Genomic DNA, 131,433 nt, shown 5'->3' on the forward strand with positions numbered 1-131,433 from the left:
TGACAAATGTGCTGTCACTGCAGATGAATGCTCCTTCAAGTACTGCTGAGGTTAGTCAGAGGTCAAATGAGCAATCACAATCATAAGTGAATGAAAAGAAGCCAAGGATTAGCAGCTGAAAGGAACAAATGTTGCCATCACGTGCACTGTTGGCATTTAATTATCTGTATTCAAAATAGAAATAGATTAGAGTTGAAAGAAAAAAAACATTAATGAACATGAAGTCCTTCCACGGAGATGGTCAATTTCTCTTTGCACAAAGGCAGCTCTTTCATTCAGCTTCTCAGGTGTGGAGCAAATTATCTGGAGTGTTGCCTTCAGGTGCTTCTTCGTAAACTCCCTTTGTGAAGTTGCAGTGCAATCAATCAATCAATCAATAAAACCACAATCCATTTTTTTAAAGAAAATCACAAATAACTTCAGCTGGATGAACATGGATGGCAAGGAATTACAGTGGCAGAAGTGAAAAGAAGAATTAAGGTGATGTCTTTTTGATTGAATTTAATGATCACAGTATCTAAAAGTTGGCTATTCGCCCATTTTGGTGAAAGACAGTTTACAGCATCACCTATCTCCCCGAAAGTCAGATATGAAACTCCACCAATATTTACAAAACTACTTGCTGGGCCGTTTTTGCGCTTTGTTATAATAATTACGATATTAATGCCAGCTCGTGAAGGCAGCAGCGGCAGCCTCGACGACGCTCGACGTCGTCGTACTATTTCTGTCCTCCGGTCTCCGCCATTGCTGCCATGTTATGAACATCTTTCAGCAGCCGCTAAGCCGTTGATTGCATACTTGTAACTCATGTTCTTTTGTATGTAACGTGTAGCTTTTACCGCCGGGAAAGCGTCCCGACTACACGGACTCAACAGTTAGGTCACTTCGGTAGAAATTACACAACGTTATCGGAGACAATAAGTTACGTTTGTAAAGTAGCCGGTTGCCGCGACGCGTTCAGGGTCCCCTTTCCCTGCTGGTAATTAGTTTTCTCTCGGAGGTTAATAGTATATTTAAAAGATGTCGCTGCACGGTAAGCGTAAAGAAATCTACAAATACGAGGCACCATGGACAGTTTACGCCATGAACTGGACTGTCCGACCGGACAAACGCTTCCGCCTGGCGCTCGGTAGCTTTGTGGAGGAGTACAACAACAAGGTAACTTCAAGGCGCACGTCCTGTCCCATGCTGCTTTTAATGGCAGGCATGGGCAGTGATGGTGATACTATTGTCTGCTTGTGTTAAATTTAACTTGCTGGAGGAGTGTTACTGTAGTACTGTGTTAATGTTTAGTAGAAGATTAATTAGAAGTAACGTTAGGTTTTATTTTACCCCTCTGCTCCAGGTCCCCTATCAAATCCAGCTCATAGTAACGGCTCACGTTATATTACAGCTGAGCACTGTTAGGAAATGCCTGCAAATTCTGTATAGTGAAGATGATACATACTGATATAAACCACTGACATATATCAGTCTAAATGTAGGTCATATTCTGTTAGCATGTGACTATTTAGAGTTTATGACATTAATGTGAATTTATAAACCATTCTGTGATGATTGTAGGGAACAGCTTGCCCCCATATGAAATTACAAGAACATGAAAGGAAATGCATTTTTTCTTTGAAATGACAGAGTATGTTTTCTGGGGAAAGAACTTGAAAACAGTTCAGAATATATAAATGATTTAGATATAATGCAATTATAAAAAATCATTTGCATAATAATCACTACAGGTGTGATGAGTTTGTATTTCACTTGATTTGGAATTGATTTTAATTGATTTGTTTTGTTTGCATTTAGATGTAATGATTAAAAAAATTGTTGATCTTCATTAGATTCTCTGTGTGAAGCATTTTGTAAAATGGGCCATAGATAAGATATAGATAAGTTTACTTAGGTCACACTATTTAGCATTGACAAGCAGTCTGTAAATGTGTTAAATTTGCAATTTCTTTATAATTGAGTATTAACCTCTAACATTTTAGACTATGAAATTGTTGATCAGTTGTTAAAATGGTCATTGATCAGTTTTCTGTTGGCAGAACTCTGATTTGAACAGCTGTAAAAGCAACTATATCAATGATTGTGTTTGATGTAAAACCTCAAATGAATGTTTTGGTGATATTACAAAGAACTGAAAAATATTAAATGAGAATGAAACTGATCAGGTTGAATATTGGGGGAAGTTTCCTGCACAACATCCCTGAGTGGATTATCCCCAGCTGTGTATCCCTATAATCATCACCACCTGTCACACCACTGACTGATTGTACTGTTCCCGTTTCAGATAAGTAACACTACACTGGCTCACTCAAGGTGAGTTGTTATTGTGTCTCCTCAGGTTCAGATAGTTGGTCTGGAGGAGGAGAGCTCAGAGTTTGTGTGCCGAAACACTTTCGACCATCCCTACCCCACCACCAAAATCATGTGGATCCCCGACACTAAAGGAGTGTACCCTGACCTGCTGGCCACCAGCGGAGACTACCTGAGAATTTGGAGGGTAAGAGGACCAATCCAGTCAGATCTGAACCCACAGTCTCACACTTGCACTTGCAGTACAGTTATGTTAGGTCCTTCTTTTTTACCTTTTTATTACTGTTTCTTGAGTCATTGTTTAAAACACTGATGAACAAATCACGTGATATTTCTACTAGTCTTATTTTTTTCACAAAGTGCACAAATATTGACAATAATATGTCTTTCTATTGAAAGGTGAGTGATACAGAGACCCGTCTGGAGTGCCTGCTCAACAATAACAAGAACTCTGACTTCTGTGCGCCGCTCACATCCTTCGACTGGAACGAGGTGGATCCAAACCTGTTAGGTAAAAACCCAGTGCAGGTTTACCTCAGGGCAACTTGGAGTCTGTATTGACAAATCCCACATAGAAAACTAGAAAAAGGATCAGCTCCACATTACATTGTGTATGTTTTCTGTGCAGGTACTTCCAGTATTGACACCACCTGTACGATATGGGGGCTGGAGACTGGACAGGTGCTTGGAAGGGTCAACCTAGTGTCAGGTCATGTCAAGACACAGCTGATTGCCCATGACAAAGAGGTAAATGTTATGATATGATGCATCAAACCTTCAAACGGTCTGTAGTCCTAGCTGATGAGAACTCACTGCCCGCCTGTGTTGCAGGTGTACGACATCTCTTTCAGCCGAGCGGGCGGCGGCAGGGACATGTTTGCCTCGGTGGGAGCGGACGGCTCGGTTCGCATGTTTGATCTCCGTCACCTCGAACACAGCACTATCATCTACGAGGACCCGCAGCACAACCCACTGCTCCGACTCTGCTGGAACAAACAGGACCCCAACTACCTGGCCACCATGGCGATGGACAGCATGGAGGTTAGGGCTGCTCTCTGTGTGGATACATTTTATGTTTTATATTTTAAGTGTTAAGTGTTTTAAGTGTTTTTTTTTTTATGTTTGTGTTATTTATAAGCCTTTAAGCCGGAAACCTCTTCAAAATTAATATATGAAATATGGAAATGTAATGTGAGTTTAAGTCACAGGAAACATACTGTAATTCCTCATATTCTGTTCTATGCTTCTGTTTCTGTATATACATTACCATATTTCCTTGTGCTTGTTCTTTTACATTGACTTCTTAAATGTTTACATCAGAAATGAAAATTAAACGTATTTAATCTGAGATTAGATGTTTTGTTTGCTGCCAGTTAATGTCTGTTTGATGTGGTTTTGTTTTTTTTTTTTCATATCCTCAGGTGGTGATCTTGGATGTGCGTGTGCCCTGTACTCCAGTGGCCCGACTCAACAACCACAGGGCCTGTGTTAACGGCATAGCCTGGGCACCACACTCCTCCTGTCACATCTGTACGGCAGGTATGCAGGTTTTACTGGAAATAGAGTTTTCATTCTTCACACAGAGGTTTGTTTGCAGTCTGGAGGTTGAGGGCTTTGCCTAAAAATGTATTGGCAGTTGCTGCAGAATGAGAAGAGAACATTATATCAGTACAAGATTTTACATAATTGTAGTGGCTGACAATGAGCACAAGGGGGAGCCCTTCTTGTACTGCAGATGTGAACTCATCTCAACAATGGGCCAGTAAATGCATGTTGAACATTGTTAAAGTTAGAAAGTAAAATTAAGGGGGAACTGGGTGGGAGAAGCATCGCTGTCTGCAACAGTGTCTCCTGATGCAATTAGTAAGAAATCATCTCATCAGAAATGTTCAGATCCTTCATTTGGGGCTTTAAATTCTGAATTGAAAGGATTTCTTTGTTGATCATCAAGTCCAGGGTCAGAAATGAAGACCACCTCCGCTGCCAACAGAATAAATTACTACATGCAGAAGTTCTTTTTGACAAGTCCATATATTTAAAGAATCACATGTTAAGATCATCTGCTAGTCCCAGAATTGATCACGAGATGTGTCAGGATCTGATTTATGTGTGATGTTGAGATAATTAATCGGCGCAGTATGTACATTACTGAGTAAAAAAAATATCTCTACAACACAGTGACATTCGTAATTGCTGTGTAAAATTCTGTACAGTGCGTTCCTCTTATTGTGCAATACTCTGTTGTTCTGCTGATCCTCTGCGACTGTTTTGTCCCTTAATTGTTTTACTTGTCCCCTGATCTTGCTTTGATGTTTTTATATCCTCCTGAAAAAGAAAAACCTCTTGAAAAACAGTCAGTAGCCAGAATGAGGCCAGTAACGTGTGGTGTTTAGTAACATTATTTTCTTCCTGTCTAAATAAGATAAATCGATTCAAATCAAACCTCCTCCCCTCATCTCTGTGTAGCGGACGACCACCAGGCTCTAATCTGGGACATCCAGCAGATGCCGCGGGCCATCGAGGACCCTATACTGGCCTACACAGCCGAGGGAGAAATCAATAACGTACAGTGGGCCTCCACTCAGCCCGACTGGATTGCTATCTGCTACAACAACTGCCTGGAAATCCTCCGAGTCTGAGCTGCAGACACGAAGAAATGAGGCATAAAACAACTCAAACATTCTCAGTGGGATTTACAAGCTGACAGGAGTTTGTTGAAGGATTTTTTTGTTTAGTTTGTTTACTAAGGACAAACCAACATGCTTGTTTTGGCTTCGTGTTGATACACATGATGTGTGTGAAGCTTTTATCAGCTGAGTGAAAACTAGAATATGTCACTGCTCGACTTTTTTGATACTATGATACCGAGTCATCCGGTATCAGAAAACCCGAAACGAGCACTAAGACAAAAACCAGGTCTCAAGTAACCAAAAGACTGTTATATCTGTTGTAATGTACAGATTCAAAGCAAGGTTCAGTGCCCTTCGAGCTTTCAGCAAGTTGTCTAATCGATAAATAAGCTAGTCAGTTACATGTTTTTCTATTCTACAGTGCACATCTTGTTTTGCATTTTAAGCCATTACACCATCCTTCAATATTAATTTTTTGTTGCAGCAAAAATGCGGTTTAGCCATTTTCAAAAGTGATTTGAATGTGGTTAATGTGGATTTTATATATATGTATATATATATATATAATTCAACTGAATATCATTTGTGATTTGAAACACATCCTAGTTGTGATACAGTTTACTGGTATTAACTGAGCATAATGCTTATTTCTTTGTCATTTCTGCAACAGTTTATTCATAGCAACATAATTTTATTTAATACAGAAATAAACAGTCCCTCACTGTTTAAACCATTATACAGAATTTTAATATTTACACAGCAGTTTAAAGTATTTCACAGTGAATTGACTCATTAACGCACTGATAAGAATCTGTATTTACATCTTGAAATGATAGGTTGAAAAAGTGTCTTCTTCCAGGTACTGTAAAACAATGAAGTACATCCTACGAGATCTGCGTAATGGAAAGAACACAGCTGGTCAAACAGTAGAAAGTGACATCGGATCACGAATGCTGTCGGTCCTGTTGTGAAGTTGGAATCGGGATTGGATGGGAAACACGAGCCTTGGATGTGAACAGTGAGTCCCAGTTGCTGTAGCTGTTATAGATTAATTTTCACAAATTGAAAGCCAGATCAGTACAGGTGAGGCAGGTCCAGTGATGTGGCACATACTATAAGTTGGCCAGTCATTAACCAGGTAGAGTAGTACAGAAATGCCAGAAGAGATATGTTTGTGGTAAACAGAGAGAACTGACAAATTTGTTTTTGAACCCTTAAGTGTCCCACACTGTACGTATCTTTTTCACAATTATTTACTAACCAAATTCAATGGATCCTTGTCAAATGTTTAGGCTTATGTGATGTTGAAAATATCAGCCCACATACTGTTATGAGATTTTCTTAAAGGAATAGTTTGACATCATGGGTAACACCTTTATTTGCTTTTTTTTGCTGAGAATAAGGTGAAAGTGTGGTAAATATGAAGCTGCAGCCACAACTTATACATGACTGACCTGACAAACCACTTATAATGTGTTAATTAATGAGCATCAGAGGCTCAGGCTAGCTGTTTCCCCCCGTTTCCAGTCTTTGTGCTAAGCTAAGCTAATAGGCTGATAGCTATAGCCTCATATTTATCACAGTCATGAGAGCTGTGTTGATCTTCTCACCTAACTCTTGGCAAAATAAAAGCAAATTAGCTCTTTTCCTTTACTCTCAAATAACAATATCGCAGATGGCCTCACAAATTCAGTATCAGTCAGCTCTGGTCTGTGGGTAGAAGCTCTGTACTGATACAGCAAGGGAAATAATTACTGAGGATTTTAACAGGATCGGGATTACGACCGAACAGGCATGGAACAGAACTGGTGCTCACAAAACCAAACCAGCACAGAACAGAAGAAGATGTAAAACATGATTATGAGATGTAAAGAAAAACTCCTGTGCAATCTTCATAATGCACACACTGTAAATTAGAAATTGTCCTCTAGAAAGTATGATGATGAACTGTGTTGCAATTGTCACTGACTGAGCGTAATCCTGTGTGAGACAGAAATCCTTGCAGTCCACCACTATCTGATTGTGAGACACTACTCGCTGTCCAAATGTGTAATGATGGCTGATTCCTGGACTTGTCATATGGCTCCTTCCGCACGTCTGCAAGTAGCAGTGTATTACTACTTTCTTTCAAAGTCACACTGATTGCCACGAAAACTCTTTCACTGAAGGTCGTCAGATGACAGGTAGCACGGGGTCTGACAGGTGTTTCTGGTTCTCAGCTAGTCCTGAGCTGATGTCCAGGTTTCCCGGCAGCGAGGGGTAGCGGAGGCTGCCGCACAGCCTGGGGTTTTCCATGAGGGAGGATTTTGGCTGGGGCAGCTGCGGGGTTAAACCTATATGGGTCTCAGTTTCGGGGGTGGCAGTCATGAACATGGTGTCGTCTGACGCCACAGTCACATGGATACCGCTGGACAGTGACTCCTGGGACTTCTTGGTGAATTTAAGGTCGGCCTGGGTTGGGTTCTAGAGTAAAAAAAAAAAAGAATCACATACTCTTATTTCTTAAGTAAAAAGCTAGAAATTAAATCTCTGTTGTAGTGAACAGTGACTGAGAGTTTCACTGTGTTACTGGCATTAGTCCATACCTGTGTAGGTGCTCTGCTGTCCATCTGTATGGGAGAAATGGGGTACATGCTGTGTAGAACTGGTGTCCCAGTTCCATACAGGCCAGGTGATTCAGAAGGGAGGGTACCAGATGATACAGTGCTGTAAGCTGGAGGTACAGGAGCAATCTGCCTCTGGAGAAGCTGGAGAATAACGTTGATGTCGGCTGTCATGCGAGTCTCCAGTCTGGGGAATTGAGAAACAAAGAGTATTTTGTATTTGTATTCTGTGACAAGCCATAGTAGCCCAGCAATTACAGGTGCTCTTTTTTCATGTCAGTTTAGCCTCTTAAAACCTGCTGATCCACCATCAGCTCGGTCATTACAACCTATTGCTGTGTATTGGTGTGTGTAGTTTTAGCCCGCAGAACTTAATTTTCATTCCAGTGGACTCATACGGAATTGCATTTTGAGGACAGTGAAACTACTCAGGGAGAACAGTGGTGGAAACTAGATATTAAAGGGTTAAAAACAAAAGCTTTAAAATGTGAACAACAGAAAATGCACCTGTTGAGCTGTGAATGTAAAACCTCAAGTCGAGACTCCAGCTCACTGGGCCTTTCTTCTGTGAATGGTGGTGGGTGGTAGGAGTTACGGACTGAGGAAGATCGCCACGCGCGACCTGAAAACTGTTGTGACTGTCGGTCTGGCCAGTACTGATACATCCCTGGCACTTTCAAAGATGAAGCTGTGGAAAGTAAAAAGACAAGAAACTGGTGGAAATGTTTATCCATTTAATTTATTTAAGGCAATTGGAATGTCCAAAATATTACAGACAGAAATACATAATGTTAAAAGGACCTTGGGAAGTTTTCCACCACAAGTGGCAATGAAAACTCCATAAGGTATCTTAAACATTCAAGCCTCAGTCCACAATGCAACACCACCAGCAACAGTCCATCATAGCTTGTTTAAAACTTAAAAATACTAGGCTAACACACCCTGTATGTCTTTCCAGTATGACTTATATCCACGTACCTTGATGGCCTCTGTCCAACACAGCTTCCCTCCCCACTGATGTGCCACTTGGGGGTAGCAGCTGCACTGCAGAGGGGGAGTAGTCCCGCGTGGCATCCTCTGGAGGATAAAGCTCTACTTTGGCACCATGAGCAAGAGACTTAGCCAGGTCCTCACTCGACTGGGAGCATGTGGATCCACAGCTACAGCGGTCATCCCAGCGGGCCTGGGGAGGTGAGTGACGATGACGGAAGGACTGAAGGGGGTACGAGTCTTCATGATCAATACCATCTGTTTACAGGAAAGTATTTCAGTTACTCAGTTACAGTATTTTGTCTACGTATCTCTGAATACCACTCAGGATGCCAGGAACCTAGAGACTGTACCAGCATAGCTCCAATAGAAGTAAACCAGAAATACTTTGAATACATCAATAATGTCCTAAGCACTCATTTATCAGAAGACAGATACAAAAAACAATAAATCTATGTCACCACATATCTCACCTGGCCTAATTCGGCAGTCCAGGGAATGGATTCTGTGTTTTGGCTTGTGGTGATATCCACAGTCATCACCAGAATCATCAGTCGTTATTATTGGTGGCACTTGATCAGCCTGATGAACACAGGAAAATCATAGAATACTGTGCTGTGATTTCAAAATGTCAAGATGTTCTTTTTTTTTCGTAAAAATAAACTATCAACATACATCTCTAAGGTCAAACGTTATCTCCAGGTTCCTCCAGAAGTTGTCTGCAAAGCCGGGGTAGTTATCCAGGACCTCCAGCAGGTCGTCCCTCAGGATGCGGTGCAGGTCACAGTAGGTGATGGTGTGCACGTCGGAATTGGACTTCCCTGGCTCATCGTACAGGTGGATGGTCTCACCAAAGATGTCGTTCTTTTCTACAAGAGCACAAATACTTATCTGAGTTTTTGAAGTTTGGTTTTGGAGCATTTATTGAGACACTGCATTATAATTAGATCTGTTACCTAATATGGCTACCACCACATCATCCCTGATGACCTGAATCGAACCACGAGAGATGAAGAAAAGAGAGTCCAGGATGTCTCCATAGTGGATAAGAGTATCTCCTGGAGGAGCGTGGACTGTCTTGAACCTTATAGCCAAGGCGCGTAGACAGGCTTGACTGCCCCCACGGAAAGCCTTACAGTTCTGCAGCAGAGATCTGTTCAAGTGCAAACAGATGTCAGCCTGCAAAGACTCTGGAAACCCCTTCAACACCTGAATATGGGAGGACAAAACCATCAGAATATCAGTGATAGGATGTGAAATATGGATAGAACACAACCATGAGATGTCACAGAGGTGAGAATTGTCATTTTTTACTCACAGCATTCATGTCAATGCCATTTGTGTATGACCAGGCATGCTGAAAGTACTCCTCCAGCCTTGCACGCAGGCCACCTGGGATTTGGTGGAATCGGATGAACTCTTTGACTCGCAGCATCTGGGTGTGGTAGCGGGTTGTACCAGAGTACAGCCGCTGGATGATGGCAGACACATTTCCAAATATGCTGGCATACATGAGAGCTGAGACGGAATCAAAAGGTAATAAAAAGACCTGCATGATTTTGCTTTTTTAAAAAGTGAAACATCCCCAGCCCAGAAGTGTCTGTACAGTCTCTAACAGTGTTATTCAACTTACAGCCAATAACCATGACGCAGATGGAGAAGATCTTCTCTGAGTTGGTGTTTGGAGAAACATTACCGAACCCCACACTCGTCAAGCTACTCAAGGTGAAGTACAGAGCAGTGACATACTTGTCTTTGACCGATGGACCAGAGGTGGAGTCGCTGTCGTTGTATACCTTGCCCAGTTGTTCAGCCAGGTTGTCCAGCCAACCGGTCTCCGTATATGGCCTCTCCACAAAGCCAATAGCATACCAAATACAGGCTAACCAATGGGCGATGAGTACAAAGGTGCACATGAGTAAGAATAGGACAGCAGCCCCATATTCCGAATATCGGTCCAGTTTTCTTGCCACGCGGACCAATCGTAGTAACCGAGCTGTTTTCAGCAGGCTGGTTAAGGTTGCCATCTTTGGTGTCCATTAACAACAGGGAAGAAGAAGTTAGGCAGGGAAATGGCCATTCAATTTAATCAGGCGACTTAATTAGAAATTATTTCAGAAGTTTAGGACAGCACATTTACATCAAGGAATAACTGCCAAAATAATTTTAGAATGAATACAAACAGCATGAACTTGAGAGTTCTTACCTCATCAGAGCCGGATCTGAAAATGAGAAGGTCAAAAGGGATTGCTGCAAACAGATCAATAGGGAACCAGCCTTTGATATAGTGCTTGGCTATCCGGCTCGGCTGTGTGACCACCTCATCATTCTGGTCCACGTACGTTGTGCGTAGGTTGATGACTATGTCCACGATAAACAGCACGTCCACCATAAGGTCTGCCACATTCAGAGGGTTACATGTGTAGCCACAGCTCCTTTGACGTAAATCCCCATGTTCATCCAAGAGGAAGGCAGCTGAGTAAGGAGTGAAAACAGCTGTGTAGAGGACCAGGAGGAGAATTATCCAGTCCCAAAATGCCTTGAAGGGACTGTAGTGAAGCAAGATCCACCATGTTGTCTCAGGTACCTGGAGTTTGTATTCAGGCAGTACATCAGACTCCAAAGAAAGTACCTAAGCATAAAGAATGCAGCAGTATGCAGTGATTCTCACATATGAACACAGATTTCAATCTTTCAGAGGGAAATCTGAAATAAAACAGGAAAACAAGTACATTCTCTGAAACAAACAGCAGCAATTTAAAAACTATATTTCTTTCTGCATTAATTCTAACCAACAGACCTTTCTAGAAGACGTACTGTTTTGACCGAGATCTTGGTGGAGGCTGCATGCTCTGGTTTTGTGACCTTGCAAGTCCAACAAATCCTTGACCATCCTGTCATTGGTGACTCAGCGGAGGTGAGACTTGAGTAAACGTTACATCCAGATAGTACAATTATTTTCAGATACCAAAAAAATATTGGGCAAAGCTAAAGCACCAGTGTGCTGTAATCAACTGTGCAAGAGCTGACTGAGTGCAGGATGCTGTTGGGCTGGAGGACTGTAATGATGAACTGGGCGTCACTATCACATAACTGAGTTCATGTGCTGCCACAGTCCTCTTGTTCACTTTAGCCCAATTACAAAATAATATTTGCTGCCCTGACAAACCTCTCTGACCTTCCAGATAAATGGATCTATCAATCAGATACATACATAAATAGTTATACAGATGTACTGTAAAGACAGACAGGGATCAACAAGTGACCCCATGTAGCAAGGTCATGGCAGGTTGCAAACATTTCTCTTGCATTTGTTTCATACCCACCCACTCAGCACCCCACACAGGCAGTGATGCAGAATGCTGAGCCCCAGGGCTGCAGCAGTAACGACAGTAGTCCTTAATTGAACTGTGGCTCAATGTAACTTTGTTTTTTTTTTCACACACAGGAGGAAAGCGTTCATGCACCAAACCACCTACTGATTTTTCCACTAGCGGGTTAATTAACGACAGTCTTCCATCATGGCAACTTTCTGGAAGCCTCTTCATTTCTTAGAAATCAAAAGATGATTAACGTGAACTCCTGACTGACGGACAGAACCTGGCAAGCCTCAAATGCATCATGGGGCACAGACTTTCACTTGAAGCTTGGTACTGAATGAGTAAGCTCATTCACTCAGAGCTCTTAAACTGGACTTCCTGACTCTCAGTCAGTCCAGCTGCACGCCTTCAGTGTATAAACTGATGCACACAGCCAGAGACTGAGCCCATGTCTCGGCCCCGTACCTGCGTGACCTTCTCTGTGACGTTCTGAGAGCGGTCCTTCACCTTGGAGGGACTGAGCAGCTCCATCCTGGGAGTTGGAGGTGAGCGACATTCGGGGCCCCTGCTGGCTGGTCCCCCACTCTTCATAAGGTCTGAGTCAGACATGGAGCTCTGCTGGCCTACAGGTGATCGGTGAATATGTTTATTTCTATTTTTGTTCAAAGAGATCCATCTAAACAATCTTTGTTTTTACATTTTGTCTTATTTTGTACTTTTTTCTTTTCTGGAAAGACATTTGGCTTACTACTACTATTACAACAGTTTTAGTATTCATTAACATTGTAAGCTACATTACTGTACTCATAATGTAGTTCTCTTACTATACTTGACTTATACTGTGGATTCCTGAAATTTCATTTCCATAAAGTGGTTATACTAAATCTCAATATGAATGCAAAAATAGGGAACTACTCAGTTACATTTAATACTCTGCACCCCCCCTTAACAAATTCCTCTCCGGTCTGATTTCCCAGAATGCCCATTTAGCTGTGCCCCTCCCAAAAATACTCTGCCCTCAAATACTGGATAGTCTCAATACTTGACTCACAAAGTGTGACTGCACAGAGAAGGTAGCTGTTACATTGCAGAAAAATTTGCTCTCGCCAGTTTGTCAGTTCTTTAGTTTTAAGTGAAAACAACACAACTTACCAGATTTGAAACCAGAATATCAAATCCTCCTTGGCCTGGACCCCTAGGCAGCCATGACTCAAATATCCATTCTTCTGAACGCGTTTTTTGGACAAGTGTGTTCAAAAATGTTCAGTCTCCTCTGTCATGGTTCATATTTAGGCAAAACAAATAGACTTCTGGTTTTCAGTGTGTGGATGCAAACATCGATGTTGAACCCTCCAGTCTGGCACAGGGCAGAGGACTGGCCTGCAGCTCACATGTTGCTGCGCAACATTTGCCAACACTGGGAAAACAATCAATCCCATGCTATAGCTGAGAGGAACTGACAGGAAAATCAATGACCAGCATTGATAAACAGAGCAAATGGGCTCAGAGCCATTACACTGGACTTCCCCATTAACATCAAATTACCATGTTCCTGTACGCGGTTCAGTTTGGTTCTGTACATTTAAAATATAGTTCAGGCTGTGATAAATGTGACGCTGTGGTGCAAAAAAACTAAATCAGCTGACTAAAGGTATAGAATCCGCTCAATATGATGCATGTATACCATTAATCTGGGCTCTTATTGACTGCAATGTTGACACCATAGTAATATGCGGGGGTAATGACCTGTGATGACATTGGCTCAAAATGTCCTTCAGCTGTAACCTTCAACCATCTGTGTTCTTTTTTGTTTTGTTTTTTTATAAATATAATAAATACAAATTTTAGGAATGACTTTACAGTGAGTTAGAAAGAGCACATGTAATCCTATCCTACTTTTCAACTAGGTAACCAAACATTTTTGTAGAAACACCAAACCAGACACACGTTATTATTCCGGCAGATAATTTTTATATGTGAATCATCATCTCTGGAGGGGGATCTTTAAATTTTTAACTTGAACCTTGTTAAAACATTTACAGTTTCCTTCCTCGACTAGTACAAGTGAAATTTTCTTTTCTTTCCTTTTGATAGTTCAAGATTGGCGGCTAATGAACTTCTGTAGAAAAGTGCAGTCTGACCATAGAAAACATTTAAGGTGAAACATCACTTTACATCCTAACAAGGACAGTTTTTCCCGATGTAGACAGTATCAACATGGCAAAAACAACTCATACTGGTAATGTCTATTTTCTTATAATGACATATCAAGCAGTAGTATCAGTACCAACTGATGCACAAGGCTGTCATAAGCTTCCCCTCTGAAATTAAATGTTCCACATGCAAGCTATTCAGTGTCCACCAAGTGTCCAGAGATCGTCCTCAGCTGTCGGCTTGGATATTGTCCCACACTCGGACTACATCTGGACAGTCATTGAGAGCTTCTATTAGTGTTGAAGCAGCATCCAGCTGGTCCCGGTCCAGAGACGAGAGAGTGCTGGGGACAAACTCCAGCCCAGAAGACATGATCTGCATTCCCAGCTCCTCCAATGAGGCCCGCACCTTGCTCAGGTCCGTCGTGTTACAAATAAACTGTAGAAAGATCAGATCAAACTATCAGTTAAATCTGTAGTAGGGCGTTACACAAATGAAACTAGAGATGGTAGCACTGCAGTGAAACAAAAACTATATTCATGTAAATTATTAGTTACTGGACATATTCAATGTCATGCATTTGTAAGGATTCTTCAGATGTTTGTTTGTGTCTCCTCAGGATTATATAATTCATCTCTGAGTCTGAGCACTATCAGCCACAGATTTTTATTCAAAGGTGGCTCCTCACATCCCTCATGCCCATCATAGCCGCTGCTATTTGCATCTAGCCAAATGTCCCCTCATATGTTTATACTACTCTCCTGTCTCTTCATGTCTGACCTGCAGGAGGGGCTGGTCATCCTCATCCTCCGTCTCTTGGACATCTTCCGCTCCCACCTCAATGGCCAGCTCCAGAGCTCTCTCGGTTGAGATGGTCTTGCCCGCCATTGCCACCACCCCCCTCCTGGTGAAGCTGTGTCGGACTCCATCTGACAGCATCCCTCTGTGGACGAGCACAGAATTACACCATCAACACAGCCCTATTTTAACCAGTTTGAACAGGTCAGCTTCTTATATACTTCATTTTGTAGATAAATCGACACTGTTATTTTACTTTGCAAGCAAAGCTGCAGAGCTATAGTTGTGCATATTTAATTGTAACAACTAATGTTACTAATCTTTTTATAAACTGATTAAAATCGAGGTGTTAAGATCCTGCAAAAAGAAGCAGCAGTGAAGGTATTATGGCTTATGGCTTATATAGGGTGCAGACCAATAATTATGTATTGCACGATACTGATGCATGATTTTATTTAATGCTGTATCATCAGTTATTGTCTTCTTACAGTAAATAGTACACGGTGATATCCACAGTTATCTATAGGGACATCTATTGGCTACAATACCCACTGCATCAGCTTCCATTAACAGTGCATTTACCATGTATCGTTGTACATTACATCACCTAAATCTTTCAGTATTTCTGACTACTAAAACAAAAAAAAAAGTCAGTCCTGACCCATTCTTGTTAAGCAGACGTTTGATTTCATGGAGGGTGCGGCTGTTGCTGTCTGTGAGGACCTCGATGAGCAGCAGACATCCACCAGGTCCCCGAGCTTCAAACATATGCTGGGACGCGGGTTTGGCCTTTTCCTGTAGAGCCAGGAGAGAAGATAAGTATGAGTTTTCTGCAGCATATTATTAATATCTACTGGATGAAAGGTGTTTATCCATCCAGAGAGGTAGAGGATTTATGCAAAGGAGTGCTTAACTTACTAAGACACTGTATACTGTTTTTCCCCCCTTTAATTTCTCACCTATTCTACTGTGACAGTGTTGTCAACCTACCGCACCCTTGATTGCAGTTTCTATGGATGCTTTGGGCATGTTTTTGCTCCTGCACTGCTCCAGTATGTGTGCTAAGTTTAAATTCAGCTCTGGGTTAGATCCACCCTCTGCAGATGAAACCAAACTTGAAATTAGCTACAGTCCACAATGCAGTTGTAAAACTGACACCAGAGCACTGCAGCCTCACCTTTCACCGCGATCCTTATCAGCAAGCCAAACTTCATGAACATCCTTCCCCTCGCCTCATCTTTGGGTCCTTTAATGTTTTTCACCTTTGACCACTTGTTGTGTCCCGCACATAACGCGGGGCACAGCTGCAGCGTCCTGACGGAAGAAGCCGTCCAGGGGAGGGACAATACACATGGAGCCGGCGGCAGGACGGAGGACGCGACCGGGGCCGAGCACCTGCCGGAGGCCACGGCGAGTGTCCGGGGGATAAGGGCCGGGAGACCCCTCAGCACCGCCGCCCCCGACATGCCCTTCATACATACACAAACACACACATACACACACTCAGTATGAAAGTATCTCAGTCTCTGTTTGCAGTTGAGGTCTTTAATTTCCTAAACTATTAATATTAATATCGATAAATTAATGCTACCGCCTTAAGTTTTCTAACTTACACCTCTCATAAGTCTGGAAAACACGCCGTTTCTTCAGCTGTCCTTGTGAACCCGGCACTTCCGGGTTGCTGTGACGTCAGAAACCTTTCAAAATAAAAGTTGACATTAGCAGTTGAGCTTTATGTAATGACATTAACATTCTTTGTTTTTACATCTGTTATAGCAACAACAACAAAATATTATTATTATTATTGTTATTCTTTTTCTTATTGTTATTATTATTATTAGTAGTAGTTCATGCTGATGAAGACCATGAGATGTTGTCAAATACCTCCTGAAAAGCAGTGGCTTTTGAGCCAGGATTTTTCTTTCTTTTGGCAAAAACAAAACAAAGCAAAACAAAAACATTTCCAACTAGAGTGTTACTATTACTGTATTTTGTCTTGTTGTTCATTATTGTCTAAAATTATTATATTATGATAATCATGGGAACTGTCTCTCTTTCAGGACCCCTGGGTGTTTCTGGGTGAAATCAGAAACTACTGCAGAATATCAGCGCACAAGTTTAACAGCTGGTCTCAAAACTAACAGCAACACCAGCCAAGATATTGTACCTCCTTCCCATATCATTTATGGGGTTTTTTTTGTTGTTGTTGTTTGTTTGTTTGTTTGTTTGTTTGTTTGTTTGTTTGTTTGTTTGTTTGTTTGTTTGTTTGTTTGTTTGTTTTTTATCTGCTGGTGTCAGGGAGGTTTGCTCTAGAGATCATCAGGTCCTCTAATTGGTACATATGGTAGTTAGTGTAAGTCTGGTCTGTATCGGTCTCCTCTGAAATGTCCCACCGTGGGAACTGGTTGAGAAATGTTGGTCTCTTCCCGTGGGACCTAAGTTTGTTAAATCATACTGCTTCTATTTATGATGATGGGGTAAAATAATAGGAACCAGTCAGTCAAGGCACACTGATTCAAAAACTAGGAACATGCCGTACTGAACTCCTCATTAACTTATTTTAATGTGGGATCAACACATGCATAATCACCTAAGACTATTTTGTCTGGAAAAGAACTGGGTCAAAGGAGACAAGACAGAGACAGAAGACCACACTAGAGGAGCACAAAGAGTTAAGTGAGATGGAAGCCACAGCCAATCAAGGCCAACCCATCAACAGACAACAGTCCAAAGAAGTGCAAAAGGAGGAGGTTTCTGCCACAGTGCTCCTCTCTCTCTCTCTCTCTCTCTCTCTCTCTCTCTCTCTCTCTCTCTCTTCCCCACAGAAACCTTCTTACACCACACACTGACTGCAACATGGTCCCTCAAACCTGACTAGAGATGTCCACTGAGCTTCAAGGAGAAACCTGGAAAAAGGAAGATTTTTTAAAACATCCTCTCTGGAGGTCAAGAGACCCCAGAGCTCAAGAAGACCCTAAAAGGCAGTTCTTATTGACTGATGAAACAGAAAATATCTGTTGAAGGAGCACTGATGGGGCACCAGAGAAGAAGAACAGTCTTTAACTTTGGGATACAAGTTCCTTCAACACAACCTGAGGAGGATAAAATAATCTGAGAGTGTGTTGAAAGCTGTGTTTCGTTGTGTTTAAGTCGACAGTAGAAAAGACGTCATGTTGTGTGCACCGGGAATTAGTGCCTTGGCTCTTTTCCACTGTGTGATAACAGTGTCTGCACTGGTAAGTGTACTCTACTTATCCTAGTATTTGGGTGATTGAGTTATTGATTACTTCATTGATTGTATGGGTTAAATAACTATTATCTCCTATTCAAAGATTTTTTTTCAACTAAGGGTAGAACACTTTTGCTTTGCTTTTACTTTTAGTCTCTCAAACAGATTTAAGCATGAATATTAGCAACACTTCAGCAGTTTTTATGTTATTTGTGCAAAAATACAATCTAGTGGGTCAGAACAGATCTTATTTGACTGAAATAATAATAATCTTATATTTGTGCTGACAGGCTGGTGAGCATGATTTTCTGTGGGATATCATCAACTTGAATAAAACAAACAGCAGCGAGTAAATTCTCAGTTTCTTAGTCCAGTGTAATCAAAAGATGTTTTTTATGTTCTAAAACTAAACTTTTCGCAGAGTAGCATCATATCTTACACTCTATTATGACAGTGAGTCAGAAATAACACCCCCACACTGCTGCACTTTGGGCCAAATATAGAAAATTTCATGTATCTGTGACTCTCTTTGAGCGTTTGAAATTTGGACACAGATTTATCTCGTGCTTCAGGAAAAATGCCAGCTATTCACCAGCAAGACCGACCACAGATGAGCGGTGTAACTTTATGCTTTTTTGACAAATAAGACGATGTGGAATAACTTATTTCAGCAGTACTGCTGAAGAATATTGATTTTTCGTATCTTTCTAAATATTTATAAAACAGTTTATTTCCAAGTGTGTAACAAAGTCAGATCAGATGCCAATGAAGCCTCATCATACAGTGTCAAAGCAGTATAAAGAGTACTGTCCTGTAAAAATATTAGAATGATTTTTTTTATTCAGGGCAAATGAGTTTGTGGGAGAAAACAAACCTCGGACATCTCCCTGACTAAGACAAAAACCTGTAAAAACCAACCAACAAAACGTTCAAACAATCACACCAACACAACAGCAGTCATGAAACCAAAACATCAGTCCTCAGTCTGAACCATCAGAAATCACCTGTGGTCTGCTTCACCTCACAGGCCTCTGTCAGCTCAGATCCCTTTAACCTTTCACCCGCTGAAGCATGACCTTCCTGCAGCTCACTCTAACCACTGTTGCCTCTGAGCCTCTTCTCTTCATCTTCCCTGGGTCGATCCTGAGTGTTGACGTAAGGCAGACTTACAACCGCCTGCTCAGTCAACCTGAAAATCACTTTACACAAAGCAGAGGCCTGAGGGGGCAAATTCAATCATGGCACAAAAGTGAGGGGATGTTTAAGACTAATTGTTTTGCTAACAGTTCCTGTCCGTCAGCAGAAAATGCTTCCATTCAAAGAAAAGTGAATGACTTGAACGACTGAATTGATCTTCGTGTATTGAATCATGCTGCATGTCGACGTACTGTAGTTTTTGAGGATGTTTTGTTGAGGAACAGGTCAAGGACTTTGTTTTGTTTAAAACTTGAGTGTCATCAATAATTGATGTGTTTAAATGGGATTATGGACCCAGAAAAACACACACATATACACACTTTAAGCATTGTCATCCCAGCCACAGTCCACAGTGTATCCACAGTCCACTATACAACAACAAGTGGTTTGAGCTGCTCAACATGTCTGTATTGACTTTGGCTGAGAGTCCCCTCCCAAAACAAATCACTGTAGGAAATGATAGCTGTTCAGCATTTGGAGTGCTACAATACTGGAAACACTGTACACCCACTGGCAGTTTATTTTAATGGTCCGGGCCAAGAATGTTAGTTATCACATACCCATCAATATAAATTGTTCCAGTTGGGCTTTAGTCTGTTTAACAAGAGTGAAAAGTTTTGTTTAGCTTGCAAGAAAGACGACTGTGAGAGGCAGCCGTGGAAGACTCAAGCCAAGATCCTTTATTTAAGCAAAAGTACAAATTCCACAATTTAAAAAAAATACCATACAAAAAAAAAAAGAATTACTCAGCCTATTTTTGTACTGATAGTACTTGAGTTAAAGTACAGAAGTATTATCAGCAAAATATTCTTAAAATAATCAACAAATTGGACCCTATGATTGATTAGATATTTAATACTTATGCATATTTAATACTGAATCTTTTACAATACAGTGTATTCTATAAACTTATCATTTGCTTTTTTTATGTAAATTTCTATCTGTCAAATAAATATAAGAATATAGCAAATACTACAATATCTGTAAGTATAAAGTCGAAGTAGCAGAAAATGAATATACACTTAGAGTGTAAGTACCTCAAATTTTTACTTAACTACTGCTGAAAGGACAAAGTCACAGACAATCATGTCTTTGGATGTTCTGTTCTCAGCTGAACTTTTACGTTCGGCTGAACGTTTTTTTCTTTTTTCTGTCTTCATACCTTTTCTGTCTTATCATTGCCCTCTCACTGTTCTGTTGACTCGCTGCTAGTTTTGCTGTTCTGTTGTGAAATGTACCGAGGAACACAAAGTTTCTTGTGTAGGCCATCTCTCACCCGCATGGCCGAGGTCCTTAGGACAAGGCCCCCATGTGGCCAAAGGCAGAAAAAAGGGGTTGGCGGGGGATCATCACATACCGCACCCTCTCACAACTATTTCACAACACCTGGAGGCAGCACATCGGATCCTTGGGAGTGTTTGTGGTTGATAGATCACCCTGGTTGGAAAGAGACTTCAGAGAGATTTTTTTATCAGGGAGCTTCTAATGTCTGTGGATGGACCAAGAGATGAATGAATGTGCGGATGAAAGCTGCTCAGATGAGCTGAAGTTGCTCTTGAGGCTTGGACAAATGGCAAACACGTTTTAACTGCGTTAAAAGTGTTTTGTTTTTTTTATCCTTCATAGGTATTATAGGTATTTTAGAATTTTAGATTAATTTAATTTGGCTGGTTTGTTTGCATAGTAAGAAAATCCAGTGGCAGACTTTGTAGTGCAGTTTAAGGAAATGAAACTAACAGCTGTCTGGAAGGTAGAAATACACCTAAAATCTAAAACTGCACAACATGCATTGGACAGTATTCTAAAACTAACAGAAACACTTAATGCACTGCTAAGAGGTTAGAACCTGCTTATGTCAGATACATAATATTGTTGATCATAGTCACTGTTTTTCTATTGATACAATTCAGGTTATTTACCTGTTGTGCACCATCTAAATTATTATATAATGCATCCATAAACACTGCAGGCGGTTGGAAAGTATATCTCTGTTCCATGCCATTCACAGTAAAGAGCCTGCTTGTATTCCTCGAACAACAGTATGTGGCGTTTCTTTCATATTTTCATTAACAATTTTACAACCATCTCTCTGTCTCTTCTACAGATAGACGCTGATGATGTCATCACACGAGACGAGCAGATCTACGTTCTGATTGGTGCACATGCCAGGTGTGAAAGGAACATCCAGGCACAAATGGCCCTGGTTAAAGGTTTGTGTTCTGCTACTGATCATTTTATTCATCAGAAATATGAACAGGATGGAGCTCGGTTTCGCTTGGTTGGGCTAAAGTTTGATTTCAGCATGTGTCAATCAACAGCTCTGTTACTTATTGTGCAAAAACACAAAACACTGAACCTCCTGATTATTATTTTTTTTTAAATCAGTCTCTGCAAGGATGACAAAAAAGTTTTATCTGTGATTGTGAATCAGTTCAGCGAGTTTTTAGTTGTGACATATGATCTGTAGGTAGAGTCTGCATTTAAACCCTTACTCCAGGTAAAAAGTCAACATTGGGAGTATGTTGAATATGCTGACCGGGCTGAAAACTTTTTCCTCCTTTCAAAATATTCAAAAGCTGTCCCTGTTAGGGAAGTAAGGGTTTTTACTAAGCGTACCCAGTTTGGTCAGTGAGTGCACGTCCAAATATATAATCATGATTTATTTAGGATCAGATATAACACCCATCCAATATCCTGCTGACAAATATCACTGTGATTACAGAGTTGAATGCTGGTGCAGATAACAGCGGGACATTTTCAACTGAGGCTATGACGCAGGAGCTGATGACAGTGTTTCCAGATCTGTTGATTCAATTGTGTATTCGAAAAAGAAATTTTACAAGATGGAGCCCTAGTCAGAAGAAGAGAGGCACAATGATGGGTGAAGCTAAGCTGACTGGCTGCCGCCATCAGCTTCATATTTAGTGTCCACAGTGTTAAAGGATCAGGATTACTACTTTTGACTGTGCCATGTTTGGGCCTCTGGAGCGTGTTCCCAGTGGCCATGTTCAGTCTCCCTTCCATGGATGTAACCCCACTAGATATAAAATCGCTAACATCTGTTTCTCTGTTGTTTTTTTTTTTGTGAAGAGGGCGACTGCATCCCAGAATGGGACGGGATCATCTGCTGGCCACGGAGCAGAGCGGGTCAGCTGGTCTCAGTGCTGTGTCCAGAGTACATCTACGACTTCAACCACAGAGGTAGGAGAGCTCAACAGTGTGTCAGTACACATACAGTCCTCATTAGACACTAACATGAAGCACTAACATCTAAGCCTCATCCTAATGGCTTATGGAAACTTCCTTGCAGTAAAAACACGAGGCAAGAGGATGATTTCATCCAGTATTTGATCATCTACATCTGTTAATGTTTAATGTTCTACTGTCCGTGACTATGTCCTGCACCCCTGTGGCCCAGGGCGAGCCTACCGCCAGTGTGATGCATCGGGAAACTGGGAGCAGGTTTCCAGTATCAACCGCACTTGGGCTAACTACACTGAGTGCACCACATACTTGACCTCCAACCACAGGAGCCAAGAGGAGGTGTGTACGTGTGCTTTTTGACTAGATGTGTATGTAGACTGTGTGTGATCGGGCATATTTGTCCGGTGGTGGACAGACTGAACTGTACCGACAGTGTTATAGAGGGTTTGTCTGGAGCCTGTAAAAGTGTCACACGTGTAATATTGATTTTAACCTGAAATATGGTCAATCACTGCTCTTTAGCTTCACCACTCTGACTTAGTGTTTTTCTGCTGTGCATCTGCACACATGCACACTCTGAGTATGTTTTTGTTTTGTTTCAGAAGGTGTTTGAGAGACTCCATCTCATGTACACCGTTGGCTACTCCATTTCTCTAGCATCGCTGTTGGTGGCAGTCTCCATCCTCTGCTATTTCAAGTAAGAAACAGAAAACTAGAAAATGAGATCCATGGCTCCATCTTGAAATTATTATCATCCTTAGTCAGTTGCCTCCATCTTCATAGGAATATACAACGGAAAGTATTTGCTCATAAAAGTGAGAGGATGCTATTAATATTGATTTCATAACCCCCTGAAAGAGGCAGAAAAATTGTGCAATAATTTGGTTACCATCCCTATGAGACATTTTTCATTCTAACTTCTCTCTCTCACTCTCACTCTCTCACATACACACACACACACACACACACACACACGCATGCACGCACACTCACACTTCCAGGCGTCTGCACTGCACACGCAATTACATCCACATTCACCTCTTCACCTCCTTCATATGCCGAGCAGTCAGCATTTTCGTGAAGGACGCTGTGCTCTACTCCATATCTGATGACAGTGAGGTTGAGCCTGAGTTCACTGCACAGAAGCCCCATATGGTAAACCATATGCCTTTTTACACTCATTACCATTTATCTGTAGTTTTTCTGAAAATAGATATTTGTTTATGTATTTTTGCACAGATTTAATTCACTTTCCAGCTGTTTATGGCCTTTTGAAAGCTTTGTTTGCCTCCTGTTTTGTGTCTTCAGGCTGGTTGTAAAGTTGCTGTTACTCTCTTCCTGTACTTCCTGGCAACCAATCACTACTGGATCCTGGTGGAGGGGTTGTACCTACATAGCCTCATCTTCATGGCCTTCCTCTCTGACAAGAACTACCTGTGGGCCCTCACCATCATCGGCTGGGGTAAGAGGCATTGGAGCTACTCTGTTGTCACATACAGGGCTAGCAGTGAATTATCAACACTGACTCTTTCTCAGTGTTTTTTTCTCTCTGCTCATTTTAGGTGTTCCAGCTGTGTTTGTGTCCATTTGGGTCAGTGCACGAGCATCACTGGCAGACACGCAGTGAGTCATGTGATACATTTTATGTGTCCGGTATTTACATGACACCTCTATCACAAATCCTCACTTGACCTCTAATGTCTGTGTTTTCAGATGTTGGGACATCAGTGCTGGAAACCTGAAGTGGATCTATCAAGTTCCCATTCTGGCAGCCATTGTTGTAAGGAAGAGGAATTTACATGTAAATACTGTTGAAGGTTATTAGACACTTTGGTTTGTGTCTCTGCCCCTGCAGGTGAATTTCCTTCTCTTCGTCAACATAATCCGAGTACTGGCCTCTAAACTATGGGAAACCAACACTGGTAAACTGGATCCTCGACAGCAGTACCGGTAACTGTTCATTCAACCTTCCAAGAATGATAACCTGTGAAAACTGACGGTTTCGCTACTTAAAAATTCTCGTCATGAAATCTTTCAAGTGGTTATTTGGCCACCATCTGCTGACGCTGAACGAATGTTTCCGCTCTTTATCGACAGGAAGCTGCTCAAGTCCACATTAGTCCTCATGCCCTTGTTTGGAGTTCACTACATGGTGTTCATGGCTCTTCCTTACACTGAGGTCACCGGGCTGCTGTGGCAGGTGCAGATGCATTACGAGATGTTCTTCAACTCTTCACAGGTCAGAATACACATTTGCAAATACACATTTCACTCTACAAGTAATTATAGCTTTAATAATTCTTTTAGATAAAAGAATACAGCTACTTCTTTTTTTAACAAAATCTCAATTTCCTCTTTTCAGGGCTTTTTTGTGGCATTTATCTACTGTTTCTGCAATGGGGAGGTAATAAAGCCATTGTTTAGTTTTTACTAAGAAATTCATTTTTACTCAGGAAAAACATGCACTTTGTGCTGGTCTCCTTCCTCCTCCTCCTGTTCTCAGGTGCAGGCAGAGGTAAAGAAGGCCTGGCTGAGACGCAGCCTGGCTCTGGACCTCAAACAGAAAGCCAGGATGACCAGCAGCGGAGGCAGCTGTTACTATGGCGGCATGATGTCACACACCACCACACACAGTGTCAGCTTGTCCGCTGCCAATCCCAGAGCGCTTTCCTTCACTGGAGGTGTGGTGGGATCAGGTGGAGCTGCCGGTGGTGGGTCAGGGGTCAGACCGCCACGCCACACTTCCCTCCACCCGCAAACCAGCCTCCCGGGATATGTGCCTGGTGATACTGAGACCTCAGGAGTTTTTGCCAGGCATGTCAGAACCGGCAAAGGAAATCATGACTCCAGAAGTCATGGAGCACCTTCAACCCAGACCCCTGGAACAGAAGATCCAGACAGCTCCTTATCTCTGAAAGAGCTGGAAACCATCTTGTGATTGTCTTGAGATAGTAAATGAGTCCGATGAGCATAAAAGAAATATTGGACTCGTGCATGCCGATGGACTTCACCTGACTAGAGTGGTCATCTGTACAAAATCCTCCATGCTGATTTGCAATTGCAAACACAGAGCTGTTGCTCTACCAAAGCAGACATCTCAAGGAAATACCTGCTTTGAGATTGTTCTGTTGTGGGTCAGTAATGAACTTTCAATCTCATCTTGCAAGCCAGCTTCAAGGGGCAGTTCTTAAAGAGCTCAGAAAAATGGAAATTTAAGCATCTACAACTCTGTGACAGCCACTGAGGAAGATTGTGTGATGGGATCGAAAGCTGCAGAACAGCTGCTGAGCAGATGCTGTTTTGTCAACAACAATAGTGATTTTTGGATCTTTCAGTGGATTTCAGCAGGAATACAGACATGTTTTTAGTTTGCAAAGTCAAATCTAAGGCACCAAACAAGGATTATAGGCATTGTCATGCATAACATGTGGACCAGGACGTTTTATGTTGTACTATGACCTCAACTCTCTATGATGGATTTCATGTGAGTTCTATTTAATTCCATTCAGTGTACATGAAGTGTATATGATTTTTTTATGCTTTCAATTGATGTGAAAGAAAAGTGAGGAAAAATAAATAAAGCTAAATAATGTGTGAGGATGTGATGCTGCAGAGAATTCAGAAAAGTCAAAGGACAGACCTGGATGTTTAAACAGTGAGATCACTTTTGTGATTTTTCTCCCTCTTCACATCTTTCCCATCACATGTGTGTGTGTGTGTGTGTGTGTGTGTGTGTGTGTGTGTGTGTGTGTGTGTGTGTGTGTGTGTGTGTGTGTGTGTGTGTGTGTGTGTGTGTTTATGTGTGTGCAGCCACTGTCTCTGAATCTGATATAGTGATCCTCCATTTTCTGAATATTGACCTCTAGGGACCAGTCACACATTTATTACAGAGGAAACACTGTAAACAAGCCAGCTGTCCCAAATCGATTATTTTTAAGATTTTGTTGTGTCTAGACAAGTAGAAACCCCCTCTGAACCTTTGTTGTTGTCCACTGTTGTGAACTGAGCCCCATTTGTCAGTCTGACAGGACCCTGAGGGCTGACACGCAAACATTTTGCCTGTTGCAGGCCAAACCCCAACTCCTTTTGCCGCGTAACCTCTGCCCTGAATGCTTTCACAACACCACCCAGAATTTCACACACTCCCCACAGGTCTCGGGCTTGGAGCATGGGGCACCTGAACTGTTTGTAGACCTCGAGAGTGAGTGACAAACCTGCAGCACAAGCCACCAGTATTCACAAGATTAACAGAAAGGAAATTGTGCCTGTAAATATTTTAGGACTGTTTAGGTGTCCAGATTTCTGTTCGGTGGTTATATGATATGTACAGTGTGATATAATCATGATAATTTAATAAACCCTAAGCCTGAATTTAGTGAATTGAACTGAGCAAAGCAGAAAGAGCAACTGTCTAAAGTTTGAACAAAATAAACCTAAAGATGTCATCAGGTTTCTCTCACTGTGGACTTGAGACCTTCCTTACAAAATGTTTGGGCTATGAATGACTTGCATTTAGTCTTGTAGTTGTTTGTGTGTGTGTTTTTGTTTTGTTTTTAACTTAAATACATAAAGCACATTACTGTGGCACTGAAGGAGAGGAGGTTAAGTAGATTTTTAATGCTCAGTTTAAGGTTGCAGACTACAGTCACAGACCTGATCTTGTCAAAACAGGAATACAAAGCATCAAAACATATGGAACCCCCAGACACAGATATGCATGAGTGATTACTCCTCCACCAGGACAAAAAAAAAAAAAAACCCAACCCCCACAAAGCAATGTATGGTGGCAACCAGCTGTCAGTTCATTAGGGAGGAAAAGATTTGGGACCAAAGGGTCTCCATGAGCTTTGTGATGACACCTCACAGATTCAGTTCAGCTTGGTTCAGGCTCCATATACACAACAACAATCTCTGCTGGTGATGGGAGGAGTAAAAAGAAGAGAGGGAGGCGAAAGAAGAGGAGACTGATCGGAAATTACAGCAGGAGGAAATGACCCAGCACGATGACTGCAGCGGTGGTGCTGATATGATATCACCCTCATTGTACTGTAATCCCATTTTCAGAAGCTGTTATTGAACAAGAAATTAAACTACAGAAACTTCTGTCACGACACAGAAACACAGTGGTTACAAGTACAAAAAGGGATAACATGCAAACACGCAATGAACATTTGGGAAAAAATTTAAAATCAAATCAAATTTGTTTTCTGTATCATTTTATACACACAGCACGAGTTTGTAATGACTGACCCATCAGAGTTTTTACTATTTTTTAGTTAGTAGTTGGAGGTTTTAGTACTTTACACACTCCACAATGCACACAAATGATGTATAAAAAGCACCAGTTCATTGGCTATGTGTGTGTCAGTGTGTTATATTTATCTGTGGGGAATACATCTCATTTGCACAATAACTGAGGCAAACTAGAGACATGAAACATACATGTTCAGAGATGTAAAAGCGTACAGCTGAGATGATTCGTCATGTTCAGGCTGCATGATGAGAGATGATCCGGTGGCGTCACGATGGCGTCGAAAAAGAGGCGGAGACAGAGACAGAAATAGGGAGAGAGGGAGAGAGCACAGATGTAATTGAGTCCTCTGTGTATAAGAGTAATCATAAAAACAGAACAACACACCGCTTGTCCCGGCGTATCTGATGTATCAAGCCGTGTCCCCCGCCGCTGCCTGTCAGCGGCTCTGATGCGGGCGGGCAGCATCCTCTCTCAGCATCCAGAAGAAGTGTATGAGGAGGGCCGGTGGCCGACAGGGAGGGGTCCTTTGATATCAGGGCTGCCTCCTGCTGCTCCATGGAGCCCGGCTGCTTGCAGGCAGCGATGGCCATGGGAGATGTCTCGAAAAAAGCGTCGGCTAGGAACGTGGCGGTGGAGAGAAAAAACCTCATCACCGTCTGCAGGTCAGTTTATTGTCAAAGAGATGCTGTGTGTCTGTGTGTGTGTGCGCGTGTATGTGTTTTGTGGTCTGATGTGACTGGAGGTTTTACTGGGCTGGATGCTGCATTTATTCTAAGTGGTCATGTGGTGAGATTTTGTCTGTTTTATAGCATCACAATACAATGGTCCTGGTGTTTTGGGTTTTTTTTTTTTAATTCTCAACACAGATTCTCAAAAAAGATTTATTTTGACATCCACGTTTACGTCATCCTTATAATAAGTCGTTTTAATGAACTCTGTACCGACAGTGGGCCTTGTCGGACAGGAAGCCGCTCCGTGCACCAGCGACCTTTTATGACAGGTACTATTTTTATGTAAAAATCCGACAGCACTCAGACGGACTGGCCTCTCTATGTGAGTTTAGCGTTGTCATCTTTGTCAGTGCGATTTATTTTCTACCCGACTGATGGCGTGGTTGCTATGACGACAACCTTCCTGGGGCAAGGACTAGCTGGCACCCCAGGGACTCGGGGCAGGGAGGCAGTATAAAGCCTGTACATCAAGTCCTGATTGGACTTTGTGAGGCTGTTAGAGAGAGGTTGATACTTAAACGCCTTTGGCAGAGTGTAAACAAATATAAACATGCATAGACTGTACATGTATGGCTCTGAACCACACAGTGTACACATATGCAAACATATAGACCTACATATACATTCAATAAGGAGTATGTTTATGAGGGGATTCAGCAAACATGCATTCATTCATTCATGTATACAGCTTAGAGAGAAGACCTTAAGGAAAGACAGCAAACGAACCACATTTTGTTCTGTTTCAAAACGTAAACACCCACACTTACTGTTAGTAGCACCAAATTTAATTAACTCAGTTAACTCAACCAGCACCGAGAGTCTGCTTTAAGTCATATGGACTGCAGTCACTCACACAGTATATCCTTGTCATACTTAATGTAGATTTTAAGCGGGGGGGTAACACCTATTAAACACCCACAGACATCACACTCTCACATTCAGACATTTGTGCAGGTGAACAAGACTATGCCTCTGCTGAGCCACTGTCAGGTGTATCTGGGTCATGTCACGGCCCTGCTGTCTGTAATTCAGAGAATACACAGGGGATTGTGCTCATTTTGAGGATAGTCAGGCATTTATTGTCCAGTGTCTGGCCACGGTCAGAGCCGCTGAATGAGACACTGTTGCCCTTGGAACAATGGGGAGTGAAATCACTTGCCTCTGTGGCTTGTGTTAGGATAGGCATTGTCTTATACACACACACACACACACACACCTCACAAACCGACTGTGTATGTACTGTAAAGCACTCAGATGTCTTTAACTGAAAACTGTTTACATTTGGCCACTGAAACTTAAACATGGTGATTCCAAAGTCAGTAAAACATGACCAGTATCTATCTGAAATGATTTTTTGGTCCAGTTAATATTAAGTAAATTGTCTACATAGCTGACGTTGCACGCAGTTGTTTCTTGTGGTCACTTCAAGGCCGTGTCAACGATGAGATTTCTGGTCCATATGGCCCCTTTCACCTCACAGAATATTTCTTTGTCACTGGATAAATAGCATTTGGCAGGTGTTCTTGTAGCAAATAGACCCGCTGAATTATTTAGTCTTCAGGAAAATATTTAGGTGTGGTCATTTCAGGAGAAGGAAAAGGTTGCCTGAAATAAACTTTGAATTTTAATTATCGCAGAACAAGGAGGGGTTATGGTCTGTGGTGCATATATTATGGCAGGAGGTCAGCTGAAACTGAAACCTTAATTATGCCGGTACATTGTTACACTAGAGCATCCATATTGGTTCTTGTTTAACATTTAGCCATGCCACAGCGGTTTGTATCAGGTATTGTCAATCACTGTTGACATTACATTATTTTAAGAACAATCCCAATGTTTTTCTCCTCACTGTATGTCTTAAACTGTTTATGGTGGGCATTTGGCAGGAAGGTGTTTGCTAAACATATACATCCAAACGTGCGTGGTAGGCTACAGGGAAGTGCATCACAGGACTTAAAGCGACTATAAAAACTAGAGTCATAATTTCAAGTAAATTGAGTTGTTAGAGCTTCCTGTAAGCTCTCCCTGAACATCCTCCTCACAGTTAGATGGGTGACATCCAGCTCTACTGAAGAAACAATCACAAGGGATGGACATTAACACATACAATTTGGATTCTGATCCACTTGCTTTTGAATTGATTCATTTTCCAGTTTTTATTATCATTGACTTTCTTTTGCTAAATTCATTCCATTGGCAGAACATTATGTTCTGTCATAATTAGATTCTTACACAGACTTTTGTGAATTGTTTTTATCGAGTACAGATTCCAAAAAGTGTAATTATAGTTTGATCTGTGATGTGTTCCTCCAACAGTAAACTGAAACAAAGAAAGCCGTAATCCTTTAGCCTGTTCTCTGACTAATCTATTCCCATGGTGACTTTATTACAGCCAACTAAACTCTTTGTTTAAAACTTCTCTTTCTCTCTCACTATGCCACACATAGGTTTTCAGTAAAGACGTTGCTGGAGAAATACACAGCCGAGCCCATCGATGATTCATCAGAGGAGTTCATCAATTTCGCAGCCATCGTTGAACACATCCTCAGCCACCGTTTCAAAGGTAAGGAACATATAAGAAATATTTACAGGGACTGTCTGCATGTTAAAAAAATTCAATAAGAAGATCATTCTCCAAAGAAGCACCATAAAAAGTTAGACAAAGTTTTTGAATGGCAACTTGCATAAAAGCAAGAAACAATATTGAACAACACATATTTGGCCATTATTAAAACTGTAGAAACAGGAGATGAAAGACCAATTGTACAATGTACAAGAGTTGTTGTAGTGTCTCGGCATGAAAATTTGTTCTGAGTTTTTAAGTGTGAGGGCAAAAACTGTGGACTTCCTGCATCAGGAGGACTTCTTCTGTAAAATCACCCACACCGTAGCTGCAGCAGTTGGCCAAGGACTCCCACTGTTCACTTAAAGTAAAACACTTTATACATAATAGATTATATTCATGTTGCATTCATTCTCTTCTTAGGCTCAGGCAGCTGGTTTGATGGTCAGAGGAGTTACTGGGACTACATCCGCCTGGCCTGTGCTAAAGTCCCCAACAGCTGCATCAGCAGCATTGAGAGCATGGAAAACATCGGCACCTCACGAGCCAAGGCAAGTTCTACATAATAATGGTAATGATGATGACCACATTACGTTGGAAGTTGTGCATGTACAACAGATTTATATGATGAGAAATGTGAAAGCAAAGAGTGATGTGATGGCAGAAACATTAGTGTCTTACACTTTGGTGACCTCTACAGGGCCGAGCGTGGATGAGAGTAGCCCTGATGGAGAAGAGGCTGTCTGAATACATCGCTACTGCTCTGAGGGACAGTAGAACAACCAGGTAACATACACCTAACTATACAGCTGTGTCACTGCATCCCTACTAGAACCATGTTCCCACATGTTCGTATCTGTCTGTATTCTTTAGGAGGTTCTATGCAGAAGGAGCCATCATGTTAAGAGAAGAGGCCACCGTCCTTACAGGGATGCTCATAGGTCTTGGAGCCATAGACTTTAGGTTGACCTTTGGCTTTTAACTTGACTTTTATACAATTACATTTGGGTATTTATTATTTATTTTTTTGTTTTTGTTTTTTTGTCTGATATCTGTGTGGTTTCTCTTCCACAGTTTCTGTCTGAAAGGGGAGTCCTTGGATGGAAAATCCTCTGCAGTGATTGATTACACACCATACTTGAAATTCACTCAGAGGTATATTCATTGACACTGCAGAGAAAAGCTTTGTCAGAACCAATATAATCTTCTAGTTCTGTTGATAGTTTGAATAGCAACACATTTTGAATGTCTTGTGGGGTTAGTTATATCGGTGCATTGCTATTTGTATAACCAGTCAGATAAATAACTCGATTGATCACATACCCACCACTGATAGACTTTGTCCACTCTTTCAAGCATACTGTACACACAAAGTCAGTGAGACACCGGATGCCTGAAAACAATCAAACTGACTGTTTCTGTTGTAGCTATGATTACATGAGTGACGATGACGATCAACACAGTGTTGACAGCAGCACAAGTGATGACAGCGTCCCTGAACACCCCTACATCCCCCTGGTCACGGACGAGGAGAGCTGGAGCACAAAGTGTCGCAAGATGGAGCAGAGGTTCAAGATTGTCAATGCTCAGAAGGTGAGCAGCCTGAACATACTCAAGATGATATTACTCACAAGAACATTTCACCATGTTTCCACTGAGTGATAAGTCATATCTTGTTTCATATGTAAAATAAAATGAGTCAGCTGAGAGGGGATATTTCTTTTCACTCAGTGTGGATGTGTGTTGTCAGGGTTACCTGGAGGAGCTTGTGCGCCTGCGTGAGTCCCAGCTGAAGAACACAGAGACTGAGAACAAGAGGTTAAAGGCCCGGCTGGAGGAGCTCCAGAGCCAGAGCCAGCAGGAAAAGAAGGAACTGGAGGCCATAGTCCTGGAGCTTCAGGAGCAACTGTGAGTGCAACAGACAGGTGTTTTTGTCCAGGTTTCTCCTCCTCATTCCTCAGTACATTAGTGATACAACACAAAGATACAAGGTTTTGTGAAGAATCATTGATTGCTCTTGCCTCATATTGTGCCCTCATGTTTGTCAGGACAAGCTTGATTCCATGTGACTCCAATCACCTGGCCAAAAACCTTTCAGTCCCCCTGGTTAACCAGTGGCCGACGCTCCAGCCATACAACAGCCAAGAGGACGTCAAGCTGTTCCGCAGGTCTGACTGAGTGTCCGTCACATTCCCTACTTGGGCCATTCTTATTCATACATACTGTATATTACAGTCCACATATCACAAACGTAATTCACATACATGCCCATACACTGTATATTGATATGATACTTGCTTTTCCTGTAACTTCAGGTCTGCCGGGTAGAACTCTGCATTATTATTAACTCTAACTCTTAATTTGTACTGTTGACCTGTAGGAGGAGTTTCCCCAGCACAGAGCTGCTGTCGGTGGAGGTCAGCCTAGATTCTGACTCCCAGAGGACTGATGGGAAACAGAACGGAGGAGCTTGGTGCACAGGTAACCTTTTAAACAGCCACATATTTGCTGTACAACACTGTGTTTTTGTGAGTTAATAAATTAATAAACACACATGTGCACGTTAATTGACTCTTCCTTTTTATGTCTGTCCCCACTCCTCCAGAAAAGGACTACACCCCCTCCATGATGGGCCTGTGTGGGTCCTTGGCCTCCCTCCCAAGCTGTAAGTCTCTGGCTAGCCTCAAGTCCAGTGAGTGCCTGGTAAACATCAGCACAGAGAACAGTCCTGCCCTCTCTCCCAGCTAGGGGGCACCAAAGAAACACTGCCAACCACTTAACAGACTGAGACAATTCAACATGAAAACAAATGTGGACAAATGCGCTCTCTTTCGTGGCCCTTATGTGAGTCCCTTTACCTTTACGCTCTGAGCCCAGCACACTCTCAACTTACACCTTTTAAGCGTTTGTGAAAGAGTAGTCTCCCTGTCTGAGACTGTCCAGCAAAGATGCAGGAATAGCTGCTGTACTGCCCGACGGCCTCCTTCAGTTTCACTGTCTTTCATTGTCTTGACATGATTAAGCCTCCTGGAATGCAAACAACTGGTTCAAGTTTGACCTCTCTTACACCATGACGCTTGATTTTGTGCAATTACAGTCATGTATCTGTACCGGTCACATTCATCAAAACACACTGTAGGATTGTTCTGTATGTACCTGTCCATTTGTCGGTGTCTTATCAGTCTGTCAGTGTATCTTATTCTGCCTGTTGTATAATACCGGCAGGATGGATAAACTGTTATAATCTTTTAGGAAACAGAGAGGATGTTTTGCCATATTATATTACACTTTTATAAAAGAGGATGGAAAGAGATAAAAAAAAAAGAGAGGCTTTTAATGTGATGAGTAAAAAATGTGGCCAGAGGATTTTATGATGGAGATTATTTAAAAATTAACAGACACAGCTTTATGATATTAGGATGAATGACAGTTTAGGCCTTATTCAATAAAACAATAGGTTAGATACAGATTTTAGAATGTGACACACAAGACCTGTCAGGCTACCAGGGTTTGCAGAGGCACTGCAATGTGAACATAAAAAAAAAAAAACAGACATAATATCTATTGCATACAAATGCAAAGTGCATTGTGACTATGCAGAATGAATGTTTTCATTGTCTTTTTCTACAAACCTGGCTTGATAGAGTAGTTTGAGCAGCAGAGGAATAGTGAATGTGCAACGTTTGTGTCACTCATTTGTTTTTAGATTTTTTTGTCTTTTTTTGTCTTCCCCCCCCCCCCCCCGTGATCTTTTCTTTTTATATTATAATTCATTTCATGACATACTTATCATACGTATCATTTATCATTATGTAAATTGCAATCTCATGCAGTGTTGTTGAGAGTTGGGATATGTTGTGTTGTTTAAAATTGCAATAAAACTGCCTTTTTTTGAAACATTAAATGCTGGTATGCACTACCTGTCTGTTTTTTATCCACACTGAAAAACAGTGTTAGAGGAGTGTCATGCTAAACCAGTGGAGTACTCTTTGGCATTCGGCTGATGGTACTAACACTGTACTAATGTTAGACGGATTGCTACAAAAGTTTGTACAGATATTCATGGCACCCAGATGAGGAATTCTAATGACTTTGGCAATCCCTGACTTTTCCTATAAAGCCACCAGCTGCTGGGGAGCAGAATAAAATGTGTTCTAAATGAATAACTGACATCATAGCAATTTCATTTACTGTAGGACCAAGAAATCTCTTGGCACGCTCTTTCCCCCCACGCCTTGGTCACTTTTTGTCTTCACATCTCCCCTTTGTAGCTTAACTTTGTGAAGCATGACATCGTCTCTCTTCAAATGGGTTTGAAATAGCCTGCGCGAGGTCATAGGTTAGGATCATTCATTCATTAACACAGACAACCACACAGAGCTAAACAAACAGCAGCTGAAGGCCCTTTGGTAAACGGTAGAAACACATTATGTAGGAGGCACATTCCAGGTCGACATACTGTCCAATTAACTGCCTGGCAGTAAATGAGTGGAGGCCAAGGGGTTGTGAAAAGTTGGGTTTAGTTATCAGGTTTTGTCTTTGGCTGTTTTGTGAAAGTGACATCAATTGTTGAGTGCAGTTGCACTAGATAGATGAGCAGGCTGCTGGACACATGGTTCAGCACTTCACCCTTTTGTGATAAAGCACTTTCACTCCCATTCTGGTGTGCCAGACACGCAAGCATGTTATCTAACCATGGGCTGAGATCCCGCGTATGTGAATGCTCATTTTAGGCCAGTTATGTTTGGGTGAGGGGACACTGGGAGTCTTAGCACAGGTCTAGGATCTGTTTGTAAAAAGTGCATGTCATGTTATCTTTGTCCCCTGCTCCTGTCCCACCACTGGCACTCCCTTTTACACAGAGTCAGGGCATTTATCTCCCACAATGCACACTGTCTCACACATGCACATATACCACCCAAAACCACCTCACAGTCCACCCAGATGGTGTACACACGCCCAGCTGGGATGATTTAATGGGCCTCAAGATAGTGTGATGAAATAATTAGCCTAGAAATGAATGAATGAATTAAACAGAAGATCACACCAGTGGTTTTGTGTGTTGTAGCCCAGTAACTAAAGATCACCTAAACTTTCTGCAAGTCATGCTACAGTGTTGTAGACATCCAATCATGTTCCTTTTTGTTCAGTATTGAATGAGTTTCCATTCATTTTCTGTGTTATTATAGATTAAGCTCCTTGGCAGTACACAAAGTAATTAATAGCTAGCTGCACATTTACCAGCTGCAACGTTAGTGATGTTTGCACATTAATGCATAAATTATAACTATCCAAAAATATAATGTATAACATTGGATCATTCTGCAAAAGTGCTTTTAAAAAAACGTAAAGTTTTGAATGAGGGACCTCTACTTGTAACAGAGCATTTCTACACTGCTTCTTTTATTTAAGTAGTAGATCTGAGTTAGTCTTCCACAACTGATCATTTGTAATGACAAAGCTTGAACACACAGGTATGGCCCTTTAAATACATGGGCACCGGGGCAAGATATGGCATCTGAGTGTACTTAAAATGGTAAATTACAGTGACTTCACCCATTAATGTAGTTTTGAAAAGTAGATTATGGATTATCAGTGTCACGGTTAATAGTTTAAGTTATCGGACTTACAGACTTTAAAAAGCTCAAGCGTTGTATGTACAGCGAAAATAGGTTAGCAGGAGATATGAATTGGGGGCGGTGACAGCAAGATCTCGTTTCCGGGGATTGACGAATTGACAGTCCAATAGTATTGAAGTCGGCGATTCTACCAACCAATCAAAAGTGAGACTGGGCGTTGGGCCCACCCACTACATAATTAAATCCACACCAGCGTGGTGGTGGTAGTGGAAGTGTTTGGAGTTTACGTTGAAACGAGAACACGGAGGGCCAAAGTAACTGTGACCACCTCGCCACCAAATCACGGTCCAGACCGAAGAATTACAATGAAATATACTTTCAGGTTTGCTCAGAAGACGTAGGAGTTGACGTGAAAGAGACTTCTTGAAGCTACAGTTGCTTCTTTGTTCGACAACTGGGTGAAATATCTCAACATCCTCACAAAGAAACTTTGCTTGCTAGGCTGCTAACTCGCACACAAGCGAGGAAAAAAAAAAAAAAGAAAAAGTATGATCACCGCCGAAGACTTGATCACAAGCTGTTAGTAACGTTTCGTCGAGCTAAGCAGAGGAGGTAGTTTGCTTGGAAATGGTATTTATATAAGTCAAGCCTGACTTTTGCAACGGTTTAGTAATAGTCATCATCATCAGAGGAGGAAGAGTTGCAGCTGGTTACTTGGCCAGCCACTTTCCACAGAGCGCCCCCACATTTCTCCCAGGCAGGACATCCACTGCTACTTTTCAGCCAGTGAGGAGCTTAGTGGTCCCAGGTTTACTACTGGAGACATGTCTGGCCGAAGTGGAGTTGGACAGACCCGGGGGACTGCTTTGGGTCCACAGCCCCTCAAGGCCACCATCCCCTATCAGCTGGCCAGCAAACCTCGCTCAAACCGGAGGGATGGAAAGTCAGGTATGGGCCTAACACCTGTTACACTGCATGGATAACTTATTACAATAATGTCAATATCGAAGTCAGTGCAGCATCTCTATCTGTAACAAAACATTAAAAATAAACTTTCTAACTGACAACTACTAATCAGTTATTCCTTGTTAGAGCTGTGTTATGATGTTTACTGTCTACATTTTCCTGTACATATATTAAAGTGTTAATGTATTTGTCATTCTGAAAAATTTGAATAAGAATAAAAAAAATAATATAAATAAATAAAAGAAAGAATAATAAATAGAAATATGGTAGTGCAGATAATACAGTTTAGCAGTTATTACTCTATAGATATTAAAAGTTCCCAGAGCAAAGGGCGATGCTTCAGACTGCTAGCTCTAAACCCAAAGACATTCAGTTTAATTATATCAGATGAATAAAACAGGAAATCCTGATATTTGATGGCCTGGAACTAGCAAATGTTTTGGCATGCTTCCTTTTAAAAACCACCTATTTTCCAAATGATTAGCAATGAATTTTCTGTTTATCAGATAATTAATCAGCAAATCATTTTAGGTATAGATGTTGTGAGTGGTAATATGAAGTAGTTTAAAGCTTGCTTACTGTTACTAATTTACATCCTTTCAAACTAATTTGACATACTGATTGTTTACTTTAGTACTGTTTAACAGCAATGTTATGTGTGTGTTTTCTGAGATATAAATGTAAATAATGGCTTAATAACTATAAGAGCTCAAAGCTTTGTCAGAGTCAAACTTTAACAGTTGTTTCACTGATAAACTGAGACATTGCAGGTAATTTTAACCCTTCGCCTCTGATACTGACAACAGGAAAGACCAAATTGCACCAGCTGAGCTCTGGCATCAGACGGACAATGTCTCTCGATGCCATCATTGGGCCGTACCTGCAGGGACACTGGCCAAAAGAACCAGAGGGTCAGAGCAGCCTCTCTCGCAAGGACAAATCCACTCAGGTCAGCTCCAGATGATAATTCTAGTGTGAACGTGATAATGCTGGCAAGTGTGAATCAAAGCTGTTTTGTCACAAAACTACTTAACTACTGAGTTTTTTTTTTCAATAGTCAGAATCACTGAACATAGTTTTATATTTTTAAATCCTTAATGTGTCTATTTAGTGGTGTTTTTGGGGGGCAGGTAGGGTCGGCTCACACTGGAAGATTAGTCTGCATTTTCTGCAGAGAACAGAGTTGCTACCAGACAGACGGTGGGAGGGAATGTCCACTGCTTGCATAGCTATTACGAAGTGAGAACCACAACCATGAGAACAGTCCCTGAACTCAGCTGACGAGGCCTTTTTGGCTGCACCCATCCTCTCTGCTCTGTGTGCAGGCACTCGCCACTGCTCTTTGGTTGCCCACATCCTCCCCCCCGCTTTGTTTTTCAGTTTCTCCTGCTGCTTTGCTCTTCTACAAGTGTGAAGAGACAGTCTGTGGGTGTGGATGGTGTGATGTGGCAGCAGATCAGCCTTTGAGCATGAAAAGCTGATCTGTGCTTAGTGTGAAACTACTGGTAAAATATGTTTGAAGTCTTCTGATAATATGTGACTTCAATGTCACAGTTTCCAGCCTCAGATTTGGGTAATGGGGCTTCAGGGCAGAGCTTTAATATATACACTTATTTTGTGGTCTCATGTTATGTTATTTTGAGGATACTTATGGCAGCTGACAATATTGTGGTTTCTTCCTCCCCAGACACCGGACTCGTGGTCAGATAATTCACAGAGCAGGAGAGGAAGCAGCAGCAGCCACAAACGATCAGCGTCATGGGGCAGCGCTGAGCATCTGCGGGAGGTCAGTATCTGCCTTTACTGCTCAACTTTACTGTTTGCTAAACTGGGTTTTTTTTTTTTTTGTACTTTCGTATCGAAGAGCTGTTTAAAAAAGGCCTGACTCAATTACTTTGACAGCATTGAGCAACAAGAGAGAGAGCAAATGACCTCATCTCTAAAGAAACTTCCCTTTTTTTCAGCTTTCACTGGAGCTTGACTCCTCATCACGTCTTTTATCTGAACATCTCGTGATCAGATTATTATTACTAAAAAAAAAAAAAAGTCTTCAAGATGCCTGTTTGAAGGGATCTTGCAAAGTACGTTTAAAGGACTTGGTCTGTGCATTTGTGTGTGCAAGCTAATTGCCTGATAATGACCCTCTGTTCATTTCAGATTGCTAAACTAAAACAACAGCTGCAGCAGCGCAGCAAACCTGCAGTCTCAGGGGGACACGACAAAGACTGTCAGCGAGGCTATCCTCAGCGGAGCTGTAGCCTAGGAACTGCTCAGGTACCTTGACATCATCAACACACATAAACACACCGTGCCACTTACTTCATGCATGCATGCATGTGCACATTTTTTTTTTTTTTAAAACAGGAAAAGTTGACAAAAACAACTGTCTCCAGACAAGTAGACTCCAGACTGATTACATTCATCTCAGTGACTAAAAGAGTGTCTCACTGCAGGAAGTGAATGAAATAAAACACTGAAGCAACAGGAAGACCACTACATCCCACTGCTTCTGCTTTTCAGAGCGAAGTATGTACTTCTTCATTTTAGCACAGCTGGTCTGCACTGTCTTGTTGCGTGTAACCACTCGTAGTGGGCTGAGGTGGTTTCAGACCAAAGTGTGGTGACACGACAAAGATAACAAAACTGATGTGCAGCTGAAAGTGTTTATAGCATTTTAATAAGGACATTTACGCTTGCTAGTTTTAATTATCACTGTGGAATGTGGAAAATTTAAGTGATATCTCCAGCAGACGTTGCATTAATACCTAACTCATGAGGAATGTGTTTTGGGCACTGCAGGGGAAGGCTTCAGGATTTGATTTAGTAATAAAAATAACAAGCTTTATTTATACAGCTCTCCTCAAACAAATAATGTAGCTCACAGAGCTTCACAAAAAGAGGAAAGAAGAAAAACCGACAGGAGAAGTGGGGGGGCAACAAGCGTCTGATCTGTTGCTCCTCAGGAGGGATGCGGCTTAAATACCATTTAACTTGTTTGTGTGTCCTCAGACTCAGCCAATTCCCATCCCTCTCGCTCCCTTGTCTACACTGGTCCCTCGACTGCGCTGCAGCGTGGAGGGCCTCAACCAGGAGCTGGAAGGCATGTTCATCTGCCAGCCAACCCATCCTCAGCACAGGGTAACTGCCACTCACCCTCCACACAGCACACACACGGAAAAGCTCAGGAACTGTTTTAAAGAAGGGAAGAAATTCCTAAACATAACACTTTATGTTAATAGCGCAGGGTAAATACTGTTGTTTCTCCCTTGTCAGCTCCTTGAGGTTCCAGATGGTCACCGGGCTCCGGTCCCTCCACAGAGCTGCAGCAGTGGGTCTCAGAGTGACCCAGCCACCACACCTTTGTCCTCATACTCCACCTCCCCTTCACCCTGCTGCTCTCCCAACTACACCTCCACCTCCCTGCCCAGCTCTGAAGACGCTCCTCTGGACCTGCACCAAGGTTAGTTTGTCAGCACAACGTGTCATTCAGTCTTAGGGTCGTTACAAACAGAACAGTGCACTTTCTCTTACATAAACCATGGCTTTCACTTTTGATTTAGCACATAAAGTGGTGCCTTTATTGGCTTTTGGCCCTGACCACATTCATAATACAGATAGTTCATCAACTTCTTTTCAAATGGGGCATTTTACGTTCATCACATCAAATCAGAAACTGTATGAAGTTCACTATCCAGTCATTGGAAAGTCTTTTTCACAAATTCACAGATCTGGAGGATTGCGGAGATCATTTGCCTGCTATCATGAACCTGGAAATCCGTAACTTAAGCCCAATGTCAATATGTAACTTTAAAAAGTTATTATTATTAAAATGGAGATAACTCATATCACAAAAGGGAAAGTAAACTTATGTGTTCACACCTGTTGCTGCTACTCAAGAAGTAGCCTAAAATAAAAAACCACTCAGATGTGACCTAAAATCAGAAAACCGCTGTCTGTGCACACATTCACAATCACACAGGAAAGTCTCTTAGACACACACAAAACACAAAGCACTCTTTAATCAACGCAGGGGTTAAGCTGAACATCATAATATCATGAATACATGGGAGATAATCGTCAAAGGCTTTTTACAGCAGTGCTCCAACAAACTCCAGCTCCAGACTGATCACTTTAAAAATCCTCAGTCATATATCAGCAGATTAAATATTCAGGCACAGGTTCATTTGTCTTCAGTTCTGTAATGTCTTGTTCCCCTGTCTTGTGTTGAAACACATTTTGTTTTGCTTTAAGGCCAGTGCTGGAACTGTTCAGTCTCTACCTGTTCACATATCACGTCTCCCTCTTTCACAAGTTAAAAAAAAAAAAAAAAAAAGAAGAAATCAGACCTACAGGTTACATACTGTTGTGCTTTTGTGTCCCTATTTTTGTTGTGAAACCAAACATTTAACCACATACAACATGTAGTTCATGTTAGTGGTGGCCTAACTAGACAGACTGTCTGTAAGGACTACATTTTCATTAACTTGTGATCTTACAAACTAAAAATGTTCTTTAATACTGGAGACAACATTCAAGATCTTGCTGCTAATTTATTTCATGTGTTGATAACAGTTAAGAGTAGTTAACTGTCTTAATAAGGAATGCGTACACAGATCTTGTTTTAAACATACACTGACTTACATTTCACCTCTTGTTTTCAGGTTTAACAGACAGCTCAGAGATGTGCCTCCTGTCTCCGGTCTCCTCCCAGAATGAGGGTGACCTCTCCCTCCCTCTGCTCATCTCCTCTTCCCCAGGGCCCAACAAAAGCTGCTGCTTCCAGAGAGAACCTCCAGAAGGCTGCGAGAAGGTCCGAGTCTGGGAGGAGACCAGGTGCGTTTGTTTTGTTTTGCATCTGAAAGTATTCAAAAGACTTTTACTTCAATTCCAACTGTTTCTGTGCGCAGGTGCCCTCTAGTGGTGATTATTTACCAGTCTGTTTTTCATTTTGTCCTCATACAAGTTATTTATCCAAAATATAGCCACCAGAACATGCTTGTTTAAGGTTAGGCATTAAAAAATACTTTAAGTTTTGTTAACAAAGTTTTGATAAGTTTAACTTTAACTTACTTGTGGGTTTGTAGCTTGTAGTATGTTACAATTTTTTGGTACAATAAAGCTTGGCACACCAGTGACTGGTGGGTTACAGGGATAAAGACTTCTCTTCTCGTTCTGTAGCACTCCACACCAGTTGAAGCCGGTCCTCATCTCCTCCTGCCCGGACCCCAACAAGGTAAACTTCACCCCCCATGGGGGCTCAGCCTTCTGCCCCGTAAGCCTCCTGAAGCCCCTGCTCCCTTCCATGGACCTGTTGTTCCGCAGCCTTGCCGTCTCTCCAGCAGGCAGTTGCTCAAGCCAAGGAACAAGCTCCTGCCAGGCAACGTCCTCTGGCAACCGGGCTGCTGCTGTTGCCGCTGCTCCAGATCCTCCTGCCACTGTCTCCGCTGTCTTGGGAGAAAGCTCTGGGGAGGGCCTTGCTTTCTGATCACAGCTGCAGATTTTTTTCTGTGGAAATGACTTGTGCAAAATACAAATCTTTCAGTGTTGTGGGACAGGTTTGTTGCTGTTGCTTTATTTTAGGAAAGGCCCATTCCTTTTCTACACAGGTATAAAATAACCCTATGTCAGAAAAGATAATACTGAAAATCCTACTCACACACAACCCAAAGGATATGCTTTATAAATTACTTGTTTTGGGTTTCCTGGCATTGTAACATCTCTAAATTCATTTCATTATCCAAAGATTTATTTTTAGCCAAACCTAAGTGTGAGAGATGAGGCAGTCTGATGACAGTACCGCTCACTTTCCTACTCTTTAACTCTATCTGAGATGTGATGTACTGGGTGACTGACCCCCCCCTCACCTGTTGCACAGATTATTCTGTTTCCCCAAAGAAGCCATGACATAGACTTGAAACTTTTTTTTTTCTTTTTTTAACTGCAGTGTGTCATCTCTGTCAAAAATGTTAGGAGTCTGGGTCAAGGAAGACAAACCCCTCCTGGTTTCCTTGTGTTTTAACTGTTCAGATATTTATCTGCAATGCTCCTTTCTTCTTTTGCGAGCTAACTTGACTCTAACTTGACCCTGGTGTACAAAGCATGACAAATCAGTTGGGTACATTTTTTTTTTAATTTACCTGATTTAAAAAAAAAAAAAAAAAAAATAGAAGAAGTGACACAATGAAATCACATTTTGATTATTGTCGACTGAAGGGAATATTCCAGTTGTTGGACTTGGGTAGCATCGATACCTAAATGCTTCAGCTCACACATTCCGGCTTTAAAAGTTGTACAAATTTTTGTTGTCATCTTGTTTACGTGCAAAAAAATAAGTAACTTGCCCACATGTTAATGGCTAAAACCCTTTAATCCTCAATGTTCTAAATGTATGCTTGATGGTATGTTTATAGTTTTGAGGTTTCACAGCCTTAGTTGACTACCTAACCAGTTTTAGTGATGTAGATCTGTCATCCTAAATGTTTCTCTGAAGATGTTACTTTTCTTCTGCCAAGCTGACAAGTTGATGTTCAGATAGTTTTACTTATGGTAGACATGTTTGCACAAATTGAACTGCTACGTTTGAGTCGCAATTCTTATTTTTTTTATTCACTTTTTGTACTTCATTGTAAATTTAAGAGTAGTAATGTGTATTTGTATTTTCTACATCGTTTTCCAATTACCTGCAACATAAGCTAAAAAAAAAAAAAAACAGTTACTTTCTAGTTACGTTCTGTTGGTATAATTGAGGCAGGTGTTACATGAGATATTGTACCAGATGGATTTTTTTTATGCACTTCCAGGAGAGGGTTTTATGTGGAGGAACATACATTAGTCCTGGGTTTATTGTTTCTGACAGGTGTTTTGTTTATGTGTGTGCACGTGGATGGAATGGATCAACTAATCTGATTGTCTGACTAACTTCTTCTACTAGTTTTAGTATCCTGGTGAAATGCTGATACGTTTAAACATTATCTGTCTCAAAAAATGCCTCAAGGTCAGTGTTTAATGAGTGGGTGTGGATGCTAGAGACGTGCTGTTATCTCAGGTTCTGTGTTCTGTCCACATAAACTTATGATTGATAACATGTTGTCTTTGTGCTTATTAAATTAGTCATAACTCTTAATGCTGTGCTGTGAATTTCCAGTGTCTGCAGTGATTGGTGTCATTTGGGTCAAAGTGAAATCAGAACACTGGTAAAGAAAAGATGAAAACATATGCAGGGTGTGCAGCTGCAGCAACGTTGCCTCCCCACACTGTCACATCAACAGTGTGGGTGTGCAGATTTGTGTTATTCAACCATGACATTTAAGGCCATACAGTTAGTCAGGAAGAACTTTGATGTGCCGTTGTGACCATTCATGGCAAATCAGTCTCCTTAGTCTGAGGCTTTGCTGCTTTTCTTTCTTATTAAAGTTACTTTTAAAACAATCCTTTCATTTCATTTTTTTTTTTCTTAGTAGTTTAAGGACTTCTTAATCTTTGCAAAAAAAATGCAACCTTGAACATGAGAACTGGGAAAACAATAGGGTTTCAAATCAATGGGTAATTCCTCGTGTGTAAGATCCAGAGGATCTTTAACTAAGGGCTGCACCTGCTGCCACCCCGCACATGAAAAACGGTCCTGCAGGGTACAGATGTGCAGCTGTTGTGTCGTTTCATTGTGGGATTGGCTGACAGTAGAGGAGGTGGTGTAGAGCTCAGTGTACATTCAGGCCTGTAGGACACCGTAAGAAAACCCTCCGCAGCAGCGCGCATTTTTGCCCGCAGATATTCGCTTTTACAGACTCTATCAGAGGGAGGATTGTCCACCATGTCGTCTGTGTTCAGGCTCGTCGCCAAACAGGTCAAGAGCCACCCAGCTGTAAGTCCTGATCACTGTATTTTTTGGATCATTTGTGTACGACCCGCTGACATTGAAATGTGTCTTTCAGAAGCGCGGTGCGTTAGGCGCGCTCCCGTTTCCGCAGATCGCACCTTAATTATCTGATGTGTTACTACTGATCAATGCACTACAATAAATGACACTTATATACATATATATAAAAACATAGTATTTCACAATCCGTGCAACGATTGGGCTCATACACAAAATGCAAAATGTAACAGCATGCGGCATATTCATCCGTTAAAATTCCTCGACAGCTGTAGCCACCCATTTCGGATAAAATGCCTGATAAAGGACAAATTGCAACAATACGATCCACATAAATCCACTTCCAGATCCAAATCCGGTCGCTTATTTTCTCATCCCTCATATTATCCTTCCTGTAACGGCATACAGGTTAGTTGTGGGTTTTTTTTCCTCTCTGCCATCCTCTGGGCTTCATAGCAGCCTCCTTTGGCAGCTTTAAAAACGATGCCCCATGCAATGATGAGTCACGAAACACAAACATAACATACAGGAGACAATGTTGGAAATGACTTGTTATAATAACGATCTGACTGAAAGATCTGGGTTGAAAAACAGGCGTTCTTGCACATGGGAGGACAATGTTCACAGCCATGTATGTGGGTCGCTGCTGCACGTACTGTACTGTATGGTCTCCATGCTGGAATGACTTAGGCCAGGCCAATGCATGTAGAGAGTCTACTGTCTAACAGAGGACGACGGGGTGAAACGGTTATTAATAGACCGCTTGGTAGATATGTTTTTGTCCGCTACTACACAGTGTGAGGTTTCTTTTTGGTGGAATACCGCAGTGTCTTAACTATCACATTAGCCAGGGGGAAAACATGACAAAGATAAATAGAAAAAACATATGTATTTTACAGTATGTTGTCTTGTGACAGGCTATTATTTATTATTAGTGTCCTAATAATGAATCTAATATTAGCCTACACACACACACACACACATACACACATATATGCACATATACACGTATGTGTGTGCATGTGCATAAGTGCATACAAGGACAAGAGATCACAAACAGAAGGTCTTTTGTTTTAAGAAGTCTCAAGCCCAAAAGTTTCAGATCCACTGGGGTAAGCTGTATTATTCTGCACTAATGTGACCAACAGCAGATTTTCAGTGGTTGTGTTCCTTTGTCACCAGCTGATCCCCCTCTTCGTCTTCATCGGTGGTGGGGTAACCATGAGCTTCACGTACTTGTGTCGGCTGGCTCTGAAAAACCCTGATGTCTCGTAAGTACCAGTGAGATCTGAGACAGTAGAAATTGTTAGAAGAAAATGGACACTCTTGTTGTGGATGTAACTTTTGTTTGTTGAGCCTCTGTATATTTACGTGTACAGTATTATGTGTTGAAAAAATGTTCCTCTTGTCTTATTCCAGATGGGATCGCAAGAACAACCCTGAGCCCTGGAACAAACTGCAGCACAATCAGCAGTACAAAGTAACAGCTTTCTGTGCATTATACTTAAATTCTCTTCACGCCAATTTTAAAACATTTTGATTGTTTTATTGCATTTTCATGTTTCTTTATATGGCAGCTTGGTTAGATCTAAAGCACAAGTCTATTTCTGTAAAGGACAAGCCATATCTTTTCTGTTATCTTGCCTCAAAGTCCATATTGCCTTCCTCATACTGACTGTGTACATTTGTTTTTGTGTGTGTTTCCAGCTTTTCACGGTTAACATGGACTACTCCAAGCTGAAGAAGGACAGGCCTGATTTCTAAGTCACCGTGTCTTTGCAGTTCTGTCTCTGACGTTGTCGTCAGTGTGAAGAGCCTTTGCACTTTTTGCCAAATACAAAAATAAACCATGACATTGAACAAAGATTGAATCACACTTTTTTCCTGCACTCATTCAGTCAGGTCATTTCCAGTGTGAAGGGAAGAAGGGTTCATTCACTTAATCGATGACTGTATGAATAAAGCAGGCAACCACCTGCTTTACTAATTTATGAATTTATTTTTGACTCTGTTGTAAACCATTAAATCCATTTCACTTCATGTCTCACTTGCATGTGTATTTTTTGAGTTCACACTAGCTTTGATAAAAGATCAAAACATGAGAAATCACAGCCTCAGGGTTTCATAAACTGAAGTTTATAATAGTACTTTTTGGTGGTATGGTATCTTGAGACTAGTATTCAAGAGGTATAAACAGTGTTGCTTGGAGTTCCTGTCCTTTATCCTAATATTTAAATTCAGATAAATAAAGAGTCTTCAATCTTTGGTAAACTCATAAAAATTATTTTAAATTTTAACAAGTAGAAAACCCCAGGAACATATTTCAGATTTTCAGCAAGTCAGATAAAAGAACACCTCTCTGAGAAATAACAGTGAGCAGTGAAAGTTAGTGAATCAGTAACCCAAGGTGCAGGAGGACCTGGCTCTCTATACAATAAAACAGAAAATGAGGAGCGTATGTAAAACATAATGTTGCTGAGATATCATGTTATTATTAGCAACTTTCATTTGCTCAGTTCTATTAATTTTCCTATAAATTATTTGTCTCTGGTAAGTTTTCTAAACACATGAAAATGTTTTAAATAAATCCGGATCTTCACAAACTCATTACCGGTCAGTCATTGCAAAATCTTAAAAATGAGAAGACTAGAACACTTGTCTATGTGTGTGTGATGTGTATACTTTCACTGAACACTGAACCCCGTGTTCTTCTTCGATTCTCCAGTTGGAGGCGATAACGAGTCGATGACGGGAATACACATTCTCGCGAGGTTTCACTTAAAAATAACGCGGGACAGTGTAAGGAATGAATCCGTTGAGTCGAACAACATTAGTCGGACAACAGAGGCTAATTCTCGTTTAACTAGATAAAACCTGTCGTAAATGACACTGACCTGGTTTCAGCCCCGTTGGTTGGGCCCATTGTTCTTCGCCTGATTTACAAAAAGCCGCGGTTTAACACGGTTAACGCTACTATTTCACTGTTTATAGACGTTTGTAAGCTAACATCAGCTAACCAGCTGACGAACAGCCACCCTGTCTCTAAATGGATCAAACGGAGGATTTATCTGCTCGGGTCCTGCTGAAAAATATCCTCAGCACCGAGCCACCCAGGACTCCCATAACCCGCAGGTACTTCAACGGCACTTTTATCTTTATTAAGCCTTTCTGGTAAAGAACAAAGTCAAAGGCTTGGTGTTTCAAACTCTTGGCCTGGCTTGTTTTTGCTTGTAACTGTAAGCTTGAATTAACTTGAGCAAAACTGTAAACACTGGATAGAAAGACTGTAACACACATGACACAGGAGGTCAGGGCAATGTTATTCCATGTTGACACAGAAAATCTTGATTTTTAGATTGCTACTCATGAGTCTCAAAGACTTTATACCCGGTATTGATTTAATTTCGAGCTGTCTTGTCTTTAGTGCCTCCAATGTCCAGAGTGCCAGTGGGATACGGCGCAGCAACAGACTGAGCAAGAAAGATGCTGGAGCTCAAACCCCACAGGACATCCTGAGGCGCAGCTTGAAACACAAAGTCCGTGAGGTGAGGAGGAACAGCAGGGTCATCTGCTGATAAGAGACATGTTGTTGGTGTTGTGTCTCATAAAACGATCTGTTTACCCTTTTTTCCAGAGTATAACCAGGAAATCTCTGCCTGCTACTAAAAGGAGGACTACTTCGGTTGTGCTCAGAAAGAACACTCCTGCTCCATCCTCAATGCTGTTTGATGACGGAGACACACCAAGGCACATACTCAGAAACATCCTGCTGACAGGTGTGTGCATGGGCACAACTTTCTTCACACAACATGTTGCAGATGATTGTTGTCCTTTTAACTGTGTCCTTTAATCAACATGATTCAGAGCCTGTGAAGTCCCCGGTGGTTCACGAGAGAGCTGGGTCAGAAGAGCCACAGCTGCCTTCAGCTAACTCCAGCATTACCAGCAAGCGTCCTAGGTGAGCTGTGTGTTTAACAGCATGTTTCTGACATGTGAGGAGTTGACTTTTTTGCATCAATATGAGGCTTCAACAAAATTCCACTTAACCTGCAGTCCCTCCAACAGTATCATTTGCAAATTGTTTTTTATGCAGCTGGTTAATTTATGTAGTGTGTGTGTATATAACAAGTTTATATTTTCTTGAACTTCAGTATTGAGCTGTCAGGGTTGGATCTGCCTGATTTAACTATTGGCAACGCAGCAAGCATTGCAAAGGGCCTGAGCAGAAAGAGACCACGCCGGAGCCTCAATGTAACAGCTTTTGAAAAACGACTTAAAGATGGAAATGGTAAGGTGATTTAAAGGGACTGTATAAGATCCTGTAAATGTTTGTTATTGTAAATTCATACATTTACTGTAGGTCTGGGTGTGTTGCTGCTGCTGCATGCATGTGTTATTGGTTAACTGACAGATGCTTATATTTACAGATGTTGAAGAGGAAAATGAAAAATCAGTTGGCGACCTTTCATCCCTTTCTTTGTCAAGGTAAACAACATTTAAAAAACTACAATGTTGTGTTTTCTTTTCAAACATAGAAAAGGTTGACTCTGATCAGGCATTGTCTGACTTACAGTGAGTGATTTTATTAAGGAAATCTCTTTTGTAATCAGATTGCTGTTAACAATGTTAACGAGTGACTAACTCATAACTACATGGTTTGTCCTATCTGGTTTGCAGTTCCAATTCGTTGAGTTTAAAGACACCCTTTGTGGATGTTTGGACTGAGAAACGGGGCCTGCAGAGAAAAGTTCCCAACCGTCGAAAAATCACAGAGGAAGAATTTGGCGCTGCTGTAAATAAACGGCAGTTGGCAGGAGATCATGGTGATTAAAATCCTTTTATTAACCTACCAAACTTTCCTCTTTTGTTTCAGGTGTGATCAGATGTGTAACAATGTACAACAAAATATTCATTTATTAGGTCACCTTTTCTATTAACCATTTAAACTTAAGGGTCAATGATTAAATATATTATATATAACTACTAGTTATATTCTGCAGCTTTGTTCAGTGTTGCTGTTAATACTCTTATCTTCTTCATGGTTATCTCTCTTCCTGTCACCCAGGAGTGAGCAGATTTGAGCCGGTGGAGGGCGGTCTCAATGAGACCACCTACTCTGAGGGCTTCACCCTGGGCCTAAGCCCCCTCAGTGAACCTGATATCACGACTGACATAGTCAACTGTGACACGGCCCTCTACACCCACCCTGATGCCATGACCTCCAACTATTCCATTGTCGCAACGCAGGACAAACCCACAGTGATGGCTTCTCAGCTTCAGAGACAGATGAGGGACATGGAGCAGATGGAAGCAGAGCAGAGCAAGATGGGGGAAGAGAAGTCAGTGTATGTATTTCCAGCTGAGGAGGGGATCATGGCAGAAACTCAGAATGAAGAATGTGCTCCTGAGTCTGAGTCGCAGAAAGATGTGGATGCAGCTGAATGTCTAAAGGGGGAGGGGAGGAGTACAGCCGATGGTCTACCCGACGCTGCAGCCATGTTGAAATCAAAGGAAGAGGAAGGTGTAGCTGAATCTCAGGCTTATGTGAGCCCTGATACAACTGATTATGCAGTGGAAGCTCAAACAGACGAGGAAGGGGCAGCTGATCTTCAAACCGAAGGGGATGCTGCCTGCAGGTCTCAGTCTGAGGAAGAAGAGGCTGCACCTGACTCCCATACTGAAGAAGTAGAAGGTGGAGTTGATTCCCAGTTTGAAGAGGATGTTGCAGCCAAGTCTCAGTCTGAGGAAGAGGAGGTTGTACCAGACTCTCAAGCTGAAGAAGAGCACAAAGGTGCAGATGATTCTCAGTCAGAGGAGGATGTTGAAGCCAGGTCTCAGTCTGAGGAAGATGTGGGTGCGGCTGAGTCTCAGACTGAAGAGAAGTATGATGGGATGCAGGAGGAGGAGGAGGGGAGCGAGCAGGCGTCAGAACAGCTGGAACATGACTTGGAACACATCACTCGAAGGGCTCATCGCTCTGAAGGAGGACTCATTATGCCTGTTACAGAAACAGGGGGGTATTTGACAGATAACGCAGAGGCAGGTAAGGCAAAAAATATCATCTCTTACTGTGGATAATAGAGATGCAGCTAACATATATTATTGTTATTAGCACTGTATTTAGCATTTCCTGCCTATTTGTCTAGTTATTAATAAATATGCTGGACTAAATTATCATTACAAGTTGTAAATATTACCAACTCTAAATAAACTATCCAAAATGCATATAAGTGTATTTTTAAAGTGAGTTTTCTTATTTATATGTTATTGTTTGCATGTAGGATGGTCTGAGGGCAAGTCCAAAACACACAGTACTATGGATCTACACCACAGCTTGAAAACAGGGAGCCACGAGAGCAGCCAGCCTCTTATTGGGATGACTGACTGGGCTGAGTCTTCAACCCAAGGACAGAAAGATGCTCCATGTACAGAGGCCAGGCCTGATGCTGATAAAGAGAACTCCTTTCCTGTTCTGGAGATGACACATGGTATTGAGGACAACGGCCACCCGAGTGATGCATCGTCTGAGGAAGCTGCTGGTTCGGACCCTGCTGAACAGGAAGAAGAGCTGGAGGATGAAGATGATGACGATGAGAGTGAGGGTCAGTCTCTTTTTTGTGTGTGTGTGTGTGTGTGTGTGCGCATTTTATGTTAAACAAATGAGAAGCATAAAACATGTTGCTTTGTTTTCTAAACTCTTCAGAATTCCCCTGCAAGACTCCAGCGTTTGTGCGAGAGAAAAGAAAGTTTTTCCAGCCTGATCCTCAGGCCTCACCCTCTGTTCTTAAGAATATTCAAACCAGGCAAGTTGCACTTTCTTCTACACATCTAGTCACTTTATTACAAAAACTGCCTGCATGTATGTATGTATGTATGTATGTATGTATGTATGTATGTGTGTGTGTGTGTGTGTGTGTGTGTATATATATTCAGATATTCATATAAGTAAATATCTGTTTATCATCTTTTATGTAACTGACAACTTCTTCTATTGTCTGTTGTACCACCAGTAGTACAGGTGAAGCTTTACCTGGATCTAAACCAAAGAAGGTGCAACAGAGGAAGAGGGGGCCTACTAACAAAGAAGCAGGCCTTCCTAAGAACTACCTTATGGGCGTGTTCAAACACTTCGCCAAAATGAAGGTCTCTGCTGATGTTTACCCTGTCCTAAAACAAATGTAAGTAACTATCACTGTAGACTATCACTGTAGAGGTGAGTTTAAAGATTGTTGGAACAAACAAACAAGTGGACTGTGAGACAGTGTTTTTAACCACTTAATTGAAAAGTAGGGAAATCATTTCAAAGCCAGTTATCCTTTTTGGTAGCTTTAACTGATGCATGTTATTGTTTGAACAGAATGGATAAATTCTTTGACCGACTAGCTGACGACTTGGAGACGTATGCAGGTCACGCAAAGAGAAAAACCATCGAGGTGGAGGATGCTGAACTCCTGTTGAAAAGGTCAGTGCGTTGTGTGCTGAAATGAGCATGCGTGTGGTTTTAGCACAGGATTAATGACTGTGATCAAAAAAGAAATGTGAAAGTTGTTAGAATCTACTGTCACACAAGGATTATATTGACCTCTAGATGTCAAGCTTGATGTATTTTATGTCTGAAGGTAATTCTGAAATATTTCTCTAATATACTGTACAACACTCATCTCTGGGAGGTCACATCTTGCCAACAGTACAGATAAAAAAAATTGCTTAACACTTTGCATTAGTTTTCTTCCATTTAACTGGACTGGTGTGTTTTTTTTTGCACTTTGCAGGCAGGGTTATGTGAATGACAAGGTGCCAGTGGAAGTGCTTATTGAAAAATATCTTCGCATGGAGCAACGTAAGCTCCTGATCCCCATTGCAACCAGTGGAAATGTCGTCGTCCCTAAAAAGCGGAGGTGAATGTTTTAAGTACAGCTATATTTTTTTCTGGTTTCATCTCTTGGACTGCTGCATATTTATCTGACACTGCATTTGATTTGTCTCTGTCTGTAGTGCTGTTGATCAGAATATAAAGATTTCTGTAAATTTGTAATTATTTGTTAACATATTCACTGAGAATTCAGTTTTCTGTGTCTGTGTATCTTCCTGTCTGTCATTATTTCTTATGCTGTATTACTATGATGTCTGACTCAAGATTAATACAAGTATGTGTCAACTTTCTTCATTTATCTTTTTGTGCATATACTGTTTTCTGACAGTATGAAACAAAAGCTGGTGCACAGATCTTTTAAAGTAACAAATGCTGAAATAAAGTTCCCTGTTTCAAATTCCTGTGATTGATTCATGGCCATTGATGAACTGACACCTTTAACTGTAACATTTCCCTTGTGGATTGATGGACAGCAATCTATAATGTATGAGAACAACGGAAAGGAAAGGAAAGCACTGGTTCTGCAGAGGGATCTGTTAGATGAGTCCTGTCGGGTCATGTTATCCAGCGCTTCACCCGTGTCCGCTAGGTGGAGCAAATTCATAATAATAACCAACTTCAGGCCTTATCGCAGTCGGTCGAGCTGATCCAACTAAACAGCTGCAGCTGTGTCAGTGGAAAACTTAACCGAACACTTTCTCAACATTCAAAGTTTGTTCGCGCAGTTTATCTCAAGAGGACGCGGCCGCTGCGAAGATGTTAGTTTGTGATCATCAGAGGATAAAGATGTATTAAAGACACATTCAAGGTGAGCTGATGGATCCAGAGATTAATTCCGTTCGCATTTTAATTAAATTCAACCCTTAGCGGTCGATATCTGTTAATCTTGGCATAAGGCAATAGCTCATCTACTCTGTTGATTAAATTAAGATAAATTAGTTTCCAATGGTGGCAAAATTAAACAGAGGCAGCGCATCCACGTGAATGACCTACAGAAATAATAATATTAATTTCACCTACAAACACGCAAGGTAGAGAGATTTGAGTTTAATTTCCATAATTATCCACTCAAGATAAACTACACCGAATTAGATAGAAATGAAAAGTAAACTGGTTTAGAGCAGTGGAAGGTTTTCACTTTAGCTTTGCATCAAAACGTTTGCATAACTTCTAATAAATCTTCTGTTGGTAACAAAAGACTGGCATACAAGTCTTCTCAAATCTCAATAAATATAACCTTGTAACATCTAATAATTAGTTGTATCTCAAATCCAAATAACCTGCTAATAATAATCATTTCCGAGGCGATGCAGCCCCACTCCCCATTAAGAATGCTGATAAAATGTCCCATGTTTGAAACTGCTGGTCCTTGGTTGAGAGTCTGAAACATATATTATAATTTGTCATATATATATATTTCTTTCTTTCTTTTTATTTATTTATTTATTTGTTTGTTTGTTTGTTTATCTGTCGTTCGTTCACTGGAAATGAAATCACTCCAAAACAGCAGGGGGTGCTGTTGGCAACACAACACTCTTCATGTCTGCCAGTTCCAGACACAGCTAGCCTGCTAGCTAACAACAACACAAGATCCCGGACAACTAGTGTTACACTGTAACTCAACATAAAGGTGAGTCCGTCGATAAATAAAACATAAAACAGCAAAATAAGGACAAAACACTTAAACTCACACGGCAAAGGCTGTCGTGTTGCATACTGACTCGCAGTTTTTGCGGCATATTCCCCGACCTTTTTGTTTGGCTTAGGTTAGTTGCTACAGGAACAGGGCTAACTAGCCAGCTAGCTCGGTCGATTAGCTAGCGTGCTATCGTTAGATTGGATTATTTGAGTGCAGTATTTGTATTTTTTTAACCATATCAGACCCTAGTTTAGATGTATATTTTTCCACTTCAAGCATACTTGTGCTTAAGCGCAGCTAAAGTAAAGAGCCAATTGAAAGTAAAATACCAACGTCGTTTATCTGTATTGTTAGCAGGTTCACTACCTGCTACTGTCACCGCCTACATTCACTGCATAGTCTGAGTTTCTTTTACCAACAACAATCTGAAACAGTTCAAAACTTAATGGGTTAACTTAACAGAAAGACACTGAATATGGCTACGTTTAACTTGGCGTCAAATGCATAATATGTATGTGGATAATAAATAGATTTCAGAAATAGGAACATCCTGGGTCTGTCCTGGGCCTCCATCATATTTTCTGATTGAAACAACTTCATGGATAATTTAACGGAGTAGATTAAGACTTGCTCATGTTGTAATGGCCTGTTTTCTCAAGTAATGGTTACCCAGGCTGCTCAGAAACCGGTTGTTGCACAAGCTGTGTTTAATAATTGTGTGAGTAGAAAGGGATGAGTTAAAGTTCTGTGTGACCCTTAGGGAGTGAAAAGCCAGTGAGTCAGGTTCACTGGAAACTGACACCACAGTAGTTACTGTCTCAGATAATGTCATTTCGTGTTACTGATAGAAGGGTGTTTATTTATTTTTTTTATATTTTTCATGCATCCATACGGGTGGTGAACACATTAACATAAGCACAAGAATAATGTAATTCATTCCAGCACCTAATTTCTGGCAGAAATGCTTCCATTATGTTGATTATAATATTGGATTTTTTTTTTTTTTTATGATATAATTTTTATTTTGCCTGTTAAGGGAAAAATCTATATGCTTTTTACTTACTTTTTACTTGCATACTGTTCGTACATCTGAAGTAATCAAATTCAGCATTTTTTTTTCTGCCAATTGGCATGTGTTATCTGTAAAGTAAGACTGTCTTGTGGTAGTGATGGATGTATTCTTTAGGGTTTGGTAATATGGTTGAAATCATTATCAAAATACTATTAATTATTTAGAAGATTTTTAAATATAAGTATATCACGGTATGGCTAAGTACAAAGTACAAACGTACATAAATGGTCAATGGTCAGGAGAACTATGGTCATAGTGTGCATTAACATTCCTGTGATTGAGTTGTTTTCAAGTGAGTTGAGTGATGATAAAATTTTGACATCATGATAATGACTCTGCAAAAAAAGTTTATCTTAAAATGCAGATTTAATATAGTAGTTTTAATCATCTAAATAATTAAAATGAGTTGCACACAGTGAGGGGGCGCAGGTTTTAATTTTTCTATAAAAAGTGCTGTAGTCAGATTGATGTTCTGCATCAGCACATACCTTGAGCTTAAGTATCAGAATTGGCATCAGGAAAGAAAAAAGTTGGACCATTCATTCATTCATCTAATATACCGCTTGATATGTCAGGGTGTGGTAACCCCCAGCTATAGTTTGCCAAGAGCTTGGCTGTGTTACTGAGCAGTGAATGGGCATGAATGCCTGGAAAGTTTAGGCAAACCAAATTACAGTAAAATTGTGAACACTAAACAGTTTAGAGGAAATTGCACAGATATTGCAGATATTTTTGGGAGATTTATATCTCCAAAAGATTGTTTCATGTTTGTTTGTTGCAGCTTCTGAGAAGAGCGAAAACCGTGATACTTTTTAAAGAAACAAAAACTAAACTTATTGTAATCATTGTAATTATTGTAAATGAATATTGCAATGAGCCCGAAACCCTCTTTTGATGCTTAAGTGCCTGGACTACCTGCAGTGTTGTACAGCCAGCACGAGTGTCTGTCCTTGCAGGTCAATATGTCAAGTCTTAGTATTTGTAATGGTATGAACCAGGTGACTGAAGACGATAGATATGCATTGAGGTCCTTCCTCCTGTTAACCTCCCATGCCTGGGCAAAGTGAGGAGGGCTTTAGTGAGGAACTACAGGCAGGAGGTGAAGCCTGGGTGCTAAAGCTTTTTTGCCCTGTCAAATCTCCTTCACTGTAATTGTGGGTCTGCACAAAGTCAGGGATGAAAGTGAGGCAAGCTGATCGCTGTACGAAAATCAATAGTTCATACCTCTCTGAGATTGAGTTTTTAGGAAAGGAAGAGCACCATGACCAAGGGCAGAATATGAAATCACTCCCACAGAGGCCCAACACGCACAGTGCAATCGATCCCCGGTCCCTGTACCAATTATAGTTTTAAGGTTTGTCTGTGGCTGACTGGAGTCCTCAAAGACCAGAGCTTTGGAAATAGACATTGTGTTCACTGACACTTCGACAATGGTTGCAATTTTTTCATCCCCCTTGGAAATTGCTGTCTGAAATGCCTCCATACCTCCAGTCTTTAATTTGGAGCAGAGATTGATTTCTCCCTTCTTTTTTGGTCTGTGGAGTGAAATGTCAGGAAAAAAAAGCATCGTGGTCATAACCACCACCTTATGTATCACATCTTCACAGGTACACATTCATACATTTTAACTGTGATTTCAGACGTGTGGAGGATTTTAGTTTTTTTTTAATTTATTTTTTACCTATATTCCATGTTCCTCTTTTCTGCTTTTCCTGATTCATGGATTCCCTGCATCTTGTTTTGTTGCTGTTCCATCTTGTTCTCCTGAAAATGTGGTTCAGATGAGTCAAATTAGTGCTCATTTCCCCGGCAGCAGGAGTTACAGTATTACATCCTCATATCAATCAAGTCTGCTCATACAATTTGAAATATCTGATTTGCATCGTGTTACTAAACCACTGAAACATGGCCACAAATTGTTCTGGTTTGTCTTCTCAGGATCAATGTGGAAAAGAAAAAAAAAAAAAAAACAACTAGATTTTGAAATGATATTTGTTAGATATTTTTTGCTGGCTACTGTTGATGGATTGTGATTGTAGCCCTTATTATTTGAAAAATCTTGGTATTAGTTTTTCTCAGAATATTGGACACTGATAATCAGTGTATATTGCTGATAAGTATGTAGAGTGTCTGGTTAAAGTTCAACTGACAACTATAAGAAATCATATCCTTGCCTTTGACCTCTGCTGGTGGTAGTTTGTGGTTTGGTCGGTGTAGGTTGTTACCGATATCAAGTCACACAATGAGTGAAAAGTTGTAATCCATAAGATTTTATTCCTGGTTTATTTTATAACACTTGTGGTCTCTGTGTTAACATCAAGTGGAGTTTAACACTACAGCAGAAACACCTTGAGCAGGTGTTTTGTCAGAAATACAACAGAAGACCAACTGGTGTGTTTGTTCACACACAGTACATGTGGACACAGTAAATTTGGTTACCTTGAGAAGCAGGAGGTGTGCAGCCTGTCACCTACAGCTCTTCATTTAACAGCTCACCGTGGCTGCTCATTGTGCCAGAGTTCCAGATTTAAAAAAATATATGCAGAAAATGACATTGTTGTGTTTTTGAGATTCAGGTTTATTGCAGTTGCTTGTAGTCTTGATGCGCTGAAGTTTTAATGTGGAAGCAGCAACAGTAGGGTGTGTTCAGTTTGCATTAACAGTAACCTGATACAGCTCTAACAGTGTTAAGAGAGCAAACAGCTAACAGTGAGGCTGAAATCAGTGTGATAAAATTGCTGTTGCATAATTGCTGAATGTAAATATATTGAATGGTTATTGCAGAAAACACAGACCATGAATAGTATCTGAAATGAGGTTTGGTATCATGAAAATCTTCAGGATCATATCTTTAAGCTTTTGATCAGAGTCCTGTTCAAGAACCTGGATTTGATTTCTCTCTCATACCTCTGTTTGGTCTTTCTTTTGTTTCCATCTAACCTCTTTTTGTGGCAATTCATCTCTTCGAATGGTCCCGCAGACGGTGGCCCATCTTTCATTCGCCACCTGTTTTTCCATTTGGCTTCTCTATCACTTTACTTTTCATTTTATTTCCCCGTACCACCTTCCTATATCTTCGTCGTCTCACTCCATCTTACCAGTGGCCACTGTTAAAGAATCAAGAAGATTGGTTGGTTCTTCATTCATTGGATTTTGTAGAGAAAGCCTAGGAACGGGGCAGAGCCAGGCGACTGATATGGATTGTTTTGTGTTGGCTAGACTGAGAAATGAAATTGGAGCTGTGAATAACTTAAGTAATATAATAAATATTCTTCTTAGTCCATTGAGGTCACCTTAGACTAAATGTCTGGACTTGAATCTGGACACAGACACACATGCTCAAAGTGGTAATGTTCATATATTCTTTGTTATTTACAGTCAGATTTTTCCCCTTAAATATCCCTCGGTGCTTCAAGGTTGTTTTTCCTCCTTCACCTCGCTCGTTGTCCACTTCGACTGTGACTTAGTAGTATCACTCAGTTCCAGCGGGCTTTATGAGGGCATTCATGCTATGAACATCCTGTCCTATAAAAAAAGGGAAAGGGTGTAGGCTGTTGTACTGAACTGTTACTGGGCTGAAGACACTGTAGAAAAGCCCAGTTCCAGTGCATGTACTAAATGCTATTGTGCTAACAGGAAATGATTGAAGTTGTGCTTTGACAAAGGAGACGAGGATAAAGCCAAATGTTTTTCCAGAGATTTAATTCCCTATATTTTGTTATTTGGGTTTCTCACCACAAGCCACAGTTTAACTTTTTTTTAAATAAAAGATCTTTTTTTTCTTTGAGCATTGAATCGTGGGACTAAAGTCACAAGACATCTGTGTGTCGTCTGAATTTTGTCCGACTGATCAGCATGATCACTCTGCAAACTCAAATCCCAGTAAGAAGTGGTACATTTTATGGATTCAAGACACAGCGTCATTCTCCATCTGAACCATCTTATGAAGTAACCATATTTAAAGACCATACAACCACAGGGCTACGTTCTGTTGGTCCGTTCAGCTGGAAAATATGACAACACCTTTTTGTCAGTCCACCGTGGGTTTGTGGGAGCTTTAAGTGTGCTCAGTAACAAAACACAAGTTCACATTTTCAGACCACTGCAAAATCTCTTAAACTGTGTTGAGACGTGTCACATGCATTCAGTTTTCAGGCTGTTCAGATTTTACAATTCACTCAGCCTCTAAGCAGCATCATTGTCTGTGTATCACTTTCATTCAGCCCTCAGCTCGCAGCTGTCACAGTTTGTTACACTGCGTTTTGACCCAAATTGAATTTATGGATGAAGACGTTAAAGGCTCTGGGTGTGAGAAAAAGGTAGAAATGTATGGAGGGTTAGAGGACTGATGAAACAGAGGAAAAGATTATGAACAGTGGGAAAAAAAATGGGAACAGATTAACTGTTTGAGGGCCGGGAAAGAAACCGACGAGTATTGATACCAATACTCAGTGTTATATAGAAGTGACACAGTCCTGAAAGCAGCGTATTGTTCAGTCCGTGACCTTGTAGCAAGATAAAGACGGTTTATGAGTCTGGCATTGTGTCAAGATGGTTTCCAGTGCAGGGCAATTAATCCTTATCCTCTACTAGGGATGTTCTCAACCACTAATTTCCCTGTCGATTAAATGGAAATTATAATTAAGACTAGTGTAAAAGTAAGAAAACACTCAGAGAACTGTCAAAATTTAGCATAGTTTAATGGAGAAGGTTAAACATTGTCTGAAAAAAATGTGTTGCTGCGTTGGTTCCCACCGAATTTGTAAATCTTTAAAAATAGCTCACAGATATCATCGGGTTGTCGCATTCTGCTGAAGTTTGTTAGGGTTAGTGTGTATTTGGCCGAAGAAAGCGTGCATCACAAATCTGCATGGCCTTCCTGTGTGACTTGAAGGTAATGTGGGAACCTTGGATTTGGCCGGTGGCTCCAACCCCCACCATAGTCCCGGGAGACAGCTTGTTTATTTACAGTTCATTTTTGAGACTTAATTGCAATTGCAGCGGCTATTGATCTTGCAACAGGCACGGGCCATCGATCTCCTGCTGTCCCCTGATGGGTCAGGGACAATTCATCTAGACCCAACACAACAAACCTCAGCGGCAGGCAGTGTGGCCACATGAATTAAAAGATATTGAGTCTTAACTGGATTAATGAAAGATTCAGTGCCTGTGTGTTGCATCTCAATGAGCTGTGCTTTGTTTAAAGTATGGTTTTCTGTTTGGTGAGTGATTGCTTGTCTCTGTGATGGAAGAATGTGTTTCAGGATATATGGGGTTCTCAAGGAACTTCAAGGAGATGGGATTTAAATTATTGTCTGATCAGATAATCACACCTACATTGTATGTTTCTAGGGGGCAAGCTGCTTCCATCTGGCTTGTACTGATGCAGATGGACATCAGGACTGAACGTTGACGAGTGGAAGTGACGGATTCCTCCCCCTCACCCTCTTGCCCCCCACACCTTCTGTCACGCTGGCAATGTCAAGAGTCCCGAGTCCCCCTCCCCCTGCGGAAATGTCCAGCGGGCCTGTGGCCGAGAGCTGGTGCTACACACAGGTAGAATCCCCCCCACAATGAACATTGTCTTTTTAACCTAAAATAAACTGGTGTCTCCATGCTTTTGCTGACTTTTTTGTTTGTTTGTTACCCGTCAGATCAAAGTGGTGAAGTTCTCTTACATGTGGACCATCAACAACTTCAGCTTCTGTCGTGAGGAGATGGGGGAGGTCATCAAGAGCTCCACCTTTTCCTCTGGGGCCAATGATAAGCTGAAATGGTGGGTGAGCAAGAGAGCTGCTTTGTTTCCTCATATTCTAAGCTCCAGTATTTGTAGTCTTGCTGTGCTGCCCAGGAAGTGGATCATTGAGTAGATTGCATACTTTGTGTAATACCTGCCTTACATGTGCACCATCTGTTTAACTTAGAGATCTTAACTGTTTCACCTTCCACCACCATCAGGTGCTTGCGAGTGAATCCCAAGGGCCTGGATGAGGAGAGCAAAGACTACCTGTCTCTCTACCTGCTGCTGGTCAGCTGTCCAAAGGCCGAGGTACGCGCCAAGTTCAAGTTCTCCATCCTCAATGCCAAGGGAGAGGAGACCAAAGCCATGGGTGAGTCAGCTGGTTTGCAGAAGCTTGTAACTGCAACAGAAGCCATCTGAGTCATATTCTAGATGTAACAGTCCTCTGTGGAGTTCATATTTTTCCACTGGCACTTTAAAATTTAATATCACGGGTTTACTTGGACTCACCTCTTTGTGACTTCTGTGTCCTGGCTGTCTGCAGAAAGCCAGAGAGCATATCGCTTTGTCCAGGGGAAGGACTGGGGCTTTAAAAAGTTCATCCGGAGAGACTTCCTCCTGGATGAGGCCAATGGTCTTCTACCCGACGACAAGCTCACGCTCTTCTGCGAGGTAACTGCCTCTTTCTTGTGTTAAACTCTTCTTGGTTTATACCTTTTCTCATTACAAGGCAGTTTTTTAGAATGCACACAGAGAAATTTGCCTTGCATCTCATTTCATTTCTATCCTTTAGGTGAGTGTGGTGCAGGACTCAGTCAACATATCTGGGCAGAACACCATGAACATGGTGAAGGTGCCTGACTGCCGGCTAGCAGATGAGCTGGGGGGCCTGTGGGAGAACTCGCGCTTCACAGATTGTTCCCTGTGTGTGGCCGGCCAGGAGTTTCAGGCTCACAAAGCCATCCTGGCAGGTACAGACATGAGTCACAACACACTTTATCTGTTTAGTTTGTTCTGTCCTTTTGTTCGTCCCGTTTTAAATGCTTGATTGTATGTGTGGGTGTAAGTATTTTTACACGTAAACACACACGTGTATGTATATACATACATTTCTATTTTTTTACGAGTTTGCCCTCTGACTTTTGCTTGATCCCGCAAATTACTCACACAGTAACATTCTTCCTGTTGTCCTAATCTCTCTCCATATCACTGCTTTCAGCACGTTCCCCTGTATTCAGCGCCATGTTTGAGCACGAGATGGAAGAGAGCAAAAAGGTGAGTCCAAGGTCTCAGAGCTTTTTTTTTTTCTTATAAATAAATTTGTTGTTCCTGTGGCTCAACAGCTCAGATGTTCACTGCTGTGTTGAGGGGTTAAAGTGAGTGAAGGATTGTGTGCTGTCAAATGGCTGCAGCACAGAGCTGTTTGGTGAAACTGAATGATAGCGCACCTGAAATGAAATTGTCCTGCCGTACTTGAGGGTCAGGATTCATCCTTCACTGACAAAGCTGGAGAAGCAGAGAATTGCTTTTTTTTTTCCATTTGTGTGCATGTGACTGTAAGAAATGAAATTGCAGGAGAACCTGCCCATGCTTTTTTTTTTTGTTTTTGTGTTTTTTTTTTTTTTTAACCAAGGCCATTCTAGATTGAATACAGGGCAAAAATGTTTTTCAAATTATATTTTAAACATACAGTGAGTTGTAAAAAATGTCTGCTGTGGATCCCAACTAATTACTGGTTGACACAAGGATGAGTTTATCTACTTGGGTATATCTTACTTTGCAGCAGGATTGTTTTACATGTACATACTTTACTAGCATTCATACTCTACTGAGTGCGACCACATATATTGGCTATGTTTTGACTTTAAAAGTCCTAAAACAGAAACATACACCACATTTTCTGCACTGAAGGTCGGCCATGTTGCTTTCTGCCACTCTCACACCTACTGTGCGGTTTAATCTTGCAAGATTATCTCATTTGCAGTCCTTATAATAGTCACAAACACCCCAAGGGAAGAGCAGCTGCCTAACCATATGAACAGGGAAGCTCAAAAGATATAACCAATAATAACTTGTTATCCCATTTAAATAAACAGCATGCATCTACTTTAATAGCTGGGTAGAGATTTTCAGCCCCATAAATAATGAAATGCAATTTGTTACTGTCGTGAGACTTACTATCGTGTTGTACAATTGTAAGCAGCCATCTTTAGATGTTTATTTGCAGTCCCACTTCTAAAACAGAAGAACATACTGTAGTTGAAGCTCATATCATGGTGAAATGCTTCAGTCTAACCCTTCAATCTCATTCCTTGTCTGTTGTCAGAACCGTGTGGAGATCAACGATGTGGAGCCCGAGGTTTTCAAAGAGATGATGTGCTTCATTTACACAGACAAGGCTCCCAACCTGGACAAAATGGCTGATGACTTGCTGGCAGCAGCTGACAAGGTAATATAATAATATAACAGTACAATACTGCATCAGTATATCCAGTCATTTTAACAACATGACAATGTTACTTTATAGATGGGCAGGGTTTTAGTAATTTGAATCTTTTCTCTTTGGCTGTCAACTATTCATTCTGTTTTCACTGTCTTGACCTTTCTACCTGCCATCCTGGTACTGGGATCAGGCCATGTCACTTATTAAAACACAACCCAGACTAGACTGTCTCAATTTTCTAGGGTTTTTGTCAAAAACTAATGTTTACTTGATCAAAAGTGCTCCATTTCAGTAGCTTACCTTCCTCTATAGTATCATAGACGGACTTAACTATGCATCTGTTACTGAGAGGCGACTGATTTGTTAGTTGAGGGTGAAAACTTCAATGGAGAGCACAGAGTTTTGTGCCATCTGCTTGTTATAGTGCCGTTATACCTACCCATTTATTATTAACTTCAAACCTTGTTTATTATTAATTAGAAAATAAAAGTTAAATGTTGGGGTAGTGCATACAGGGAGACTTGTTTTATTTCAAAATTCTCCCAAGTGTCTTTTATCCATAGAGCCCAAGGTTGTTCATTTTGGCTTTACAGTTGTGGAGCCATCGCTGCTTGAATTTAGATGCACTGCTGCAGATGTTAATATTGCAGCTGCATATTATTTTGTTGGCAGCATACACTGTGAGATTTCAGATACTCCCTGAAGGGTAATAAGACGGATGGTACAAGTGCACAGCATCCACTAAACCTTAGCCCCAGTAAGCCGTCCGGATTTCAAGAAACAGTTGGATGATTTCACACTGATCTCACTCCTCTGTGACACCAAATGGGAGACTGTCTTCGAGGCACAGTTTGTCTGAGAGGTTGAGCACTGCAATGTTTATTTTTTTTATGTCTTAAAATCTGCATATATTTATTTATGTCTTTATTAAAAGTGTGACATGAGAGACAGTGGGGCCAGACTGATGTTTCACGGTCATTTTGAGCTCAAAGATAATATTTGTAAATATCACCTGAACTGTCACAGCAAGTACCACATGAATACCAATGAAGAAGGAAACTAATCTTCTTGCGTCCCCTGTCTTTCAGTATGCTCTGGAGAGACTGAAGGTCATGTGCGAGGACGCTCTGTGCACCAGTCTGTCTGTGGAAAACGCTGCTGAGATCCTCATCTTGGCTGACCTGCACAGCGCTGACCAGCTCAAAACACAGGCCGTCGACTTCATCAACTAGTGAGTTCACACACAGAAAAGAGCTCGGCGTCACGTATAATTGGGTCTCCAGGACCGTTACACAAACTCACAGATCCACAGAGTCCACTGCACATTTTGTCTCTCTTGTCGATTTGTTACATCTCTTTCTTCTTTATCTCGGCATCATTACTGACGCTACGGAAAGGACTCAGTCTCACCCTCCTGCCTGATGGTGTCACAGTTAATAATTTAATTTCACATGTCCCCTTCTCAAGTAGTCTGTCTGATATTATTAAACCCTCTCAAGGCTTTCTGAGGGATCAGGGCAACCTGACTCCTCGCTGTGTCTGCTGTCACCTCCTCTGTTGACTCAGATGAATGTGTGATAATACGTAACTCTGAACATGTGTCTGCACGGATGTTCAGCTCACATATATTTCTTCAGATTGCGTCTTTCAACTAACTACCGTATTTTCTCGAATAGTAACCGGAGCTTTCATTTACCTCAACTGCAGAAAGTAACAGGCTTTTATTTGAAGCAGACTTGTTTTAGAAGCAGGCCTTTATTTCTAATTCCCTCTGTTTGATAAGTGTAAGTGGTCCTGTTTTAGTAGGAAAACTAATATTTGTTTTGTGTTTCTGTGTCTCTGTATCTCTCTCTCTCACCCTGTCCTCCAGCCACGCTGCAGAGGTGATGGAGACAGCAGGTTGGAAGTCCATGGTAGCGTCCCATCCTCACCTGGTGGCCGAAGCATACCGCTCCCTGGCTTCAGCCCAGTGCCCTTTCCTCGGACCCCCGCGCAAGCGCCTCAAACAATCCTAACAGCCTCACAGCAAGGTGTCAACACACTCATACACACACCAACATACCAACACAAAAACACCACAGACCCCCCCCCTCTCAAACACACAGGGACAACCTTTCCCCTTGCTGTTACCTACTACACTACCTACAGCCTCCCCCGAATCTCCCCCTTCTGCCCCATCCAAACCTGCTGTATTTAGTCTCTTCTAAAGATGGAGGGAAGAAGAAGAAGGCGGAGGAAGTGGAGGAGATGGAGATGGAAGAGAGGGACAGGTGGGCTCGTGAAGTGGATGTTTGTCGTTTACAAAAGAACCACAACACCCCTTCCTTTTTCTCCTCGGCTCTGGCATAGTGAGATCTGACATTGTGCTCTTTTCCGTTTGTGAAAACTAAATCCTTCGACATCCTGCTAGTTCCAACTTTGGAATCCGTTCGGAAGGAAGAAGTGGACACAAGAATCCAATAAGAGCCAAGTGTCTGGAAACTTCAGAGGCTTAAAGGACAAGTGCGGATAAATAAAGTCTTTAACTGTCTATTTTATCATAAGGCTTCTTTTTGCTCTCTACTTAGCGTTTGGAGTTGAGTGGTCGGAGAAGCCCCAAATACAAGGACACATGGGCCTATGAGGGACAAAAGAACAAGAAGTGGGCCTGTTAGTTACAAACTAGAAGCCCCCCGAGAAAGACAACCAAGGGCTAGTCAAAAAAAAAAGCAGATGTGGGACAAAATCATCAAAATAATTTTCCCAAAGAAAGTTGGGAAAACATTGCACTAAAGTCACAGGTCACCCCTTGTCAACCCTTACCAGCAGTAAAGTAGAAATACTGTAGGCAAGCACACATTGAAGCAAGCTTCATGGACTAAAGACCCAGCTGGACCACCAAGAACAAGTTCCCTTTAAGAAGATTTATCAGCAAGTGACAAAAACAACACATTTACTCCCATATAGAACTCTCCAAGCTTCATCTGCGTCCGTTTTCATTTTTTAAATAGCTGGAATAAAAACCAATATAGAGAGGATACAGAAAATAGCAACGCACAACTGGATGTCATTCTTGGGGAAATAGTATTTTGTGTGTGGATCTGACTTTGTAGCCCTTGAGAGAAAATAAAATCCAAGGTGTCAACAGACAAACCAACCAGGAGACAACAAACGGAGGAAAAAAAAATGTCAAGAAATGGTTACGAAATAACATTAGGATTCAATCAGGCATGTTAATGTTCTTTTATGACGGATTTCTTATTTGTTTTTTTCCTCAGAACTGTCATTTCTATTTTTTTCATAGGAATTTGTACAGACACTAGTGTTTTTGAAGCTGTGTAAAACAAAAGCATTTTCAACCGTGAAATCGCTAAAAAACAAAACAAAAAAAAAACAAAACAAGTGGACAGATGTTTTCTTTGCAGGCATGAAGACTGACGGGAAATGAAATTGAAATGAACACGTTTTAATGTTCAGAACAGACAGAATGTGAAAAAACTCGAACCAAGGCAAACCACATTAAATACATTTGAAGTTATCATTTGAACCTGGTGGAAAATGGTAATTGATAGAAGGAACCATTGTTGTTTCTTTCCTGTAGATATCGCTGGTTATGAGAAGTGACACTTAGTTGTTGCCATTTTTTGTTCCCAAAAGAATAAACCACAACTATTTTGTATTGAATGCAATGCAAACTTTGTCGGGGTATTTTTGAATGAATTATGTGAATGTATTGAATTCATTATTTTGATCTGTCTCATGCATCAACAGAAGTTTCATTTGGGATTAATCATGTGACCTCACAGAAATAGATGGCACCTAAGGTGAAGAAATTTCAGGGAAAAAGACGTATGGCAAATAGTCTCTTTGTCTAGGTCAGAAAAACGTTGCTGTATTTAACCATTCAGTTTCAATGAGCTAATGATAAACAATTCTGGGTGTTTTATTTTGTTAGCCTATATAATCTAATCTAATATAATCCAGAGAGTCATTTAAAAACAGCTTTTGTTGTTCTGATGGTCTGTGTAAGTTCTCATTCATCCAGGTCAGAGTTATCCTGTGGGTTGATTTGAAGACAACTGGGCTTCTTATTTTTGAAGCTTTGACGGGTTTTTCCAGAATCCTCAAAGTCTCTTCCAACCCTGTTCCCCAAGCCGAGACTCCGTTTCCTCCCAGGGGTAAGTGTTTCCAAAGACCCTCCTGGGTTTTAAATTGATTCTCTCTTAATCCTACATTAACCTGCTACTTACACTAATGCACTAATGCATCAGTGATAATAATCAAACCATATATATAACTAATCAGACAGCTGGCTGAAGCTCAGACTTTTACCTGATTTGTTATTCTGCTGCAGTTGTTAACAGGATCTTTCTCCCTGTAGTTTCGGTATCCAAACAACCCAGCAGTCACTGAACACAGCCGTGGTGCGGAGGGAGTACAAGCATGACCGCGATCACTGAGACGTCTGAGTGTTTGTCTGTGGTGTCATCAGCCAGTCAGGACATCCACTTCTGTCACCTACATAAATCGAGGTAGCAGCACACGCCTGGTTCATTTAACATCCGTCCACCCAGGAGAAAAGGTTACAGTGACGGGGCTGCAACTGACAACAGCTCTGAAACAAACATCTTTAAGCTCCTGGCTTGTTATAGGGCCCCTGCCAAGCTTTGGGCTGTGTGATGCAAACCTATATCCACTTATACACACACAGTGCCCACCAGCTGCCTGGTCAAGATATCCACATTTCTGTTCGGCAGAACCAGATCATGGCATGCCTATTAACGGCTGATGGAAAATCTCATTCAAGAAGTTTCAATTACCAGCACAGGTTAACTACATGTTACTATTCGTAGTTTTAAATAAGGAAACTATTGTTGACAGCACTCTTTCCTGCACGCAGTAACTTTCAGGCCAACAATTGTTTACACAGCTGTTTTTATTGCACTGAAGTTTGCACTATAAGATGAGAGTAGCCAGCACCTGGACATTAATATCAGATACACCACTATCAGTTTGATTAGTAGGTGAAATAAACAATGAATAAACATCCCCCTTCAGCTTTGCTTCAAACACTCATTGTGAACAAATTCAGTGAGCAAAAACTCTGAAAGTGACCACTTGTTTGTGACATAGGCCTATTGAAGCTTCAGAGTCTGTTTGGATTAGAGGAGAAGAAAACACTTTACCTTGTATTTGCAGGTTTTTATTTGTCTCAGGTGATGGTAAAGTAAATATCTTTGGGTTTTGGATTGTTGATTGGAAACAAAAACAAATGATGTGAAGATTGTGCTGAGGCTTTTTCACAACTTAGTTACTTAGTTATTTCATAAAACCAAATGATCGATCATTGCATCAATCAGTTAGGGCTACACCTAATTTGATTAACTACGAAATTAAAAAAAAAAAGACAAAATTCATCACAATTTCCCAGAGTTTAGTGTGACGTTTTCAAATATTTAGTTTTGTTCATTTACAAGTCAAAAATCCAAAGATATTCAGTTTTTCACTTTAAAAACTGAAACCAGAGAATTTTTGGCGTTTTCGTCACAACTTTAGTTTGAACAGTTACAGAAATTATTCATTGATTTTCATTTCATTAATTAATCTGTTTTTCTTTAAACTCTACAATCAAAATAATCCTTAGTTGGACCACTAATTATCTGTATTTCATTTAAAAAATGGCTTATACAACTTTTGTAGTATACAACAAGCACTATATTGCACTAAAACATGTTCTTTACAGTGTTTGCTAAAATGTAAGACTTGAAAATAATATTTTCTAGAGAAATGCTACAGTTCAGAATCACTTCAAAAACATCAGTCAGTCTGTCACCTGCTCATAGCTGCTCAAACTGGATTTCACTTTGTGGATTTACTGAAACATTATTCCCCAGCGTCTTTGGCTTGACCTCCGTCTAACCCGTGGGCAGGTAGGCAGCTGGATTCTGGTAGCTGTAGTCCGGACAGACTTTCTGAACCAGCCTATAGTCTGTGCTATAGAAGGAAACGTAGATGCAGATGACCTGGAAAGGTTTGGAACACATCCAGGTGACGTGGCTCTGAGTCTGCTCCTGAGCACACGTCTTTGATGGGTCGTAGTTACACAAAATCACCTTCTTGTTGCGCTCAGTTTTCTCATAGTCCACCCTGCAGTTGAATGTCTTCGAGTCTTTGGGGTTGACCACACTCTGGCGCTCCAAGTCAAACTCCACCTCTTTCATTGGTGGGACAAGGCTGACGGAGACGTTGCCCACTCCGGTGGAGTTGTGGCGGAAGTAGACACCAAGAGAGCCGTTCCCGTGATCCACGATCTTACCCATTATCAGCAAATTCAGTTTGACTGTCTTGATATTTGAGTAAAAGTCTCCCCAACTGAACGTCCTGGCGAATTTAGAAGTTCCATGAACTTTCATGATGGGCCGAAGCTTGATCTTTAATGACGGGTTGGAGTGTGATTGGGAGTTCCCTCCAAGTATTTCCCAAAGTCCCTGCTTTGAAAGAGGGATGAAGGGACCGATGGGTAGTTTGGTGTTTTGAATCAGACTCCTAGTTTGAATTGCCTGGTTCTTCTGTGAAGAAGGCTCTTGGTCTCTGTTGAGTTCAGGTGATGATCTCTTGTCGAAGGTGAAATTGCCATGATGATGTTGCCCAAGAACCAACTAGACCATAAAATCAAGAGAGAAATGAGACAGAGAGTAAAACTGGAATTAAATTAATAAGTGAAATAGAGCACAAAGGCTAAGCATGTCGGCGGGGGGTTTGCACTTATTCTAATTTTATGTTAAAGCGCTGCAAGAAACTTGTAACAGAGAAAGAATGAAACAATACATCAGAAACACCAAGATGTGAAATACTCAGAACTAAAAGTCCTGCTTTCAAATTTTAATGAATTTTAGCAGTAAGAGCATAAAAAAGTTCTAAAGAATTGAAAACTAAAAGGCTTGTTGTGAATAACAGTAACTTTTATTCATACATTAGCCTGTAAGAATCTTGTAGGTGATCTAACTACACACAAGCTGTTCTAATTCTAAAAAAAAAAATCATCATATTTAATTAGTTTATAAGGAATTTTGGCGTGTACAGCTGCACAGTAACTACTACTATAACGATTTTAGAGCCTCATAAGACAAAAAAAAGACAAAAGTCATATAAAATGCCAAAGAACGTGTCAATAGCTCACAGCACAAGTTCTCAAGTAAATGCACTTTTTCTCCCCTTGCTCATAATTTTAATGACATGCATCTAATTATTTATTCAGTATCTCCAGGTGTGTTTTCCTTACCAAACAAAAGGTTCCTTTCAGAAGTATCCATACAAAGCAGTGACTGGCGAGCATCTCCATATTGCATAAAATCCTGTCAGAAGATCCATCCACTCTCATGTGAAGTTCATTCAGGCAGGGTTAAATGTTGGAAGTCCGCGTTGAATAGCTTCATCCACGTTAAACGCTGGGACAAATACTCAGTGAGACCAGCAGGAAACCCGTCTGTGGGCTGCAGCCTCAACTCACAGCTCACACACACTGGGAGGCTTTCTCAGATCTGGAGATTTTTAACACTCAGTTTTGCTGTGTCTGCACTCTCTCTCTCTGTGTCACTCCCCCTCTGTCTCTCTCTCTCTCACGTATCCACCTGCCCACACACACATATGTTTGTACATTTATCTTTGTGAGGATACTCCTTGACATAATGCATTCTCTAGCCCCTTACCCTAACCTTAACCATCAAAGCTGAATGCCTAACCTTAACCCTTACCCTAACCTAACTCTAACCCAAACACTAAAACCAAGTCTTAACCCTCAAATATTTTAAGGTGTGTCAGAAAGTGATGACCAGGCAAAATGTTCTCATTTTCCCAAAATGTCCTCACTTCATTGGTTTAAAATTGAAACCAATCCTCACTGTATAGCCATACAAGTACACACACACACACACACACACAGCCTTAATATCACACTGTATCCCTGTTTTTTCTGTCAACCAAAAAAATCTTGTGCATTAGCTTCTGGGTGATGAAAACAATTCACTTAACACTTGATTAAAATGATGATGTATTTACTTTCACAATGTTTAGGAGGCAAACAGGATAATGTGACGCTGCCATCTTGTGGCCTGATAGCAAAATGCAGCCAAATTAGATATGAGCTACATTCTGATTAAAGCCCCCAAATATTTCCTTATAATATTAAATATTCATTAGTTTGAAAAAAAAAACATCCTTATGTATTATTTATTGGGAGTTTTAATTAAACAACACTGACTCACGCTATATACGCTCAATACTGAACCCCACCTACTTCAAACCAGTGAGAGGAGCTTAGGTAAACACAATATACAAAAATATCCCATGTAAATGAACCAAACTGTGGCAGAAAATTGTATGTTCATGTAGGACGCCATCGCTCATAGTAAAACATCAGAAAATAAGATTTCAAGATTTTTAAGATGTTACATAAGGGATAATACTTGAGAAGTACTTTACATGATTTGCTGTGTGTCAGCCTGGCATATTATTACCTTTCTATGGTTTTCAGTCTTAAAAGTTAGTAAACTCACATTTAAGACTTTTAATGTATGTGCAAAGAAATGCCACTGAACTAACTATAAGATGTAAGTAGACAGATTAGATCTCTACAGCTGCACATTTTTCTGCAGGTCACATAATTGGTAAGAAAAGAAAGTAAATGATAATGTTCACAGACTTATTTCCTTACAACATCAGTACTCGGAAGTCACACTACAGGTACAACTAGAGTTCCTGATAAATCACAACAAAAGGAGCACAGATCATTTCTAGTTACTGGAGGAAGAAAAAACAACCCTCCAGAAGCAAACAAACAAAAAACTTTGGTGCACTTTATCAACATTCATCAAAGCATTGTTTTGTGTTTGACTGAGTTCATTTAGTTGAAGATAAACAGGAAAAATAATTCCAGTAGAGGTGATTCACTCACGTGCTGCAGGTTTTTTTGGGTCATAGATACTAAGAAAAATACCTCTGCCTTTTTTCTTTTTCCCGGATTCAATTTCTAAGGCCTGAATTACGATAAGGAAGAACGTTGAGATCATTTGTCCCCTCCCAATTCAGGGCAAAGTTAGACACTGATCTCTGCACCTGTCGGATCTAAACAAATGGACCTAAAGCTGTGCATCACTGAGTAACATGCAAACATTTTGATTGACCTTACGGGTGGTTTTTTTTTTCTGGTTAAAAGGGACCCATTTTTACAATTTAATGGTAAAAGAAATATGTTTCGTTTTTCCAGCTTAATGTAATACAGAGCAGAAAACTGAAAAAGGCAAACTCAACCAAACTTGCAGAAGTAGTTTTCAGGTTTGACCAGCAGCACAACAGATATGAATTTTATATAAAATGATAAACTTGTTGAGCTCTATTTTGTTATTTCACCCTTAAAAAAAAAAAAAATTGTTTTGTTTTTTGTTTTTATTGTTGCGTATTTTATTGTATTTGATTATCTGTCCATTTAGTGGCCTGATTTTATTTTATTTCTATTGTGCTGAAGTGGTTTTATCTGTATTATTTAATTAAATTTTTGTAAACTTTGTACCCACTGTTTGAAAAGTGCATCTTTTATATTTAATACCTGTTTTTGTAAACGCACACTAGTTTTAATTAGTGTTGAATGTTTGAAGACATATAAAAAACCAGTCAACATAATCATGCATCAACCAGACAGAGTTTTTTCTTCTCTGTATAACCTTGTTCTTTCTGATTGTATATCTTTTGAGCGCCTTAGGGCAGCAACTTGTTACCTCTTCAAAGGAGACAATACAGTGTTTTCTGGTTGCATGCCATGCCTCAAACACCAAACCATCCACCCTGTGCACATGAGGGGCAGTTTATCAACAAAGAAAAGAAATTAAATCATTATGGCACACAAACCATTGTCTCCACTCTTCAGATCCGCCTAGAGACTCTGTTTATGTTTTTCGCACGCAGCATTTAAAAAACAACACACAACAGCGATATCATTAAATGTTGATAAATTATCTTTGGGCACAATGATCACTTTATTGCAGTGTAGAAACTTATGCATTGAAACCTTTGGTAGAGTATCACATCTCACTTTTTTGCCCTGAACACAATTCACGAGGAAGCAAGATCCATTTTATATACTGACCTATTTGAAATTGACCAAGAAACAGGTTTAGGGGACCATGCCGGCTCTGTGTTGTCCTCCTTTGTGGATGATGAGTCGTTTTGATAAGATGTGATTCCTTTTTATCTGATAAATCTTATCTCTTAGTGTATGATATTGGATGCATTGAAAATATTTACTTCTTTATAAGTACAAACCGTAAATCTATTTATTTATTTATTTGCTTCATTTTTCTTGATTTTACAGGTGCAGTGGGTCCCCAGAGTTCACGTAGGTTGAAGCTTAGATAAAGAGACACTGTGGCTGCAGTTATGTCTCCATGACCTGTCGCTCACGTGGTTGTGGTCCACTGGAATCATGCAGGGTGGAGGAGGAAGACAGAGGATGCAGACCTAACAGAACCCCACCTACAGTAAGTCAACTACAGTCAAAACATCACTGAAAAACTAAATAAAAAATAACTACCATCCTTTTTCTCAACATGTCGCCTCAACTACTTTCTACATTGAGGTTTACGCAATGGATTTAAATTATTATAACCATCTGACATCCACCCATTATGTTCCTGACTTATTAAAGAATTGATTGTGAAGCCAACACCCATTAAGAGCTGTGTGGGACCGACAGTGGCCACACCTGTGCCAGCAGCATTGATGCTACTTGTGAGCAGGTTTACTCTGAGGGATGTTTCTGTGATGAGGGTTTCCTCAGGAGTGGCGCAACATGACCCTGTGGACAGGTGTGGCGGCCTATACGATGGTTTTACTATAATATGAGTAAATGAATAAAACCCCAGATTAGTATAAATGTGCTCAAATAATTAATCTGATATGTTTACATAGAAAATGAATAATAATACAAAAGTCAGACAAGAAAAGAGGACTTTTTTGGGCCATTGAATTTTCAAGTACTAACCCACAGAGTGGCAAGAAAGAACGACAAGTATGGCTCCAAGCTATGTAGCAACGCAACTATTGCCCCACTGTAAAAACATGCATACATACCTCTCAAATCAACAAGAGAGTTGTCTAATCCTTACACAAACAAAGAGTAAAGCTAAACTCTTTTTATTTACTTTGAAGATAAATAACTTACTGTAAGCACAGCTGACAAGTGCCCACTCTTTCTGTGTTTTTCTATAATCTCACTGCACTCTGACCCCCTCATTTTTCAGTTTCCGTGTCTATGATCTCTGTCTCTAAAATCCAGTGAGTGCCGTGCTGTGCTCTGCCATGTCAGCGCAGAGAACATGCTCTGTTTTGGGGTTAAACTCAGCTAATTGATAGCCATGTTAATCGATGACACAAATGATTATTCCTTAAATGTGTGTGATCAGTGTACATTGCCTGAGTGCGGGTGCATTATTATTGCAGTATACATGCCGACTCTGGAACAAAGTACGAAATAGCATGTTTTCATTTGGGCGAAAACAAATGCATTAATGGCAATATAAATCTCAACTGTTTTAATGTTTTATCTTTCAATTAACTTGCAAGTTCGATGGAATTACATTTTTTTTTCCACCCATATAGATTTTGACAGGAGAACCTGGGCCAACTACACACACTGGTTTTACCTGCCTCTACAATACAGTCAGTGATTGGAACAGCCAACACCCAGCAGCCCTTGATATGGACACGCAGTCTAATCAAGACGAGCAGCGTACGTGCCTAAAATCTTCACTGCTTCCTTAATGCCATTCCATCATTTATTGTGGCAGGTCCTTACTCTCACATCTGTATCGAACTAAACTCGGAGAGTAACTGTACGATAAAGAACAAATTCTGTTTCCTAATTTCAAAACTAGGACGTGATAGGAGAAGCGTCTATCATCATCAACGCTTTCTCCGAATTTTCTACATTTTTGCCAAAGGAATAACTGTTGGCAACAGGAAAATTATTTATGTTGACAAAGCTTGGTACTGCCAGTACATCTCATGCTTATTTTATCTGTCTGGTAGCCACTGACACAGGGTAAGCAAAGACAGTGAGATGAAGAAGTCTTTTACATTCACTTCATAGTCATGTTGCTACACCACTTCTTCATCGGTCACACCATTTCAGACAGCTGTCAAGTTGTTATTTTAAGTGTGTGCATTTACCAAAGCATTTGAAGAATTGTTTTTTTTCACAGGACATTTTGTTTTCATAATCTTAGTTTCATTTTCACATTGTCACCCCGATTCACACCCACATCAAACATTTTATCATCAACATTAATCAGCAGGGAATTATTTGTCTTTGTTGTGTGTTGCGTGACAGTGCCTAACCTGAAATAGACTATAATTTCTTTTGTAGTCTCTTTTTAATTAAATTTTAGTTCAGTTTTTTGATGAAAAATGTTGTCATTGTCTAATTTCTGACAATCGATATTACATAACTTTGTCCTTAAAATCTCTAAGTGAGATGCACTTTTACTATTTAGTGACATGTAGATTTAGTTCCTATCAAGTTTGAATGCTCCTAATGTTATATACATTTGTATATAACGTGTTATAATATTTGTTACATACAGTTGCTTCACTTTATGAGCTGTGCTGTGGTAACTTGATTTTCCGTGCCTGGTTATAAAAGTGTCTATCTAAATGTTCAGTTCATGTTTACATATATACTGTATAATTAGACACAACAAAGCATATTCAGAAAGGAGATTTTCAGGGTTTCAGTTATTTTTTGGCAGCATTATTGATCTGTGCATTCTTAAATCAGTCGAGCAGGCGAACAGTTATTTACCTTTGCACAGGAACAAAACAGAAACGAAACAACCTCAAAACTAATTAATGTGGTTGAGCAGCGCATTATACGTTTTCCAGTAACTGGCTTGTGTACAACAACAACAACAGGTACATTGCCTTGTACATGTCAGATGGCTACAGCTGTCTCTCAGTCTTAAATATAGACTGTGGAATGACCTAAAAAAGCAAATCCACCGCATCTCAACAGTCATGTTTGGCACAGACTAAGTCTACTGAATATGTCATGTTACAATAATCCTACATTGTACAGTTAAAATAGATGCAAGCAGAGACAAGGTCTTCTGACACATATCAAGAAGCTGTTTACTTCCAAATCGATCCCTCTGAGCTCTAATGCCCCTCAGGTATCGTTAGGTTTAGAACTAAAACTTAATGGTTACAGTCAAGGAAAGATTACCATCACGGCTAAAAAAAACATGAGGCTGCCCGGAACTATTAACTACCGAATGAATACATCCCGCGAAAACTGCTCACATTCTGGACATTACCCAAACAATTAGGGACACTGTGTCTTTTTTAAAAATTTTATTTTATTCTTGTTTTTTTCCTTTATACATTTTTTTATCTTTAGATTTTTCAAAAAAGAAATTCCATTGTTCTGTATTGCACTGGAGCAGAGGTATCAGAGACGGATATCTCAAAACATTAAAAACAAAAACAAAACCAAAACTTTCTAGATCCCACTATAGATAAGTGAGAGAGTATGCTCTTTTGTAATCTATGCAAACAAACCCTCTATACCCTGATAACTAACAAACATGTGGTTCTGAGAACAAAGAGCAGGTCAGATTTTCTCAGAAGGTAACACTTGTAAAAATCTGTATGTTTTTTTGTTTTTTTCATTTTGTAAGAAAACTGGATAGTTTAAGTACTCAAGGCTATGGTAGAGTATCAGATGACCTATTTGTTTCTGCTGAACACAGTCCATTAATCTTCATTATTCTCCATGCACGATACAAGTTTAATTCACTTGTTATGAGGAAGTAATTAGATTTTATTCATCTGATATGTCTGTAACTGGTCAAACCACAGGTTTGTGGAACTGTGCCAACTTTCTCTGTATAAAACCTTGTTGCAGATCTGCTGTCTCATATGAATGAGGGACAAAAGGACAAAAGCAGCACATATGAACAGGTAATTCATTTATTTTGTACAAGTCAAACACTATTTCCAAACTGCCATGTTGTTTATTGTTGAATTCAGTTGCTTATTTCCAACTGAATTCTGGTAGTAACTTTTAAATGAGATTTTCAGTTTTATTGGAGCCAACAGTCAAAAAAAATCTGCACACTTCAATGACAATAAATTTAACCAAATCAAGCAGTGTTTTCATCTCACATTGTCAAAATATTTTTTTTTTCTTTTTGCCATTATTACCTCAGACACATAGGTAATGTTTACAGTCCTGATTGCCAGTTTGCAGGACATAAGTTATATGTTGTATGATAAAATAAAGGTGTAGATTGGATCAGGTGTGCATCTAGGACTTTCTTGGAAATTTATTTTTTTATTTTACATTTGTGCTATTTTCTCTGAAATTATTGTGCTTATGTGAATAAAAATGTTGCACATATATACCAATAGTCTGTACTATGGACATTAAATACACGTCTGGATCAACAGGCATTTAAATCTTATGCCACTAAAACCATATTAAACCAACAAATTTAAAGGACTCTGCATCCTTACTGGGGTATGCACTCTCTGACTGCTTCCTAGTTGCTGTTGTTTTTTTCCCCCTGGAAATTAACTTATTATATTTGATCAGCAGGTTTGAATTTTGAGCTTTGAAAAATGGCATGTCAAATCACGTTGCCTGTGCTCCTTTTGGGGATGATAAGTAAGTATTTTCAACTAAATTCCCTTTTATTTCTGTTGATGCATCTACATTAATTTTTGCCCAATTATATTTATTTGTCTGTTTTCATAGGTACGGTAAATCCTCAGGTTGCAGGTAAGTTGAAGCTTCGATAACTCATACTCTTCACAGGCCAGTCATACTATCATGTCAAAATGAGTAGCTCAAACTCCAGGATTTTAGCAGTGGATTACAACTGCAGCATTACTATATGCTTTCTTAGCAGGAGTGCCAACAAATGAGTATCTTTTAACAAATGTTAGATGCAGCTTATGTCAAGTCAAATTTCAATCACTTTGTCCTTTTTAAAGGTTTAAGATATGTATACAGTACACAAAGGTTTGACGCACACTAAGCAGATGTGAAAAACTGAAAACTGAATGTAGTTACTATGAACTGACAGCACACAGTGAAGTGTGTTGTACATGAATTCTGTCATAATTTAATAACAATTTCCATCCTCTGCCAGTGGTAAGTGCCACTTACATAGCATTCATATATCACAGCTATGTGGTCTGAAGTGTACTCTGCTGCACCTGTCAACACCCCCATCTGTGTGATCATGGTGACTTGACATACCATAAAGTACACTTACCCAAAGAACAGGATCTTCAGGTGGTGTTAAATTGCTCTTTGGCATAGACCTTGTCATAGACGACGAGGCAGAAGTGAAACAAATTTTTATTAAAGAAAGAAATTAATAATTAAGTGTGACGATGTAGTTACATGGTCAGATCATCGCAGTGGTTATGGTAAAAAGGTCATTAGGGATGGTTATTCTATTTTTTTTTATTCTACCTTTTTTATTTTTTATTTATTTATTTTAATGCAACATCTTTTGTTCTTTCTAGGACCCCTCTACCCAATTTCTGGAACAGAAAGCTCTCGATCAGACGATGGAAGTTCACCTCAAATACCCCTGCAGCGATATTTTCCTTACTTCGGACAGTCGTATAATCAGATTTATGTATGTAAAAATAGTTTTAGCAGACTACAACATATATCATAAATACATGTCTTATGAGGACGTTTTCTGGTATGGCTTGTGGAGGAATCACATTTTCATCCACTGATAGCAAATCACTGTCAACACAAGAACTGGGTTGTAAATATGTATGTAAATAAAACATTGGGGTCAAAATAATGTTTCGTCTATAACGTTATTCTGTAACGTGTGTACTATGACAATAAATATGTTGATATGATGATTTGATGTGATTGTCATAGACTGTAGTCAATATCTTATTTGTTAGTAAGAACTGATCTGTGTGTTTCCAGGTGAACCACAATGGACACCTGACATTTACTTCTCCATGGAGCCAATACACACCTCAACAGTTCCCACTGTATGGATCCAGAGACGTCATCGCTCCATTCTGGACAGACTTGGACAACAGAGCAAATGGTCAGATCTTGTACAACCAATACACCAGCGGCAGTGTCCTCCTACGAGCTACACAGGACATTAATGCCTACTTTCCAGGACTAAATTTTAATGCCAACTGGGTCTTTGTTGCAACATGGTACGAGGTGGCCTACTATCCTACTACTGGAACAGTAAGTCACCTAAATGGGAAAAATACTTATATGTATGTGTGTTTTGCCTCTGACTATCTTTACTATAAAAACCACACGTCAATTTTTTTCAGCGAACAACAGTCCAAGCAGTCTTGATCTCTGGTGGCCAGTACTCCTTTGTGCTGATGAACTACGGGATAATAGCCGAAACACAACGCAGTGTACAGGTTAGAGGCTACATGAAAGCAAACCACAAAATATTTTTTCAGTTGCCACTTAAATATGAATACAGAAATGGCAATGTACAAATGCAGAAAAAGACACAATTCATTACATCTGTGTTGCATTTATTTCATTTATTTCCAGGCTGGATATGACACAATCCAGTCTTCTCACCATTTCACCATCCCTGGCTCATTCTCTAGTAATGCAACAGGCAGTAACTCAGTTTTCAGCCTGGGAAGCAATGTCAATGTACCCGGTCGGTGGGCTTTCCGGGTAGACCATGGCTCAAGAGGATGCACTTTCAATGGTAAGAGGCAGGCATGGTTAGGGTATCTTGGTGTGCTACAAGATTGAGATGCATGCCATGAGCATGCACAAGCTTGGTTCAAGACCTTACATCAACAAATTTTTTTGTCTCCACTCTACTGTTTGCTATAAAGGCATAACCCCCCAAATACCTCAACAAATATTGTGTTGTTGTTGTATTTTCTTCATAGGTGAACCCGTGCAGCTGGGTGACTCATTCTGGAGCGACAGTACCTGTGCAGAGAAGTGCACCTGCACCTCAGCAGGCCTGCAGTGTGTCAGGCAACCCTGCTCCTTTTCCCAAATCTGCCGGCCGAGTGCCTTTCAGTTCTCCTGTCAGACCGTGCAGAGACGCACCTGCACCATTAGTGGTGATCCACATTACTACACCTTTGATAACGCAGTGTTTCACTTTCAGGGCACCTGCACTTACGTTCTCTCTGAACAATGTGGTAGTGGGCTGCCCTACTATAGAGTAGAGGGAAAGAACGAGCACCGGGGCAGTACTCGAGTCTCTTGGACACGACTGGTCAAAGTGTTTGTCCATAATGAAACTATTGAGCTTGTCAAAGGACGTCGTGGTGAGGCTAAGGTTAGCAATAACATCATCACTTACTCTCTCACAGTAAGTTTCCACCCTGTTATATTTTTAGGTAATTCATAATTTTTACAACAGTGTATTTTCTTGTTTCTGTGCTTACAGGTTAATGGAAACTTTGCAGCCACTCCGTTCTCCCTTAGTAACGGCACCGTCCAGGTTTATGAGTCAGGATTTTCTGTGGTCATCAGTACTGACTTTGGCTTGGAGGTGTCTTATGACACAAATCATCATGTCAGGATCAGTGTGCCCTACACTTACCAGAATGCAACATGTGGCCTGTGTGGAAACTTCAACAACCACCCTGGGGATGACTTTAGAACTCGCCAAGGCGAGGTTGTGAGCTCTGACGTGGTTTTTGCCAACAGCTGGCAAGCATCAGGGGACAATGAGCCTGGATGTGGGGTGCGGTGCGGAGGTCTGGCCTGTGCTGCCTGCACTGGGGCTCAGACAGCTTTATACAGCAATAATGACCACTGTGGTATCCTCCAGAGCACTTCTGGGCCTTTTGCTGTTTGCCATCAACAACTTCCTCCACAGAGCTTTGTGCAGAGCTGCGTGTATGATCTGTGTGTGGGAGGAGGATACCAGCCCATTCTGTGTCAAGCCTTGAATGTTTATGCAAGTCAGTGTCAACAGAATGGTATCCAACTGCCGAGCTGGAGGAGACCAGGCTTCTGTGGTATGTCGGAGAGCCATTCAACATTGTTTAAAAATATCATTTCCAAACGTCCATCATGCCAACATTAATCTTATCTTTTTCTCCAGAAATCCCCTGCCCAGCCAACAGCCACTTTGAGTCCCAAGGCACAGGATGTCCAGCTACTTGTGTCAATCCCAATTCCACCCACAACTGCCCTCTTCCAGCCCAGGAGAGCTGCATCTGCAATTCAGACCATGTCCTCAGTGGCGGTGTCTGTGTCCCTCATGCTGAGTGTGGCTGCAGCTTTGAGGGTCGTTACTACCGCTCTGGAGAAACTGTAATACTAGATGATGACTGTGGGAGGCGTTGCAGCTGCAGCTATGGCTCCATGACCTGTCGCTCACATGGTTGTGCTCCATTTGAATCATGCAGAGTGGAGCAGGGAGAAAGAGGATGCAGACCTAACAGCTATGCAACATGCTGGATTAGAGGTCCAGGGTCATATCATACATTTGATGGAGTGACATTCCAGTATCCTGGTGCATGTCGATTGACTCTTGCCAAAGTGATGGGGTTGTCTGATCACCCCCACTTTGTGGTGGCAGCAGAAAAAGTGCCCAGAGGCCAGAACAGTTTTGCCAGGTTGCTAAAGTTTGAGGCAGAGGGAACACAAGTCTCCATTGAGATGACAGGAAGCAGCACAGTTCAGGTAAGCCACTAAAATATATTTCAAGAGCTGATGAAGACTGAAATGACAAAATGAGTGATGATGCCAGAACGTTTTTGCTAAAAATGATTTCTGTCTTGCATTTAAAACATGTAAGATGTATTTTGGCACTGGATCTGACACCGGATGTTTAAATGGCCCCACAGGTTGATGGTCAGCTGATCAGACTACCTTTCAGCTCAGCCTCCAACCGAATCCAAATCTTCCACAGCAGCATTCGTAGTATCATCCTTCGCACCTCCTTTGGTGTGACTGTGCAGGCAGTGTGGCCTCACTATGTGCGTGTCACTGCACCTGGTATCTACAATGGTTCCCTGGGTGGACTCTGCGGTAACTACAATGGTCACTCACATGACGACTTCCGCACACCCAATGGCATTCTGGTCAATAGCTCTCAAGCCTTTGGAGACAGCTGGCGTGATGGCTCCCTCAATGCACATTGTGTGGAAAGTGTGAATAATAACTCTACAACAAATTACAACTCTAGTGAGTACTGTGGCATTCTAAGCTCACCACATGGGCCGTTCAGCCAGTGCTGGTCTGTGGTGGACCCATGGCAGCAAGTGGAAGTATGCGTGGAGACCATTAGAGCCTCTAGAGATCCAGCATCAGCACTGTGTGAGGTCCTACGAGATTATGCCCTAATGTGTCAACAGCAGGGTGTAGCTCTGGGACACTGGAGGAATGCAACTGGCTGTGGTAAGCACTTTTCCTCCTGCTGGATTAATTTTGGATGTAGTATAAAAATATGTAATGACCTTTCATATCAACCTGTTTGTTTTTCTCTAGAGCAAACCTGCCCTCTGAACAGCCATTATGAACCCTGTGGAAGCACTTGTCCCTCCGCCTGCCCCAGCCTCTCTTTCCCTTTCACCTGTGACACTGTGTGCCAGGAGGGTTGCCAGTGTAATGATGGTTTTGTCCTCAATGGCAACCAGTGTGTGCCACCAACATCCTGCGGATGCCATCATCAAGGACGCTATCGGCAAAGTGGTGAACAGTTCTGGGATGGTGAAGAATGTCAGAGCTTGTGTACCTGCAATGGCACAACTGGGATAGTCCAGTGTACTCCTTACTCCTGTGGTCCCCAGGAGTCTTGCCGTGTGGTGGGGGGTGAGTTTGGCTGCCATCCCAACCCCCATGGCACCTGCTCTGCCTCTGGAGACCCCCACTACCTCACATTCGATTCTAAGGCCTATGACTTCCAGGGAACCTGCCGCTATGTTCTGGCAACCCTTTGTAATGACACTGATGGGCTCCACCAATTTTCAGTGGAAGCCAAGAATGAGCCGTGGAATGGGTTGCCAGTTTCAATCACAGCTGAAGTTTTTGTCAATGTGTGGGGCTACCGAGTGCGTCTGTCCAGGGACAGCAGAGGCGTGGCAGAGGTGAGCTGAACCATTTCAGAACCTTTTTGGGCTTTATTATCTTATTGCAAATATATCTGTGTTTGCATATGTCGGCCAACAGGTAACATAAAACTACAGAAGAGAAATGCTTAAGATATTTCTGAAGTAGTTAAGAAACAGTGATGCCATTATGTAGTTTGATCACCAGAACGCACTGATAAGTTTACTTTAATGTCCCATTGTGTACATATTAAGGTCACAAATCTTTAACCTTCTAACCATAATTTAAGGGATTCTTGTTAAAAATGTGTCTATGTTCTTGCTAATATGTTGCATCAGATTTGTTAAACTCTCCAATTGGCATCAGCCACAAAAATACATTATCAATCAGTACAAATAAACATTTCTTCTCCTTGCAATTTTGTCTTTTCAATACTGTAGGTAAATGGAGTAACTAAAAATTTACCAGTTCTCCTGAATGGAAGTGTGTCTGTCTTTGCAAGTGGATCTCGCACATTTATCAGTGCTGAGTTTGGCCTCATTGTCACGTACGATGGTTGGAGCACAGTATCCATCTCTGTGCCATCAAACTACAGGTATCTGCCATTCACCACAGCTCAAATCTGAGTATTTTGATGTTCTTATTATTCATATTACATACAATTACCAACAACCGCAGCATTTAGGAACTCTGCCTCCCAAGTTCTGACTTGAACCAGAAGGAGGAAAAACACATTACAGTTAATTCAGTGTCCTAATGCTGGTTGTTTGTCGGTTTTCTCAGTATTGATTTTAAAGTTCGTTTACTTGACGGTCTTGCCACAGCCTATGGTATTTGTCTGACATGATTACAATGTATGAACCAGGATGTTTTCTGGCAGGAGTCTTTCAGTTGTTCGAAAGGGCAAGACAAAAAAACTTTTGATGAGGCAGCTTTTAGCTTTTATACTCCAAGCTGCTGGAACAGTCTGTGCAAGGATCTGAGAGCAGTTCAAAGTATCTTTAAATAAAAACTGAAAATCTGCCTCCTTAACTTTTAATTAGACTGTTTTATGGCCGTTATTCATTTTATTTAATCATTTATACAGTATGTTTTTAAAATACTCTTACTGTCTTTTATCTATTATGTATTTTATATGACAGGTGCTACACAAAGTTTGATTGATTGAACTTGATTAATGGGACTGAATTTTTCTCTCATCATTTTCACCATTACAGAGGACAGACATGTGGACTTTGTGGAAACTTCAATGGAAATCAAGGTGATGACTTCCGCACCCCATCTGGAACGATAGTCACCTCTCCAGATGAGTTTGGGACAGCTTGGACGGTGGCAGGCAACTACACCTGCAGTGAGGGGTGTGGTTCCTCCTGCCCTAGATGTACCAATGAGCAACCTGCTAGAGCTCAGTGTGAGGTGATCCGAGCAACTGACGGCCCTTTGAGCTTCTGCCATGAGCAGGTGGACCCTACACCATATTTCAATGACTGCGTGTTTGACGTTTGTGTGTCGAGACATGCGGGCCAAGATCTTCTGTGCCGGGCCATTCAAGCGTACGTGAGTGCCTGTCAGTCTGCTAATGTTCGAATCTACCCCTGGAGACAGAACACCACCTGCAGTAAGTCAACCAGTCAATCTGTTGTTTATCTACTATGTAAGCAGCCTAAGAAACAAACAAATAGGTGTTTTTTTTCTTTTTAAAAACAGTCTCTTAAACCTTTTGTATATACACACAGGCTTAGTTAACTAACTGGCATCCATCATTTCTTTTCTTGCGTATAAAGGAATTGACTGTCCAGCCAACAGCCATTATGAGCTGTGTGGTACCGACTGTGGCCACACCTGTGCCAGCAGCACTGATGCCACCTGTGAGCAGGTTTGCTCTGAGGGATGTTTCTGTGATGATGGTTTCCTCAGGAGCGGGACGAGGTGTGTTCCTGTGGAGAGCTGTGGCTGCCAATATGATGGCTTCTACTATAATGTAAGTCAAGTGTAAAGGAAGAAAACACCAGATTTGAATAAATATGTGTGAACAATTTCATAGTCTCTATCTGATTGTCCCTAATGTTGTTATACATAGCCCCCTCTGTACATGTATATGTAGCATATTCATAATAACCTTTAATAAAAATGTCAGATAAGGAATGAGGAAATGCATGTCACAGGTTTTCCTTTCCTGTGCCAAGTCTAAATTTTTTTAGACGATTAAATTTCAACAATTTAGTAGAAGCACTGAGTGGAAACTTGGCAAGAAAGTATGACAAGTCTGGTTCCAAACTATGTAGCTATGCAACTGTTGTCTTACAGTAAATACATGCCATATCATATGACTACATATCGTTGTGCACAACATAGAACACTAACAATTTCCTACTCTTTTTTTCCTCTCAGGAGCCTTTTTGTTTTACTAGTGTAGCGCATGCTAACTTATCATTTTTCATGGATGCCTTTTCTTACATGCTACAGGCTGGTGAGTCCTTCTGGACAGAGAGCTGTTCCCAGCGATGTGAATGTCATGCTCCCAACGACCTGCGCTGCTCTGCTGCATCTTGCACTCCTGCACAGGAGTGCACCATCAGAAATGGCCAGCTGGGCTGTTTTGACGCAATGTCTACTTGCACTGTGTGGGGGGACCCACACTACATCTCCTTTGATGGGGCACTGGCTCATTTCCAGGGCACGTGCTCTTACATCATCACTGAGAGCTTGAGCCACAGCTCCAATGAAACTGAGTTTCATGTAGCAGCCACCAATAATCACCGTGGCAACAACCGCGTGTCCTTTGTATCATCAGTGGATATTTACCTCTCAAATCAACAAGAGAATGTGTACATAAGAATTGGACCAAACAGAAGAGTAAAGGTAAACGCTTTATTACTTTGAAGATGAACAAGCCTCTGTATCTGTCCGGTGTAAACCAAACTAACAATTGCCTCCTCACTTTTTGTCCACCTCTCTCTAATCTCTCATCCCTCCAGGTAAATGGAGGTGAGGTATCGCTTCCCACCACTGCAGCCACCTTCGCTCAGGTTATAAGGCAGGGAAGCTACATAGTGGTCGATGCCGTTGACCTGATTGTGCAGTTTGATGGCCAGAGTACCTTACTGGTCAGAGTCGGACAAAATCGTCAAAACAGAGTGACTGGGATGTGTGGAAACTTCAACAATGATCCCGCAGATGACAAAGTCTCACCCAATGGCACACTGGCACAAAATGACAATGAATTTGGACACAGCTGGAAGGCACCCACAAGCCAACCAGGGTGAGCTGGAAGCCACATCTTGTAATTATCCACATTCAAAAGCAACAACAGTCAACAGATTGCAGAAAAATGTGTTTTGGTAAAGTAAACAGGACTCAGACAAAGTCACTCCAAGTGTTAAACATATAATTTCGTCTCCAGATGTGGTTCCACTGATGTAAGGAGTGGTGACGGACTGAACGACTGTACCTTCAGAGCAGAATACTCTGAGCTCTGTAGCGTTATCACCAACACCAGCGGCCCATTCAGCGCCTGTCACCTGCACTCTGACCCCCAGCCATTTTTCAGTTCCTGTGTGTACGATCTCTGCCTCTACACTCCAGCCAATGGCATGCTGTGTTCTGCCATCTCAGCCTATGAGAGAACCTGCTCGGTTTTGGGGTTGAACATCCCAGACTGGCGCTCACCTTTGCATTGTGGTACGTTAGCAGTGCGTTGATAATGGAGAAACATCAAATGTTCGTCAGAGGGTGAAACTTGTGGTGCCTGTAGGCGTCCTCTCTCTTACTCGTTCTTACTCTTTCCCTGCTGCTTCTCCAGCTGAGTCCGACCCCTGTGAGGAGCTGAACTGCACGGACTATGAGTGGTGTGGTGCGAAGGACGGTGTGTATGGCTGCTTCTGTGATGAGCACCACCATCGGCCCAACAACGAGAGCTATGGTGAGGACAACTCCTCTTAACACACTGCTTTTCAGAACTGTTTTTTTTGTAGGATGAGTGGTCAGCATTAACTATGTATATAGACACTGAAAGTGAAATATACACCGACACAACAGTACAGAACAAGAAAAACTATGCTACATTTATCGTTCATAATTTTATGTGTGAGCTTTAGTATTCTCTAACCTCTCAACATTAACTCTGAACAGCTAACTTTTTACCAGCTCTTTTCAGATTAATTATGAGACAATTATGAGATTAAGCAAACTGATTTTTTTTCTATCTCTCTTTCATAGACTCATCCATCACTTGCGTCAGTAGCTCAGGCACCATGTCTGTGTCCCGCTGCCAGCTGTTTGAGGCTGGCTTCCACTCTGAAGCCCTCCACCTCCAAGACGAGTCCTGCCAAGGGACTCTCCAGGACGGACGACTGGTCTTCCACTTCAATAATGACGAGCAGCTGTGCGGGACAGTTCTCAGGGTACACTCCATAATATTACAGTGTTTGTAAGATGTTAGATGTTACAATTATAGTTGTACTTATAGCATTTTGTCTGTTTAATTTTAAGAGCAATGGAACCCATTTCATCTATGAGAACATCATCCAGGGTGATGTGGACCCTCATGACGGTCTAATCAGCCGCCAAAGGAACATCCACCTGCGTTTCTGCTGTGAATACCCTCTGTCTCAGGCCCTGTCTATGGCTGTGGGCATCAACCCTGTAGAGAGGTGTCAAAACTATCTCCTTTACATGTTTTATTTGATCGATTTAATTACTTAGGTGCTGCTAAGTAAATCAAAATGACCACATTTGTTTTTATATCGAACTTCTGTTGTGAACTGAATTGTTCTTTCAGGTATGGTCACATATGTGTTGTTTTTTCATAGCATTGTGAGGAAGAAGCTTCCATCTGGCCACGGACAGTATCATATGAGAATGATTCCCTTCGCGGACGCTGGCTTCCGCTTCCCCCTGACCAGTGACAGGAACATAGAACTGGAAATAGACCAGAGGTTGTATGTTGAGGTGCGGACAGAGGGAGTTGACGAACGGCAGATCTCCACCATTCTGGACTCGTGTTGGGCAACGCCAGTCAACTTAGCCAGCTACCCTGTCCGCTGGGATCTCATTAGTGCAGAGTAAAGGCGCTATTGCAGCTTCTCTTTGTCTAAGCACACTGATTTCTTACACTTGAACTGTTCCTAAAAGAACCTCTCTTTACTTGCTCCACCAATCCTCTTTTTTACAACATAACCATGATACTTCATAGTCTGCCTGATAACGCTATAACTTCTACCACCTTCCCTGTCTCCCAGGTGTCCTAATCCAGCAGATGGCACAGTAGAGCTGGTTCAGAATGGCGTCTCCACTGTGGCCAGATTCTCCTTCAGGATGTTCACCTTTACCAACTTCTCATCCATCTACCTGCACTGCCAGGTCCACCTGTGTCTTTTGAGAAACAACAACTGCACAGCTGTAAGTACAACTTTACTTGTGTGTGTGTTTGTGGAGAGATTAGCTAGATCATTAACAGGTGCATCAGCAGAAGCCTCTAATGTTGTTTTCCTGCAGCACTGCTACCCGGGTTACCACAGGCGAGTCGAGAGGGACGTATCCTACCATGACACTGCATCCATCTCACTGGGACCACTAGTCCTGATGCCAAATAGTGGTGGTAAAGCTGTCTTATCTTTTCACAACTTTTGTATTCTTTTAGATGATGTAGAACTTAGTTTACTTTTTGGTTTATTTTTTTCTTTTTTTTGTAAACTTTGGTTCTTCTCTTGCAGACATCAGGGTGAAAGCAAGCAGTGCTCCATGCCAGATGACTTCACTGGTGACCCTGCTAATCAGTTTGCTGGCTGCCAAAACTCTGGTCTAGGGAGGTCAAAGATGATCCATATTATAAAATCACTCAACATATTACCTACACTTTTGGATTATATTTGTATTTGAGTAGCCTTTTCCTTGTGATTTGTACTTGCAGTAAGTATTTTTTCTTTATAACAGTAGGGGCATCAGTATCCTGGATGCTGAAGTTGAACCTCTTGACCTTTGTTGTGTTCACTGTTTTATGATGTTTATTGATTGAATCCTTAATTTCGTTGAGGTGATTTTTATCATGAAATCATTGTCATATTTAAAGTTATCATGTATAATGAAGGTTAAAGGTATAAATGAAGTATTTTTACTTATTTCTGATGAAGAATATACAATAATAGAATTTTCGTTTTTGGACAAGATTTATAAACGGTGAGTTTTTTTTATCAGATGAAGGAATCAGATTTCACTGCTGATGAAGGGCACAGTCACGAGTAGTCCATAGAGTACAAATTGAACCTGCAGTCATAGAAGACCAGTCTCAGTGCTGTGAATCAACAACATATTTTAAGTTTCATTCCTCTTAATGTGAACCATCTGTGTACCAGGTTGTTTTTTGTTTTCTTTAAATTGATTTTATTCATTTATTATTTGTTGGGTGATACTGATTATTACTTACGGGAAGAGTGTAATGATTAAGACATTCTGACTGCCATCTTTCTTTGAAGCCTTCAGGAAATGAGCTGTCTTTGAAAACAAGACAAGGCTTGGCTTTTGATAATGCTGCAATCTATAAAATCTTTTATCTGTTCCAGTTGGTTTGCTTCTGTTGTTCCTGCATGATAAGATACAATTTATAGCTGGGATTCCAGGTCACATCAAGCCAATTTCAACAATCCCATAAAAGGAAATGTGGTTTGCTACTTTACATACTTTACTACTGTTATTCACAGCCGCATCAAACAAATTGTCAACGTAAGCCGCATATTATAAAAACGTATCTACTGTAACAAAGACAAGCATAAAACAACTATAAAATGTCAATGTCAATAAAACTCAAGAAAACAACAGATGAGAATTGATAAAAATAAAATACTTTGGCCCAAGATGCAGGCATATGAGGCAATCGCACAGATGCATAAAAAGAATTTAATGAAAGTAAATGTTTATTTTTGTCATCATGTGTTGAAGGTATTTAAAAGTAATCATTCCTCACTCCTGCACCTGCAGTGGTTTTTCATGCTGTTGACAATAACTCAACATTACTGCTGAGGATCTTCTGGGTCAAATGATAGTGCTTCTGAACAGCCACATATTTCAAGTGTTTTTTTCTTTAAAAAAACTTAAACTGAAAAAATAACTTCCAGACACCAGAAATGTGTAGACGCACCTTCAAACTAAACCTTCACACTAAATATGTCTGCTTGCAATAATACGCATGCAATAATAGTTGAACATTGTTAAACACAAAATTGGACCTCACGTTCCTTCCTGCTGTATCTCACGTTTCACAGCTCTGCACTGCTGATTGACCTCGCAAGATTCCCATCACTAATATTTTGAGAATAATTCAATGAGTAAATCATTGGACATGGTGCAATATATTCCTATGGCTGTAAAAGTTACTGAATGGCTATCAGCCACAATCGTGAATGGCTTTACTGTGCTGTGATATAAATTGGCATTGTGAAATACCCTTTTGACAACAACATGTTAAGGGTTCATGCATTACAACCGCGACCCAAACATAAATGAGCAAACAAACTCAGTAATTCTGTAACTAGTAAATCACGTTTATGGAACCATGCCAGCTTTAACTATATAAAGCCTCATTTCAGCCCTGCAGCCCCACATGAACGAGAGACAGCATATATGTTAAGAGTTGATTGTCTTAAAGAAGTCCAAGTTTTTTTTTTTTATTATAAAATATAGCATAAATAAAGTTCTTTATTTTAGAACAGCAGATTTGATGTGACAGATGTGAACAGAATGGCAAATCAAATGCTATTGTTTCTGCTGCTTTGGGGGATGATAAGTAAGTAATTTGATTTATGCTATTAAATATTTTTGGTTAATTTTAGTTCTACCTATCTAATCATCCTGAGTTGTTGCATTGTTTCAGAAAATTGTACATTTTCTGTTCTTCTATTTTACTTATCTGTCTTCTTTGTTTCATTCACAGGTGTGGTGACCCCTCAGGTTGTGAGTAAGTTCACGTCTCCTGAAGCCTTTTTAAATGTTGATTTTCAGAGAGAAAAGATTGCCTAGCCCTGTCCTAGACCAGTATACTGTATTTGTATTCATTTTATGTAACCTACCATTTCCTCCTAGGACCCCTCTACCCAATATCTGGAACCACAAGCTCTGCAACAGATGACGGAAGCTCTCCACGGATCACCCTGCAGCGGCCTTTCGTGTATTTTGGACGGACATATAACAACATTTATGTATGTAAAGTGAACTAAATATTTTATCTACACCAATAACTACCACTGACTACAAACTACTTTCAATACAAAAAAACTGCATATGTATTTTTTTATTGATATTCAAATGACTGATTACTATAGAATAGTATGTGTTTTGCAACACCAAGCAATATTGTTGTAGAAAATTGGCCCTGATGCCAGGCAAAATGAAATTCTGTGTATGTAGATGATTAGTATGTTGATTTAAAAAAAATAAAACTAATCTTCTCATATATTTGCAGGTTAACCATAATGGACACTTGACATTTAACAATCCACTGAGTGCACACACACCTAGTAGGTTCCCACTACATGGATCCAGAGACATCATCGCTCCATTCTGGACAGATTTGGACAACAGAGCAAATGGTCAGATCTTGTACAACCAGTACACCAGCGGCAGTGTCCTCCAACAAGCTACACAGGACATTAATGCCTATTTCCCAAGCATAAACTTTAATGCCAACTGGGTCTTTGTTGCAACATGGTACGAGGTGGCCTACTTTCCAAATTCAGGAACAGTAAGTCAGCAAATGTGCTTTTGAAGTGTTATAAATGACTGTGTTGGAGATACTGCAAATCAAATTCAAAACAGTGACACCTGCTGGCCCAAAGTGCACTTTTTTTGTAGATAATCCATTGCCATGTGTGTTTTGTAGATAAAACGCACAAGAAGAACACTGGAAAAGGAATATGGATGTGTGAAATAATAAATAAATGACTTAACATACACTGAGATAGTATTGTAACAAAGTGTTTCTGAATGTATGACAATTCACTCATATTTTTCAGCGCACAACTGTCCAAGGCGTGTTGATCTCTGGAGGCCAGTACTCATTTGTGCTGATGAACTATGGGATAATAGCCTCAACTACTCTGAATGTGCAGGTCAGGTGCAGGTTTCCATGAATAAATACTAAACCAAAATGGATAATGTATTGCATATTTAATAACCAACACAAGTATTTCAAAAAAGAAAATCTCACTTACTAATTCTAATGGAATTATTTTTGTTTTTATCACTTGCATTTGCAGGCTGGTTATGATACAATTAACTCCCCTCACCATTTCTCCATCCCTGGATCATTCACTACCAGTGCAACAGGCAGTAACTCAGTTTTCCGCCTGAACAGCAATGTCAATGTACCGGGTCGCTGGGCTTTCCGGGTAGACGATGGCTCAAGAGGCTGCACTTTTAACGGTAAGATCAGATACAGACGGTGATTACTATTGTGTGCTTTATGAATCACCACTGCTGGGCCTTACAGTGATGTGCATCTGTAGCAGACCTCTGCACTCCCCTAAAATCAAGACCTGAAAGCAGCCTATACCAGCACCTTTCAGGTGACCCTGAAAGCCCACAAGCACAAAAGCCCATTGACAAGCCATAAGCTTTTTATAGCAGCAAAATACATTGGAGTCAACTACCAGTACATGGTGCCAGATCATTAGATTATTAAATCTCTGTCCTTCAATATCCCAAGGGCCTGATATCCTGCCTGTTAAAATCCAAACAACTATGTTATAGGTGTGATTTTACAACATCTGATGGTTGCTTGAGTAATATGAAACTTGACAGTGTTAACATCCATGTTCAACATGTCCCTACAGATATAATGTGGCTTTTTTTTGTGTAATCGTGTGTCAGAATAATATTGTGATTTTTACACTGCATAGAGCCAATGAGGTTCTTTTCTGTTGTCAAAACAGGGCCTCTCAGAAGTGTGTTAATAAGTAACTTTTGAAAATAACCTCACCCAACACGGAAGCTTTATTCAACAAAACCCAGTGACAGGAATCGTTGGGTCCAGGTCAGACTGCTGAACTCCAATCGGTTAATCAGTGGTGCCCACTCCTTATAGTGATAAGCTTTACAATAAACCCTGACGTGTTATTGACCTGATGAGTTATGTTTTATATGCACAAAAGTTGATTGTCCATCATTAACTATAATGCACAGTTGTTTATAATGGCACGACATAAAAGGTTTTCTCTCACAAATGAAATGGTTCAAATGTGATGGTATCTGCACATGTTAGTCTAGGACTTTAAGTGACTGTTTCCTCTGATTCCTTTCAAGGTGACCCCGTGCAGCTGGGTGACTCATTCTGGAGCGACAGTACCTGTGCAGAGAAGTGCACCTGCACCTCAGCAGGCCTGCAGTGTGTCAGGCAACCCTGCTCTTTTTCCCAAATCTGCCAACCGAGTGCCTTTCAGTTCTCCTGTCAGACCGTGCAGAGAGGCACCTGCACCATAAGTGGTGATCCACATTACTACACCTTTGATGACGCAGTGTTTCACTTTCAGGGCACCTGCACTTACGTTCTCTCAGAACAATGTGATGGTGGGCTGCCCTACTATAGAGTAGAGGGAAAGAACGAGCACCGGGGCAGTACTCGAGTCTCTTGGACACGACTGGTCAAAGTGTTTGTCCATAATGAAACTATTGAGCTTGTCAAGGGACATCATGGTAAAGCCAAGGTTGGTGATTCTGACTGGGGTTAAACTCAGTGTTTCTTAATGTCAGAGATTTATTATATTTTTACTACACTTCACATACTGTACCTCTGTGCTTACAGGTTAATGGAAACTTTGCAACCACTCCGTTCTCCCTTAGTAACGGCACCGTCCAGGTTTATGAGTCAGGATTTTCTGTGGTCATCAGTACTGACTTTGGCTTGGAGGTGTCTTATGACACAGATCATTACGTCAGGATCAGTGTGCCCTACACTTACCAGAATGCAACATGTGGCCTGTGTGGAGACTTCAACAATAATCCTCGGGATGACTTTAGAACTCGCCAAGGCGAGGTTGTGAGCTCTGACGTGGTTTTTGCCAACAGCTGGCAAGCATCAGGGGACGATGAGCCTGGATGTGAGGCGCAGTGCGGAGGTCTGGACTGTGCTGCCTGCACCGAGGCTCAGACAGCTTTATACAGCAATAATGACCACTGTGGTATCCTCCAGAGCACTTCTGGGCCTTTTGCTGTTTGCCATCAACAACTTCCTCCACAGAGCTTTGTGCAGAGCTGCGTGTATGATCTGTGTGTGGGAGGAGGATACCAGCCCATTCTGTGTCAAGCCTTGAATGTTTATGCAAGTCAGTGTCAACAGAATGGTATCCAACTGCCGAGCTGGAGGAGACCAGGCTTCTGTGGTATGTCGGAGAGCCATTCAACATTATTGAAAAATATCGTTTCCAAATGTCCATGATGCCAACATTAATCTTATCTTTTTGTCCAGAAATCCCCTGCCCAGCCAACAGCCACTTTGAGTCCCAAGGCACAGGATGTCCAGCTACTTGTGTCAATCCCAATTCCACCCACAACTGCCCTCTTCCAGCCCAGGAGAGCTGCATCTGCAATTCAGGCTACATCCTCAGTGGCGGTGTCTGTGTCCCTCATGCTGAGTGTGGCTGCAGCTTTGAGGGTCGTTACTACCGCTCTGGAGAAACTGTAATACTAGATGATGACTGTGGGAGGCGTTGCAGCTGCAGCTATGGCTCCATGACCTGTCGCTCACATGGTTGTACTCCATTTGAATCATGCAGAGTGGAGCAGGGAGAAAGAGGATGCAGACCTAACAGCTATTCAACATGCTGGATTAGAGGTCCAGGGTCATATCATACATTTGATGGAGTGACATTCCAGTATCCTGGTGCATGTCGATTGACTCTTGCCAAAGTGATGGGGTTGTCTGATCACCCCCACTTTGTGGTGACAGCAGAAAAAGTGCCCAGAGGCCAGAACGGTTTTGCCAGGTTGCTAAAGTTTGAGGCAGAGGGAACACAAGTCTCCATTGAGATGGCGAGTAGCAGCACAGTTCAGGTAAGTGAACTGAACATTTTTGGAAAAAACTGTATGTGTCTACTGCTGTCTTTTCTCATATCATCTTAGATTCTTGTCTAAAAATTTTAAACTACAAAATATGAAACCACAGGTTGATGGTCAGCTGATCAGACTACCTTTCAGCTCAGCCTCCAACCGAATCCAAATCTTCCACAGCAGCATTCGTAGTATCATCCTTCGCACCTCCTTTGGTGTGACTGTGCAGGCAGTGTGGCCTCACTATGTGCGTGTCACTGCACCTGGTATCTACAATGGTTCCCTGGGTGGACTCTGCGGTAACTACAATGGTCACTCACATGACGACTTCCGCACACCCAATGGCATTCTGGTCAATAGCTCTCAAGCCTTTGGAGACAGCTGGCGTGATGGCTCCCTCGCTGCACACTGTGTGGAAAGTGTGAATAATAATTCTACAACAAATTACAACTCTAGTGAGTACTGTGGCATTCTAAGCTCACCACATGGGCCGTTCAGCCAGTGCTGGTCTGTGGTGGACCCATGGCAGCAAGTGGAAGTATGCGTGGAGACCATTAGAGCCTCTAGAGATCCAGCATCAGCACTGTGTGAGGTCCTACGAGATTATGCCCTAATGTGTCAACAGCAGGGTGTAGCCCTGGGACCCTGGAGGAATGCAACTGGCTGTGGTAAGCACTTTTCCTCCTTTTGGATTAATTTTGGATGTAGTATAAAAATATGTAATGACCTTTCATATCAACCTGTTTGTTTTTCTCCAGAGCAAACCTGCCCTCTGAACAGCCATTATGAACCCTGTGGAAGCACTTGTCCCTCCGCCTGCCCCAGCCTCTCTTTCCCTTTCACGTGTGACACTGTGTGCCAGGAGGGTTGCCAGTGTAATGATGGTTTTGTCCTCAATGGCAACCAGTGTGTGCCACCAACATCCTGCGGATGCCATCATCAAGGACGCTATCGGCAAAGTGGTGAACAGTTCTGGGATGGTGAAGAATGTCAGAGCTTGTGTACCTGCAATGGCACAACTGGGATTGTCCACTGTATTCCCAACTCCTGTGGTCCCCAGGAGTCTTGCCGTGTAATGGGGGGTGAGTTTGGCTGCCATCCCAACCCTCATGGCACCTGCTCTGCCTCTGGAGACCCCCACTACCTCACATTCGATTCCAAGGCCTATGACTTCCAGGGGACCTGCCGCTATGTTCTGGCGACCCTTTGTAATGACACTAATGGGCTCCACCAATTTTCAGTGGAAGCCAAGAATGAGCCGTGGAATGGGTTGCCAGTTTCAATCACAGCTGAAGTTTTTGTCAATGTGTGGGGCTACCGAGTGCATATTTCCAGGGAAAGAAGAGGTGTTGTTCAAGTAAGTCGTCAGAATTGTGTCTGACGTTCTTCATCAGATAACTGCTATGCATTTTTTAGATTTCATCTAACTGCAAACACTTGACAGCCATAGGCATACGCATGACTCAATGAATAGTACAGAAAGAAAATGAAGAGATTACTGCAATTGGCTTTGCCATGTCAATTAGAAAAAGACGGTCAAAAATTATAACAATATGAGAAAGTTCTAAAATTCAGATCTGATCTTTCTTCTGATTTCTCTTTCAGGTCAATGGGGTAACCAGAAATTTACCTATTCTCTTGAATGGAAGTCACTTGTCTATCTATGCAAGTGGATCCCGTGTATTTGTCAGTGCTGATTTTGGCTTGAGTGTCACCTATGATGGACATAGTACAGTGTTTATCTCCGTACCTGCAAATTACAGGTAACTGCCATTCGCTGACACTAAAATTGGCTTTGTCATGATTAAAAACTGTTTTCAAATGTATTTAAGACGTTTACTGAGCACCTATTTCCTGATTTATGACACCACATGTATTTGGTGTTTGTCACCAACACAGTGGAAAAACATGTGGACTTTGTGGAAACTTCAACGGAAACCCAAATGATGAGTTCCGCACCCCATCTGGAACGATAGTCACCTCTCCAGATGAGTTTGGGACAGCTTGGAAGGTGGCAGGCAACTACACCTGCAGTGATGGGTGTGGTTCCTCCTGCCCACAATGTACCAATGAGCAACCTGCTAGAGCTCAGTGTGAGGTGATCCGAGCAACTGACGGCCCTTTGAGCTTCTGCCATGAGCAGGTGGACCCTACACCATATTTCAATGACTGCGTGTTTGACGTTTGCGTGTCGGGAAATGCGGGCCAAGATCTTCTGTGCCGGGCCATTGAAGCGTACGTGAGTGCCTGTCAGTCTGCTAATGTTCGAATCTACCCCTGGAGACAGAACACCACCTGCAGTAAGTCAACCAGTCAATCTCTTTTTAAAAACAGTCTCTTGACCTTTTGTATATACACACAGGCTTAGTTAACTAACTGGCATCCATCATTTCTTTTCTTGCGTATAAAGGAATTGACTGTCCAGCCAACAGCCATTATGAGCTGTGTGGTACCGACTGTGGCCACACCTGTGCCAGCAGCACTGATGCCACCTGTGAGCAGGTTTGCTCTGAGGGATGTTTCTGTGATGAGGGTTTCCTCAGGAGCGGGACGAGGTGTGTTCCTGTGGAGAGCTGTGGCTGCCAATATGATGGCTTCTACTATAATGTAAGTCACATCCAAGTAAATACAAAATGATCGACAGAGTTCACATATTTCAGGATGATGCTTTCATGTCAATCAAGCTCTGTGAGCAGGACCTTTGACCTGTCTTACCTGTTAATCACACCTGTGCATTTCCTGTTTTAATATGTGACATAACAAAAGATCTGTCGATTGATTTAACCTTTTTATGTGGTGTGCTTACATGCTACAGGCTGGTGAGTCCTTCTGGACAGAGAGCTGTTCCCAGCGATGTGAATGTCATGCTCCCAACGACCTGCGCTGCTCTGCTGCATCTTGCACTCCTGCACAGGAGTGCACCATCAGAAATGGCCAGCTGGGCTGTTTTGACGCAATGTCTACTTGCACTGTGTGGGGGGACCCACACTACATCTCCTTTGATGGGGCACTGGCTCATTTCCAGGGCACGTGCTCTTACATCATCACTGAGAGCTTGAGCCACAGCGCCAATGAAACTGAGTTTCAGGTAGTGGCCACCAATAATCACCGTGGCAACAACCACGTGTCCTTTGTATCATCAGTGGATATTTACCTCTCAAATCAACAAGAGAATGTGTACATAAGAATTGGACCAAATAGAAGAGTAAAGGTAAACATTTCATTATTTTATGTAACTTTCTACATGAGTTTGGTGTCAGCAAAACTCACAAGTGCTCATCTCTCTTCCAGGTAAACGGAATTGAGGTGTCCGTTCCGACTAACACAGGAACTTTAGCTCAGGTTATAAGGCAGGGAAGCTACATAGCGGTCGATGCCGTTGACCTGATTGTGCAGTTTGATGGCCAGAGTACCTTACTGGTCAGAGTCGGCCAACACCGTCAAAACAGAGTCACTGGGATGTGTGGAAACTTCAACAATGATCCCGCAGATGACAAAGTCTCGCCCAATGGCACACTGGCACAAAATGACAATGAATTTGGACACAGCTGGAAGGCACCCACAAGCCAACCAGGGTGAGCTGTTATGAAAAGCCATGGAGGGTAATTTCATGAATACTGCAGCAGACATTAATGGCAGCACGATATTTCTTTTTGTAGATGTGGTTCCACAGATGATGAAAATGGTGACGGACTGAACGACTGTACCTTCAGAGCAGAATACTCTGAGCTCTGTAGCGTTATCACCAACACCAGCGGCCCATTCAGCGCCTGTCACCTGCACTCTGACCCCCAGCCATTTTTCAGTTCCTGTGTGTACGATCTCTGCCTCTACACTCCAGCCAATGGCATGCTGTGTTCTGCCATCTCAGCCTATGAGAGAACCTGCTCGGTTTTGGGGTTGAACATCCCAGACTGGCGCTCACCTTTGCAGTGTGGTACGTTAGCAGTGCGTTGATAATGGAGAAAAATCATTGTTCCTAAGAAGATGGAAGTTACAGTTGGCGCCTATGGGTGCTTTCTCTCTTAACCATTATGTTTCAGTTTCCTCACTCCTTTCCTCACTGTTTCTTCAGCAGAGTCCAACCCTTGTGAAGAACTGGACTGCTCAGACTATGAGTGGTGTGGCGAGAAGGACGGTGTTTACGGCTGCCTCTGTGATGAACATCACCATCAGCCCAACAATGAGAGCTATGGTGAGGACAGCTCCTGAAGAAATGAAACACTCCTCTTTCAGTAATAATTGCTGTGTGTGTGGTGTATCTAGTCAAGCTTCCTATCTCTAACTTGACCATATTAGACATTGATTTTCCTGTTGAAAATAAACTTTCAGTCCATAATTTTTGTTACTCTTGTTTCTCTTTCATAGACTCATCCATCACTTGTGTCAGTAGCTCAGGCACCATGTCCCTGTCCCGCTGCCAGCTGTTTGAAGCTGGCTTCCATCCTGGTGCTCTACACCTGCGTGAAGACTCATGCAATGGTACTGTCCAGGACGGACGACTGGTGTTCCACTTTAACAATGACGACCAGCTGTGTGGGACAGTTCTCAGGGTACAGTCCGTATATTTCATAGATGCAATCTACAGAGTGTTTTAGATGTAAATCTCTACAACCCACCACTGTGGGTAATTAAAAAGCACATTGCATCAAAAATAAACTCTTCTGTCGTCTTATCCTCACAGAGCAATGGGACCCATTTCATCTATGAGAATACCATCCAGGGCAATGTGGACCCTCATGAGGGCCTCATTAGCCGAGAGAAGAGCATTCACTTGCACTTCTCCTGTGAATACCCTCTGGCCCAGGCCCTGTCTATGGATGTGGGAATCAACCCTGTGGAGAGGTGACAATATCATGTCGCTTGCATGGCTTTTCTGACTGATTTTATGGTTACCTGAAGAATCTGGTATCACATTATTTAGCTGGTCTTGACCTATGTAAGCGCTCAACACTGCATCATCATCATCATCATGACCTACTGACATTTGGACTCCTCTGTTGTTTTGAAAATAGTCCTACTACTGCATGATCCATCTTTGAACCTCTGTTCATAACACACTGCTTAAGAGTTACAGTCCAATTGTAGATGTTTGAACTTGAAATCTGCTGACAACCTAGAAACAATTTGTTTCTTCTCAAGGTTTGATTACATTGTGTAATGCTTTTCTGTAGCATTGTGAACAAGAGGCTTCCATCTGGCGAAGGTCGCTATCATTTGAGGATGATCCCCTATGAGGACTCTGGCTTCCACTCCCCCCTGACCAGAAACAGAAACCTAGAAATGGAAATAGACCAGACGTTATACATCGAGGTGCAGACAGAGGGAGTCGATGAACGGCAGATCTCCACCATTTTGGACTCTTGCTGGGCGACGCCTTTCAATGACGCTAGCTACCCTGTCCGCTGGGATCTCATCAGTGCAGAGTAAAGCAGTCTGTCCTTGTGATTTCACACGGATGCACAAATTACCCGTACTGATTCTGAAAAAGCTACATGTGAAGTAACCTGAAGACCAACCATCTTCACTATTACGACTGACTTTACTTCATAGTCGGTCTGACAACACTATAACTTCTACCACCTTCCCTGTCTCCCAGGTGTCCTAATCCAGCAGATGGCACAGTAGAGCTGGTTCAGAATGGCGTCTCCACTGTGGCCAGATTCTCCTTCAGGATGTTCACCTTTACCAACTTCTCATCCATCTACCTGCACTGCCAGGTCCACCTGTGTCTTTTGAGGCACAACAACTGCACATCTGTATGTACATCTTTACTTGTTTGTATTTGCAGTAAGACTGGAAGAATCATCCTGCATACGACCTGTTTGGTTGCCGTAATTGCATTAATGTACTCTGGGTAAAGGCTTCAGCTGAAAACTTATGTTTATTGTTTTCCTGCAGCATTGCTACCCTGGTTATCATACCAGAGTGGCGAGGGACATTTCTTACCATGACACTGCAGCCATCTCAGTAGGACCACTTGTCCTGAAACCAGGTATGTTTTCATAACCTTTGTATTCTTGTTGATGAGATACTATATAGTTTAATCAGTGGATTCTAAAGTTAACAACTTACTTTGAGAAAATAAGCTATTTTATACCTGAATAAATTCAGATTAAAGATGCTCACTTGTGTTGACATCAGAACATTGTTCATCCATAAGAAAACCATCTGTCTTTATTTTGCAATTGAAGTTAGGTTCTGGATGTTCTCTTGCAGATGAAAGGATGATACAGAGCAGCGCTTTAGGCCAGCTGACCTCTGTGGTGACCCTGCTAGTCAGTTTGCTGACTGCCAGAGCTCTGACCTAGAAAAATCAGCGATAGGCACACACACAATAAAAAATATATAAATGAACACATATTACACCACAGTAGCTTAATAACTGTTCACTGATTTAAGATTTTTCTCCATTGGGCTCTTCTTTAAAATTATAGGGATATTCCTTATGTGATATACATGGTAGAAGCAGTGGTGGTGCATACCTGAAAAAAATTGTACTGTTTAGAAATACATCCCCTACATTTCTCCTGAATTGTGTTCCCCTCTAAGAAACCTTGTTTAAAGTTGTGGTGTTTTTTTCTTTCCAACACTAGAGGGCAGCATAAGATCAAATACACGTTACACACAATGTCTGCTCAACACCTTTTTTATTCAATATAATGTTGTATCAGTTGTATCATCAATTGAGTTTTTGCAATGACATTGATTAATAATGAAGAGGAAAATTATAAATTAGGTCATTTATGTGTGAAATAGGATTCTTGTTGTATATATATGTTCAACTGAAAATATTACCTTGGCTGTTGATTACTTGAGGACTCCAGAAACATTTTTGTGTTTTTACTTTTGCTTTTTTTTTGTTTTGTTTTTTTAAATAAAATGGTTCTTACTTAAAGTTTGGACTTTTCATGAAATGGCATCGAAGCATTTACAAATACTACCAAGTAAGTAGGCGAATTCCACTAAGCTATCACAAAATGCTCTATACCAGACACATAAATGTAACAGTGACCACAGTCAAAACCATTAATACAAGATGGTTCTCGTTTGACATGAAAGAAGCTGTCAGTGATACAAGAGGTCAGGTTTCTGTCTTTTGTTCTGAACCTCCTTTGTTGGGCCCGAGTGTGGAGACTGACAGAACCGATATCTCCTGTGTCTTCTCTCTGGGGGTGAAATTTATCATTGTCAGTCAGCAGGTCCTCAGCAGCAAGGTATAAGACCTACAGTAGACATAACAACACTTACCACATACCCACAACATGTAATTTGTCATTGGTGTTAGGGTAAAGTACAAAGACTTCAAAGACGAACAGTATGTCCAATACCACATGGACCAAGACACAGGCTCTCCACTCCACTTCTGATGTATTCCGGCAAGTTACATGGAGCTTACATTACAGATCATATTTCACATCTTTTGGCTGTGTATGAAAAAATGTAGGTGCATAATTTTGTTAATGAGTGTCCATGGCTTTTTAGACCATTTCTGTACCCAGAACACCCATCCATGTGTTCATGAGGGCTGGCTAAAGGGCCAACACCCTTTATATCTCAGAGTAGCAGTCATTATTTGATCGGTCTGTGTTTCTCGTGTAATAGCTTAGCTCCTCTGACAATGTACCTCTGGGAGGTTAATCCTGTGGCTTATGTGGCATTTGCAGGCTTTCAAAGTCAATGTGTGAACATGAGTGAGAGAGAGAGAGAGGTGAAAGACTCACTCAAAAGAAATAAGATGACATGACTCGATGCCCACAAGTTATTATTTAGCAGATATCCTTTGTTGAGAGAAATCCTCCTTACAAACCTAATGTAATGCCTGAGTTCCACATAAGATGACAAGGCATTTTTAGAGTGAAAGTTAATAATTTAACCCTAACTACCCAAAGTACTGATGAAACTGAATGTCACTGGTAGGATCCATCTTCTGGGAACCCTGAATGTTTCTAGAAAATTTAGTGCTGATCCATCAAGTAGTTGCTGAAATATTTAACAGAATGAGTTTAACATCATGGTGGTGCCACATGAAAAGTCAGGAGAACGTCATTAGTCATTAGGCTTCATCCTCCGGGAGCCATAAATTTCTGTACAAGACTTCATCCGTCCAACAGTTGTTGAGGTATTTCAGTCCCAACCAGACTGACATTGTCAGAGAGATACACCCTTAGTGTGGCCCCTGTTCTGCAGAGAAGGGCTAACATTAGCTAACTCTGATTAGTATTTGGAAAAATCTTTACCCTCAAATTGGGAGGTATAATGTATCCTGCTAAAATGGATGTGGCCCTTAAATCCATCCCTAATCTCTCTCTCTCTGCCCAGTTCTTTTCTTCCTCTCATCCATCCTGTATCTAATTGAATTAAGTAAATGCAGTCCCTGAAGCCTCACAGATTTTGTCTCACCTTTTTGAACCCACCCACATATGTCAAACTTAACAACATCCATATGTGGCGAGTCATACCTTATCTTTCATTTGTAAACTGCCGACATACAATCTCTTTATCCTACTCTCCTTGCTTTGGAGAGCTCCTGAGTGAACTAAATAAATGATGTAAATGATGTTAAAAAAACAGTACATTCAAAATTTTGGGTTTAAATGGTTGTATTGATACTCTATATCTCAACAGCCACTATTAAAGGCTCATTAAATGTCTTTATGTGGGGGCTCCTCTGAGAGTTTTCCTTTGTTTTACTTGAAATCGCCTCATCTGCATCAATGTCCACCAAACCGTTTCCAACTCTGAGCCTTCACTTGAGCACTCATCCCTGCGCCACGACAGGGGAGTTTGTAGCCTCAGGACGGAGGTAAGGAGGAGGGACAGAGTGAAGGGGGAGAAGGTGAAACGGGTTGATGGAGAACGAGGGAAATTTGAGTGGCAGCTTGTTGACTTTTACAAGATGTTGAAGGCTTAGTTGGCTAAATTGGATTCCTTCATAAAGTCCCCAGTGGGGTGTGCTGGAGGGGTCAGAAATGGTCCCACCTGATGTATGACCTCTCCTGTTCCCCACATGCTGCCCCTGGTGTCAGCCACACTGCCCACTGCAGACTGCAGCTCACAGCATAATCACATCTGAACTTGAGGCTATTTCTGCAGCCTGTGGAATCGTTTACAAAGTTTTAATGAACTGAAGTTTTGCTTTGATATTCAACACATTATTTTCCACTTGAATCTTTTGTATCCTACCGGTTAATGAAGGTGGATTTGCTGTATGCTGTTACTTTAAAGCCCTTTTCACTGAAGAATGAGAGAATAAGACTGTAGCTCACAACTGGAAGAATTCATTGTGGTATTTTTTAATTACAATTATAGGTAAAAGAGGTTCTTATACTGAATAATGCAGTAAATCCCTGTGGACACACCTGTTGGGCATCCTGTGTGAACAGAAATTCTTTGGGAAAACAATTTGTTGTAGTTTTTCTTGTTGTTCACAAGGCCTTTTATTTTGACAGGACCATTCTTGATAAAGACAAAACCGGTCATCTACTGTTTCTGTCAGGAGTAATTAGATTTCCCTGGTGAATACTATACTCCTGAGAAGCCTGAACAGTCAGGGGACTGTAGCTGCAATCCTAGAAGTCATGAAATTGACTCAGCAAACCTTGTGTGAAAAATCAGCACATTGTAAAGTGAAATATACATGAAGTATGTGCCGTGACTTTCCGCCATGCTGTGTTCTTCATGGATTTACGGTGACATCTTTACTGACCAGAAAATTACATCTCACAAGAGTGAAATCCATGTTTTTTTTTAACAGTACATTTATTGGCCAAATGTGTTTGTGCATTGTAACACTATTATCTTCCGTTCGAAGTGAAATGCAGTAAAAACAAAATCTAATCACTTTTTCTTTCTGTAGGTATAATAACTATTATGTTGTATGCTGTCAGGCTTATACATGAATTAATTCCATAAAAATCCATTACAGTAAAAATTCGATAATTATGAATTACGTTGTCTATGACGTGCTGTTTCCATCAGACATCCATTTGAAATATTAGATAAGAGGTTTACCAGAGGGCTTCCTCTTGCCATCTGGTTCTGCTGTCGACCCATGACAGCTTCCTTTAGTCCTCAGAGCTATAGTTACTCAAAAAGATTTGTAATGTCTTGAAAAAGCATCTGGCCATTTGGCTTTTGTGTGTCTTTCACCTTTGAAAAAATAATTTCAACAAATAGTAGTAGGTGAATAACATTTACATCTCATCCTTTGAGAACCCTCTCCCAGCAGATCACATGTTGAACGTTGGGTTTTTATATCCTGATCACATTTAAGATTCTGGGCTCAGTTGTGCAGTCCTGCCTCAGGCTGCAGGAACCATGTGTTCACAAAATGTTGACGGGACCTTTGTTAAACATGTTTTTACTTCTTTGGGTTTCCCCTTAAAGGAGTCATTTGCCATTTTTGGAAACATGATGCCAGCATGAGAGTAATATTTTTATCTAACTCTCGGCAAGAAAGCCAACGAGCATATTTACCAAAACCTGTTACTGTCATATTATTATACATAAATATGAATTAACAAGAATACAAGTGTTGTGAGAAAAATGTAAATCTTATTTCCAGTATTCAAGTAATTTAGTCAGAAAAGGGTACATTTAGTTTTCTGAGGTTTTTCAGTTTACTTAAAATGCTTTTAGCTAATTTGCCTGCAAACTCTAATTACATTGTTCTCAGGAATTAGAAGGCCAGAGGTGGATGGAGTGAGTGATGGACTGGACGAAGGATAATGACAATCCTCCTGCTTTCCTTTTCCACTGTGTCACCATATTCTCTTTCCTCTGCTCCGCCACGCCCCACCATCACCAACATCTACCACCACTTCACTCTCTCCAACAGTGACCGTGGCCTGTTTATCGACTGGCTTCTTCTTCCTGTTTGTGGTACTAAGAGGCTGTAATTATATCTGCATCGGCGAGGATTTGAGATAAATTGGGCAGCAGATCGGTCCTAACTTAATTTTCTCTTGGTTTCTGAGGGGGTGAGGGGAGGATAGTTCTTTGTGATGCAGCAGACAGGAACAACACCAGATTGACACGGACAAGGATGGGGTAAATGTGGGTCTGTTGAGTGTGGCAAGTAATGACTTTACCAAATACTAGGATATATATTTCAGAGGAGCCAGTGCAGCCGTTCTGTTGGTAAAAATACACAGAGCATGGGACATTCAAGGCCATACATGATTTCCTAACAGCGCACTGGAAAAAGGACATTCTATTGCCAGGGTTAGAGATCGTCTACCTTTAGTCCGTGCTATTGTAAGCAAGGTCTCTTCACTGGCTGGATGCTCTCCTCCACTGTAGCTCCCTTGGGCTGGCCCAAATGGCAGTAGTACACAGGGGTAATCGGCCGCTCCCATTACCAGTCCCGGGGGAGGGGGGTTTGCTTCTTTGTACGGTTAGGAGTTGGGGTGTGGATCTCACTCTTTTCACTGTCCCACTTTGATCTGACTCCAATCCCTGACAGCTGATACTGTAGCTTAACCTGACACTCGGCGCTGCCTCTGTAGAAAACTGGAATGGGAAGAGGAGAATGGGACTGAGAAGAGCAGGGCTGAATGCCAGGGTATCTGTTGTTTTGTGTGCCAGACAGACACGCTGACCCTCTTGGTTAAACTCAACCAGAGAGGTCATGGCCCATACTGAAGAGGAGGGGTGCCTTGAGGGTAAACAAGTGTCTCTTGTTGATGTTTTTGTCACTTTCATCTGTTCACATGGACACATAAAATATAACTTGGACGTGATGGTGAAATTGGGTTGTGTATCATCATCTGCATTACTAAAGCCTTGCCTGCCTTTATCGAGCAGGGCAATTTTAAAAACACAGTCCAAGTCCAGTGAAGGACTTCAGAGATGTTACATATGATGGATGGACCTACAGCCCATTCCCTGTCACTGTTGTTGTGACCATAGGCAGGATAAGCCTGCGTCTTTTGAGAGTGAGTTAAATAGATTGACTCATTGACTGTTATTTAAAGCAGTATGTGGTCCTGGTCCAGGATCAGGCCTTGTCTCAAACTATAATCTATTGTGGAACCACTGTTTTTGATTGATGACCAAAGATTTTGCCATGTTTCTCTGAGTTTAGATTAAATCCACTTATTTGTTGTCTAAGTGAAGAAGGAAGGCTGTGTCTGAAATCACTCCCTATTTACTACATAGTGCACTACATTTACTGTCCTCCATTTTTATTTGAGTGTCCGAATGTCAGCTTTCTTACAGCTTCCTGAGCTTATTTTTACAGTTCTGATGACTGTCTTTTTCACCTGAGGGCACGTTTCAGAATAAATCTGTAGACAGTATGGACAGCCCTCCACAGGTGCTACAGATGGGCCCCACCAGCATTAGCTGCAAAGCTCTGTTATTGGCTGAGTGGTACAGAGCCATCAGCAATCTGAGCCTCGCTGAATTAAATTGAGAGAAAAGCCTTTTAAACAGTGGCCACCCAAAGATCCCTTGGGATACACAAAGACATTTGTTCCCTGTATTTTTGTGTGTTGAATCAGTTGTCTTTCAGTCATTCATGCAACAAGGTGTGTAGTTGTCTCTCTGTGTATATACTTAACCAAGCTTATCAAGCGTCACTGGGGCATTTGTGGTTTGGCTCTTTGCTCATGCTTTCTCAGAAATACTTAAAGGCAGGCTCGATTCACAGGATCCCCTGTTCAGCTTGCATACATCACAAACAGACAAGCTGCAACACATTCAGCCTCAGGTCAGCACTAAAACTGACGTTGACCGATTGGGCCGCTGTCTGTCATCAGGGACCATGAACATACCTGAACAAAAGAGTGGAAAGAACCTGAAAAGTACATTTGTGGGATTCCTGACTTTGTTAGGTCATATTCATGCCTTACTATCCATATGCTCTTGAGAATGTTATTGGAAATATTGTTGAGCTGAAATAATGCTGCATCATTGTTGCATCATTAGCATATACTGGCAGGTTAGGAGGGTCATTTTATTTTACTTTTTGGCATCTCTGGCACAATGGTTTCCTTTATTCACTGGATGCTATTGGAAAAACACTCTCTTACCATGGTATCGATGTCTTCATTGCACAAAAAGAACACTGAGATGAAGTACTAAAACCCACAGGCTCTTTCTCTTTCTTGGATGTCTAGCTAGATGTGGGAAAGGTCCATGTCATACTAGAGAGCTGTATTATCTTTTGGAGTACAATAATCTGTTCCCGTGTCCTCTTCCACAACCACAGTGCAACATTACATCACTCCTTTATTTAGCTCCTTTATTTCGAGGCTATATCAATGTGACATCATGACCATCACTCTATACCTTCATTCACCACAGAGACGGGTGGCTGGGATTGAAACTCAAACCTGTGTATGATATGAGATGCAGAACATCAGCGCTCATCTTTGGCTATTCTGAAGGCTAATCAGATTTCACGAGGCAGAATATGGGGACAGAGTTCCAGTTTCCTGTGCTCCAGTCCATATATCAGATGTAGCAGAAGTCTCACCAGCAACACATGTCTGGGAGCGAACTTCTTGGCTTAGCATGTTTTTGCAGCCAAGACTGGGCCCTAGATCCTCAGGGGTCTAGAGTAGACTCAGTATGTGGCAGGTGATAGTTAACACTAATGTTAGTCAAAACTCTGATATACTCTCATCAAGAACTGACTCTGGATTGTGAATGAGCTGAATGGATTTTGTTGGGTAATGCAAAGCTTCTTGACCCTTGAAGTAATGCTGGGTTACTACTAAAGCATTAACCAATATTAGCAATGTCATTTACACAGCAACATCTATCTGACGTTTGCTACCATCAGCTGGCTGTTGCAGCATTTCTAAGAGGAAAACTGTTTTTCATAGTTTTGTTATTTACATGGGGAATTTCTGATTTGTATGCAGTTACTATCAAAGTTACCTTTCCATCCTTCTAACAGACACATTTTGACACTGTTTTTTCTTTTTTATCGAGACCTTGCAGTTGCTCTTGTTCGCAGCACATGCTGAGCATTATCCCTCCACGATATGATTTAATCTAATGGCATCCACTGAAACATAAACAAAGTTAAAATGTAAAGCATTTCATGTTAAGTGGTTACAAGGTTTCAAAGCCAGTCGTCTTTGACAGGCGTTTGGGACCCACAGCTGGCTCAGAGTATCAGTGTCATTCAAGCAGTATGTTTGTACCTCTGGGTGCAGATCAGGCTTTGGAGGTATCTCAGTTGTCTTGGTACAATTGTTACCATGCTGTAGATCCTTTTTCTGTTATGACATGAAGGCTCTGTTGGTTCAGTGACTCACTTGTCAGGACAGGCTAACAAAAGAATCAAAGGCAGGACTAATGTACGAACCATTCACATGAAGGATGTCAACGTTTTGAACAACATGCTCAATCTATGATTGAGGTTTGTTGTTGTAGGGACGAATAGATAGATTTTCTCTTTCAAAACAGTTTCCTGGCTGAATACTTTCTAAAGACACAGTTGAATGTGTAATGTGGCAGCTGGTTAGCAGACAGCCGACTTAAATAGAAGCAGGGAACATATGTGGCTTTGCAGTAGAATGCAATTAAATCCGTAATGTTTTAATGGCATTTCCCCCAGAACCAGCCCATGACAAACAAATAAATCCTTTCCTGTTTACCACAAAGCCACTGAGTGGAATTTCTCGTCAATTATGAACTTCTGAAAGATGTTGTGTGAATTGTGTCAATGTTCCTTACTTTGTCACCTCCTGCTGAACATATTAAAGCTTCATCATCGCTGAAAATGGATTGATTGTGGATGATAAAAGCCGTGACTCTTCAAAGCACATTCCTTTCATTAAACTTTAATCACCTGCTTTGAGGCCGCAGACGTTTTATAACCATTCAGCCAAGAAAGCTGTTGCTTCTAACAAATGCCTGAGCCATTTGATCAATTTGATTTACCAAAAAAAGAAAAAACTGTAATTGAATTGAATGTACTTGACATTTCACAGTACAGTAAGACTTTCTTTTCTTATTCATATCATACAGCATCATCAAGGAAGGCTCTAATTGTGAGGAGACTATTAAGGTGCAATGCAGAGAGACAGGAATAGAATTCAGAGAAGAGAAAAGGGTTTTCCTTGCAGAGAGGAGCAGCAGACACTAAATGATGTACTGTCTTTAAAGAGGAGAGACGAGGTAGGAAAGGACAGGAGGAGAAATTGTATAATAGACTGATGTGGAAGGAGGTGAAAAATGGCTCTATTATTGGCCTAATAGAATTTCCCTTGGCCCCAGAGGGAAACAGAATGGACTCTCCCTCTTTCCGACTTTGCCTCTCCATCTACCCATCCCTCCATTTGCCTGGGCCAGAGATATAATTTCATCACTCTTCACTTAATTGTGTGCGTTGCTGGCAGAGCCTCACTCTCTGTTCCAGCAAACAGTGGCAGGTGGGAGAGGAGGAAGAGGAGCAGAATAATAGAACAGAGTGGGAAACCACATCACTTCATTTTTATAGATGGACAGCTTGTAAAAGCGATGGGTTAGGTGGTCCCCTCTGAGTAGCTAAGTGTAAACACAGCAGAAGACTGAGAAGGATCTCTGAGAAACACTGTGTCATGCAGTGTTTCTCAGAGACACTGTGTCATGCAGGATATATGCCACAAGGTAGATTTACAGTGAATGTTTGTGCTCGGTTCAAGTAAAGCTTAAATACAAAACAAATAACAAACCTTTTACACGTGACTACGTTCTCTAGTTAAGAGATAATACAGCAAAACTTTTGCACGTGATGAAAGTGAAGCGAGATCAAAAAGATGATTTGAAAGTTGATAAATTTATGTTTCAAACAATTTATATTCATGTTTAATTTCAGAGAAATGCGTCCCCTTTAAGAGGGGTCGTTTGCATGAATAGAAACGTATTAAGCATTAAAATGCAAGGGAATGGTTTCTCAATAACTTGTACTCACCTGCTTTAACAGTTTTTCTGTCTTGCACACACTGGAGGCACATCAAAAAGCTATGGTTTATCCTCATCATAAAGGTGTGTCAGTGCCACTGAATGGTTACAGATGTCAAAGGCGGTTTCTGAATTTATTTTCAGTTTTAGGAGGATTCTATTTCAATCCCAAATGGCGCATCCTCTCCTGTATTGTTTACAAAACAGGACACAAATTGAAACTGACCCTAAAATTCACGCTTATTTGTAAGAAAAGAAACCCTGTCCACCTCTATTGCCTTGTCTAAAGCTGACCTTTGACTTGAGAGATCAATCACGTCTTCGCTACTGTCCCACCCAGCAACACCGTTTAGCTACTTTCAAAGGCCGCACCCTTGAAAGTGTTTGATCTTCTGTTACAGTCCACTGTGACCAAAGAGAACACGTGTGCCCTCGTCTGGAAAGATCTGCAGTCATGCTACAGTCAGTCGTTCATCATGGTGAGCGTCTACTGAGACCCTCAGAGAGATGTTCTTCACTTGGTCGTAAAGATGAAGATGCCTCTGACCTTTGACCTCCTCACAGTGATTACTTTTTAAAGAACACTGTGCTAACTTGTATGGTATGAGGCATAATAGGCACTAGGCACGGAGGTTAAAAGATTGGGGTCAAGTATTTTAGACTGTTTTCTGGGACTGGTTTCAGTTTAAATGTAATTCTACAAAACCGTCATTGGTTATTAAGAATTTTTTTGGCCGCATTTGGACACGGCATAGACTCGTTCTGAGCAAAAGCCAATACTCATTGTGAGCCAGAATGTTCCAGGAACAGCATATGGTGTTTAATAACATAAAATATGAACTTGATTTTTGTATGCAGTCTTCTCTCTGCAATGAGCTTGGATCTATTTTGATGTTCTTATTACTCTGGCCAAATAAATATTGCATTTTTCACTGTCTGTTACCTTCTGACAAAACCACACTTGCTGTTTCCCTTTGTTTCCTGTCTTTGTGCTAAGCTAACTAGCTGCTGGCTGCAGCTTCATATTAACTGGACATGTATGAGAGTTCATTCTTGGTTTCTCCACCTTAATTAAACCAGTTTCTCTGACATGTGAAGGATGAACCTTCAGAGATTTTTACATGTTGTTGTGTTACTTTATGTGAGATCTGTGGAAAGGTCTTTTCACGCCAAAGTTTTCCCAACCTCACATTTCTGGACAGTCCTCAGGGAGTCCTGCTTCCACGTTCTCACTTTATCCCAGTGGTGATCTGCAGAGTAAATAAGCCTGTTATTCTGAGACCACACTGAGGCTGAGTCATAAAACTGGCCATAACATGCTGTAAATTAGCTAAGTTAACAGTGCAGTATAGTGAGATATATTACATGAAAGCATTTTTCTATCCTATTTTTGGTAAATTGTACTGAGACATGATAAAATTTACTTACTGTTATCAGCCTTACTATTATTTGTAGTTTGCTTATAAGTACTGAACTACAGTCCAATTTTCTGCATTTATCATTTTATTTTGCAAGCATTTCTGTTTTCTCAGTCATTTTCTCCACAGTCTCAGCAGAAAAATGGGTGAAATCAAAGTTGCATTGCGATTGAATGTTTTAAAATTTAATGTTAGTTTAATGTTATCTTGTTGGAAGATTTAGTTGTCCTTCATATCCATGTTTTCACTGTGATCCACATTAGGAAGTATTCACTTAGGTGGTTTTCATAATTACAGAACGTACAAGTGTTGGCGATTATTTAAATTTTATATAAATTTTCTGTTAACAGAATTCTGTTAACAGAATTTTCTGTTAACAGATTTAACAGATTCCCTAACTCTGTTCAACAAGCAGCCAAAACTCATCTGGTCACCCAAACTCTACATGGCCTATCGTCTTTCACCACCTCATGTCACTCCTGCACACATGGTTCCCTTCACACATCAAGCATTGCTCGCTAACGACTCACTGGAGGTTAGCAGCAGCCTAGCTGGGGAATGTGTTTTCCATTTGGACCACGGTTCACTTAGAAACTGATCCCGGGGAATCCTGGACTGGGTCAGAACCTGCTGATGCCATTTCTGATCTGAATAAGTACAAACAGGTCAGGGTGAAGCAAAAAGGCAGGTTAAAGACTTTCGCTTAATTTCATCAAGTTTAATTGGACTGGGAGCATAGTGGAGCAGGTCTCAGCAGTGAGTTTTTCTTTCTCATTACATAGTAATTTTTGACAATTTGGTTGAATAATTTAGTGGCATAGCTTTGATACTGTTTTACATTCACACCTTTCATACCTATCAACCATAATTTATACTGACTCTTGTAACACTACAACATTGACATAAAAATATGAAACCGGTGGGAAACACTGTGATAGCATGTGTCATTTCACGCACCATTACTTTGCCCTCTCGCTCACCACGCTAAGCCTAATTGTGTTGACAGGTTGTTGGTATCTATTATCATAGTATTTTGTTGCCATTGCTACACTGACCACACATGTTGCCATAATTCATGCAGTCAATTCGATGAAACCAACAGTGTTCTAGGCCATCCCGCTTTGCCCCCTTTTCAGTCCCCCCTTCCTCTTCCAATGCTCCTTGTGCTAAAACTGTTGAAGCCTCCAGTAATCAGTCTGTCTCAGTTGGCTTTGGTTACATGTCAGAAGGACTTGAAGAGGCTCTTGCAGGAAAATGCACAGGCCTTCTCCTTCCGGAGGGCAAAATACAAAATGAGGCAGGGCTGTTTCAAAACTAAACCACACTGTGATAGCGTGCCCCAGAGTGTATAATATTAAATAAAGGAAACAAATAATTATGAAATAAATAATCTATTGAAAAACTTGTGTACAATATATTAATGAACCAATAAATAGGTTAGGAAATAGTTAAGACATTATTAAAACTCGAAGCACTACCATGCAGTATTACTGTATCATTTTTTTCAAGATAAAATAAAAAAATAGAGTTTTATTGGAGTTCATTTTAATTTCATTACAAAAATGTTGATTTCAAAATGCTCCTTTTCAGATGTCCGTTTTTATTTCATAATGCCACTGTGTCACATTTTATTTCATAGTGTCACTTTTCATCATGTCTCTTTTTATTTCCTTTTGCCGAGAGCAACACAATGAACTCCAATAAAACTGAATGATTAAATAACATTTCATGATAAAGTATATTATCTCATAATATCTCTCTCTCTCTTTTTTAAACAAACACTGTGGCTGTGTGTGTATGCATGCATGTATGTGCGTTAAGATTAAGCTCACTGTATGTTCCTGCAGATGCAAGTGCATGCACTCCTAGGTTCGTATGTGCATTGTTGGATCAATACAGAGCATAAGTGGATTTAAGAGCTTTATTAGTGGTTTTACTGCTTGTCTGCTGTAGGAATTCTGCAAATTCACATTAGTATAGTACAGTATATATGTATTAGTATACAAGGAACATTCAGTATTTGTCACAACTGTACAATTCAGTCCTGGCACACTGTCAGTCTTGTCACCATGAGCTACGTTACCAGGGCTTTTTTTTTTTTTTTTTTAAACCTTATCCTCCCGTCTTTTAGTCCCTCATCTCCAACCTTCCACCACCATCTGCACGATTACTTTGTTACTCTCAAGTGCAATATCATGACATGTTCACCTTCAGTTGGGTTTACTGTACAAGCAATTCAATTTCTGGCATTTGTTATTAAATTAAATCTATAATGTCTATTAAACTAAAGAAATACTGTCCAAGGAAAAGCCTCCATCTTCAGTCCCAGTTTCTGACAGGAGGACAAACTCTGAAGACATAATGTAGTGTTGACTAAGCTGTAGTAGAATGGACAAAGGCGATGGATAATGTTGAACACAACCATTAAACCAAAATCATCTTCTTAGGTGTCATAAAACCAATGTGGAACTGAGACAGTGTCTATCTTCTCATTAAGCTCTCAGCGAAAAAGTAAATAAGCTTATTTCTCTTCTCAAGTGTTGTTTTGCTAAATGGCAGATTAGAGTCTGTCCAGGTCTGATTATTCTTAAAGGAATTTAGAATTAATGTTCCCTATTCATGTTCAATCTTAATGACACACTACCTTAATACACCTGATGGTAAATAACCTGTAAATTGCACCAAATACCTCACTTTGCCCTTTGTTTTAAACTAGGACAGCACTGATATTGTAACAAAGACCCATTCACATATTGTACAGTGGCGCCTTCCAGGCTTTAACTAAAATAAAAACTAGAAAATTACAAATTATTTACAAGTTTAAAAAAAAAAACTACAACAACTAAGGAGGGTATACTTACAAAAACAGCTAATAACAAAAAATGTACAACATCAGCGGACACCTGAAACAGTTCCCAGGCACTTGTGATGCAAAACAGACATAATTACACATTTAAGTGCTACGATCTAGAACAATAAGAGAAACATAAAACCATTCACAAGTGTTATTTGGAAATTAAAATACAACAACCCTTAGAAAGTAGAGCGAGAATACCTTCATTTAAAGTAACACTACAACATGAAGTTCTTTATGCTATTGGTTAGTAACAATGTACAATCTGTACCCAAGAGTGACAGATGAATTTGGTGATATAGGTAAGTTTAGCACATTGGTAAATTGTTTGCTCCTTCACATTTTCCCTAAAACAGTCAGTAAACAACAAGGGAAAAAAAAAAGTAGGTCCCAGGGGTCCCCGGGTGGCAGCACAATAATCATGTCACAAGTCCAATGTTGAAGTAGGCTTTGACAAATTCTAACCTAGTAGGTGCAACGCAATACAAAGTAAAAAAAGCACAAACAGGTGCAAAGTAAAGAGCACATATTACCAACATGAGAGGGATGCGTGCTTATACCTAAAGAAGCTGATTAATGCAAGTGCAGATTCCTGGGTTTCACCTTTACATTTCAGTAATTTAAAACTTTTCCGCTTTCCCTTGGCCTGAATTCATCCCACATCCTTTGACTTATATCTCTGCTGACTTGTCTTTTATCCAGAAGTCATTGTTGCAAACAATGAGGAAACAAGACACCCTTTTTCTTTTTTCTCTGGCCCGTTTCCCTCTCTTATTCACCTCTTTGAAGGATTGTCAGTCGCAAGAATCACTGCTTTGGATAAACACAGTGTCTCCTCTTGAACAATTACAGATTGTTCAGTTAATTATGGAGGGTGCAATATTAAGTGTAGTATTGATTGAAGATACCCTGAGAAATGAAGCAAAGAAGATAGAAAACCCTGGATTTTTGTTTTGCATCCTGATCATTTTGTACTATATGTGCATTTGTTTTGTCTTGGAATTTGTGCACTGGCTGACACTGAGGTGCTAGTTCCATGCATTTCACCATCTATAGCACATGTTGCAAATTATATATTTTCAGACATACTTTTAAGACACAGAGTTACCTTATATTTTCTACTAAATAGTGAGATTAAACAGTATATGGTCCCCTCATGAGAGTGCTCGATACAGTATACGGCAGGATCTGAAGTTTTCCGTGTCTTCTAGATTAAACAAGAATGTAAATACATACATGATCTGTGTGTGTGTATAGTACATGCATGCATGGCTACATACCGTAGGTCTATGTGTGTACTGTACGTATGTACAGTATGTCTATATCTCTACTGAGTGAGTTCACTAGTGTTCTTATGTACATACAGTATACATGGTTGGGTGACTTGAGTTTTTAGCCCCACATCCATCCCCTTTCTAGGTCTGTATGAAGGAGTCTGTGTAGGAGCTCCTGTGTTACACTGAAAGGCCTGAGCACATAGACTGGAGTCTCATGTGGCCTTGGTCAATGACCTGACCCAAAGACCATGGTTGGCAAAGTCCAGTAAGCAGGTCTTATAAAACTTGTTGGGAAAAAAAAGAGGGAGTCTGCAGAAATGATTTAAGACAAAGATAAAGTTGAGATTAATTCCACATATGCTGCAGCTCCAGGACTTAAATCTAACACAAGTATTTAAAATAAGAGTAAATAGCTGGACTTGGCTTTCGTTTCTGCTGAAGAAGAACAGGTTCCTTTGAAATGCGTCCAAGCATCTTTCCTCATACTGTCAACTTTGCAAAGATCCAGACACGCTGCGGTATGCAGGCCTCATCCAGTAGCAGTAACAGACACAAGCCATTTGTCAACTTAAATTCAGAGAGTCTAACATGGCATGTAAATAATGTTGCTTGTCAGGTATGGTCTGGAGACATTTACTCCTCTTTGGTAGCATAGATTTGAAAAGTAACATTTAGAGGTACAACACTGGTTTATGAAGGCTATAGGTAAGGGCCACGCTGACTACTCTTGTTTAAGAATGAAGGATAAAGATGCAGAGAATCAAGAGTCAGGTATCCCCATTAATTTCAGTTCAAAGCCCACTGCTGCTCCATGATTAATAATGTTGGATGAAACGGTCAGCTGGATGTCAAATAGTGTGCAAAGGCAGGTGGATATTCCAGGCTCATAATGGAATGATTACAGATTTCCTTCCACATTGGTTTTACATTGTGTGGATTTTAAAATGTTAGAATGACTGATTACAAGCACTTCCTGATGGCTAAGTGGAGAGTTTTGGCTTCTTTTGCCTTGATTTGATTCAGTACGCTGATATTCATTCAGTTTTTGTCTGATTTCTGGCATCTTCATCAGGATTCACGGCATTTGATCATCATTGTGACTGCTGGCTTCATGAGGGAATAGCTTAAAGCGGTTTTAGCATGAATTATGTGGATTGAGGGAGCCCATGGAAGAATATTAAGGTTAAGCTTCAGGTGGTTTGCTCTCTGTTAAGCTTAGATCACACTACAGAAGTGGCAGTCGGCTTTGCAGCACTTGGGCTGAGCACCAGACTCTGGGCGATGTCGTCACGGTTGATCTTGCGCAGTGCCGTGCACAGTGTGTCGATGCTGGCGCAGTCCTTGCTCGCCCAGTCAGACAGGAGTGCGCGGACAGGATGCTCTTCCTGCCGGAAGGTTGCAATCCGTTCCTCCTCGTATCCCAGGAGACCCGCCAGGTTGCACCAGTCGCTGTCGTCCATGTTGTCGCAGTTGTCTCCTTCGCTGCTCCTGAACAGCAGCTTCTCCACTTTCTCTCTGGTGTGAAGAGGCAGGAGCAAACATGGTTCTTCATCCATGGTGACAACTGCAGAGGGAAAAGAACAAGTTCACATCAGTTCATTATTTGAATTATATGGTTTAAACACAGTGTATTGGGCTTTCCTGGATGTTGAACCAGTACTAAATGACCAATTACATTTATATTTGAATATAAATTTAGAAAACATAAATGAATGATTTTCGACTCAAATAATGGAACAAACTTGGAAATCCACACATTTGTGCTGCTCTCTGTGACTGACAAACGTAACACCATAGGAATTCAACTTACATCCTGTTTATGAGCTTTTCAACTGGCTGTAAATACTAGTAAAAAGGAAGTGATGGAGCATACATTTCCTGCAGCAGCAACAGTGGTTTGTTTGTAGTAAATATAAGAAGCAGTGGGTAGCTGGATTGCAAGAGCAGCACTAGCCTCTCTGCTTGACTAGTTACATTAAAACATCACTATAGAAAATCCAAGTAAAAAGCATTTTATCTTCGGCCCCACTGTCTGACTAACAGCAATGACTGTTTAGCACCAAAAATATCACACATCCCGCAGACGATCACCTTAAGATATTGCTCAAATATGGACAGAAAACTGTGTTAATACTTTTTTTCTGCTGCTTGAACCACTTTTATTTTTCCTTTTGCATAATCTGGGCAAGCATGTGGTTTTAAAAGCTCTTAATTCTCTCAAACTGGTTTGTCAGGGCAGGCCCGGAACCTCCCAGGAGCATGTGCTGCCAAAAAAAAACAAACACCACAGCTCTGTCAGTGTTGTAATCCCTGCTTGCTTATTTGCTACAGTAAGTTTGAAAGGTCGTATTCAAGGTGGAGCTGGTGAAGCCACCAGACAACTCATTCCAGAGAGAAATATCTTTCCTTTCAACTGACAGCTGACACGGTGAGACAGTTTAGGTGGCAGACTACAGTTTGGTCACATTTATAGAAACCCAAAATTCAAGTTTGCTATCAATCAGGCTTATTCCTGGATTAAAGGAAAACTCATTATCAGAGGAATTCAGTGGCAAATAAACAAAGACTAAAATGTGCTTACGCCCAATTTAAGTAGGAGATAATAGTTTGATAAATGAGGGCTATTGTATTTCTTGGCATTATGGGAGTGGCCTCTCTGTGAAGCTAATACAAGTATTAGCGAGTTACCTGTATGTGCCTGAGTCTGGCCCTGCTGCTCCTGCAGACTTTGGCTGTCCACAGAAATGCCACTGTCACTGTGCAGCTTCTCCCCCTCAGGTGATGGCGTCTGGTTCTGGTTGGCTGTGCAGTTGTTGGCACCTTGCTTGTTCTGCTTACAGCTGTTCCACCTGAAAGGAAAATGAGTCAGAAGCGGAAAAAAGGTCAGCACAATTCAGTGCCAGTTCATAAAGGATTGTGGTCAGGAGCTCTGCCAACAACAGCAGAGCAACCCACAATGTAGCGCTCTGAAGGTAGCCTTTTCAAGAGCACGCAGATATGCAAATATGGTGATTAAAAACTGGTTATAACTGAGGTAAGTTCTTCAGACTTTTTAAAAGACATTAATGTTGAAATGAGAGAAATGACGGATCGGTAAAGCATCCTCTTCACACTAAAATGCTGCTGTCAGTTTCAGTGTTTGCCCACGTTTCTTATCTGTTGTGAGGCTCCTGTGTTTGAATGTATAGACTTGCAACACTTGCAAGATCACAGTCATATCGTACATCCATTATTTAAGCAGTAAACACCAGGGTGTTTGTGCAGACATTAAGAGAGGAGCTAACCGGACAGAAAAAAGAGAGGGACCATACTATGACTCACAGGACAACAGTGTGCTCTCATTCAGGAAAGTGGCAGATGATTTCATTAAACATCAAGCTACGGAAATCTAAAATCTGATTGGGTTTTGTTGTCCATATACATTTGTAATGTGTCTCAGATCCTGTTTCTCTTCCCTTCAACTGCTGAATTTTACTTTTTTTTTTTTTTTTAAAGTGTTTGTTATTATGATGATTATTATTTTTGACTCTGTTGAACAGTTAGCAGTAGAGATCAGCAGACACAGGGAGAAAGGGAAGGGACATTACAATGTAATTTGCCAAGGAAAATAGAATTTTTATCTCCTTATACCAGATATAACTTAAGAAAGCCTTTTTCTGATCATCCAGATAAGAAGACTCTATTTTCTAAAGCTTTCTCCAGCTAAAAACTTTTAAAAATGTCTTTCAAACTGTAACTTGTTACAGCTATACTCAAAAATACACTACTGTTGGGGTCGTCATGTACCATGATGCATCATTTTGTTTACATGCTTTAAATTTTGGTTCATGCTCATTTGTGTTTTCACCTCTTGAAGATGATGAAGGCTACGAGGCCCACCACGACAGCTGCCAGGATGGAACAGTAGATGGGGATGAGTTTGTCGTTCAGACCCTGGTAGAGTCGCTCCTGGGAATCACCATTAGTGGTGGTGCTGGTGGTGGTGCTGTCTGCAGGGCCCCCTGGTGGTGGGCTGTCTGGTGGAAAGTCGTCAATGGGCGTGGGGGAACCTATAAGGGGCGTGGGAGGCACATCATCTGTGCCCTTCACAACTGCGAAGGAAACATAGCCATGGAGAGAAAATCTATATGAGATTTCTGAATATGTGAAAACAAAGCAAAACTGCAATAACAGTAATCTACTCCAGATTTTAGATAGTTAATGTTAAACCTACATCAATAGTTTTTTTGCTGCTTGAGGGAAACAGAAAAAATCTATAAATCTATAAATCATTTGAAGTCATATTCATAGCTGCCTGATAAGCTTAAGTCCAGTTTTCACTTGCTTTTTATCACTGTTTTGGTCTCCACCAACACCTGCTGAAAGATGGGTTTGTCACAATAAACGATAGCTTACAAATTATACATAATAATTTGATCCGTGTGTGACGTCATCACATATAAAGCCAGCTTAGAATTAATGTTATATAGAACTGGGAATCAGAATCAGTTGAACAATTGAATTTCAACAAATAACTAATAAAAATGGCTTTTTAAAAGATAATTTAAATATGGCCACAAAAGCAAAGCACCAACACTGACAGATCATCTATCTTCAAGCTCCAGTCTTTTATCCACCATAGCCCAGTGTAACCATAAATGCTACAAACACATACAAAAAGCACACCCACACACATTACATACCACATGGCTTGGTCATTTCCCCTCCTCCCCAGGGAGCCATTAACGGGGGTAAAAGCATGTTTGTCCATCTAGTCCTGCCCACTTTCCTCCAACCATTAACACTAATCAGACCTGTTCACTCCTCACCGCGGATGTGGAAACCTATCCTCGCCTGTCACTTACTTACAGTTACTCACATCATGAACAGGAAATCATCCCGTTGGTTTCCAAGGCCTCTAAATACCTCAGGAGAGCCACTGAGTGCAAGGTGGCCATTTTTCACTAATGAGGTGAAAACATCTTTAATGGGAGCTTATTTAGATGGATGCACATAGTTGCTGTGGGCTGTTTAGCCGAAGGAGGATGTGAGGTATGGCAGCACCAACATACTGAACTTCCTGTTAAGTCATTTTGCTGGACGTCCATCATTCTTAATCATTTATCTGTAAAGTCATTGATTTTTTTTCACTAAAATACTTTGTCTTAGGATGATGTTGGTGTCTTATTACCCTTAAGTCTAACAGGAAACTTGTTGCCTTGCAGCACTTTCTGCTTGACTTTGCCAGTTTTATTTGACGGGATACACTGCCCAGTGAAGATTCCTCCCACCAGGTTCAGTGAACCATGTGTTGCTGTTAAGTGACCTTTCAGGTCACTCAGCATTACACAAGTACAAGTGGCTAGCTAAGGCCACAACATCCCCTCTCTTACATACATAAAACAAACACAAACACCAAATTTCCATCACATCTATGTTGTTTTTCACTGCTTGGTTTGACTGGTGCTCTTTTAATATTGTTGTTGCCCTCTTCTTCTGCAACAGTTTAAAGGCACCTGACTGGAGAGTTAGCTCCATCAACTGTTTATCTTGATGAACAAACTCCTAATGTTCACATAATGGTAGCAGATAGAAACATTAATTGGTATTTTCTTTCAAATTTCAAAAAGGGGCTGCTAATGATGCACTGCAACATATCAGATTCCTCCCAGTCCTCTTCACTAGCCCCCCATAGATGAACACACACACACACACACACACACACACACCACCATTATCACCATCACCACTATGGCTTGTCTGTCTCTCTCTGGCTGTCTTAACCCCCCATCAACACAAACACTCGAAATCAGACACCATTCGTTCACAGAGATCTTCTTTGTCTAGCACAAATGCCCCCTCCCCATCTTTTTATCCTTCAGTCTTCTCGCTATCCACTTTGCCTCTGGCTACGCTTTTGCTCGCTCATATTAGGCATTTTGGTTTTTGTTGATTAGTCTTATCAGTCAGGTGGACGCCGCTTTCTCTCCCTCACTCAACCAAGCCCCTCTCTTTCTCTTTCCCCTCTTTTTTAATATTCTTTTTGTTCATTGACCATCCATTTACAGAGAGGAGTGACCTCCTCCTGCTGAGCTCAGCTTGCCTCCAGTGCACACAGAGCTCAGCGGTTACTAAACCAGTGTTCTCAGAGCATTACCATGTTGAGTATGCCTTGGGTGATGAACCAATTGCAGAATATTTTCAAAAATGTCTAATTTATCAATGTTAAACACTAGCAAAACAAAACGTAAGTAAGGAAAGTAATCATTAGTCGCATCTCTACTGTAGCATGCACATCCTGTGTATTCTAAAATTGTAAGCGTGCAAACTTAGAGACATGCTGTTATTCCTCTGGTCAAAATGTGGAAATAGATTGTCATTAAAATCATAAAAACTGAAAGACACGGAACTGTCAGAATTATAGCTTCAGTCAACTCTAACGCCTCTCAGCATAACCATTTATTGTATTTTTTGTTAAGCATTATTTGGTTGTTGGTGAAATTACTGGAATTTTCCTCCTGGGTTTGTCTGTTAATGATTAACTTGTGACTGGAAATCCAGGCACATGTGTACTTGCCAGCTTTTAATGAGTAATTACACAGATAGAGCTTGTTACTCTGTGCCCTCTCATGAGTGTATATGTATACAGTGGGAGTGTGTGTGTAATTTGTGTTCAAAGGGTATATGTGTGTGGGGAACTCTGCAGCAGCCACACCTGAGTTAAACTAGTGATTGCAACTTCTTGAAGACTCTCGCAAACAGGTGTTGCTGAAGTTTCAACACCACATACTTTGAAAGCTGACTTTGGATTCAAACCAAAAGGAAATGAGGGGCCTTCCGACACGAGCAAGTTGTGTTTTTTTATTATATGTCATTACACCTGAGCACAGCTGAGACTGCTGCCAAGACCTATCCAACAAAACCTCAAATGCCTTCACCAGTGAAGAACATTTTTATAGTATACATGTTGTTACAGCGAGCTCAAGTCGGGGGGATAAATGAGGACTGTTGAAGAATGCTGTTTGCCCTTATTTTGCCAATTGGTTTTTGACATTTGTGATTTCTTTTGTGTTGCCGTTTCTTTTCTCCTTGAGGCCTCTGGCTCTGTTCCTACCTTACATGAACCATCTCATTTTTCTGCCCATGTGTTCCAGTGAAGCACACCCCTGAATGTGTATGCATGTTGGTGAATTTGTGTGGCTTGAATATGTGTGCTCGCCTGCATCTGTGTGTGTGTGTGTGTGTGTGTGTGTGTGTGTGTGTGTGCCTGTTCTGCGGCAGAATGTGATCAGCACTCGTAGAGGTCAACCAGAGAAACCCGAGAGTGCAGAGGAGTAACTCCATCGCTTTTATCGACCAGGCCATGTTCTCAGCATCTGTTCCCTCTCTCCGTTCTCTCGTGCTTGCTCCATCTCTTTCTTTCCTGCAGCTCTGTATTTCCCTTCCTGTGTGTTGCTCTTGTTGCCATTTATTTTCTGTTATACGATTCAGCTTTGCATTTGCTTATCATTGTGGACATTTTTTGTTTTTTGATGTTCATAAGTTGTAATTGTTTATAACAAACTGTATGCCAGCCCCTTTACAGTTTTTTTGGAAAAACAATACAATCCTGATTTCTAGAATCTTATTATCTGTAAAGCATTTTGAAGACATAAATTGTAGAAAACTACAAGACCAGCTTTCGTTGTGACAGAAGTAATGCAATAAATAAACCAGCGACACAAAGCTCCATGAAATTCCCATTTTATGCCACAGTGTTGTAATTCCGCTCCAGGCAGCTATGACAGATGACAGAAAAATACTGCTGAGAAAAAGGCTTGGCTTGGCAAGGACACAGTTCCCCAACACACGCTGTAAAGCCTCACGAGGACAAAGCCTTGACTCCCTCAGCAGAACTTCTGGCAATGAATGAACGGCACGAGCGAAAGCGCAAGTGTTGTGGTCACCCTTGGACCAGAAGGCCTCACTCATGCCAAATCACCTCCGAAAATTTCCCCTGGAACCTCGAGGGGCAAATTCCTGAGGGATGGCAGGCGACTTCAGGAGACTGAGTCATGGCCACAAGAGGTCGATTCTTGTTTGGCAGCAGAGAAAGCGACATAGTCGACTTTAAAACTTCCTTCATCGTGACAATGCTCATACTGTGTGGAGCAAGGAGCAAAAGGGTTAAAGAGAGAAGGTCAGCTGTGGCCCTACAGCCCAAGTCAGTAGAGATATAAGCCAGTAGATGTGTGGAGACCAAGCTATAGCCACACAATGAGTGACTGTGCTATACAAAGACACTGAATTGTTTAGTCAGCCCAGGCTTGGGGATTCTTCACAACTATTGATGTGGTAATGCTTTGGACGCAGGAAATCAGGAATGTCAATGGCATTTTGCCCTTTATCGTTTTCCCCATTTGTCTCCCTCTCTTTATCTGTCAGATGCTTGCTGGAACTGACCATTTGTTAACCCCCTCCCACACATAGTGATCATCCAGTCATAGCAGAGCAACTGTAACTGGGCATTGGCAAACCTATCCAATGTTGAGAAACTCCATATGATCAATCGATGTCCATGGGACTCTGAGTTTGGAGGGCGGTGTCTTTTTTTAGCACTTTCCAAGACCAGCAAGACTAAAACGCTAGCAAATGTTTGAATGTCTGGCAAACTAGTTTCCCACCTGCAGTAGTAACCATTCCCAACATTACTGAGAAAGCCAAGGAATATGTGAAAGGTGAAACATTTTGAAACCACAAACAACAAAGTATAAATCTTGATAGTAATAATATATCAGCTGATTAAATCTGACAATTTAATCATCTGTTGCCGAGAGGTAAATGTGTCACTCTTGTCATTTTTAAACTGTATATGCCGTGATCGAGTGGGAAGCTGAAACGGCATAACAACGGTAACTAAGGGGGGGTGCTTGGCAAGCAGTCGATTCAGCCTGCACCAGTCTGTTGACACGAACCAAGAAAAGAAAACCCCTGCGCCTCAATCGTTCCCAGCTCCTGTTTCTCCGCTTGTCTCCTTCTATCCTTCCATGTTTTCCCTACCTCTGCCCTTCTGTCTGGATTCACTTGAGCAGGTCTGGCCATGAGTGCTGTGCAGTGGGCTAGTTAGCAGATTATTCTTTCTGATTTCTGGAGGGCAGCCTGTCAATCGCTAAGGTCAACCAAACTCAGGAAGGAAATAGCTCCCTCCTCCCACTCACCTATCAATTCATTAAACAAATGCACTTGGCCCAATCAGCCAATCCTCCGCCGCCTCCCTTCTTGTTTCCTCTCCACCTCACCCATTTGACCTTCATCCTTCCATATGCAGTCTCAGATCTGTAATGTTAAATAAATCATCTTGTTGATTTCAATCTGTGCTGGAATATCAGTGCCCGGGTGCACACGCTGCTTTGATTGTGTGCTTTGTGACTCACATTCAAGTAATCCTTTAAACTACCCTTTTGTGCATGTTCTTGCATGAATAATATAATTACATGTCTCCTGAAAACCACAACCTGTTGCCCCTGCTGCCACAGAACCAGAAGCCCAGGTTTTGGGTGCTAGGTCAGCCCACATATGTGCAGCCAATCCTGGGCACAATCTGAAGAAGAAACAGGGTCATGGAGTGAAAGTCACTGTTTCCCACTAACCTTGAGGGCTCTTAGTCCAAACCTCAAGATGATAAGAACAGACTTCTCGGTCAAACTCGAACCTTGGTATGAAAGGGATAGGGCCCTTTCAGTGTGTTAGTGTGGCTGGCTACTCCTACTGCTAATACATTTTCCAATAATCTCTCTCTGGTCTCCACAAGAAATACTCTGCAAAGCAAACCTCTTCATCTCTGACAGGGCTTAATTATAGCTACCACTACAGTATCACTGTTTTATCTTAACTGTTACATGATAACAGTAAATACCGCTTTGAAGGGTGGTTAATAAAAGCACTATTTAGATCAACTGCACTTGTCCCGCTGTTGTTGTGACCCATGAAAGGGTTGTGGGGATTATCCTGTGTTCAATGCTCCTCCCTGGGGGAAACTCGCTCTGCCTGAACTTCTCAAAAAGACCCCCTCCACATACAAGCCTCCCATGATCTTCAACCTTTGACCTCGGCGGCTTGCAGAAGAGTGGAAGTCATATCACACTTCTTAAGATAAGCATCTTGCCTTCGGACCCTCAACTCTGTGGGTCTAGCCTAACAAAACCTGGTGGGTATTAACATGTTTTACCATCAGAGAGAGATGAAGAGACTACAGTTTTATAATAAGACACCGCCCCCCCCAAAAAAAACACTAATCCTCTTGGATATGTGGGAGGAAATTGGATTTTCACCCCACATCTCAGCTGAATCATTAAACCATCAAGGGAAAATTCACCACCAGCCTAAACTCAAATATAGTCCTTAAACAGTAACAAGAGCAAATCCAGCTTTCTCTCTAAAGATAACTTACAGCATAGTCAAGGTGATGTTCTGGTCTTTCCAACTATGTCTCCAATGTCTCAGGTTACAACTTGTCTTTTCACGAGCGGTGGCCTTCTGTGTGTTCCTCTCTCTCCCTCCACCCTCCTGACTGTGTTTAGCCTTCAGGCCTGTGTCGCCTGACTCCACAACACTAATGGATATGGAAGACTGGCAGCACTACAGATTTGTAAGCACTGATAACGCTTGTTCTTGGGTAAAAAGATTACACTAGAAATAAAGAGCACATCATTGGGTTAGAGCAAGGAACAGCATATGATGATGAAGGCCATACGCTACGGACTATGAGCCACCATGCCTGGAAACACAGCAAATTCACATTAATCACAAAGCATACAGCGTTAGTTATCTAAAAGATGTTGTTGTATTGTAGTTCTGGCTCCTTATATCTTGATCTTGGATGAATCATCACTCCACCCACCACACGTCTCTCTCAGACCACAAGTTGAATCGAGCTGCATTAAAGCATCATTCTCAATGGAAGATTTTTTTTTTTTTTTTTTGTTACAGCATAGGGGCACTCTCTGCAACATCAATACATGTTGTGTCCACTTCTGGTTATCAAATACCCTTTTCCATCTGTGGTATTTTCCCTGATTCTTTCAAAGCTGGGCAGACACTGTGCATGTTATTAATATAGTAAGTTGCATTAACTATATGTTTCAGTCACTCTACAGTATGTGCGTGGCCAAAGTATACCTCTTTGATTTTCACATATTTTTTTACACATTGCTATTTACTCAGCTGAGAAAGTAATTATTCAACCAAAATGTCTGACATAACAGAGACAAAATGAAAACAGTTGTCCTGGTGAAAATTATTTGAGAGAACAATTCAGGATTAAAATCAGCATAAGGAGCCAACTTTCACTGATTTCTACAGATCTTCTATAGATCTTTATATCAAAGGCTGTAAATAGCGCAAATCCTCCAGCTTAATTTAAGTTCATAACTCAAGACAAAACTCAAAATAATGACAAAAATACATGAAAGACAAATCCCCATAAGTATCACAAGTATCTGTTTTACTCATTATTTGCTCCTTCAAGTAGCCCCTTGGGCTAAACTGAAATCCCTTGCAAGCCAAACAGGATTGTGGGAGAGGCACAAGAGAGACTTTCTCTATCCACTTCACCACTGTGATAACAACATCCTTCAAACTGCTGCCCCGACAGACTGCATAGCTGATCAACAGACTCCTTTTATTGTCATCTCACAAAAGCGTTGATTTAATCTGTGAGGCATCAGGTCATTGGAATGAGCAGTGACTGCAGTCATAAGGAATTTGTGATTTGGAGTGTGATACCCACAGGGTGCAATGATATAAAAGAAATTCAGAGCCCCGTTCAGAGATATGACCTCCCCCTAAACCCTCAACATAGAAAGAGTGTGGTCTTTGTATCTTCGGATGGGATGAGTCGGTGAAGACAATGAGACAACCTTTGGCGTGGCATTTAGGTCAATGGGCTAACAATGTCTATAGTGTCGCATTCAGATGATCCGATTATGTGCCTGACATAATCGGATGTCCAGTGTGTCGTACTGACCACACAGTGCTGGACGGCGAATATGTGCTCACATTGACTCCATTCAGTCCACTGGCCCTGAGCGATGCACCCCATCTTTCAGCTTTAATGGCTCTGCATAGAAAGTTCATGATAAACTTGCCCACTGTTTAGATAGGGTCATCCCACAGCCATTTGCTGAACAACTGAAAAATAAATCTCCGAACAAGTGGATTAACTGTCTCATTAAAAGAATAGATGCGTTTTTGAGTTTCACTCTTGCTAAGCAAGAGTGAAACAATGTCATGAATGCCTTATTTTATCTCTCGCTCTCAGCGCTCAACATTCTGAACTTAAAAAACTTATAGTTTAAGGGACAGTTCACCAAAAATTACAAGAGATGTGTCGAAAATATTTTCGGCTTTATCTGCTCAGCCTTAGAGATATCCATCTCTGAGATTTCTACTGTCACCTCAATAATATGACAGAGAACACTGTTTCAGTCAGGGTGCTCAAACCAGATGTCTGTTTTGGAGTAGATCAAGGCCTTACTTTGGCAGGAATGAACAAGTGAACTGTGACTTGATGTTCACTATGAGCGTCTGTGAGCTAATTGTCTTACCTAGACAAACTGTATCACTGACAGGCGTGCAGGCCTCCAATATCTCCCCGTCATCACAGGTGGAGCAAGGGATGCAGGGCTCTCGAGAACTTTCCTGGTCGGAGTACGTGTCCGTGGTGCAGTCCTCGCACATGGTGTCATGGTCAAGCTCACAGCTGAGCAGCATGCCCTGGCCTTGAGGACATCTGGTGCAACTTTGACATTGCTGAGTGGTTTCGTTCAGGTAGTAGCCGTAGTTGCACACACAGGTGGCGTCATTGGAGTCTGTGCAGGGTGTCTCCATGCGAAGTAGGCCTGTGCATTGTGTGCAGGGCTGACATTTCTCTGTGTGACTGAAGTTTTCTGAGAAAGTTTCACCTGAAAGAAGAGAGAAGAAAATAGTCATTGGACTTTTTATCATCCGCGGGGCTGCTTTCTGTCTAGAAGCACACGCACACAGCACTTTGGCACAGTTTCATTAAAGTATCAGAGTTTCATTTTTCAATTTGGGCTTTTCTTCACTGAGGGGTCAGTCAGTTCTGTCTCAGCTGCAACCAGCTCCTGAAGGGAAGAAAAATCATATTCTCCTTCTTCCTTCTGGTCTCCATTCACTGGCTACCAGTCAAATGCAAAATTGACTTTAAGGCTTTTTCATTTGTTTTCAGAGCTGACCATGACTTGATGACACCACATAATGTTTCTGATCTCCACTGCTCATATTTCACCTCCAGGCTGCTTCTATCTTCAGCCTGAATGCTCCTGTATTTTTACAAAAGTAACACAGCTCCAGTTAAAATCATAGGCTGAGAGACTCATCTCTTTGCTTTGACCTACTGTGTACACACATCCTGGTCTTAGAGCAAATCCATGTAACTTTTAAAACTTTTAAAAGTTAATTAGTTCTCATACACAACAAAGGTTTGGCTTTCAGCTTTCCATAGTTACACTAACTGTCCCTTTGGACTGAAAATCACCTAAAAATATACATAAACAGCAACAACATCTTTTACACAAAACATTTCAGCCCAATGACTTCAAAACAGTTTTCAGGCTATTTTTAAAGGATTATCTTTTACGATGATGAACTTACATACATCACATATGTTCCATAAGTCCTTTCTATACCTGCAAGATTTCCTAGGACAGATATAT

The 131,433-nt window shown here is 41.2% G+C and overlaps 12 protein-coding genes across 18 annotated transcripts in view; 8 read left to right on the plus strand and 4 right to left on the minus strand.

Annotated features, from left to right (window-relative positions):
* Nucleotides 1-744: 744 nt before the first annotated feature.
* On the plus strand, nucleotides 745-8,671 carry LOC121201613 (DDB1- and CUL4-associated factor 7-like). Of its 2 annotated transcripts, XR_005896698.1 has the most exons (8): nucleotides 745-1,158; nucleotides 2,342-2,500; nucleotides 2,713-2,824; nucleotides 2,942-3,060; nucleotides 3,145-3,354; nucleotides 3,735-3,852; nucleotides 4,780-5,961; nucleotides 8,549-8,671. XR_005896698.1 is itself a non-coding variant. In XM_041029127.1 (7 exons), the coding sequence occupies exons 1-7, from the start codon at nucleotides 1,021-1,023 to the stop codon at nucleotides 4,950-4,952; spliced, it is 1,029 nt and encodes a 342-aa protein (XP_040885061.1). In that variant the 5' UTR covers nucleotides 745-1,020; the 3' UTR covers nucleotides 4,953-6,140. The 2 variants fall into 2 exon arrangements, 1 of the variants encoding a protein (XP_040885061.1); XM_041029127.1 differs by lacking the exon at nucleotides 8,549-8,671 and having other exon boundaries at nucleotides 4,780-6,140.
* Nucleotides 6,625-11,429, minus strand: LOC121201612 (potassium voltage-gated channel subfamily H member 6). Its single transcript, XM_041067523.1, has 11 exons — nucleotides 11,337-11,429; nucleotides 10,743-11,168; nucleotides 10,170-10,563; nucleotides 9,855-10,054; nucleotides 9,493-9,745; nucleotides 9,212-9,405; nucleotides 9,010-9,118; nucleotides 8,525-8,794; nucleotides 8,054-8,234; nucleotides 7,529-7,733; nucleotides 6,625-7,406 (listed from the first exon to the last, which is right to left on the minus strand). Exons 1-11 carry the CDS (start codon nucleotides 11,427-11,429, stop codon nucleotides 7,116-7,118), a joined length of 2,616 nt encoding a protein of 871 aa, XP_040923457.1. The 3' UTR covers nucleotides 6,625-7,115.
* A 2,376-nt stretch (nucleotides 11,430-13,805) lies between these two features.
* On the minus strand, nucleotides 13,806-16,497 carry LOC121175374 (translational activator of cytochrome c oxidase 1). The gene is made up of 6 exons (XM_041029128.1): nucleotides 16,422-16,497; nucleotides 15,986-16,277; nucleotides 15,799-15,905; nucleotides 15,470-15,603; nucleotides 14,791-14,953; nucleotides 13,806-14,448 (listed from the first exon to the last, which is right to left on the minus strand). The coding sequence occupies exons 1-6, from the start codon at nucleotides 16,428-16,430 to the stop codon at nucleotides 14,239-14,241; spliced, it is 915 nt and encodes a 304-aa protein (XP_040885062.1). The 5' UTR covers nucleotides 16,431-16,497; the 3' UTR covers nucleotides 13,806-14,238.
* A 1,157-nt stretch (nucleotides 16,498-17,654) lies between these two features.
* On the plus strand, nucleotides 17,655-26,853 carry pth3r (parathyroid hormone 3 receptor). Of its 2 annotated transcripts, none has more exons than XM_041029613.1 (13): nucleotides 17,655-18,044; nucleotides 21,339-21,444; nucleotides 22,325-22,435; nucleotides 22,653-22,777; nucleotides 23,041-23,135; nucleotides 23,440-23,593; nucleotides 23,747-23,900; nucleotides 24,001-24,061; nucleotides 24,152-24,218; nucleotides 24,294-24,388; nucleotides 24,536-24,677; nucleotides 24,801-24,842; nucleotides 24,942-26,853. In XM_041029613.1, exons 1-13 carry the CDS (start codon nucleotides 17,979-17,981, stop codon nucleotides 25,374-25,376), a joined length of 1,653 nt encoding a protein of 550 aa, XP_040885547.1. In that variant the 5' UTR covers nucleotides 17,655-17,978; the 3' UTR covers nucleotides 25,377-26,853. The 2 variants fall into 2 exon arrangements, with proteins under 2 accessions (XP_040885547.1, XP_040885548.1); XM_041029614.1 differs by having other exon boundaries at nucleotides 23,044-23,135.
* Nucleotides 26,854-28,247: 1,394 nt separating this feature from the next.
* rundc3ab (RUN domain containing 3Ab) lies at nucleotides 28,248-34,415 on the plus strand. Of its 3 annotated transcripts, none has more exons than XM_041067392.1 (11): nucleotides 28,248-28,354; nucleotides 30,871-30,986; nucleotides 31,410-31,537; nucleotides 31,687-31,772; nucleotides 31,860-31,949; nucleotides 32,061-32,141; nucleotides 32,414-32,579; nucleotides 32,737-32,894; nucleotides 33,035-33,154; nucleotides 33,367-33,467; nucleotides 33,592-34,415. In XM_041067392.1, the coding sequence occupies exons 1-11, from the start codon at nucleotides 28,248-28,250 to the stop codon at nucleotides 33,732-33,734; spliced, it is 1,296 nt and encodes a 431-aa protein (XP_040923326.1). In that variant the 3' UTR covers nucleotides 33,735-34,415. The 3 variants fall into 3 exon arrangements, with proteins under 3 accessions (XP_040923326.1, XP_040923327.1, XP_040923328.1); XM_041067393.1 differs by having other exon boundaries at nucleotides 33,367-33,461; nucleotides 33,583-34,415; XM_041067394.1 differs by lacking the exon at nucleotides 33,035-33,154 and having other exon boundaries at nucleotides 28,281-28,354.
* A 2,431-nt stretch (nucleotides 34,416-36,846) lies between these two features.
* Nucleotides 36,847-44,273, plus strand: fam117ab (family with sequence similarity 117 member Ab). Of its 2 annotated transcripts, XM_041029491.1 has the most exons (8): nucleotides 36,847-37,513; nucleotides 38,338-38,480; nucleotides 39,219-39,317; nucleotides 39,689-39,805; nucleotides 40,541-40,669; nucleotides 40,805-40,991; nucleotides 42,193-42,364; nucleotides 42,710-44,273. In XM_041029491.1, the coding sequence occupies exons 1-8, from the start codon at nucleotides 37,390-37,392 to the stop codon at nucleotides 43,014-43,016; spliced, it is 1,278 nt and encodes a 425-aa protein (XP_040885425.1). In that variant the 5' UTR covers nucleotides 36,847-37,389; the 3' UTR covers nucleotides 43,017-44,273. The 2 variants fall into 2 exon arrangements, with proteins under 2 accessions (XP_040885425.1, XP_040885426.1); XM_041029492.1 differs by lacking the exon at nucleotides 38,338-38,480.
* A 932-nt stretch (nucleotides 44,274-45,205) lies between these two features.
* Nucleotides 45,206-47,444, plus strand: ndufa4b (NDUFA4 mitochondrial complex associated b). Its single transcript, XM_041067481.1, has 4 exons — nucleotides 45,206-45,392; nucleotides 46,587-46,675; nucleotides 46,824-46,884; nucleotides 47,112-47,444. Exons 1-4 carry the CDS (start codon nucleotides 45,342-45,344, stop codon nucleotides 47,166-47,168), a joined length of 258 nt encoding a protein of 85 aa, XP_040923415.1. The 5' UTR covers nucleotides 45,206-45,341; the 3' UTR covers nucleotides 47,169-47,444.
* A 765-nt stretch (nucleotides 47,445-48,209) lies between these two features.
* On the plus strand, nucleotides 48,210-53,668 carry cenpt (centromere protein T). Of its 2 annotated transcripts, none has more exons than XM_041067308.1 (13): nucleotides 48,210-48,536; nucleotides 48,829-48,949; nucleotides 49,039-49,180; nucleotides 49,269-49,362; nucleotides 49,556-49,692; nucleotides 49,832-49,889; nucleotides 50,082-50,227; nucleotides 50,470-51,447; nucleotides 51,686-52,006; nucleotides 52,108-52,207; nucleotides 52,415-52,582; nucleotides 52,762-52,866; nucleotides 53,177-53,668. In XM_041067308.1, the coding sequence occupies exons 1-13, from the start codon at nucleotides 48,451-48,453 to the stop codon at nucleotides 53,304-53,306; spliced, it is 2,586 nt and encodes an 861-aa protein (XP_040923242.1). In that variant the 5' UTR covers nucleotides 48,210-48,450; the 3' UTR covers nucleotides 53,307-53,668. The 2 variants fall into 2 exon arrangements, with proteins under 2 accessions (XP_040923242.1, XP_040923243.1); XM_041067309.1 differs by having other exon boundaries at nucleotides 52,418-52,582.
* A 1,163-nt stretch (nucleotides 53,669-54,831) lies between these two features.
* Nucleotides 54,832-67,839, plus strand: LOC121201391 (speckle-type POZ protein). Its single transcript, XM_041067211.1, has 10 exons — nucleotides 54,832-54,907; nucleotides 61,341-61,544; nucleotides 61,643-61,764; nucleotides 61,947-62,098; nucleotides 62,273-62,400; nucleotides 62,522-62,699; nucleotides 62,948-63,003; nucleotides 64,055-64,177; nucleotides 65,260-65,402; nucleotides 66,042-67,839. The coding sequence occupies exons 2-10, from the start codon at nucleotides 61,467-61,469 to the stop codon at nucleotides 66,184-66,186; spliced, it is 1,125 nt and encodes a 374-aa protein (XP_040923145.1). The 5' UTR covers nucleotides 54,832-54,907; nucleotides 61,341-61,466; the 3' UTR covers nucleotides 66,187-67,839.
* Nucleotides 67,840-69,085: 1,246 nt separating this feature from the next.
* On the minus strand, nucleotides 69,086-71,656 carry LOC121201392 (neurexophilin-1-like). Its single transcript, XM_041067212.1, has 2 exons — nucleotides 71,433-71,656; nucleotides 69,086-70,809 (listed from the first exon to the last, which is right to left on the minus strand). Exons 1-2 carry the CDS (start codon nucleotides 71,529-71,531, stop codon nucleotides 70,066-70,068), a joined length of 843 nt encoding a protein of 280 aa, XP_040923146.1. The 5' UTR covers nucleotides 71,532-71,656; the 3' UTR covers nucleotides 69,086-70,065.
* Nucleotides 71,657-78,104: 6,448 nt separating this feature from the next.
* Nucleotides 78,105-103,137, plus strand: LOC121175639 (IgGFc-binding protein-like). The gene is made up of 48 exons (XM_041029449.1): nucleotides 78,105-78,160; nucleotides 78,798-78,866; nucleotides 78,957-78,980; nucleotides 79,736-79,851; nucleotides 80,163-80,441; nucleotides 80,534-80,629; nucleotides 80,769-80,934; nucleotides 81,125-81,525; nucleotides 81,637-82,213; nucleotides 82,300-82,883; nucleotides 83,048-83,600; nucleotides 83,691-84,289; nucleotides 84,692-84,846; nucleotides 85,469-85,869; nucleotides 86,036-86,232; nucleotides 86,718-87,113; nucleotides 87,230-87,513; nucleotides 87,655-87,932; nucleotides 88,054-88,173; nucleotides 88,470-88,654; nucleotides 88,743-88,903; nucleotides 89,063-89,314; nucleotides 89,492-89,651; nucleotides 89,748-89,850; nucleotides 89,966-90,055; nucleotides 92,062-92,202; nucleotides 92,328-92,443; nucleotides 92,707-92,985; nucleotides 93,257-93,352; nucleotides 93,500-93,665; nucleotides 94,545-94,945; nucleotides 95,044-95,620; nucleotides 95,707-96,290; nucleotides 96,403-96,955; nucleotides 97,046-97,644; nucleotides 97,893-98,050; nucleotides 98,187-98,587; nucleotides 98,698-98,894; nucleotides 99,103-99,498; nucleotides 99,579-99,862; nucleotides 99,947-100,224; nucleotides 100,363-100,482; nucleotides 100,656-100,840; nucleotides 100,972-101,132; nucleotides 101,462-101,713; nucleotides 101,887-102,046; nucleotides 102,189-102,282; nucleotides 102,507-103,137. The coding sequence occupies exons 2-48, from the start codon at nucleotides 78,821-78,823 to the stop codon at nucleotides 102,596-102,598; spliced, it is 12,513 nt and encodes a 4,170-aa protein (XP_040885383.1). The 5' UTR covers nucleotides 78,105-78,160; nucleotides 78,798-78,820; the 3' UTR covers nucleotides 102,599-103,137.
* A 12,519-nt stretch (nucleotides 103,138-115,656) lies between these two features.
* The window catches only part of ngfrb (nerve growth factor receptor b), a 23,272-nt gene continuing 7,495 nt past the window's right edge, over nucleotides 115,657-131,433 (minus strand). Inside the window, exons 3-6 of the mRNA XM_041029534.1 lie at nucleotides 130,303-130,659; nucleotides 121,587-121,830; nucleotides 120,428-120,588; nucleotides 115,657-119,303 (exon numbers count right to left, since the gene is read on the minus strand). Coding sequence (XP_040885468.1) covers nucleotides 118,960-119,303; nucleotides 120,428-120,588; nucleotides 121,587-121,830; nucleotides 130,303-130,659 — 1,106 coding nt within the window. The 3' untranslated portion in view covers nucleotides 115,657-118,959. The remainder of the gene's footprint in view (nucleotides 119,304-120,427; nucleotides 120,589-121,586; nucleotides 121,831-130,302; nucleotides 130,660-131,433) is intronic.

The sequence above is a fragment of the Toxotes jaculatrix genome, chromosome 21, assembly GCF_017976425.1.
Source record: "Toxotes jaculatrix isolate fToxJac2 chromosome 21, fToxJac2.pri, whole genome shotgun sequence".
In the NCBI taxonomy this organism is placed as follows: Eukaryota; Metazoa; Chordata; class Actinopteri; family Toxotidae; genus Toxotes; species Toxotes jaculatrix.

Bases quoted from the DNA above. Each gene is read 5' to 3' on its own strand.
- rundc3ab (XM_041067393.1), top strand. From the start codon at position 28,248: ATGGAGCCCGGCTGCTTGCAGGCAGCGATGGCCATGGGAGATGTCTCG. The intron at 30,987-31,409 runs GTAAGGAACATA...TTCTCTTCTTAG, and splicing joins CCTCAGCCACCGTTTCAAAG to GCTCAGGCAGCTGGTTTGAT. The intron at 32,895-33,034 runs GTGAGTGCAACA...CATGTTTGTCAG, and splicing joins CTGGAGCTTCAGGAGCAACT to GACAAGCTTGATTCCATGTG.
- LOC121175639 (XM_041029449.1), top strand. From the start codon at position 78,821: ATGGCATGTCAAATCACGTTGCCTGTGCTCCTTTTGGGGATGATAA. The intron at 86,233-86,717 runs GTAAGTCAAGTG...TACATGCTACAG, and splicing joins ATGATGGCTTCTACTATAAT to GCTGGTGAGTCCTTCTGGAC. The intron at 99,499-99,578 runs GTAAACATTTCA...TCTCTCTTCCAG, and splicing joins GACCAAATAGAAGAGTAAAG to GTAAACGGAATTGAGGTGTC.
- ndufa4b (XM_041067481.1), top strand. From the start codon at position 45,342: ATGTCGTCTGTGTTCAGGCTCGTCGCCAAACAGGTCAAGAGCCACCCA. The intron at 45,393-46,586 runs GTAAGTCCTGAT...CTTTGTCACCAG, and splicing joins AGGTCAAGAGCCACCCAGCT to CTGATCCCCCTCTTCGTCTT. The intron at 46,885-47,111 runs GTAACAGCTTTC...GTGTGTTTCCAG, and splicing joins AGCACAATCAGCAGTACAAA to CTTTTCACGGTTAACATGGA.
- LOC121201612 (XM_041067523.1), bottom strand. From the start codon at position 11,429: ATGGTCAAGGATTTGTTGGACTTGCAAGGTCACAAAACCAGAGCATGC. The intron at 10,564-10,742 runs GTAAGAACTCTC...TGGACACCAAAG, and splicing joins TCAGATCCGGCTCTGATGAG to ATGGCAACCTTAACCAGCCT. The intron at 8,235-8,524 runs GTACGTGGATAT...TACTTTCCACAG, and splicing joins GTTGGACAGAGGCCATCAAG to CTTCATCTTTGAAAGTGCCA.
- LOC121201613 (XM_041029127.1), top strand. From the start codon at position 1,021: ATGTCGCTGCACGGTAAGCGTAAAGAAATCTACAAATACGAGGCACCA. The intron at 2,825-2,941 runs GTAAAAACCCAG...TTTTCTGTGCAG, and splicing joins GGTGGATCCAAACCTGTTAG to GTACTTCCAGTATTGACACC. The intron at 3,355-3,734 runs GTTAGGGCTGCT...TCATATCCTCAG, and splicing joins TGGCGATGGACAGCATGGAG to GTGGTGATCTTGGATGTGCG.
- cenpt (XM_041067308.1), top strand. From the start codon at position 48,451: ATGGATCAAACGGAGGATTTATCTGCTCGGGTCCTGCTGAAAAATATC. The intron at 48,537-48,828 runs GTACTTCAACGG...TCTTGTCTTTAG, and splicing joins AGGACTCCCATAACCCGCAG to TGCCTCCAATGTCCAGAGTG. The intron at 49,890-50,081 runs GTAAACAACATT...TCTGGTTTGCAG, and splicing joins TCATCCCTTTCTTTGTCAAG to TTCCAATTCGTTGAGTTTAA.
- fam117ab (XM_041029491.1), top strand. From the start codon at position 37,390: ATGTCTGGCCGAAGTGGAGTTGGACAGACCCGGGGGACTGCTTTGGGT. The intron at 37,514-38,337 runs GTATGGGCCTAA...TACTGACAACAG, and splicing joins CCGGAGGGATGGAAAGTCAG to GAAAGACCAAATTGCACCAG. The intron at 42,365-42,709 runs GTGCGTTTGTTT...CTCGTTCTGTAG, and splicing joins CGAGTCTGGGAGGAGACCAG to CACTCCACACCAGTTGAAGC.
- LOC121201392 (XM_041067212.1), bottom strand. From the start codon at position 71,531: ATGAGAGTGGATGGATCTTCTGACAGGATTTTATGCAATATGGAGATG. The intron at 70,810-71,432 runs GTAAGGAAAACA...TTTATGGTCTAG, and splicing joins TGAAAGGAACCTTTTGTTTG to TTGGTTCTTGGGCAACATCA.
- LOC121175374 (XM_041029128.1), bottom strand. The intron at 14,954-15,469 runs GTCAGGACTGAC...GCTCGTCCACAG, and splicing joins CGTCTGCTTAACAAGAATGG to AGGGATGCTGTCAGATGGAG. The intron at 14,449-14,790 runs GTCAGACATGAA...ATCTTTCTACAG, and splicing joins ATGACCAGCCCCTCCTGCAG to TTTATTTGTAACACGACGGA.
- LOC121201391 (XM_041067211.1), top strand. From the start codon at position 61,467: ATGTCAAGAGTCCCGAGTCCCCCTCCCCCTGCGGAAATGTCCAGCGGG. The intron at 62,700-62,947 runs GTACAGACATGA...CACTGCTTTCAG, and splicing joins TCACAAAGCCATCCTGGCAG to CACGTTCCCCTGTATTCAGC. The intron at 63,004-64,054 runs GTGAGTCCAAGG...GTCTGTTGTCAG, and splicing joins AGATGGAAGAGAGCAAAAAG to AACCGTGTGGAGATCAACGA.
- pth3r (XM_041029613.1), top strand. From the start codon at position 17,979: ATGTTGTGTGCACCGGGAATTAGTGCCTTGGCTCTTTTCCACTGTGTG. The intron at 21,445-22,324 runs GTTTGTGTTCTG...TTTTTTGTGAAG, and splicing joins ACAAATGGCCCTGGTTAAAG to AGGGCGACTGCATCCCAGAA. The intron at 24,062-24,151 runs GTGAGTCATGTG...CTGTGTTTTCAG, and splicing joins GCATCACTGGCAGACACGCA to ATGTTGGGACATCAGTGCTG.